Source organism: Ursus americanus, chromosome X, assembly GCF_024610735.1.
Source record: "Ursus americanus isolate L20-20 chromosome X, mUrsAme1.1.p, whole genome shotgun sequence".
NCBI classification, from domain to species: Eukaryota; Metazoa; Chordata; class Mammalia; order Carnivora; family Ursidae; genus Ursus; species Ursus americanus.
The window spans coordinates 64,403,591-64,547,769 of record NC_142164.1 but is presented as its reverse complement, the minus strand read 5'-3'; the positions used below and the strand labels follow the sequence as shown (position 1 = coordinate 64,547,769).

The 144,179-nt window shown below is 37.9% G+C and overlaps 1 protein-coding gene and 2 pseudogenes across 1 annotated transcript; all 3 read right to left on the bottom strand.

The window, feature by feature from the left end:
* Positions 1-42,585: 42,585 nt before the first annotated feature.
* LOC148106924 (nucleosome assembly protein 1-like 2) lies at positions 42,586-43,114 on the bottom strand (annotated as a pseudogene).
* On the bottom strand, positions 43,114-93,265 carry LOC148106923 (nucleosome assembly protein 1-like 2; annotated as a pseudogene).
* Positions 93,266-96,949: 3,684 nt separating this feature from the next.
* On the bottom strand, positions 96,950-99,509 carry NAP1L2 (nucleosome assembly protein 1 like 2). The gene has a single exon (XM_045788494.2). It carries the CDS (start codon positions 99,144-99,146, stop codon positions 97,758-97,760), a length of 1,389 nt encoding a protein of 462 aa, XP_045644450.1. The 5' UTR covers positions 99,147-99,509; the 3' UTR covers positions 96,950-97,757.
* Between the last annotated feature and the right edge of the window lie 44,670 nt (positions 99,510-144,179).

The following is a 144,179-nucleotide window of genomic DNA, read 5'->3' as shown; positions in this document are numbered from 1 at the left end:
TCCGCACCCCCCTGCCAATTCTTCCTTCCCGCCCACCCAGCCTCCAGACAAGCAGCCCGACAGAGGGGGGATCAAGAGCACCCTGTCCTTCGTGCTGTCTTCAATGATACCCTGAGAAAAGCCAAACCAAGGGCTGGGGACAGGGCCTGGTCCAGAGCCAAGCACTTGTTTGTTCTTGCAAAGTTTACCAACACGAACCAAGAAATACACATCCGTGTTCAAAACAGAAACAAACCCTGAAATCTCTAGAATGAGGTGCCTGGTCCCAGTTCATCAGCTAATATTTGTGACAGCCTTATCAAGTGCTTGGCACTGGGAGCTAAGGGACAGGCCACGTGATAAGTGAACGGTGAGTGTTGACGTGTTAGAGGTGTGGGGCCGGCTGGGAAAGGTGAGCAGTAGTATGTGCTGTGGAAGCAGAGAGGCCACACAGGGCCAGATGCTGAGGGGACAGACAAGTGAGCAACCACTAGAGCAGAGTGTAAGAGAAGCGAGGGTCCCACTTGCTCCAGAAAGGAGGGCGCAGCCACTAACCCTTCCTGGTAGGAGTCAAGTGGGGCTGCACAGAAGGTGAAAGCCCCCAGGTGAGCTCTGAAAGATGAGTCCACCCTGTGGAGGCAGGAAGGAAGGCATTCCAAACAGAGGGATCCAGTCTGTGCCCAAGGCCCTGTGGCATGCTAGCACACACAAAGCCACTTCTGGTCATGGCCAGTAATCTGGCGTGCACAGACATCATGGTCTCCAAGAGCACATGGCAGGAGATGGAGCTGGAAGCTGTGGGGCCCTGAAAAGCCAGCTAAGGTGCTTGGACTCTGTACCCAGGCTCACAGGCACCACTCAGCACGTTCAAGGAGGGAATCGCTGTCATCAGGTCCTTAGAAAGAGTACAAATTAAACATCAATACTGAAAGTAGAGAGTAGATCTTAAAAGTTCTCATCACAAGAAAATATGTGTAACTACGTGAGGTGATAGATGTTAACTAAACTTACTAGGGTAATCATATATATACATATATATATACACACATATATATATACATATATGTATATATATACACCTGTATCTATATCTATCTACTATCTATCTATCTATCTATCTACTATCTATCTATCTATCTATCATCTATCTATCATCTATCTAGCTATCTATAAAATCATTGTGTTGTACACCTTAACCTTATACAATGTTACATGTCAATTATATCTCAATAAAGAACTGGGCAAAAGAAAAAAAACAACCAACAATACATATATAAATGTGCATGTGCCCTCCCCTACACACAATGGAGACAGAGATGATAGAACAAAAAGACAGTCAGATGTGACCAGTTCCAAAAGAGTCAGATCAACCCTTCCCCCTGTTCTTCCTTTCCTCCCATAAATAGGCGTTTCTCACTTACTGTGAGCCAGGCATTGAACGGCGTGGGGTTTGGGCTCAGATACTAAAAAAAAAAAAAAAAAAAAAAAAAAAAAAAAAATCAAACCCTCAGGACATCTCACTCCGCTCAAGTTCAGGCTGTCCATAGACATAACAGAAATGCCAGCAGAAAGCAATTGGTGCTATCTCATTGGACTATGGTGGCCATGGAATTTCATCTGCCCAGCACATGTTCTCTCCTCCCCCTCCTTCCTGCCCATCCACCTTCTTTGGGTAAATAAAGCTGTTTTTTTGTGGTGGCAGTGTTGGCTGGACCTAGGCAGTTGCACATGACAGAACGACCCCCGAGCCTGCCGAACTGACCGAGTCACTGTGGGATGTGAGGCAGTGAGGACTTTCCCATCGCTGGCTGGAAAGCATCCCAAGGTGGCTGAGAAGCAGGCACACAGATATGTACCTCCCCAGCTTGCAAAATCCAGCCCACTGCCCCTAGACAGGGCTAGTGCCAACAAAGGAAAAGGACGGAGATGTAGGAAAAGCCCAGTGGATAGCCAGTGCTTGACCAAGGTGATCACTCTCACTGCTGTTAAGAGCCATCTCCTGGGGGGTCTAGGTTGCTTGTAGGCAGGAGGCAGATGAGCTGTGCCTCACCATTCCAGGTGGCCATCCAAGAGGGAGCCGAGGAGGAAGAGGCTGGGGGAAACCATGATTTCTGGGGGGTAGGGGATGTGCGGGTGATGAGAACTAGAACTTCTTGGCCCGTTGTTGGAGACGGAAATGCCAAGCAGGACCGATTCAAGGACCAGGGCTCAACAATATCTCTTTCACTGGCTTGGACTTCCAGCCCACAGAGCAAACAGAAATCAGTGAAACAGCAGGAGAAAGAGGGTCAAGGAAGGCATGCTGTGGCCAGCAAATTCCCAAACCTGTCAAACCTGAAGACAATCCCTAGGCCCCTGCACCTCCAGCAACAGGAACAGGGCTACTAAGTGACTTGTCACTAAGTGGCAAGGAGAGCAGCTGGGGAATGCTCTCCAAGTCCTTTCTCACAGAGACCTCCATGGGGTGCCCCCTTGGTCTAGTCCATTCCTGGCCAGTCCCTGCCATCTACAATCAAAAATGTTCTGACTACCAGGCCCTGTGACAGAGGCAAAAATGATAAGCCCTATGGAGCATCAGTGGAGGGAGGGAGAGGTCTCTTTCTTGTGGGAGGAAGTGTGACTCATTTCACTCATCTGATGATTTGACAAGTATTTAGGGAGGGCTTATGCTGTACCTGGGATTCTTCTCCGCAGAAGGTCCCTGTACTCAGGGAGCTTATTTTCTAGTAGGGAAGACAGACAGTAAACACATCACAAAATATCAAAGCATTTAAGGTTGCTACAAATGCCCGCATGGAAATACACAAGATGGTTTGGTACCCATTACCTAGAAACCCCCCCCCCAAAAGTGGCAAAGGTCAGGAATGGCCTTCCTGAGGACAATGGTAAGTGGTCAGTCCTGCCAGGAACCCGGGGAAGAACCTGCCCAGCGGGGAGAACTACGGTTCCCCGTGGCCTGTGGCGGAAAACTGGGGTGCCGAAGGGGCAGAAAGGATGCCAGTGTGGCTGAAGCCCAGTGAGAGGCAGGGTGGAGCGACAAGAAGAAGGTGTAGTGGTGGGAAGGAGCCATGATGAAGAGTTTTGTTTTTACTGAAAAGTGCTCTGAGGAACCAAAGAGAGGATTGAATCAAGGGCGTGCCATGACCTAATTATATTCAATAATTTCTTGCTGGCTGCTCTCTGTGGAAAATATTGCAAGGGGGCAGAGGACAAAGGAAAATGAGGAGACCAATTCGGACCCTCTTGCAGTAGTCCAGTGGAAAGATGGCAGTGACTTGGCCAAGACTGGCAGCATGAATTTGGAGACTAGTGCATGGGTTCACATGACATTCTGGAAAGAGAAGAGACATCACTTGCTGATGCATTGAAGGCAGTTGGTAAACAAACTTAAGAAATGAATGATTACGATAAGAATATTTTCTTTTGAGTCTTGATCATGGAGGTGCTGTGTATGGTTATAGGCAACCTGGGGAGTGAATGTGGTAGGTTTGGAGGAGGGAGAAAAACAGTTGGGGGGGTGTCAAGGGTTCTTACATGCACATGTTCAGTGTCTGAAGTCTGTCATCTGTATTGGCTGGAGAGACAGAATATTGAGACAACAGAGCACAGATATGGTATTTAAAGCCAGGAGACTGGGCAGGACCACCCAGAGAGGGTATAGTCAGGGGAAGAAGGGGCAGGGCTATTCCCTGAGGCACGCCCACATTTAAAAGTTAAGTTGAGGATGAGAAGCCAGCAGAAGAGATTGAGAGGGACTGTGTGTTAAGAAGGGCTGGCCCCAAACCTGACTTGCATGGTCCAACCTCAGTGTCCTCACTCAGGTCCTGCTTTCAGTGCTCCTGGCTGCACGTGCATAGGAGCTGGTTTAAATCGGGACAGCAATGGGGCGCCTGGGTGGCGCAGTCCTTAAGCGTCTGCCTTTGGCTCAGGGCGTGATCCCGGTGTTCCTGGATCGAGCCCCACATCAGGCTCCCCCACTGGGAGCCTGCTTCTTCCTCTCCCACTCCCCCTGCTTGTGTTCCCTCTCTCGCTGGCTGCCTCTCTCTAATAAATAAATAAATCTTTAAAAAAATTAAAAAATAAAAAATAATAATAATAAAACGGGACAGCAAGAGACTTTGTGTGCTAGAGTTCAGCTTCTCTTTCTGTTCGTTTCTCAGTGGAGCTTTAAAGAGAGATAGGTTCATATCCAGAGACATTTCGAGAGTGTCTGGAGTCAGCACTGGCCTTCCATTTCATGTGGCCCACTTCCTTCTTCCTATGGGGAGGGAGAAATGGAAAGGAGTGGGAACGCAGTTCAGAGAGCAGGGGAAAGGAGTAGAAAAGAATGGAAGAAGGTAGGGGATGGGGGACACTAGTGGGGAGAGGGACAGATCAACTCCACATACAAAAATGAATCAAAACACCGAAAACCGTGATCTACAGAAAGAAGTCTCTTCCCACGAATTTCTCGTTGGCTGAGCTGTAGGAAGGATGCCCAGGGAAAAGAGGATGAAAGCATAACTGTATTTTGGAGTAGGGAAATCATTTCTGTCAATTCACTCTGTCCCCCCAATATCCCCCAAATGAAAATAATTATGAGATACAAGCCAAGAAAAAAGCAGCCTTAGGCTTTAATTTAGGAAGAATTGGCAAGTGTTTGGATGCGCCCCTGTTACGCAACAAATAATAACAATGATTATTATATTGTCTTGAGTAAATACAACACGTTGAGCAAACGGTCCTTTGGATCCTCATAACGTTAAGGAAGACAGATATGTGGGGCAGGGAAGGAGTGGGGATCGGACCTATAGAAATAAGAGCCCCAGGACATCAGGACATACGCAGGAGCATGTTTACCACGGAAGGGTTCATATTGGGCAAACTAGGACACAAAGTAAACACTCATCATTTGGGGAATGACTGAAGACATTGCAGTGCAGCCAGTCCATGGATTATTAGGCAACCACTAGCAAGTATGAATTATGCCCATATGGCCTGATTTAGGGGGACCTCCAAAATAGGCTATTATTAAGTGAGAAAAGATTGCAGAGAAGGGAACATTACATGGTCCCATTTGTATGTGTGGGGGGGGGGAGACAGGAGGTTGTGATCTCATACTTATTTGTCTGCCTATTTGACATCTCCACCTGGATGTCTCACGGGCATTTCATCCTTAAATGGCAAAAAATGGAATTCCTGAGCTTCTTTCGCCTCCGGATTCCTACACTCCCTCACTTTGCTCCTTCCACAGAAGTCTTCCCCTTCTTGACGAATAGCCCCACCACCCATCTGGGTATTAAAATGAAATAAAAATGAAGAGGCACCCCTATTTCCTTCCTCTCCCACTCCCACATCTTCCTCTGGCCACTCTCTCATCTCTCAGCAATTCCTATCCCCTCTGCTTCCAAACACCACTTGAACCTCTCCGACTCCACTGGAGTCCACCATTATGTCTCCCACGGGTTCTCCCATAGCCTCCTAACTGGTCGCCTGCTTCCACCAAACTGCCTTCTCCGTTCCGTAGCCAGACTGATCTTCCTGAAAAATGAATGGCTCTTCTTGCCTCCCCTACTCAAAGCCCCAGAAGGTCTCCCCATTTCACGTTGACTAAAGTACAAACTCCTCGATGTGGCTTAAATATAATGAGCTGCATGACCTGGCCCTTGCCAACCTCCCCATTCTCACCTTTCTATATCCTGGTCATTGTGGGCCTTCTTAGAATACTCTTGACCACTCCAGGATCCAAGTTTGATTCTTCCTGAGGGCTTCTGCCTACCTACCTGAATCTGTCTTTCTCGATCCTTTTGAAATCATAAACAGGTTTTTAAACACAGAGAAAATTACAGCGAGTCACAGAACACTCACCCAAGTACATGTCCCTTAGAACGAAAAAAACAAACAAAAACACCCAAAACACAGCATTTGTCCTATTTTTGTTTCAGACGTTTAATTTTAGGACAATAAAACCATACAAAATAGAGCTACCATCCCTTTTGAAACTGTCCCCAATCCCATTCCCCTCTGTTCCTCCCCACCTCAATAGGGCACATACCTCGGTCTCCTTGGGGTGTGATTAAAGGCAAGAGACAACCAAGTCCTCCGTTTCTCCCTCTAGTTTCCTTTTCTCTCTCTGTCTCTTTCCCCTCACTCTTTCCCTGAGGTTGAGCATTTCTTTGACCCTTTGCTTATTGTCCCTCAGAAGCAGACCGGGTCTGCAAAACGGAACATAATCGGTGATATTTGGCTCAGGATGGTCGTGAGAAAAGAAGAAGCCTACGCTCCTAGCAGTCATTGAACATTCCTAAATTCCTGAGCCAAAATTCCTCAAAGAAGATGGGCCTTGGAGTCAAATGGACTTGTCAGGCAGAATCCCAGAGCAAAACACGTTAACGGCTCTGAGCCCCAGTACATGCTCTGAGTTTGATTTTCAGAAACCCTAACTAAGGTTCTTAGGAATTTCCTTCATAACAAGTAGTTTTCGCCCCAACCCTGATTTAGGAACCAAGAGCAAAGGGCTATCTCGACTGATGATTTTTATATAGCGTTTCAGGTATGTTTGTCCCTGGGGACCAATTCTCCTTCCAATATATGCTTATAATTTTAACTAACGCCCTGCATTGTCATAATCTTAGGCAGTTTACAGACATGATCTTCTAAAAATATACCTGCAGATATGCTCCAGGCCATGACTTACTAGCTGTGCTTACCTTGTCCAAGTTGCTTTACCTTTTTTGTTTGTTTCTTTAGCTTTGGAGTCTTCATCTGTACAAGGGCATAGTTGTAAGGATGAAAAGTGATAATATACGGGAAGTGTTCTTCACAGTGCCTGGCATGCATTCAGTGCCCCCAACACGAGATACTCCTTATTAATGCCATTTCCCTCTATCTTGAGGATATCCTGGTTCAGCTGGTTTTTGAAGACCCAGTGTCTTTCCTTTCTGGTGCCCAAGGAAGCCTGACTTTTTCTCTCTAACCGGGAGCAAAGTGTCAGTTCAGAGGGAGTCTGATCCTCTGAGTCACATCCCAGGTTATGACTCGATTTTACTCCAGGTAACTGCCTGCTTCCCCAGCCTGAACTCACTTTTCTTTCTTTCTTTTTTTAAGATTTTATTTATTTATTTTGACAGAGAGAGAGAGACAGCCAGCGAGAGAGGGAACACAAGCAGGGGGAGTGGGAGAGGAAGAAGCAGGCTCACAGCGGAGGAGCCTGATGTGGGGCTCGATCCCAGAACGCTGGGATCACGCCCTGAGCTGAAGGCAGACGCTTAACCGCTGTGCCACCCAGGTGCCCCCTGAACTCACTTTTCTTACACCCCCATTCACTTCTTAGTTCTCCCAACCTTAGGACCTTTTTATAATCCATTTCTTTATTTCCCCTGAGGTCCGAGGACTTTACAAGTCAACACAGGAAAGCATGCCATTTTCTGTACTCAGGAAAGCCACCCAGAAGATTGGATAATACAATCTCAATGAAATGGGGGTACTGAGTCACGAGTGAATTTTCCCTCAACTGCTATTCATCCCTTCAGTCTCCCTTTTGGGGGACAATTTGGACATAAATTACTGTTAGGTAATACACTCCTTCAACTTCTTTGCTGTAGGATACTGAATGCATTTTGATGCCTCCCTGATATCTCTGGAACACTGCTATCAACACTCACAATGGTGCTGTGACACATTCATGGGTTATGGGTGTGTGAACGGCTGATTCTCAGTACTCTGAGTTGTTGAGCAATTTAAGTTCCCACTCTATATAATAAATGTGAAATGAAATCTCCTTCCATATGGTAAAGCCTTGCTAAAGTCATAGTGGTTAACCATAGGCCCTCCTCCCAAACATTTAAAAACCATTCTTTAAAAAAGAAAAAGACAGGGGCGCCTGGGTGGCTCAGTCATTAAGCATCTGCCTTCAGCTCAGGGCGTGATTCCAGGGTCCTGGGATCCAGCCCCACATCAGGCTCCTACGCTGGGAGCCTACTTCTTCCTCCCACTCCCCCTGCTTGTGTTCCCTCTCTTGCTGGCTGTCTCTCTCTCTGTCAAATAAATAAATAAAATCTTTAAAAAAAAAAAAAAGAAAAGACAAAGACAAAGGAAAGCATTGTTCTCACTGAAAGGAAGTCATGCGCATGGTAAGTAAAAGAGCGATGAGCAGGAAGTAGGAAGGACCTTATGATAAAAGGCAGAGGTTCAAGACCCCATCACTTCTCAACCCCTTATTGTACTTCCCAGGGTAGAGCATTTTAATAACTCCCGTTTGCACTGTTCCGGCAGTTACCCTCTTACATCTAGATAAAGTGCTTAATCTGCTATTTCAATAATTCATCAACTTCAGACATCATCAGTTGACCCCATTCTGCTTACAGGGGAGAATTTAACTCACTCATGTGTCTTCAAGCTGCCCTCTCTTTCTCTTGGCTTTTATACCTTCTTTTGATGTTTAGTTCCTCTATTGGTGACTATGGTGACTTTATTCTAGTTTTAAAAATGTTGTTAGTTACCATGGAGGGCAATATTGGTTTCTGGAGCACATAATTCAGTGATTCATCACTTACATACGACACCGAGTACTCATCACAACAATTGCCCTCTTTAATACCCATCACCTGTCTAGCCCATCCCCCACCCACCTCCCTCCATCAACAGTTTGTTTTCCAACATTAAGAGTCACTTATGGCTTGTTTCCTTCTCTCCATTTTTTTCTTTTCCCCCTTCCCATATGTTCATCTGTTTTCTTTCTTAAATTCCACATATGAGTGAGATCATATGCTATTTGTCTCTCTCTGACAGACTTATTTCACTTAGCATAATACACTCTAGCTCCATCCACATCATTGCAAATGGCAAAATTTCATTCTTTTTGATGGCTGAGTAATATTCCATTATATATATGTATATATATGTGTATATATATGTATGTATATATGTGTGTGTATATATATATGTGTATATATATATATATATTATCCCACTTTTTTCTTTATTCATATTCTTTATTCATTCATCAGTCAGTAGATACTTGGGCTCTCTCCACAGTTTGGCTACTGTTGATAATGCTCCTATTAACATTGGGGTGCATGTACCCTTTTGAGTGTGTATTTTTGTATCCTTTGTGTACATTCCTAATAGTGGACTTGCTGGACCATAGGGTAGTTCAATTGTTAACTTTCTGAGGAACCTCCAAACTGTTCACCAGAGTGGCTGCCCCAGTTTGCGTTCCCACCCACAGTGGAAGAGGGTTCCCCTTTCTCCGCATCTTTGCCAGTACCCGTTGTTTCTTGTGGTGTTGATGTTAGCCATTCTGACAGGTATGAGGTGAGATCTCATTGTAGTTTTGACTTGCATTTTCCTGATGATGAGCATCTTTTCATGTGTCTGTTAACCATCTGGATGTCTTCTTTGGAAAATTGTTTATTCCTGTCTCCTGTCCACTTCTTACCTGGATTATTTGGTTTCTGGGTGTTGAGTTTGGTAAGCTCTTTATAGATTTGGGATACTAATCCTTTATCAGATATGTTGTTTGCAAATACCTTCTCCCATTCCGTGGGCTGCCTTTTAGTTTTGTTGATTGTTTCCCTCGCTGTGCAGAAGCTTTTTATCTTGATGAAGTTCATTTTTGCTTTTGTTTCCCTTGCCTCTGGCAATGTGTCTAATAAGAAGTTGCTACGGCCAAGGTCAAAGAGGTTTCTGCCTGTGTTCTCTAGGATTTTGATGGTTTCCAGTCTCATATTTAGGTCTTTCATCCATTTTGAATTTATTTTTCTGTGTGATGTAACCCTGGGTTGTTGTTTTGTTTTGTTTTTCTTTTGCATATGCCTTAGTCAGTTTACTTTGGTTTTCTATAAAATGAGTATATTGCCATGCCTATCCTTCCCTTCCCTCAACTTCTTTACCTCCTTTCTACCTCCTCTTCCAATCGGACTCATAATTATTTACATCCACTTCTGGAAATCGAATCCAGTCTCTTCAGCTTTGAAAATCAGTACAGCCTTTTCCCTTTCAATGAATCTCTAATAATGTTGAGCCACGTTTCTTCACCGAATGCAGGCTGGGTCACCAGAAGGAGATTAATCCTAGTATCAAGTTCAAATCCTCCCTTTTACCTTATTCCATTAACTTCTAAAAGGTCTGCTGCATTTGAGTTTCATTGATATATGACTTAGGCATCAAACTCCCTCCCTCCCTCCCTATCCCACTTTCTCCTTCTCTCTCCCTCTGTCTCTGTCTCTCTCTCACACACACATGCACACACATGCATATTAAATGGCTGCCAGGCAATTGATCATTAAACAATTTAATCTTATAACAACTTATAACATGGGTGTTATTATAATCTTCATTTTATACCCGGGAAAACTTCGGTAGCAAGTATTTAAATTACCTGCCTGCTGAGGTCTCACAAAGTGTAAGAGGCAGAGCCTGGAATCTGATTCAAAGAAAGGCAGTCTCATTCCAGAGCTGGTCCTGGTGACCACTATGTTATGGAGTCTCTCAGGTTTTCTATATATAGTACCATGTCATTTGCAAAGAGTGGAAGTTTTACTACTTCCTTACCAATCTGGGTGTCTTTTGTTTCTTTTCATTTTCTGATTGCTATGGCTAGCATTTCTAGTACTATGTTGAATCAAAGTGATGAGAGTGGATTTCCTTGTCTTGTCCCTGGGCTTCGGGGAAAAGCTCTCAGTTTTTCCCCATTAACGATGATGTTAGCTGTGGGTTTTTCACAGATGACCTTTATTGTGGCTGAGGTATGTTCCCTCTAAACCTATTTCGTGGCGGGGTTTTATCATGAATGGATGTTGAACGTTGTCAGTTGCTTTTTCTGTGTCTTTTGGGAGGATCATATGGTTGTTATCCTTTCTCTGATTGATGTGATGCATCACATTGGTTGATTTGTGAATGTTGAACCACCCTTGCAATCCAGAAAAAAATCCCGCTTGATCGTGGTGAATGATTTTCTTAAAATGTATTGTTGAATTTGGTTTCCTAGCATTTCATTGAGAATTTTTATATCTATGTTCATCAGGAATATCGGCCTGTAGTTCGGCTTTTTTGTTGTGTCTTTATCTGGTTTTGGAATCAGGGTGGCCTCATAGCACGAATTTGGAAGTTTTCCTTCCACTTCCGTTTTTAGGAATAATTTAGGAAGGATAGGCATTAGCTTTTCTTTAAATGTTTGATAGAATTTGCCTGTGAAGCTACCTGGTCCTGGACTTTTGTTCGTTCGGAGTGTTTTGATTACAGATTCAATTTCTTTGATGGTTACAGGTCTGTTCCAATTTTCTGTTTCCGCCTGTCTGCTTTGGTAGTTTAATTGTTTCTAGGAATTTATCCATTTCTTCTAGGGTGTCCAATTTGTTGGCAGATAGTTTTCCATAATATTCTCTTATGATTGTATTTCTGTGGTGTGGGTTGTTGTTTCTCTTCTCTTGTGATTTTATTTGTTTGAGTCCTTTTTTGTTCTCAATAAGTCTGGCTAGAGGTTGATCAATTTTAATGTGTGTATTTTTTTTTTCAATGAACCAGCTCCTGGTTTCACAGATCTGTTCTCAGTTTTGCTTTTGTTTTTAGTTTCTATTTGTTTCTGCTCTAATCTTTATTATTTCCTTTCTTCTGCAGGTTTTGGGTTTTGTTTGTTCTTCATTTTCTAGCTCCTTTAGGTGTAAGGTTAGGTTATTTATTTGAGATTTTTCTTGCTTCTTGAGGTAGGTCTGTATTGCTAGAAATTTCACACTTTGAACCTCTTTTGCTGCATCCCAAAGGTTTTAGACCATTGCGTTTTCAGTTTCATTTGTTTTCATGTGTGTGTGTTTTTTTTTTTAATTTCTTCTTTGGTTTCCTGGTTCACCCATTCGTTGTTGAGTAGTATGTTATTTAACCTCCATGTATTTGTGGTCTGTTCAGATTTTTTTCTTGTGGTTGACTTCAAGTTTCAAAGTTTGTGGTCAGAAAAGATAGATGTTATGACTTTGACCATCTTGAATTTGTTGAGGCTTGTTTTGTGGCTTAACATGTGATCTATTCTGGAGAATGTTCCATGTGCACTCGAAAAGAATGTGTGTTCTGCTGTTTTAGGATACAATGTTCTGAATATATCGGTTAAATCTGTCTGGTCCGGTGTGTCATTCAAAGCCATTGTTTCCCCATTAATCTTCTGCTTAGATGATGTGTCCATTGATGTCAGTGGGGTGGTAAATTCCCCTACTATGATTGTATTATTATCAACGAGTTCCTTTATGCTTATTATTAACAGTTTTATGTATTTGGGTGCTCCCGTGTTAGGTGCATAAATATTTACAACTGGTATGTCTTCTTGTTGGATTGTGCCCTTTATTATTATATAGCATCTTTCTTTGTCTCTTGCTACAGTCTTTGTTTTAAAGTCTATTTTGTCTGATATAAGTATTGCTACTTATGGAGAGTCTTTTTTTAATGTGGTATCAAATCGTGGTTTTTAGTTGTGTTTTCTTAATGGCCTGAGGTGTTGAGCATGGATTCATGTGCATATTTCCCATCCATGTATCTTCTTTGGTGAACCATCTCTTCTAATCTTTTGTCCATCTCTTACTTGGTTGTTTGTATTCTTAATATTGAGTTTTGAAAGTTCTCTCTGTATATTCTGGATAACAGCCCTTGATCAGATTCATGTTGTATCTAAGGAAACTTGGCCTAACACAAGGTCAGAAGAGGTTTCTGTATGTTTTCCTCTAGAATTTTCTTAAGCTTACACTTAGGTCTATGATCCATTTGGAGTCAGTTTTTGCCTGTATATAGTAAGAGGTATTGATCAATGCCCATGTTTGGGGAATAGGAATATCTGATTGTGCTACCACCACTTCTTGAAAGACTCTCCTTTCTACACTGAATTGCCTTTGTATCTGTGTCAAAAATTCATTGTCCTTACATGGGTGGGTTTTTTCTGCATCATCTCTTCTGTTCTAATGGCCCATTTGTCTCTCTTTATGCCAATACCACAGTGTTTTGATAACTGTTGCTTGATAGTAAGTCTTGAAATAAGGTATTGTTAACTCTCCACCTTTGTTCCTCATTTCTTAAGGTTATATTGGCTGTTGTACATCCTTTGTAATCCCACATGAAACTTAGAATATTCTTGTCAATTTCTACAAAAAATTCCTTGTGGGATTTTGAATGAGATTGCATTGATTCAGTAGGTCAATCTGGGGAGAACGGGCATGTTAACTATATTGCATCTCCTGACACAATGAGCATGAAATATCTTTCCATTTGCTTATGCTTCCTCTAACGTCTCCCAACAGTAGTGTCAGGGTATATACCTTGAAAGTATCATCCCTAAGTATTCCATACTTTAATATTTTCTGATGCAGTTGTACATTTATTTCGATTTCTCGCCGCTTGTTACAGTATATCCAAATACACCAATTATATATTGATATTGTATTGTATCCTGCAACCTGACTAAACTGACTTAGTCTAATTGCTTGTGTGTACGTGTGTGTGTGTGTATGTGTGTGTGTTCCGTCAGATTTTATGTGTATCAGACCACAACATCTTCAAAGAGAGATCACTTTACTTCTTTTTTTCCAACTTGGGAGCCTTTTCTTTTATGCCTTTTTGCCCTGGCTAGAACCTCCATAGAAGTGGTGAGTGTGGACATCAGGTGAGCGTGCCTGATCTCAGGGGGGAAGAATTCAGTCTTTTACCGTTAAGTACAATGTTAGCTGTTGTCTATTCATAAGTGTCCAGTATCTGGTTGAGTAAGCTCCCTTCCCTTCCCAGGTTGGTGAGAGTTTTTATTATGAAATGGTGTTGGATTTTGTACATGCTCTGTTGAGATGATCATATGGTTTTTCTGATTTTAGTTTGTTAACATGGAGAATTGCATTATCTGGTTTCTAAAAGTCAGGCGACCATCATATTCCTAGGTTAAACCTCATCTGGTGATGATGGATCATTTTTTAAAATGTATTGTTTAGATTTGATTTGTTAATATATTCTTCAGTCATTTTCCATCTTGTACATAAGTGATGTTGGTCTATACTTTTCCTTTCTTGTCATGTCTTTTTCTGGTTTTTGGTGTCAGAGCAGTGCTGGCATGATAGAATGAGCATGAACATTCAAATGAAGTTATCTGAAAGAGCTTATGTTGATTTGGTATTATTTGTTCCTTGAGGGTTTGGCGCATTTCTCCAGTGGAGCTATCTGCTATTTTCTTTGTGGAAATATGTGTAATTATAAATTCAGTTTCCTTAGTAGATACAAACTCTTCAGGTTATCTGTTTCTTATTGAATGGACTTTGGTAGTTTGTATAATTCAAGAAATCTGTCCATTTTAACCAAGAGGTCACATTTACTGGCGTAGAGTTCTTCACAATATTTCCATATTATCATTTTAATGTCTGCAGGTTCTGTCTTGATGTCATCTGCCTTCCTGTGATATTGGTAATTTGTATTTTCTCTCTCTTTTGCCTGAACAGTTAACCTAAAGGCTTATTAGTTTTATTGATTTTCTCTAAGGAAATAGCTTTTGTTTTGTTGATTTTCTCTATCGTTTTCCTGTTTTCTGTTTTACTGATTTCTGCTCTGAAATTTACTATTCCTTTTCTTCTTTACTTTGCCTTGGATTTGGGTCCACTTTGGTTTGAATTTTCCCTCGTTTCCTGAAATGGAATCTGACATCATTGATTTGGGGCTTTTCTTCTTTCCTTTATAAATAAATTGTGTTTCTTGTAGACAACATGTAGTTGGGTCTTGTATTTTTCTACACTGTGAAAATATGCCTTTGAATTGGTGTATTTAGACCATTCACATTTAACGTGCCTGTTGACATAGAGTAATATCTACTATGTTTGTAACTGTTCTCTATTCATTATACTTGTTCTTTGTTTTTTTCTCCCACTCTTTCACTGGCTTCTCTGGGATCAAGAGAGCACTTTATATGATTCCATTTTATCTCCTCCTTTAGCATATCAATTATGCTTTAAATCTTTTTAAAATGATACCCTAGAATTTGTAATACCTGATCAACAAATATAATTTGTTGTCGTGCTAAGCCACCAAGTTTGTGGTAATTTGTTACAGCAGCCTCATGAAACTAATATAAGAGCTTACTAACATGAACCGAGTAGAGAAAATCCCCCTAGAAGCCTATGTTATAACCACCCGAACATAAAAAATTTAAGGAAGAGGGAACTGAAAGAGAGGTCTGGGCTCGATGTAAATGGAAATTCAAAAAAAATTAAAGATTTAAGCAATTAGCAGGTGAAGAGGGCGCTGATTGGCTCCTGCCCCTATATAATGCTGGCTTTAAATTAACTTCACCTTCTGCCAAGGTGAGCCAATTGGCTGATGTGTCTTCTGTTCTTCAACTTAAGAATTTATTATGGGATCTGCGAGACTTATGGAAATAAGTGTACACAGAGGTGCACTATGTTGTGCACCCAGCTTAACATTCACAGGCACAGCTTGTGGTCTTTTCCTTGCTCCTCTGGGTGTTCATAGCATATACTATTGAAGTAAAACATGAGCATCCCTTTGTGAATTGGAGTACTTGCTGGGGGGGGGCAATTATTAAAGAAAATTGGTACAGTCCAATCGGTATATCACTATTCCGAGCACTCCAATGGGTAGGAGACTAGAGCCAGTCCCAGGTAGGTTCCATTTGGAACTGACACCAGGCAGTTATTTCTCATGGGAGCATCCCCAAATTACAGGGCTTCACCACTACCTTTAATTATCCCCGTGGCTGTTAAAGTGGCCCTAGAATCGACTTACTGCTCATGAAGAGGACCCTGAGACCTAGGTCTTCACTTCCCAAGGTAACACTATTGCTAAGGTAAGGCCCCATTTCAGAGTTTCCAGGGCCACCTCCCACCACTGCAGACTCTGTGATCACACCTGAGCTTCCCCACCTCTCTGATTTGGGGTGATATCCCTGAGGAGCTGCAGCTCTTCTATGACAAGCTATACAAAACATCCCATCCCCTTCTCCCTGGAGCTCACCCCCAAGTCATTAGGGCCAAATGCTCCACCCCCTGACATGAGGTATGTTTCCAGGTCCCCAGTGCCTTCTTGAGGAAAATCTCCCATGTCAGTCCACTGGTGGTCACACAATACCTTTTTGGCCTTAACGGATACTGGTTCCCAAGTTACAGTGATCCCCAGAAACCCCATTAAATTTAAAGGAAGGACTCTCTCTGGTTTTCAGGACATTACCAGACCTAACATGGAAAGCAAGCAAGTCTGCCATACATCAGCCATTTGACAGCAATTTGCCTAATTTTTCTGTGGTCACAGCTCCCACACACACCACCGCCCTGCCTTGGATTTCCCCTTAATGGGATGTAACTTCTAACTAGCTCAGCAGCCTAGCAGAATGACATAGCTGAGGCCCGTACTATCAGCCTCACCGAACGGGACCTTGTACAGCTGCCCCAAGTCCTTACAATTGTTAATATGCCCCAGTATGAATTGAAATGGAGCTTTCAAGTACTGGGACCCGTTATAAAAGATCTCTGAAGCAAACGGGTAATTATCCCCACTGTTTCTGTTTCACAGCCCAATTTTGTCAGTTCATAAACCTGAAAAGAATGAATGGTACCCCACAGTGGATTACCACAACCCTAATGCCACCATCTCACCCATTAAAGTCCCTACACCTAGTACAATTGATATGAACAAAGCCATTCAATCTTCCACCTGAGATATTTGCTGCTATAGATTTGGCTAATACATTTTATTTTCAATGCCTGCTTTAACAGTTTCTAGGCCTCAGTTCACACCCTTGAAATGACAAAATACACCTTTATGCAGTTGTCCATGGGGTGCCTCAATAGCCCAGCCATCACATCCGATCTCTGTTGGCAATACCTTAACCTGATCGAGTTGTCCTCAGATACCCAGGTTTGGAACTACAACGATGTTGTAGGCATACTCCTGCGAGGAGAATCATTAAGTCTCTCATAGAGGACACAGAAGCACTCACCACTACATTTACTGAGAGGAGATGAGCTAATGCCTGGCCATACATCTCAGTCATAAATTCTTAGGCATCACCTAGACTGCTGACGGCTGCTCCATTTCCTGATGTAGTTAAAAAGAAACTCCTAAATTTGTCATCCTTACCCACTCTCAGGAAGGCCCCACATCTTTTAAGTTTCTTTGGCTCCTGAAGGCAACATATTCCCCATCTGCATAGCTATTACAGCCCATTTATGCAATCTCCCACATATTGGCCCACTTTGAACTGGGCCCTTGAAAGCAGAATGCTCTATCTAGCATCAGTCCAAAGGACCATGTAACAGTCACTTTATTTACTGCTTTCTGGAGATTCCTTTATGGTGAAATCTCTGGCAATGACCTCTTGTGCTTTTTGGAGTCTATGGACTACACGTGATTGCCACCATGGGCTTCTGGTGCAATAGACTGCCCATTTTAGCTCTGCATTACACGTCATTAGAGCAACTTCTGCTTGCATACCAAGCCCTCCTGGAAATGGAGGCTCTCACAGAACCTGAACTTGTGACCCTCTGTGCCCAGCTGCCCATTCATTATACCCTGTCTCATGGAAGAAGCACCCCACAAGCTTTGCATTGCAACCAAGGCCTCCTTGCTGAAATGAAAACAGTGCATACAGGATAGGGCCAAACGTGGCCCTCTAGCCTCTCCCACCCACAGGGGGAGTTGGTCTCCCCTGTCCTGAGTCCCTTGCCAGATGCCACAGTGCTGGAGGACATCACCTCTCTTTGAGACCCCTTGACTACTTGGAATCCTCTTGCGATCAACCAAGTGGACAACAAAGGAGGTTCATTTACTCTAGGATGTCAGCACCATTGTCAGATGTGATGGAGCTTGTTGGAGGTATGGTGCTCTTTCCCTCTTAACACGGACACCCCAGACAAAGGATGGCACCCACAGTTAACACGACTGACCAAACTCCAGGAAGTTATATTGGCTTTGGATGATACCTTGACCAATAACAGGTCCAAGTACACATCTTTACAGACTCTCTTGGGTCATTGCCGATGGTCTAGCCATTTGGTCTGGCCACTGGCAACAACAATTTCTCATTCAAGGCTACGCACTTTACGGTAAAGAATATTGGAAAATTCTTTGCCTTTCAGAGATAAAAAGCTACATATTAAGGTGGTGGATATCTCTGCCCACTCAAGGTTTATTCCACTGATGCCCAATTTAATGCCCAAGGTGATAGATTAGCACAAATTTTAGAGACTAGGACCAAACATCCTCAGATCCCATTCTCTTAATTTTGACCCAAAGGGCCCATAAAATAGAGGATCATCTGCTTTCGAGGCTTGGGTTGAATGTACAGAGTATCCCTCTCCTCTGCTCTTGCCCACATGGTGACAAGCTAATTCACTCTTTACAGGAATACCTGGTATTACCAATATAACCACTGGGTTCCACTTCATGGAGATCCTTCCATTATAGCTGTTGACAAATTCATTTTATTGGACCACCATCCCCCTTCACTGTTGCCACTCATTATGCCTTGATCATGGTGAACCCATATACTGATATCTTACTCACCCACCTCACTAGACATGCTACTGTTGAAGCTAATAAGGTTCAACTAAAGCATTCCTCATTTCCTTGGGGTTCCAGACATTATTGACAGTGTACAATGCACTGACTTTACTTTCCAAAATACACAACTTCAGGCCCTTGAACATGGCATTCAATAGAACTGTCACCTTCTCTGTTGATTCAAGGCTGCCAGTCTTAGAATATCACAATGACTTGTTTCAAAAAATTTCACTGAAATTAGAAGGAAAAACCATATGGTATTCTAGATGGATTTTTCTTCTTTCCTCCACTGGCCCTCATTATACTAAATTCCCATCTTTGCGGCCCCCTACGCTATGTCAAAATGCTATGAAAACACCTCAGTTGTCTTTCCTTGTCCTCTGTGCTGTCACTTGGCATATCAGGATTTATGAAGGTCACACTAGTCATTCTTCCCTGACTCTCTTCCTCTCTCATCTACCCCTTTTTTTTCTTTCCCCCATTGAAATTGAGATGGAAAATAGCATAGGGATGAACTGTTAGTTGTGTTCTTTTTTTTTATAAGATTTTTTACTTATTTATTTATTTGACAGAGAGAGACAGTTAGAGAGGGAACACAAGCAAGGGGAGTGTGAGAGGTAGAAGCAGGTTTCCCGTCGAGCAGGGAGCCCGATGCAGGGCTCGATCCCAGGACCCTGGGATCATGACCTGAGCCGAAGGCAGACGCTTAACGGCTCAGCCACCCAGGCGGCCCTGTTAGTTGTGTTCTATTCATTATTAAATAAATTCCCCTCTTGCTGTATTTTAGAGCTATTCTGGCATGAAGGAGAAGAAGGAGGAGAAGAAGAAATAATGATGGTGATGATGATATGCCTAAATCACAAGCTTTGTCAAAATTTTCTGGCTACTAAGGATGTTTAATAATCTCAATAATGAGGTCACTCACAAAGTAGAGATCATCGCTCCAAGACCCACACCTAGAGCTGTGTGGATAGTAGAAAGAGGCAATAATGATTAAAATTGCTGTTGTCCAGAAGCTTCCTTAACTAAGGCATGCATGCTCTGCCTATCCACATAGATAGGATAGATTCTGAAATGAAAACAACAATCAGTCCCCACTATGCCCATCAGGTCAGTTGCTCCGCAGTTCATCAGGTCCTATCACCCAGACAGCATGCATATTTTTGCTTGACCTTCTGTCTTATCGTAGAATGACTATGCCTACTTTGAAAAATAACCTGGGCCTGGGAAACTGCAGGTTATTGGGAGGGCCGCACCTGGAAATAGAAAAGGTACTGGACTGTATTTTGACCATGCTGCAACCGAGACTTACTTGGTCCTTACAACAACACTGCTATAACTAACCACTAACTGGTAATTTCATTCCCACTCCACTGGCAACATTTTCTAGTGTTTAAAGCAGTCCCTACTGGCTACCTGAAATTCACAAAGGAGTCACACCCCAAAGGAGTCCACACATACACTTGTGGAATGTCACACTGTTAAACCTCTTGAATTAATGTCCTAATGCCCAGATATTGCCTCTTAAAGTACATGTCAGACCATTAAAGAAAGGGCAAGGGAAATCTTCATGTGGGGATTATTATATCCCCAATGTGATGATAAAACTGTAGCCTGATTTTTTTAGCTCATTTATCCAACTACATTTATCCTCTTTTTCCAACTACATTTATACATTTCTGTGACTTTGTGATCAACACAGCATTATGACTTAAGGTCCTAAATTCAGCCCCAAATTCTTACAAAAACATTGAGGTCCGTGATCCCACTGTCAACCAAATCTGTTAAGGCCTGATGGTCCAACCCAACAGATGGACTCATTCCTGATAATGACATCAGAATTGCAGCTGGACCTATTCCCTATGATGATCTCAGCCTCACAAACGGAAATGGACTCATTCATCATGTTGACCCCTGTCAACTGCTGGGCTCATCCCAGGTGACATCTTCCATGACCCCAAGTCCTCATAGCCACATATCAAATGTCTCCTCCAATGTTTTATACTTTTGCTAGTTGTTTTAGAGTTTCTAGTATACATTTTTATCTTATTACTGTCTACTTTCATATGACATAAACATCACATATGTAATAACAACATTACACTGGTATACTTTATTTCTCCTCTACTGGCCTTTCTGTTATTGTTGTCATACATATGTTATAAACAGCACATGCATTATTTTTAAAATGGGCAACAGTATTTGAAAGATATTTAAGTAATTAGAAAAATCTTATGTTTTACCCATGCGTGTTCTTTAGTCCCTTGAATAGATCCATTTTTCCATCTGGTAACATTTTGCTCTGCCTGAGGACTTTCTTTAATGTTGTTGTTGTTGTTGTTGTTGTTGTTTTGGTAGTCTTCTGCTAATAAATTCTTGGAGAATTTGAATGGTAAAAAAGACATTATTCTGCCTTCCTTTTTGAAAGCAGTTATTGCCCAGTGTAGATTTTGTGTATGAACATTTTCTTTCATTGCTCTAAGATGTTTCTCTCTCTTTCCATGTCCATTATTTTGACAGGTAATTTGCTGTCATCCTTATATGTGCTTCTCTTAATGTACTATGGCTTTTTTTCTCACTGTTTAAGATTTCTCTACAAATGCTCTTGAGAAATTTGATTTTGATGAGCATTGATAGTTTTCTTCATGTTTCTTGTAAGTGGACTTTGTCAAGTCTCCTATGTCTGTAAGTATATAATTTTCAGCAAGTTTGGGATTATTTTTATGCCCCCTCCTTTAGGGATCCAAATTACACACACATTAGGAAATGTGAAGTTGTTCAGCAGCTTCCATCTACTCTGTTCATTGCTTTTTTACTTCTTATTTATTTCTGTGTTTTATAGTTATGGTTTATTGCTGTGTTTTTGAGCTTACTATTCTTCTGTAAGCTCTAATCTGCTCATTCTATCCATTTATTTTCCATTTTATTTTTCATCTCACACATTGTAGTTTTCATTTCTTGAAGCCCAATTTTGGTCTTTTTCTATATCTTCTATGATTCAATTAAAATTTTTGAAATATATGGAATATTGTTATACTACTTTAAATGTCCTAACCTACTAATTTTAATATCTATGTCAGTTTGAGTTCACTTCTAATTGACTGATTATAGGGGAGTATTATACGGGAGTATTTTCCTGTATGTTTGCATGCCTGGTTTGATTGGATGCCATACATTGTGAATTTTACCTTGTTGGGTGCTAGATGTTTTTTTTTTTTAAAGATTTTTTTTGTTTATTTATTTGACAGAGATAGAGACAGCCAGCGAGATAGGGAACACAAGCAGGGGGAGCGGGAGAGGAAGAAGCAGGCTCATAGCGGAAGAGCCTGATATGGGGCTCGATCCCATAACGCCGAGATCACGTCCTGAGCCGAAGGCAGGCGCTTAACCGCTGTGCCACCCAGGCGCCCCTGGGTGCTAGATGTTTTTTATTCCTACAAATATCCTGGAATTTGAGGGAGGGGCAAAGTAAGGTTATTGTACTTTGGATTTTTCTATTTCTATGTCTTCAAATTCACCATTTGTTTTTTTCTGCAGTGTCTAATATGCACTTGAGCCCATGCAGTTAAATTTGTAGCTTATATATAATTATTCTATAATTGGCACAGAGGAGTCATCCAGTAAACATTTGTTGAAAGAAAGTATAAATGAATAATTTTGCCACTTAACTTTTCAGATTTGGTTAATCTTAGTAGAATTGTTTTTTCATCACCACTTCATCCCTATTGTTTAAGACATTTTTATGTTTACAGAAATGTTTTATGTCTTTCTTTTTCTATCTTCCCTTAGCACATTTATTGGTTTTGCTTTTTTGCACTCTGGTGGTCGGGTGTCAGAATGATCACCGGGACAATCTTGCCAATCTCTGTTGTGAGCTTCACTATCATCATAGTTTTTTGGAACACTTCCATCATTCTTCATAATCTCATAGAAGGACTCTACTAAGCTTTTAAAAAACAGATCATGATGTCAGATAAAAATAAAACATATTCAACTACCTCTCCTGTACTGTTGTTTTCCAACATTTTGTTTTCTATTTATTCATTAGGAGTGGGAGAGTAGAGTTAGTTGCACATAATCCAGAAGATCATCTAATACTTACATGATCAACAACACAGTACCTACATGTGCATTCCACAACAATTGGTTAAACACCAAACATATACCAAAATTATATACTGTGTAAGATGCCATGAGACAAAGACACATGAGACAAGAGACCCTGCTTTCAAGAACCTTCCTGAGACATATATAGAACCAGATAAGTAAATGCAATGTAGGAAGAGTAATGCAACAGATGCATACAAGGCATATGTCTGGCATAAGAATATGCCAGTGAGAGTCTCCAGATCATTTGGATGTGGAAATGAATGGTAGGTGTCTCCATGCGGTGAGACTTGTGGCTTCTCTTCATTTTTACTAATTATGCTAATGTGAAATTAGAGATCTAATACAATATCAAAAATAAGTATTTTCTGGAAGAAATTGTATAGTATTAATGATATTTGATCCTTTTTTCTTAAAGATTTTATTTATTTGTGAGAGAGAGGAGAGCACAAGCAGGGGGAGGGACAGACAGAGGGAGAAGCAGGTTCCCCGCTGAACAAGGAGCCTGATGCGGGACTTGATCCCAGGACCCTGGGATCGTGACCTGAGCTGAAGGCAGATGCTTAACCGACTGAGCCACCCAGGCATCCCGTGATATTTGATCCTTAAATATTTGTTAGAATTCCCCAGTAAAACCATCTAGGCCAGATATTTTCATACTTTAAAAAAACAACTTCTTAATTACTTATTCAATGTATTTCATAGATACAAGACTAATCAGGTGATCTACATATCCTTGAGTGAATTTTCATAATAGTGTCTTCCAAGGAATTGGTCTATTTTATTGAACATATTGAATTTTGAACACATCAAATTTGTGGACATAGAGTAGCTCATAGCATCCTTGTTATAATTTTAATGTCTGTAGAATCAGTAGTGATAATGCCTCTTTTACTTCTAACATAGGTATTTTTTTTTACTTTTAAAGGCTACTTTATGTAGAATATCAACAAACTGAGCCAAGAGATCTCACTGCCAATATTGAGAAATGTGCAACAGAGGCACTTTATTTATTTATTTATTTTTACCATACAGTGGTTTATTAGTTTCAGGTGTACAATATAGTGATTCAAGAATTCCATACATAATCTGGAGCTCATCATGACAAGTGCACTCCTTAACCCCTTCACCTATTTAACCCAACCTCTCACATTCATCTCCTCTCTGGTACACATCAGTTTGTTCTCTATAATTAAGAGTCTGTTTCTTGATTTATCTCTCTCTCTTTTTCCCCTTTGCTCATTTGTTTTTTCTTAAATTCCACAAGTAAGTGAAATCATATGGTATTTGTCTTTCTCTGACTGACTTACTTTGCTTAGCATTATAATTTTAGCTCTCTCCATGTCATTACAAATGGCAAAATTTCATTCCTTTTCATGACTCAATAATATTCCATTGTATATGTATACCAGCTCTTTTTATAAAAAGATTTATTTATTTATTCTAGAGAAAGAGAGATCATGAGCATGGGGAGGGGAAGAAAGAGAGAGAAAGAGAATCCTCAGGCAGACTCCCACTGACCATGGAGCCTGAGGCAGGGCTCGATCCCAGGACCCTGAGATCATGATTTGAGCAAAACCAAGAGTTGGCCACTTAATTGACTGAGCCACCCAGACGCCCGTGTATACAACACCTTTATCCATTCATCAGTTGATGGACACAGGCTGTTTCCATTGGCTATTGTAAACAATTCTGCTATGAACATATGGGAGCATATATCCCTTTGAATTTGCATTTTTGTATTCTTTGGGTAAATACTCAGCAGTGGGATTGCTAGATCATAGGGTAGCTCTATTTCTAACTTTCAAAGAACCTCCATACTGTTTTCCATGGTGGCTGCACCAGTTTGCATTCCTACCAACAGTGCAAGAAGGTTCCTCTTTCTCCACATCCTCACCAACACCTTTTATTTCTTGTGTTGTTGATTTTAGCCGTTCTGACAGATGTGAGGCGATATCACATCATGGTTTTGATTTGCATTTCCCTGATGGCAAGTGATGATGAACATCTTTTCATGTGTCTGTTGGCCATCTGGATGTCTCTTTGGAGAAATGTCCGTTCATGTCTTCTGCCCATATTTTAATTGGATTATTTGTTTTTTGGGTGTTGAGTTATATAAATTGTATATATTTTGGATACTAACCCTTTATCAGATAAGTCATTGCCTTTTAGTTTTGTTGATTGTGTTCTTTGCTGTGCAGAAGCTTTTTATTTTGAATGTAGTCCCAATAGTTTATTTTTGCTTTTATTTCCCTTGCCTCAGGAAACATATCTAGAAAAATGTTGCTGCAGCCAATGTCAAAGAAGTTACTGCCTGTGTTCCCTTCTAGGATTTTATGGTTTCAAGTCTCATATTTATGTCTTTAATCCACTTTGAATTTATTTTTGTGTATGTTGTAAGAAAGTGTTCCGGTTTCATTCTTTTGCATGTTACTGTCCAGTTACCCCAACACCATTTGTTGAAGATACTGTCTTTTTCCCACTGGATATTCTTTCCTGCTTTGTTGAAGATTAATTGACCATATAGTTATGGGTTCATTTCTGGGTTTTCTGTTCTGTTCCATTGATCTGTGTGTCTATTTTTGCGCCAGTACCATACTTTCATTATTACAGCTTTGTAATATAGCTTGAAGTCTGGAATTATGATGCCTCCAGCTTTGCTTCCCTTTTTCAAAATTGCTTTCTCTATTCTGGATCTTTTGTGGTTCTATACAAATTTTAGGATTGTTTGTTCTAGTTCTGTGAAACATGCTGCAGGTATTTTGATAGAGATTGCATTGAATGTGTAGATTGCTTTGGGTAGTATAGACATTTTAACAATATTTTCTCTTTCAGATTGTCCCCTTTATTATTGTATAGTGCCCTTCTTTGTCTCTTGTTAGAGTCTTTGTTTTAAAGTCTATTTTGTCCAATACAAGTATTGCTACTCAGTTTTCTTTTGACATCTATTTGCATAATAAATGTTTCTCCATCCCCTCACTTTCAATCTACAGGTGTCTTTAGGTCTAAAATGAGTCTCTTGTAGGCAGTGTATAGATAGTCCTGTTTTTTTAACCCATTCTGTCACCTCCATGTCTTTTGATTGGAGTGTTTAGTCTATTTACATTCAAAATAATTATTGATAGATACGTATTTATTGTCATTTATTATTTGATTGGTGGTTATTTCTGAATATTTTCTCTGATCCTTTCTTATCTTTTCTCTTTCATGGTTTGCTGATTTTCTTTAGTGATATATTTGTATATCTTTCTATTTATTCTTTGCATAGCTATTTGTGGTTTGTGCTATATGGTTACCATTAGGTTTGTATATAACATCTTCTGCATATAGCCATCTATATTAAGTTGATGGTCATTTAAGTTTGAACCCATTCTTTTTTCCTCTCCTCCCCACGTTTTAGGTATATGTTGTCATATTTTACACCCTTTTATTTTGTGAGTTCCTTGCTTGATTTTTTACAGAAATATTCATTTTTACTGTTTTTGTGTTTCCTATCTTCATACTGTCACTTTTGGTCTCTCTTTTCCACTTAAATTGTCCCCTTTAATATTTCTTGCATGGCTGGTTTAGTGGTCATAAGTTTAGTTTTTGTTTGTCTGGGAAACTTTATCTCTCCTTCTATTCTGAATGACAGCCTTGATAGATAGCATATTCTTGGCTGCAGACTTTCTCATACAGCACTTTGAATATATCATGCCACTCTCTTCTGGCTTGAAATGTTTCTGCTGCAAAATCTCTTGGTAGCCTTACAGGGTTTTCCTTGTATTTTACTGTCTTCTTCTGTCTTGCTGCTTTAAAATTTTTTATCACTATATTTTCCAATTTAATTCCAGTATGTTTTGGTGTGGATCTGCTTTTATTGATTTTGTTGGGGGTTCTCTGTGCCTCCTGGATCTAGGTATCTGTTTCCTTCCCCAGATAGGGAAGTTTTTAGCTATTATTTCTTCAAATAAATTCTCTGCCTCCTTTTCTCTCTTCTTCTTGGGGACTCCTATAACATGAATGTTACTACATTTGATGGAGTCATTGAGTTCCCTAAATCTATTCCTGTTCTGCATAATTATTTTTTCTCTTTTGTTCAGCTTGATTACTTTCTATTACTCTGTCTTCTAGGTCATTAATTCATTCCTCTGCTTCTTCTGGCTTTCAGTTCATTCCATCAAGCATGTTTCTCATTTTATTTATTGACTCTTTCTCTCTGCTATGTTATTCCTTTTCTCTGTGTTTAGGGTTTCACTCATGTCTTCCACACTTTTCTCAAGTCCAGTGAGTATCTTTACAATCATTACTTTACTCTGTGAGGTATGTTATATATGTTTCACTTAGATCTCTGGCCAAGGCCTTGTCCTGTTCTTTCATTTGGGATAAATTCCTTTGTCTTATTTTGTCTAAGTCTCTGTGCCTGTTTCTCTGTGTTAGGAAAATCGGCTAAGTCTCCTGTTTTTGAGGTTACTGACCTGATGAAGAAGAGGTCCTGGAATGCCCTGCCACGTAGTGTCCTCTGTTCCTCAGGGCCTGGCCCTTCTAGGAGTGTCCCCAGTATGTGCTGCGTGTGCTCTGCTTTTTTGTCCTGGCCACTTTATCCTTCATGCTAGTTGTCTGCAGAGTCTTTCTTTGCCTGTTGTGGGCAGTGTTTAGAACCTGGCCTGAATGTGGTGCATTTTAAATAGGTGTGCTCTGGTCTCCTCGTGAAATGAGACCTGTCGCCACCACCACTAGAACTGTGGCTCTGCAAAACTCCCACATTGGGAGATGCACTGTGAGCAGGGATTTGGGCCAATCTTCTGATGGATTCCCCCCCCCCATCCTGGGACTAAGGCAAGCCAGACTGGGAAGGGCAGTTCCACCAGTGTGTGGGGATGGGGTGCTGACTTGGTGTAAACAAGTTAGGTAGGTAGTGTCAGTGTTGTGCTGGCACCCACAGGTGGCCCTGTGCTGATGGTCAGGGGAGGGAAATGATGCTGGCCAGTTCCTTTGTCCCTGGAGAGGGTCTCTCCGTGAAAGCTGCCTCTCTGGGACATGCTCCAAAATGGGCAAATAACCTACCCACCGTGTGCTTCAGATGCTCTTCAGATGGCTGTTCCCATACTGTATGTTCCTGGGTCTTTTGCCTGCCTTCTCTCCAAGGGCAGTGCAATACCCTCTAGGCTCTATCCCAGCCATGCTCACTGACATTTAAAACTCCAGGATTTAAGCCCCACTGGTTGCCAGAAGTCATGAAACTTGGTCCTTCTTCCTTTCCTAGCCAGTTGCCATGGGGATTCTTTTCTCCCCACGTGCTCCTCTCTGTGCCAGTCTGTCTCTCACCCTTCTCTGTGACCACATCTTCCTCCCCACCACAGCAGCAACAATCCATTTCCCTCCCAAACCTCTCCACACTTCTTACCTTCTTGGATGTAGTGTCTTCTCTGCCTTTAGTTGTGGAGTGAGGTCTGCCAATCTTAAGGTTAATTTCTGGAGTATTTAGGATTTGATAGTTATCTAGTTGTATACATGGGGTAAGGTGAGCTTAGAGCCCTCCCACTTTGCTGCCATCTTCCAACTCCCTAGGAGGTATTTTGTGTTCTCTCTGTCCCCTCTTATTTTTCTCATGGTTAGCTTGGATAGAAGTTTGTCAATTTTGTTAATTGTTTCAAAGAACCAGCTTTTGGTTTTGTTGATTTTTTGGTATCATTTCCTGTATTCAATTTCATTGATTTTTGTGCCATTTTTAAATTATTTATTTTCTTCTGTTTTAGGTTTAATTATTAGTTCTTATTTCTCTAGTTTATTAAGAGGGAAGCTTAAATTATTCATTTTAGGTCTTTCTTCTTTTCTAACGTATTTAATGCTATACATTGCCCTCTAGCCACTGTTTGGTTTTTTTTTTTAAGATTTTATTTATTTTGAGAGAGAGAGAGAGTGAGAGAGGGAGCAAGCATGAGTGGAAGGCAGAGGGAAAGGGAGAAGCAGACTACCTGAGGAGCAGGGAGCCCAACGCAGGGCTCGATCCTAGGACCCTGAGACTATGACCTGAGCTGAAGGCAGATGCTTAGCCAACTGAGCCACCGAGGTGCCCCCTAGCCACTGTTTATACGCAATGCACATATTTTGATCAAATGCATTTTCATTTTCATTTAGATTAAAATATTTCTCTTGAGATTCTTCTTTGACCTATGGGTCATTTAGAAGTCTCTAATTTCTGATTTTGGGGTATTTTTCGGCTTTCTTTCTGTTATTGGTTTATAGTTTAATTCTGTTGCTGCCCAAGAATATACATTATATGATTTCTATCCTTTAAAATTTCTCAAAGTGTGTTTGGTGGCCCAAAATATCATCTATCTTGGTGAACGTTCCATGTGCACAGAAGAGGAATGTGTATTATGCTGTTGCTGGATGGAGTATTCTGTAAGTGTGAAATACTTCAAGTTGATTGATAGTGCTCTTCAGATCACAAATATTCTTGATTTTCTGCTTCCTTGATTTATCAACCACTAACAGAGAGATGCTGATGTCTCTGGCTGTAATAGTAGATTCATCTGGGTTTTTTTTCAGCCCTGAGTTTTTGCCTCGTGCTTTTTGATGCTCTGTTGTTAGATGAATACATATTTAGAATTTACATGTCTTCTTGGAGAATGACCCCTTTATCATTATGCAATGTCCCTCTTTCTTCCTGGTAACATTCCTTGTTCTGAACTTTGCTATGGCTGAAATTAATATAGCTATTACAGCTTCCTTTGGAGTAGTGAAAGCATGGAGTATCTTTTGCCATCCCTTTATTTTTTCCTAATTCTCAAAATTGTGGGAAAATACACATAACATATAATTTACCATCTTAACCATTTTTAAGTGTACAGATCAGTGATGCTACATTCATAATGTGCAATCATCATCACTATCCATCTCCACAACTCTTTTCATCTTATAAAACTGAAATTCTATACCCATTAAATAATAACTCTCCATTCTCCCCTCTCCCCAGCCCCTGACAACCACCATTCTACTTTTATCTCTATAATTCTGACTACTCTAATTACCTCATGTAAGTGGAATCATACAGAATTTGTCTTTTTGTGACAGGCTTATTGCACTTAGCATAATGTTGCCAAGGTTCCCCCATGTTGTAGCATACGTCAGAATCTCCTCCTTTTTAAGAGTACTAAACAGTATTCCATCATATGTATGTATATACGTATACCATATTTTGCTTATCCATCCATTGATGGACACTTAGGTTATTTCCACACTTCAGCTATGAATAATGCTGCTACAAGCAGGGATGTACACATATCTCTTTGAGAGCCTGCTTTGAATCCTTTGGGAGTATATACCTAGAAGTTGAACTCCTGGATCCTATAATAATTCTATTTTTAATTTTTTGAGGAACCAACATATTTTTCGTAGTAGCAACACCATTTTACATTCCCACCAACAGTGTACAAGTATCCCAATTTCTCTATATTTCACCAATACTTGTTTTCTACTTTCTTTATAGTAAGCCATCCTAATGGGTGTGTGGTGGCATCTCATTGTAGTTTTGATTTGCGTTTTCCTTATGATTAGTGACTTCTGAGTATCTTTTATGTACTTATTGGTCACTTATAAATCTTCTTTGGAAAAATGTCTATTCACGTACTCTGCCCATTTTTGAATTGGGTAGTTTGGGTTTTTTTGCTGTTAAGTTTTAGGAGTTCTCTATGTATTCTGGATATTAATCTGTTATAAGATGTATGACTTGCAAATATATTCGCTCATTCTGTGGGTTGTCTTTTTACTCTGTTAATATTGTCTTTTGATGCACAGTTTTTCCAAAAAAAACATGAAGTCCACTTTGTCTATTTTTTTTTTTTTGCTTGAGCCTTTGGTGTTATATCCAAGAAATCGTTGCCAAATCCAATGTTGTAAAGCTTTTGTCACGTTTTCTTCTAAGTTTTATAGTTTTAGGTCTTACATTTAGGTCTTTGATCCATTTTGAGTTAATTTTTGCATATGGTATTAGGTAAAAGTCCAATCAATTTTATTTTGTACGTGGATATACAGTTTTTCCAGCACCATTGGTTGAAGACTGTCCTTTTTGCCCACTGAACAGTCTTGACGCCTTGTCAAAAATCTGGGTCTTTAATCTATTCCACTGATCTATATATCTGAGTTTATACCAGTACCACAGTGTCTTGATTACTGTAGCTTTGCAGTAAGTTTTGAAATCAAGAAGCATGACTCCTAACTTTGTTCTTCAAGATTTTTTTTTCTTGGCTATTCAGGGTTCCTGAAGATTCCATATAAATTTTAGGATGGGTTTTTTATTTATGCAAAGAACATTACTGAGATTTTAAGAATTGCATTTAATCTGTAGATTAGGGTAGTGTTGACATCTTAATAATATTAAGACTTCCAAATGGAATTGTTTTCATAATTTCCTTTTTCAGATTGTTCATTATTAGAGTATAGAAAATGCAACTGATTTTGTTGCATGTTAACTTTGTATCCTACTACTTTTGTTGATTTATTAGTTCTAACAGGTGTGTGTGTGTGTGTGTGTGTAAACTTCAAGGGTTTCCACATATAAGACCATAGCATCTGTGGACAAAGTTAATTTTCTTCTTCCTTGCCAGTGTGGATGCCTTTCATTCCATTCATTTACTTCTAACCTACCTGAGTCCTATTTAAAATGGATTTCTTTGATTATCCATCATGACCAAGTGGGATTCATCCATGGGATGCAAGGGTAGTTCAACATTCACAAATCAATCAGTGTGATAGATCATATCAACATGAAAAGAGTCAAGAGCCATATGATCCTCTCAATAGATGCAGAAAAAGCATTTGACAAAATACAGCATCCTTTCCTGATTAAAACCCTTCAGAGTGTAGGGATAGAGGGTACATTCCTCAATCTCATAAAAACCATCTATGAAAAGCCTACAGCAAATATCATTCTCAATGGGGAAAAGCTGGAAGCCTTTCCCTTAAGATCAGGAACACAACAAGGATGCCCACTCTCGCCACTATTATTCAACATAGTACTATAAGTCCTTGCAACAGCAATCAGACAACAAAAAGGGATAAAAGGTATCCATAACGGCAAAGAAGAAGTCAAACTGTCTCTCTTCACAGATGACATGATACTCTATATGGAAAACCCAAAAGAATCCACCCCCAAACTACTAGAACTTATAGAGCAATTCAGTAATGTGGCAGGATACAAAATCAATGCTCAGAAATCACTTGCATTCCTATACACGAGCAATGAGACTGAAGAAAGAGAGATTAGGGAATCCATTCCATTTACAACAGCACCAAAATCATACATTATCTCAGAAATAACCAGAGACATAAAGGATGTATATTCTAGAAACTACAAACCACTCTTGAAAGACATTGAAGAAGACACAAAAAGATGGAAAAATATTCCATGCTCATGGATTGGAAGATTAACATAGTTAAAATGTCCTTGCTACCCAGAACAATCTACACTTTCAATGCTATCCCGATCAAAATAACAATGACATTTTTCAAAGAACTGGAATAAACAGCCCTTAAATTTGTGTGGAACCAGAAAAGGCCCCGAATTGCCAAGGAATTGTTGAAAAGGAAAAAACAAAGCTGGGGGCATCACAATGCCGGATTTCGAGCTGTACTACAAAGCTGTGATCACAAAGACAGCACGGTACTGGCACAAAAACAGACACACAGACCAATGGAACAGAATAGAGAACCCAGAAATGGATCCTTGGCTCTTTGGGCAACTAATCTTTGACAAAGCAGGAAAAAACATCCAGTGGAAAAAAGACAGTCTCTTCAATAAATGGTGCTGGGAAAATTGGACAGCTACATGCAAAACAATGAAACTTGACCATTCTCTCACACCATACACAAAGATAAACTTCAAATGGATGAAAGATCTCGATGTGAGACAGGAATCCATCAAAATCCTAGAGGAGAACATAGCAACCGCTATGTCGGCCAAAGCAACCTTTTTCATGACACATCTCCAAAGGCAAGAGAAACAAAAGCAAAAATGAACTTGTGGGACTTCATCAAGATAAAAAGCTTCTGCACAGCAAAGGAAACAGTCAAAAAAACTAAGAGGCAGCACACAGAATGGGAGAAGATATTTGCAAATGATGCTACAGATAAAGACTGGTATCCAAGATCTACAAAGAACTTCTCAAACTCAATACACAAGAAACAAATAAACAAATCATAAAATGGGCAGAAGATATGAACAGACACTTTTCCAATGAAGACATACAGATGGCTAACAGACACATGAAAAAATGTTCAAAATCATTAGCCATCAGGGAAATTCAAATCAAAATCACATTGAGATACCACCTTATACCAGTTAGAATGGCAAAAATTAACAAGGCAGGAAACAACACATGTTGGAGAGGATGTGGAGAAAGGGGATCCCTCCTACATTGTTGGTGGGAATGCAAGTTGGTACAGCCAATTTGGAAAACAGTGTGGAGGTCCCTTCAAAAGTTAAAAATTGAGCTACCCTATGATCCAGCCATTGCACTACTGGGTATTTAGCCCAAAGATACAGACGTAGTGAAGAGAAGGGCCATATGCACCCCAATGTTCATAGCAGCATTGTCCACAATAGCTAAATCGTGGAAGGAGCCAAGATGCCCTTCAACAGATGACTGGATTAAGAAGTTGTGGTCCATATATACAATGGAGTATTACTCAGCCATTAGAAAGAATGATTTCTCAACATTTGCTGCAACATGGACAGGACTGGAGGAGATAATGCTAAGCGAAATAAGTCAAGCAGAGAAGGGCAATTATATTGTTTCACTCATTTATGGAACATAAGAAGTAGGAAGATTGGCATGAGAAGGGGAAGAAGAAAGGTGGGGTAAACAGAAGGGGGAATGAACCATGACAGACTATGGACTCTGGGAAACAAACTGAGGGCTTCAGAGGGGAGGTTTTGGGGGAATGGGATAGGCTGGTCATGGGTAGTAAGGAGGGCACGTATTGCATGGTGCACTGGGTGTTATACACAAGTAATGAATCATGGAACTTTACATCGAAAACTGGGATGTACTGTATGATGACTAACATAATATAAAAAAATGGCAGAAGAAAAAAATAAAATGGATTTCTTTGAAACAGCATATAGTTGAGGCTTATTCTTTTGTGTTGAAGTTGACAATATCTTTTAAGTAGTTTGTTTAGACCATTCAAGCTTAAAGTGATTATTGACATTGTTGGGATAAAATCAATCATGCCAGTATATAGTACATCGTAAGTTTTTGTTGTAGTGTTCCACAATTCATTAATTGCATATAACACCCAGTGCTCATCCCAACATGTGCCCTCCTTAATACCCATCACCCAGTTACTCTACCCCCTCCCTTGTGTAACCCTCAGTTTGTTTCCTGGAGTCCAGAGTCTCTCATGGTTTGTGCTATATCTGGTTTTTTTTTTTTTGCATTGCATTTGTTCTCTATTTTTATTGTCTTATCTGCTTTTAATTGAACATTTTATATGATTCCATTTTATCTTCTCTTGGTGTGTCATTTATACTTCTTTAAAAACATTTTTAGTGGTTTGCATTAGGGCTCACAATAAGTATTTTGAATAAGTCCTCCTTTGAATAACACTGTATACACCTCTTCACATGTAATGCAGTACTCCTATCACAGGGTATTCCTAATTCTAATTGTCCCTTGTGATATTGTTGTCATTTTTATTTATCCACATGCTATAATCAGGTTCTACTTATTACTATTTTTTAAAAGTTTTTAAATTAGAAATAAGAAAAATAAAAGGTTTTTATTTTTCCTTCATTTATTCCTTCACTGATGTTCATTTCTCATTTATGTAATCCAAGTTACTGAGCGTTTTGTAGTTACCCCTAGAGAACAGGATGACCATCCAGCCACCTAATCCACTGGTTTGGATGTCAACACTGATGACACAATGAACACGCCAAGCAGGTATAAATAGGTTTTTTATTCATATAATGGGCCTTTCTGAGGACAGAAGGTCAGGCATCTAATCTGGTTCAGAATGACTTTAGTAAAGGGACTTTACTTTAGTAAAAGGAAATTATTGTTTTTATTGTGTTTAGAGGGTGGGGCCAAATGAGAATTTCCATACATGGGACAGGAGTTTGCATGGTTTGAGCTTACCCATAGGCACCAAGGCACAGAACAATCAGGCTGTCTCATCTGCTTCTGCAGATGTGAGGCAAGAGGTGAGTGGTGAGGTATGAAGCCTGTAAGCTCTGAGCTATCAAACAACAAAAATGTACTCATGCTCCTTACTACAATTTACTTTTGATATTTTACTGCTGACTGAAATGTGTTGTGTTCTATATAATTACATTTTAATTTGTTTATGGCACTCTACGGGGCATGTGGCCTGAAGCTGATAAAGAAGATGGAAGTTCAAATGGATGCCTATTCAAAAACCCGATGTTGTGTATTTTAAGTGAAATGAGTGTCTTGGTCTTGTCTGGAATGCCAAAAGGAATAAGATTTTTGGTGTAAATTTGTACAGTAGCTTTTCTTTATTGCTAGGGACTGAGTTATGTCTCCCCAAAATTTATACGTTGAAGGCTAATCAGCAATGTGACCATATTTGGAAATAGGGCCTTTAAGGATATGATATTCAAAGTTAAAAGAGGTTATACTGCTAGAGCCCTAATTTCATAGGTCTGGTGTTCTTATAAGAGGAAAACACACCGCAAGTGCATATGTACAGAGGAAAGGCCATGTAATTTCCTTCTATTTTTAAGTTTGAATAATATTCAATTGTGTGTGCATGTCTCACATTTTCTTTATCCATTCATCTGTCAACAGACACTTGGGTTGTTTGCATATCTTGGCTACCATTCTCACCACACACACACACACACACACACACACACTATAACTATATGTAACTATGTAACTATATGAAGTGATAGACAGGTTTTAAAAAATGGCTATGTGATAACACAGTGAGGGGGGTAGCCATTTGCAAACCAAGGAGAGAATCTTCCTCAAAAACCAACCTTGATGGCACCCGGATCTTAGACTTCAAGCCTCCAGAACTGTAAAATATAAATTTCTGTTTTTTAAACCACCCAGTCTGTGGTATTCTGTTATGAAAGCCCAGGCAGACTAATACATACATACATACATACATACATACAAAGGAATATGTGACACTGAATTGCATTTTTGGATATCTGTGAGGTAAGAAATTTGCAGAATACTTTATCCCAAAATAGGAAACCTTGGACAAGAAATTTTTGTTATTGTCATTGCTCAAACCCGATTGCTTGAAAACTGGCAGTGGCTAAGTGTCCTAATAATGAGCATGTAGGGCTAACCGTTGGCCATGGCATCCTCTACTGCAAAAACGGTCGTCTGAAGTTCAGCCAATTGTGCTGACGTTTGGTTCCTGTCCTTGATCAGTGATGTCCCACTTACGAGATACAAAGCAGTAGCTCTCAAGCAGGCACCATCACATGTGATGATAGTAGTGTCATCCAGACTCCTGTTGCTAATCAGCAATTTTTTCCCAAGGGGCTCCCAGACTATCCAGGATCTGAGAGAGGACTGATCTCCCCTGACACCATTGCATTTGGTGAAGGACTGAGGCTAGGGGAAACTACTTCCTCCTGTAGATGTGATATGCTAGAGGGTTCAGGTTTGGCTCTCTAAGTATCACTTTATTTCATTAAGAGGGCCTCTGTGGCTGTGCCAAGCCACAAGTCTTGTCTCTATGATTCAAGGCATAATGGGTAGCTAAGTACAATGGAGTTACAGGTTCAGACCTATGAGAGCCACATTTTCCAGAAGGCTCAGTATGAGGCCCGCAGTTCTCATGATAATGGTGTGTAGTACAGGGAAAAGTCAGGGGTTTTTTGTACCAGATGCCCATGGGCAACTTTTGGCTATCATAGTGTCCAGAGACTCCAAGAAGCATGACAGGAGATTGCTAAAGCCTCTACAGTGAAAATGGCTTGGTGGGAACTAATGGAAGTTCCTATGGTATTATAGTTTGGACAGTCTAGAACCTTTTATTACAGGGGACCCCATTCATCAAAGTCAGCTGATTTGTGAGTAACAACATAAACAAGCTTAAGTAAAATCTGTACATAAGGAATATGTTACCTCCAGAAACCAAAATGCCCTAAAAGCTTTTGAACTTGTGTTAACACTTGGTTTCAATAGTTGTTGTTTTACAGTTTCAGGGTTGGAGCAGCCCTCAACTATCCGAATATTACCCAGAAATTTTACTGAGTTTGTGGGGCCTTTTATTTTATGTGAGGCAGTGGCTTGTGGGCTCCTTTATGAATGCTGTTATGTTATGAATAAACGTGTCAACTGAATTTGCTTAGAGGATGTCTCAAAAAACAATCTTGTCTGTGCTTTTGGGGAAATTTGGACAAGGTTAATATCTCGCCTGAAAACACTTGTGTGGCATGGGAGAACTATTGGGATTCCTCATGGATACCTGAGTAAATGTGTGTTGTGTTTCTTTAAAGGTGAAGGCAAACTGTGACAGGCTACTGAAATAGGCACTAAATAGAACATATTCATCAAACCTACAAAAGTAAGATGTTTTCCAGCTTTTTATTTGAGAAAGTCAATAATTTTAATAATATTGGACATGGGCAGCTTTAATCAGGAGTGCCATAGCATTAAGGTTGTAATAATCTACTGTTTAGTGATATTTTTCTTTTTCTTTTTTTCCTGTTTTGGGCATTGGCCAAATTAAGATATTAAACTGGAAGACAGTAGAAATAATGGCCTCATAGACAAGTCATATAATGGGTCTTAATTCTTTTTTTTATAAAGATTTTATTTATTTATTTGACAGAGATAGAGACAGCCAGCGAGAGAGGGAACACAAGCAGGGGGAGTGGGAGAGGAAGAAGCAGGCTCCCAGCAGAGGAGCCTGATGTGGGGCTCGATCCCATAACGCCGGGATCACGCCCTGAGCCGAAGGCAGGCGCTTAACCGCTGTGCCACCCAGGCGCCCCAATGGGTCTTAATTCTTATATACCTTGTCTTAACCTGGGGAAAGGTTCATAGGGTCCCATTTGCTCAAGCTTATGCTAAATGGCAAAGACTTAAATTTTAATTTATTGTTCTTTGAGTCAGAGCATCAGTGCCTACTGTGGGATGTCTTAAGTCATTGAGTGCTATGACTATAGGGAATTTAGACAAGGCAATTGTTTCAGTTGTTAAGATGAGGCATACCTATTTGGAATCTCCTCCAAGAGTATAGGAGGTACTTTGTTTAAATTTAGTGGGATCCCCATGTATGACTATAATTTAAATCATAGCACCTATTAAGGCCATGAAAATTTGACAATCTGTCCATATTATATGTTAAAGTTAATTTAAAACCTATGTTCCAGAGGCACAAAAGGTGATCACAACCTTTTTTTATTCTTTCTATTGAATATTCTTTTAGTAAATGATGGCTCTTCATTGGTATAAACATAGAGCTGTCTCATAGTGTTTAAAAAAATCTATTGTATAGATGGGCCATAATTTATATAAACAATCTCTTACCAAGGGACTTGAGATTTTCCCCATTGTTTTGGTATAACAATGCTATAATAAGTATTCTTGAGCATGCAATTTTGCAAAAGTATATTTGTAGGATAAATTCCTAGATGAGTTGTACCATTCACATTCACTAAGATAGATATTGATTAATATACTTATTGAGCATCTACCCTGTACCAGGCACCTTACCTTGCCTGATTTTTTTGATCCCCAGTTATAAAAGAAGAAATCCCCCTTTTATTTTATTTATTTTTTTGTTTTATTTTATTTTTGTTTTAAAGTTCCATGATTCATTACTTGCGTATAACACCCAGTGCACCATGCAATACGTGCCCTCCTTACTACCCATCACTGGCCTATCCCAATCCCCCACCCCCCTCCCCTATGAAGCCCTCAGTTTGTTTCCCAGAGTCCGTAGTCTCTCATGGTTCATTCCCCCTTCTGTTTATGGAACAAAGAAGTAGGAAGATCGGTAGAAGAAAGGGATAAAGAAAGGAGGGGGTAAACAGAAATCCCCCTTTTAGTCTCAAATTTTGCTAGTTGTATTACATCCACATTGACCACGCTCTTAACACTTAAATTGTTCACTGTTTAACCATAATACATATGTTTGTTTTGGTCTTACTCCTATAGTTAAGTTTATTTAATGCTTACCATTGGTATATTCAAGCTAGACCTTTCATACATTTTTTTTTGGCCTGAAATTTATCATCCTCCTGAAAAGGCTCAAGAGAGCTCTATTTCTCAAGTTCTTGCATGTTCAGACAATGTGTAAAAACTACAATATTTTTGATGCAGGGAGAAGGTAAAAGTTTCATAATACATTTTCAGTAGAAAAATACCATCTACAAGGTTTATGAGTACATTTGGTAATGATCAAGTTACATTCTGGTGACTATATTTCTCATTGAAACCCTGGTTAATCACTGATATGACTCCTTCTAACTGTCCATTTAGCTCTTCATAGAGTTTGCCTAAATCTTGCAGGTAAAAGTTAAAAAAAAAAAGGAAACTTGAACAAAAAGTCTTAATATTAAAAGGCAGAACATTTGCCTACTTAAATATGTAAATTAGAAACTAATAACAAATATTGAAATAATAAATTGTGTTCCCATACATTGGAATACTACATGATTATTAATAATTATACCCTTTTAGAAATCACAAGTGTTGGCAAGGATGTGGAGAAAAAGGAAGCCTGGTGTACCACTGGTGGGAATGCAAATTGGTGCAGCCACTGCATAGAACAGTATGGAGGTTCCTCAAAAAAATAAACATAGAATCACCATATGATCCAGTAATTCTACTACTGGGTACTGACCCAAAGAAAATGAAAACACTCATTCAAAAAGATATGTGCATGCCTATGTTTATTGTGGTGTTATTTACAATAGACAAGATATGGAAGCAACCCAAGTGTCCATTGATAGATGAATGCAAAAAGATGTGGTATATATATAATGGAATATTCCTCAGCCTTAGAAAAGAATAAAATCTTGCCATTTGCAATGATATGGATGGACCTAGAGGGTATAATGCTACATGAAATAAGTCAGACAAGTAAGACAAATACCATATGATGTCATTCATTTGTGGAATTTAAGAAATAAAACAAACAAAGAAAAACAGAAACAAAAAAAGACTCAAATACAGAGAACTGGTGGTTGCCAGAGTGGAGGTGGATGGGGGTATGGGTGAAATAGATAAAAGGATTAAAAGTACACTTGTGATGAACACTGAGTAATGTATAGAATTGTTGAATCATTATATTGTATGCCTAATACTAATATAACATTGTATGTTAATTATACTTCCATAAAATTGTTTTTAAATATACTTTCAAATATAAATTAAAATACAGGAAAGCACTAATGCTATAATGGTAAGTTTCTTTTTATAAAAGCAGGATACAAAAATATATGCTTACTAGCAGTTAAAGTGGGGTTTGGAGGGAAGTATTAGTTGATATTATAATTAATTATGCCTTGTTGGAGCCTCCTGTCCTGCATTTACTACTTTTATGCAAACTGGTGCAGCCACTCTGGAAAACAGTACGGAGGTTCCTAAAAAAGTTAAAAATAGAACTACCCTATGATCCAGCAATTGCACGATTAGGTACAAAAAATACAAGAATACTAATTCAAAGGGATACATGCACCCCGATATTTACAGCAGCATTATCAACAATAGCCCCTTTATGGAAAGAGCCCAAATGTCCATCAACTGATGAATGTATAAAGATGTGGTATATTTATACAATGGAATACTACTCAGCCATGAAAGAGAATGAAATCTTGCCATTTGCAACACGTGGATGGAGCTAGAGAGTATTATGCTACGTGAAGTAAGTCAGTCAGAGAAAGACAAATACCATATAATTTCACTCATATGTGGAATAAGACACAAAACAAGTGAGCACGGGGAAAAAAGGAGAGAGGCAAACTAAGAGACTCTTAACTATAGAAAACAAATTGATGGTTACCAGAGGGGAGGTGGGCAGGGGATGGTTTAAATAGGTGATGGGAATTAAGGCGTACACTTATTATGATGAGCACTGGGTATTGTATGTAAGTGTTGAATCACTAAATTCTACACCTGAAACTAATATCACACTGTATGTTGACTAACTGGAATTTAAATAAAAACTTCAAAAAACAAGAAAATGACTATTTTTTCAATTATAAAATTAATATTAATCAATATTAATAAACTATAAATAGTATGGATACATAAAGTACTTAGAACAGTGTCTGGCACATAGAAATAATACAATATAAGGTGTCTGTTGTATAAAAAATGAATTAATTCATATATATATATATATGTATATATATATAGCAATGAAAGAACATGATTAAAGGTTACTTACAAAAGACCAATGCTTCTCTAGTTCCTCTTCGGATTCCTCTTCCTGGACAGGGTACTGCTTTTGCAAAATGTATCAAAATTATAAAATCTGAAATTCAGTAATCCCTAAGCAAAGAATGCTTTTCCCTCTCATCCTCTGGTTCTCTGCTCCCCAGACCTCTCACCCACCTTCTTAACTCTCCTTCTCCCTCCTCTATCCTCTCTCCTCCTTTTTTCTCCCTAGCAAAGCTCCAACTTCTCCCAGACCAGGCCCCAACTGGGCTTTGGCCCTATGCCTCCCTCTCCAGCATTCTATTAACCCTCTCTCCTCTTGCCAGTCCAGCCATTCACCGTCTCCTACAGCCTAGAGGCCATCCATTACCCTTTCCCTGATAAACCCATCTCTACTTGTCCCTCTTTCCTTCCTCCCCTCCCTCTTATTTTTCTTCTTTGTCACATCAACATCCCCTTCAGCCACTCTATGTCCTCCCTCTTTCACTCCCTTCTCATGAGTTTCATGGAATCTAAGCAGCTTTACCTTACCTGGCCCTTTCCTCTATAACATTCTTATATACATAAATAAATACTATTTTACATCTCTTTTGGTATAAGACAAATATAATCCAGGTTGGATTAATTATGTACACATTATTATCATTATATTCATTTTCCTTCTGATTTTAAGATAAATCAAAACATCTTTGTGGACTCTTAAAATGTAGTGGGCATACTGTGCCCAAAGGATAAGTCTGACCTGCTAATACCTTCCAACGAAATCTTCCACCTGGCACTTGAAGGGGCAAGGCCATATCCTTTACTCCAATACCCTCAGAAGAAACAGTGTTTAACATTCATATTAATTTTATTTTGGAAAAAGCATGAGGAAAAAAGCTTAACTAATTATGTAACTAATTTCCATGGAAGACAGAAACATTACAGAAAAGAAAATGCACACTTTAACCCTATTTTGCAGAAGTACATGGTACAATTTATGGCAGGCTTTAAGAAAAATGGTTTTAACTATACCTCACTGATAAGCAATAATGCAACTGGTTTCTGAGTCAATCACCATATTGTAAAATATAAGAACCTATAAACAAGCTAACAGTTAATTACAATAAATGTGGATTTGCTACTAATGTTTATTCTTATGCTAGTGGTTTCTCAAATTATAAATCAAATGTATTTTAGTTAGTATAACTTGCTGCATTTGTACAACGATGAGAGGAAGGCATAGCTAGTGCAAGCAGAATAAATCCCATTTATCGACAGGGGTGGAAGCAGGATAATCTTGCTTTGCTCTTTCCAAGAAAAAAAATCTCTAAACAGATATGTCTCAGTTACCAGTTCTGGTAATTTTCCATGGCTAGAAACTAATAACAACATGACGAAAGCCATGGATTCACAGTAGCGAGGTATTCATATGCTTAGAGAATTCACCACCTTCTACATTTCTTGAAAAAGTTTACACCACCAGAGTGGTAGGTGAAATGCACTGTTAAATATATTTGAACATAGTTTTGTTCTGAGACTACCAGGAAGAGACACACACATTAAGGCCGGAAATAACTTAAGGTTAAGTTCTGGTTATTGTAAATGTAGTCTGTTAATGTGAAGAACCACATATACCAACCACCCTGCTTCAGAGGTCACTGTCTTCTGCTTAGGAGTTCAGGCCTTGGCCTTTAGCACCCTCAACAACAGCCACCCTGTTCTCATAAGGAACTCTGCCAGAAACCAAGTTTGTTTTATTCCCTGATCAATCCCTCTTATTTGACCTCAAATGCTTCTCCCGTGAAGTATAACAGAGCTCTTGGGGTAACAAAGGTGCTATAAGGTATGAGCTATGAAAACATCTTCCTTATCTTCACTGGCATCCAGGCCCCACTGGAGAGTACTGAAGAAGTTGGAAAAGGACTCTCGGGGAAATTCCTGGGCTGCTGTGTGCATCCATCCCCCAAATCTGTGCTTTTTCAGAACTTTTTGCACAGTGACATTCTTTCCTTCCTTCTGGTCTGTCATAACCAATGAAATGCTCCACCACAGATCCCTTAAAGGAATGGGAGTCAAGAGTAAAGGAGCTTAGACTTGAGTGTGTAAGTTTTGGTCAACACCTCATTTGTGAAGTCGTTGTTGGGTTCAAGGAGAAATTTCAGGGGCACCTGGGTGGCTCAGTCATTAAGCGTCTGCCTTTGGCTCAGGGCGTGATCCCAGAGTCCTGGGATCGAGCCCCGCATCAGGCTCCTCTGCTGCGAGCCTGCTTCTTCCTCTCCGATTCCCCCTGCTTGTGTTCCTTCTCTCGCTGGCTGTCTCTCTCTGTCAAATAAGTAAATAAAATCTTAAAAAAAAAAAAAAACAAAGAGAAATTTCAGAGTGAAGGTGAAGGGCTCGTCAGGTTTTAAACACCTGATTTGCAAAACTCTCAAGTGCTTCAGGATGGGCTTGTCATATTTTTGAATCAAGGGAGTGAACTCCTCAATGTTCTTTAGAACCATGAGCCAGACATTGGGGGTCCCTGTAGGATCCTGTGTCTCCTCATCCATATTCTGTCCCTCTATTACTCCATACTCCCCAAACACTTTCTCCACATTTTCGAAAGCTAACAATACTCGTCCAAGTCCTCATACTCTGTATTCTCCTCCAGACCCTGCATCTGAGCATCAGAATCATCTTCCACCCTAATACAACCATAGTCCTCGGCCTTGGACTTTACCCCACACTCCTCTTTTGTGGGTTAGTACAGTGTATTGATGATCTGGTATCTCTTTTCCAAAAAGGGCCTATAGATGTCAGGATATTTCCTCTCAATGGAATGAAAATCCTTCTGGTTCTTGGCCTCTGGGCCTGCAGATTTGGCCTGAAGCTTTTTGAGAGCATACACTTGGTACTCTACTGCCAGAGGCTCTCAGTAAAGTCCTCATCTAAGGAGTAACCCATCAAAGCCTATCGAGAGGCTGTGGCTGCCACAGGGCCAATTGGTGGGCTCACTTCACTGGCTGTCCCATGTTCCCCAAGACCTTCCATTGTTACCTTTCTAATAGGAAAAGATTCACAGAAGTGGAAGAGATGGCTGTAGCCCAGACAGTGGGCACTGGCAAGGTCTAAGAGGGAGGCAGAAGTTGAAGCAGAAATGGCTTCAGCTGTGGTTGCTGTGGAAACTGGCCTAAGGTGGATGAAGAGATGGAGGGGCAGGTGGGCACAATACCAGAGCAGGCCTAAAGCTGCAGCAGGAGCAACAGATTAAACGGTCTTCCCTTCTAGCTACCTTGGCAAAAGGAGGGGGTGCCACAAGCCCCTCGTGCAGATGACATAATCACCTTATTTGTTGAGTAGCTATCATTGGCAAATCTTTGTTCAATGAATGATTAGACCTAACAAACCTCCAGTGCCACCCATCTGCCCTGTGGTAGCAAAATTTCTAGACCAGAGGAGTTTACTGATCTAGAGGAGAGATCTTAAGTAAGCCTGAGAAAATTTGAGCCTGTAAGAGCAAAGAATGCAGGCAAGGGGACTTTTTAGAGGCTAGAAATGTGACTTCCAAGGCTCTCTTATATGGACAATTAATAGATCTAATACGAATGACCAGTAGTAGAGTGTTGTTCAAGAATCTTTTCAATAACATCAATGCTTTTTTAATCTATGTCTAACAAATATTACATTAAAAAATTCAAAAACAGGGGCACCTGGGTGGCTTGGTTGATTGAGCGTCTGCCTTTGGCTCAGGTCATGCTACCAGGGTCCTGGGATCGAGCCCCACATAGAGCTCTCTTCTCAGCTGGGAGTCTGCTTCTCCCTCTCCCTCTCCCTCTGTGCTCTTTCTCTCTCAAATAAAAAATAAAATCTTTTTAAAAAGTCAAAAAGAGCTTAAGTTTGTAGCTATAATGTCAGCTGTAATTACAAAAAAAAATTCACACACAAAAAAAACACAAAAAAAGAATGTCCTTGGCCCATTCACTTCGTTATTTTTGCTTCCATAGTAAGGACATGTGCAAAAACAAAACACAAATATACAAACAAAAGAGAAGGGGGTAAAACATTAAAATATCTTTCTCTGCTTTACTTATTTCACTTAGCATAATACCTCATATGTGGAATATAGGGAATAGTGCAGAGGACCATAGGGGAAGGGAGGGAAATCTGAACGGGGAGAATTCAGAGAGGGAGACAAACCATGAGAGACTCTGGACTCCAGGAAACAAACTGAGGGTTACAGAAGGGAGGGGGTGAGGGGATGAGGTAACTGGGTGATGGGTATCAAGGAGGGCATGTGATGTGATGAGCACAGAGTGTTACGCACAACTAATGAATCGATGAACACTACATCAAAAACTAATGATGTACTATATGTTGGCTAATTGAACATAATAAAAAAAAAACACTAAAATATCAGCAATGAAGATCCGATGATGTGACTCCTTACAGATTTTTTATTTTCTAGTTCTGGATTTTCAAAATCTCTATGAAGAATGTGCATTGTTTTAAAATTGGATCAATTCTGACATTTCCTGGGGAAGAATGAGATGAAATGGAATGGGGTGGAAGTGAAGAAGGGCCTATTGTGATCAGTGTACAATTAGATGTATGACTAGTTAATACTATACACCTGGATTAACAATATACCAGAGTACTGCTGATGAATTGAAAATTACCCTTTCTCCATGCAGGCTCTTTTGGAGGATACTCAAACTTGAAGTAATATTACTGAAAGCAAAACATTTGCATTGATATTCTGAATAAACTGGAAATACTCAGTGACTCAGCACTAGGGAAAAGGTTAAAGATGTGATAATGCAGTAACAAGATGGAATGCCACATGGCGTTAAAAAATCGCTTAGGGTGGGGAAAACAGCTAGGTTTTTTCTTGTCCACATTTCAATACAGATCACATATAACTCAAAGGCTTTTATTTTTAAAGAGGGTTTGTTATATTCCAGACCTAACAGTTTATGTTTAGTGTCATGATCACATAAATAATCAGACTGTCAGGGTATGTCTTTTCAGGTTTTTAGGTGTATGTGTGTATTTTAGTTTTAGAAAACCACAAACACAGTATGATTTCAATGGTTCTTCTTGCCTAATTTTATTAATTTTTTTAAAATTTTTTATTATGTTAGTCACCATACAGTACATCATTAGTTTTTGATGTAGTGTTCCATGATTCGTTGTTTGCATATAACACCCAGTGCTCCATGCAATACATGCCCTCCTTTATACCCATCACAGGCCTATCCCAATCCCCCACCCCCCTCCCTTCTGAAACCCTCAGTTTGTTTCCCAGAGTCCGTAGTCTCTCGTGGTTCATTCCCCCTTCACTTTACCCCCCTTCATTCTTCCCTTCCTTCTCCTACCAATCTCCCTGCTATTTTTTATGTTCCATAAATGAGTGAAACCATATGATAATTGTCTTTCTCTGCTTGACTTATTTCACTTAGCACGATCCCCTCCAGTCCCTTCCATGTTGCTGCAAAGGTTGGGTAATCGTTCTTTCTGATGGCTGAGTAATGTTCCATTGTATATATGGACCACATCTTCTTTATCCGTTTGTCCATTGAAGGGCATCTTGGCTCCTTCCACAATTTAGCTATTGTGGACAATGCTGCTGTGAACATTGGGGTGCATATGGCCCTTCCCTTCACTATGTCTGTATCTTTGGGGTAAATATCCAGTAGTGCAATGGCTGGGTCATAGGGTAGCTCTATCTTTAACTTTTTGAGGGACCTCCACACTGTTTTCCAAAGTGGCTGTACCAGCTTGCATTCCCACCAATAGTGTAAGAGGGTTCCCTTTTTTCCACATCCTCTCCAACATTTGTTGTTTCTTGCCTTGTCAATTTTTGCCATTCTAACTGGCATAAGGTGGCATCTCAATGTGGTTTTTATTTGAATTTCCCTGATGGCTAATGATTTTGAACATTTTTTTCATGTATCTGTTAGCCATTTGTATGTCTTCATTAGAAAATGTCTGTTCATATCTTCTGCCCATTTTTTTATTTGTTTATTTGTTTCTTGTGTATTGAGTTTGAGAAGTTCTTTGTAGATCTTGGATACCAGTCTTTATCTGTAGCATCATTTGCAAATATCTTCTCCCATTCTGTGTGCTGCCTCTTAGTTTTTTGGACTGTTTCCTTGGCTGTGCAGAAGCTTTTGATCTTGATGAAGTCCCACAAGTTCATTTTTGCTTTTGTTTCTCTTGCCTTTGGAGCCTAATTTTAGATGATAGATGTCTAGGGATATTTGATTAGTTGTTTTATATTTGATGTGGTGGCTATGCTACTTTCCACACCTCCAAATTTCTACATAATAAATCCTCTTGAAGAAAATGAGTAAAAGGAAGAGGAAGAGGAGAGAAGAAATGGTAGTAGAAAAAGGAAGAGAAAGAGAACAGGGATGAAATTCTTTTCACTAGGCTAAAAGACACCTGTTAGGGAATCAGAAAAATGGAAGTTTCCAGAGGCAGTCTTATGTGGAGGATGGAGCAAGGAGCTTAATTAGCATATAAAGAAAAGATGTTTTTCCCTCTGTGAATATCAGGTAACTATTTAACCACTCCAGTTATGTCTGTGTATGTGCATGTGCGCACTGTGTTTGATTAAAACCTATCTCATTTAAAACAGACTGAAAAAAGAAAGCTCAATGATATATGTAGTCTCAGGCTTACATGTCAGTCCCATAGCTCCATAGTTGAATATACGGCTTAAGTATCCTACATACTCTAAGAATTTCTAAACACTCACTGCCATCATCTAACTTCTAGAGGACAAGAAGAAAAATTTTTGGATGTCAGCTTTGAGAAACAAAACTGGTTTTTGTAGGGTTAAGAAGGCTAAGACTGACACAAATTCTTTTTTTTTTAATAGGCTCCACACCCAGCACGGAGCCTGACATGGGGCTTGAACTCACAACCCTGAGATAAAGACCTGTGCTGAGATCAAGAATTGGATGCTCAACTGACCAAGCCACCCAGGTGCCCCAAGACTAACACAAATTTTGAGATCCAAATACAATGACAGAAACACAAATAACACGTGAACTACTTCTGTTTAAACTTACAATTCCAGTTGCAATTACTATAGGGCCCTTAAAATGTGATTTATGCACATTCCAAATATATTAAATGGTAGAAAGTTTTTTATTTTGCATGTACTAACAATTCAGTAACTATTACTAACTCTTTCTTCCAAAAGTTTTCCCCTAAATCTCCATAAGCAGAAATATAAATTACCAACTTCCAAACAGTGCAGTCTGCTTTAGTGTGTCTTTCATTTAACTATGGAAATTGTTGCCTCTATTATAAATATCACAAAACTTTAATTGGCTAATAATAAAAATCCTACATAGCCCAATGACAATTCTAATTTTAAAACAAGGGAATAAAATCAAAAAAGCAGATTGTCCCTCTAACTTAAATTAGAACAATGAAAAAAGTATTAGATGTACACTTTCTGGCAGGTTATTTTTATCCGTCTATGTATCCAGACATACCAATCAGCTGTGTAGTACATGAAAGTACTCCTTCCAAACACAGGGTGACTTAAATCACATGGGTTTATTTCAAAATATGAAGTTTAGAGAAATTAATCCATGGGTTCCCAAAAAACCCAAAAATTTCCAATGAATTTTTTTAATTTTTAATTTTTAATTTATTTTTCTTGATGTAAAGTTCGATGATTCATTAGTTGCGTATAACACCCAGTGCATCATGCAATACGTGCCCTCCTTACTACCCATCACCGGTCTATCCCATTCCCCCACCCCCCTCCCCTCTGAGGCCCTCAGTTTGTTTCTCATAGTCCATAGTCTCTCATGTTTCATTCCCCTTCTGATTACCCCCCCTTTCTTTATCCCTTTCTTCCCCTACCGATCATCCTAGTTCTTATGTTCCATAGATGAGAGAAATCATATGGTAGTTGTCTTTCTCTACTTGACTTATTTCGACTAGCATTATCTCCTCCAGTGCCATCCATGTTGCGGCAAATGTTGAGAAATCGTTCTTTTTGATAGCTGAGTAATATTCCATTGTATATATGGACCACAACTTCTTAATCCAGTCATCTGTTGAAGGGTATCTTGGCTCCTTCCACAATTTAGGTATTGTGAACAATGCTGCTATGAACATTGGGGTGCATATGGCCCTTCTCTTCACTACGTCTGTATCTTCGGGCTAAATACCCAGTAGTGCAATGGCTGGATCATAGGGTAGCTCAATTTTTAACTTTTGAAGGGACTTCCACAGTTTCCAGAGTGGCTGTACCAACTTGCATTCCCACCAACAATGTAGGAGGGATCCCCTTTCTCCACATCCTCTCCAACAATTGTTGTTTCTTGCCTTGTCAATTTTTGCCATTCTAACTGGTGTAAGGTGGTATCTTAGTGTGGTTTTGATTTGAATTTCCCTGATGGCTAATGATTTTGAACATTTTTTCATGTGTCTGTTAGCCATCTGTATGTCTTCATTGGAAAAGTGTCTGTTCATATCTTCTGCCCATTTTATGATTTGTTTATTTGTTTCTTGTGTATTGAGTTTGAGAAGTTCTTTGTAGATCTTGGATACCAGTCTTTATCTGTAGCATCATTTGCAAATATCTTCTCCCATTCTGTGTGCTGCCTCTTAGTTTTTTGGACTGTTTCCTTGGCTGTGCAGAAGCTTTTTATCTTGATGAAGTCCCACAAGTTCATTTTTGCTTTTGTTTCTCTTGCCTTTGGAGATGTGTCATGAAAAAGGTTGCTTTGGCCGACATAGCGGTTGCTATGTTCTCCTCTAGGATTTTGATGGATTCCTGTCTCACATCGAGGTCTTTCATCCATTTGAAGTTTATCTTTGTGTATGGTGTGAGAGAATGGTCAAGTTTCATTGTTTTGCATGTAGCTGTCCAATTTTCCCAGCACCATTTATTGAAGAGACTGTCTTTTTTCCACTGGATGTTTTTTCCTGCTTTGTCAAAGATTAGTTGCCCAAAGAGCCAAGGATCCATTTCTGGGTTCTCTATTCTGTTCCATTGGTCTATGTGTCTGTCTTTGTGCCAGTACCCTGCTGTCTTTGTGATCACAGCTTTGTAGTACAACTTGAAATCCGGCATTGTGATGCCCCCAGCTTTGTTTTTCCTTTTCAGCAGTTCCTTGGCGATTTGTAGCCTTTTCTGGTTCCACACAAATTTAAGGGCTGTTTGTTCCAGTTCTTTGAAAAATGTCATTGGTATTTTGATCGGGATAGCATTGAAAGTGTAGATTGCTCTGGGTAGCAAGGACATTTTAACTATGTTAATCTTCCAATCCATGAGCATGGAATATTTTTCCATCTTTTTGTGTCTTCTTCAATGTCTTTCAAGAATGATTTGTAGTTTCTAGAATATAGATCCTTTACACCTCTGGTTAAGTTAATTCCAAGATAACGTATGATTTTTGATGCTATTGTAAATGGGATGGATTCCCTAATTTCTCTTTCTTCAGTCTTATTGTTTGTGTATAGAAATGCAACTGATTTCTGAGCACTGATTTTGTTTCCCGCCACATTACTGAATTGCTCTATAAGTTCTAGGAGTTTGGGAGTGGATTCTTTTGGGTTTTCCATATAGAGTATCATGTCATCTGTGACGATAGACAGTTTGACTTCTTCTTTGCCGTTATGGATGCCTTTTATCCCTTTTTGTTGTCTGATTGCTGTTGCAAGGACTTCTAGTACTATGTTGAATAATAATGGCGAGAGTGGGCATCCTTGTTGTGTTCCTGATCTTAAGGGAAAGGCTTCCAGCTTTTCCCCATTGAGAATGATATTTGCTGTAGGCTTTTCACAGATGGTTTTTATGAGATTGAGGAATGTACCCTCTATCCCTACACTCTGAAGGGTTATAATCAGGAAAGGATGCTGTATTTTGTCAAATGCTTTTTCTGCATCTATTGAGAGAATCATATGATTTTTGGCTTTTTTCTTGTTGATTTAATCTATCACACTGATAGATTTGCGAATGTTGAACCACCCTTGCATCCCAGGGATGAATCCCACTTGGTCATGATGGATAATCCTTTTAATGTACTGTTGGATCCTATTAGCAAGGATCTTGTTGAGAATTTTGGCATCCATATTCATCGGGGAAATCGGTCTGTAATTCTCCTTTTTGATGGGGTCTTTGCCTGGTTTGGCGATCAAGGTAATATTGGCCTCATAGAATGAGTTTGGTAGCTTTCCTTCTGTTTCTATTTTTTGAAATAGCTTTAGGAGAATAGGTATTATTTCTTCTTTGAATGTTTGGTAGAATTCCCCAGGGAATCCATCAGGCCCTGGAGTTTTGTTTTTTGGAAGGTTTTTAATCACCGTTTCAATCTCTTCATAATTAATGGCCTGTTTAAAAAACCAATTTCTTCCTGTTTCAGTCTTGGTAGTTTATAGGTTTCCAGGAAGGCCTCCATCTCTTCCAGATTGCTTAATTTATTGGCATAAAGCTGTTGATAAAAGTTTCTAATAATCTTTCCTATTTCATTGGTGTTGGCTGTGACCTCTCCCTTTTCATTCATAATTTTATTAATTTGGGTCCTTTCTCTATTCTTTTGTTTAAGTCTTGCCAGTGGCTTGTTAATTTTATTTACTTTTTCAGAGAACCAGCTTCTAGTTCTGTTGATCTGCTCTACTGTGCTCGTGGTTTCTAATTCATTGATCTCTGCTCTAATCTTGATCAACTGCTTTTTCGTGCATGGATTAGGCCTGTTCTTCTGTTGATGTTCCAGCTTCTTGAGGTGAGAATATAAAAACTGCATTTTAGATTTTTCTATTCTTTTGAGTGAGGCTTGGATGGCTATGTATTTTCCCCTTAGGACTGCCTTTGCAGTGTCCCATAGGTTTGGACCGTTGTGTTTTCATTCTCGTTGGTCTCCATAAATTGTTTGAATTGATTTTTGATTTCCTGGTTTATTGATTCATTCTTGAGCAGGATGGTTCTTAGTCTCCAAGTGTTTGAGTTTCTTCCAAATTTTTCCTTGTGGTTGAGTTCCAATTTCAAAGCATTGTGGTCTGAGAATATGCAGGGAATAATTTCAGTCTTTTGGTATTGGTTGAGACTTGCTTTGTGACCCAGAGCATGGTCTATTATTGAGAATGTTCCATGGGCATGAGAATAGAATGAGTATTCTTTTGTTCTGGGGTGTAGTGTTCTATATATATCTATGAGGTCCAACTTGTCGAGTGTGGCATTCAAAGCCCTTGTTTCTTTGTTGATTTTCTGCTTAGGTGATCTATTGCTGATAGTGGAGTGTTGAGGTCCCCTACTATTAACGTATTTTTATCTATATGTCTCTTTATTCTGGCTAAGAGTTGGCTTGTGTATCTTGCTGCTCCCCTGTTGGGGGCATAGATATTTATAATTGTCATATCCACTTGTTGGATACATCCTTTAAGAATAATACAGTGCCCTTCTGTATCTCTAACTATAGTCTTTAGTTTAAAATCCAACATTTCTGATATGAGAATTGCTACCCCAGCTTTCTTTTGAGGTCCATTGGCGTGAAAGATGGTATTCCATCCCTTTCCTTTCAGTCTGGATGTATCTTTAGGTTCAAAATGAGTCTCTTGTAGACAGCAAATGATGGGTCATGTCTTTTTATCCAATCTAAAACCCTCTGGTGTTTTATAGGAGCATTTAGGCCATTTACATTTAGAGTGATTATTGAGAGATATAATTTTAATGATGCCATGTTGCCTGCAAAGTCTTTGTTTCTATAGATTGTGACTTTCTGTTCTGTATCACTCTTGGGGCCTTTTTACTTTTATAGAACCCCCCTTAATATTTCCTGTAGGGTTGGTTTCGTGGTTATGAAATTGGTCAGTGACTGGCGATTCTGGAAGGTCTTTATCTCTCCATCAGTTCTGAATGGCAGCCTTGCTGGATAAAGGATCCCTGGCTGTATATTTTTCTCTGAAAGAGCTTTACAAATGCCCCCCCCCAACCCTTTCTCTCATTCCAGGTCTGTGTAGACAGGTCTGACATAATTCTGATACCTTTGCCTTGGTACGTGAGAAATTTCTTTGCCCTGGCCGCTTTCAATACTGTATCCTTGGATCTCATATTTGCGTATTGCACTAAGACGTGACGTGGTGTAGGTTTGTCATGGTTGAGCTTGGGAGGGGTCCTTTCTGCCTCTTGGACATGAATGCTGTTTCCTTTGCTAGATTGGGGAAGTTTTCAGCTACAATTTGTTCAAATATCTCTTCTAGACCTCTGTTTTTCTCCACCCCCTCGGGGATGCCGATGATTCTGACATTGGAACATTTCATTGAGTCAGTAATCTCCCGTAACCTACATTCTTGAGTTTGGATTTTTTTGAGCCACGTTTCTGTCTTAGCTTTCTCTTCTAAAAACGCATCCTCCAATTCGCTGATACGTTCTTCTGCCTCATTCACCCTGGCCGTCAGAGCATCTACTTTTGACTGCATTTGATTCATAGTATTTTTAATTTCTGCCAGATTTGCTCTCATTTCCGCCCTTAGAGATTCTAATTCTCCTTAATATTTTCGTTAATATTTTTTTCAAGTCTACACATCATCTTGACCATTGTTACTCTGAACTCCATTTCTGTAATTTGGTTATATCCATATCCATGAGTTCTGTGGCAGAGGCCACAGACTCATTGTCTTGTCTTTGCTTAGGGGGATTTCTCCTTCTCATCATTCTGATGAGGAGAGGTTGCAGGTTTGCCCAGAGCCCAAATTATTGACCAGGACCCAGGCAGTGTGCACTTGTTATATAGGGACCTTAGGGATGTGGGCTTCTTGATTTTTCAGCTTGCCTTCTGGGGGAGGGGCCTGCCGCGCTGATACTCAGGCAACCCTGTTTGGGTAGAGTCTCCCTGTCCCCTGCAAGGGGGAATGGGGATGGGCACACTGTGAGCTGGTATTTCCAGGCTTTTGTATTCTGGTGGCTTTCCCTGGCAGTTTGCTGTGTCTCTTCTGAGAGTCAGAGCAGCAGTAGCCAAATCCCAGCCTCTGTCTCAGAACAGAGGGACCACAGACTGTTCTCCACTGGGGTCTTCTGGCCACTTTAACTCTGTTTCTGTTGGTGCTGTTAAACCCTGCAGCGTCCCGGGATATGCGGGATATGCACCCCACAGCTGGTGTCCCAGCCCTCACTTCCAGGGCCCGCACGTCTCTGTCCTTTGTGTTTCTAACACCGCCAGCCACCCCTGTGCACTCCAGAGCTCCGTTTCAGTCTGGTTCATGCACTCTGGAGCTCTGGTTTTCAGACTGGTGGCATGCGTTCCCCAGTTCCCCAGTCTGCTCTCTTGCGGGTACCGGTCCCCGAGTCAGCCCGCTCCCCAGTGCAGGTGGCTACTGCTTCCCGGTGCCCGAACACCGTGACTCCCTCCCCCTTCCATTTATCTTCCGATATCTGTGTGCGGATTCAGGGATCCCCACTTCGTACCTCAATACTCAGCACTGGAGATGTTCATTTGTAGAGATCCAGATGTATCTTCCTGTGTCACAGGCTGATTCCGTGGGTCTTCAGGATGGTCTGGTACCTATCCAACTCGACTCAGGGGACCGGCTGAAAAAGGGGACCCCTACTCTTCTGCCATCTTAACTCCTCCCCTGAAATTGGTGTTTTCTTAATTTCTCTTTCTGATATTTAGTTATTAGTGTTCATTGAAAGAAGAATGGATAAGGAAGATGTCGTGTGTTATGTGTGTGTGTGTGTGTGTATACACATATATATATGTATATATGTATATTTACATTTACACTATATATGTGTGTGTATATATACATGTACACACACATTTATACAATAGAACATTATGCAGCCATAAAAAAGGATGAGATTCTGTCATCTGAGACAACATGGATGGACCTAGAAGGTATTATGCTAAGTGAAATAAGTCAAACTGAGAAAGAGAAATACCATATGATTTCACTCATATGTGGAATCTTAAAAATGAATAAACAAACAAAAACAGAATCAGAACTATAAATACAGAGAACAAACTGATGGTTGCTGGAGGGGATAGGGTGGGTGGATGGGCAAAATGGGTGAAGGGGAGTGGGAAATACAGGCTTCTAGTTATGGAATGAATAAGTCATGGGAATAAAAGGCACCATATAAGGAATATAGTTAATGATACCAAAGTATGGTGACAGGTGAACATTACATAATGTATAAGTTTGTCAAATCACTGTTGTACACCTGAAACTAATGTAATATTGTGTGTTACATATACTTAAATTTAAAAACAAATCTTTTCAAAAATACAAAGTCAGATTGCCCCCACCTTCTGACATCGCCCAATCCAGAATAAAGCCTTGTTTGCCTAAATTCTTTACCCTAATCACCTAATACAAATAATATAATAATAATATAATGTAACAATATAATAATTCCTTTTGAACATACACTGTATGGGGGTGCCCAAGACCACCCCTAAATCCAGAGATACACCACTGATCATAGGACTCAGCATTCAGTCATACTGATAGCCATGGTTTATTATGGGAAAAGGATAAAAAGAAAAATAAGCAAAGTGAAAAGGCCCATGGGTCAAGGCCACAGGCAACCGGGTGCAAGCTTCCAAGAATCTTCTCTAAGAGATATCACACAGCACACACTTCCTACAGCACTGGGTTGTGACAACACCTTTCAAGTGCTGTCTACCAGGAATTTCATTAGAGACTGGGTGCCCAAGGTTCTTACTGGGGCTAGTTACAGAGGCCTCAATGTGGCTTCCTACCAGGGGAACTTCTACCCCAGGGTTTCCAGTCTGGTTCAATTAATTCAGTTTAGCCCTTGTTTTTTAGAGAGACTGTTGGAAGGTAATAATTTCCAAACAGTTTTGCTTGTCCATGTCACCACATCATCTGCTTCGTGAGTGCAGATGACATCTGGAGGTTCTCTGCATGAAAAGTGCAACAGAACAACCCCTGCTATCTGTTAGTCAGCATGGTCTGGTGTGATATTAGGGCCAGGAGTCAGTTTGAATTCAAAGCACTCTCAGAAGCTTGAAAGATAACACTGGTACTTTTATTGGGGAGAAGGGGAAAGCTTCCAGGAGTTGTTCTGAAAAATGAAGGTCTCTAATGCCTTACCACCCCTCTCCATGCCTCCCCTGGTGCCTGTTGTTTTTTTCTCAGTTGTTACAAAATCAGTGTGTCTTATTCCGGTAATCATAATTCATGTTTTTCTGGGATTTTTTTGGTCTCATTCAGACCATTCATTTGAATGAGTTTTATGAAAGAGGGACCAAAGCATTTTCACAGAAAAACAATTTTACATGACTTAACAAAAATCATGTTCTACCCAAATCCTCCATTTTCAAAAAAATTCAAAATTTGTTTATATAACCCTTATTCATTTTGCTCTAACCACTTATCCAGTGAAAACTCACCAAAAAAAAAATGTCATTCTGAAGATATCTGTATTTATTAAACAAAGTATCTTACTAAGGTGTGGGTACCAGGAGAAAGGTGAGGGAAGTAGTCAGGCTATCAGTCTATTCTTGCATAGTGCAACTAATCCAGAGAGCCAAACACAGCAAGTCAACAGCATCCAGCCATCTCCAAAAATGGGTCAAGTGTCCAATTTGTCATGACTAGGTACAGGAGTCCTAGTCCTATGCCGTGCCCTCCTCCAACTGCAGCTTTCAGCTAGAATCACAAATTAAGAATGCAATTATTGTGTGTGTGTGTGTGTGTGTGTGTGTGTGTGTGACAAGAACATATGCCAATAAAGTGGTTTCTTTTTTTAAAAAAATACAATTAGTCTCTGTGTGAGAAATAAAGAACCATTCAACAGCTCAATTTTAGAAGGTCCCATTATAGAATAAGCCCTTTTCCACAGGCATCTGTATGTGACCCAGATGGTTCAGACACTATCCAGAATATGTTCATAGTTTATGATCCCACAGAGGGGTGTCCTAAATCTGCAACCCTCTCAGAGTCTGTGTTCTGCTTACTGAGTGAAGCAATTTCGTTAGTTTCATTACAGCATAGTTAATGCTGGGGCTAAAACAGTTCACAACAAACAATATTAAGGTTTCAGATTAGAGTCAGGTACAGGCAATCACCACCTGTGAATTCAGAATTTGAACCAAGTGAGCAGCATTTCTTAGGCATTAGAAAAGATGATATATTATAAAGCCACAGGATTGTGTTCCAAGTTCAAGGGACAAGCAAGGCTTTCCTAAGCCCTTTTTATCTTGTCAGTTTTAGAGTCCAACTTCACCTCCACAAAAATATGCACATCAAGACAAAAATGCAATACTTCTAATGGTTAGACATTTGGTTTCAACAAGGGCTCATTAGCAGATTAAGAACATATATATATTTATTTATGTTATGTTAGTCACTATGCAGTATATCATTAGTTTTTGATGTAGTGTTCGTGATTCATTGTTTGCGAATAACACCCAGTGCTCCGTGAAATACGTGCCTCCTTAATAGAGTAGTATAGACATTTTAACAATATTTGTTCTTCCAATCCATAAACATGGAATGCTGTTCCATTTCGTTGTGTCCTCTTCAATTTCTTTCATCACTGTTTGATAGTTTTCAGAGTAAGGTCTTTCACTTCTTTGGTTAGGTTTATTGCTAGGTATCTTATTGCTTTTGGTGCAATTGTAAATTGGATTGATTCCATTATTTCTATTTCTGCTGTGTTATTATTGATGTATAGAAATGCAACAGACTTCTGTACAGTGATTTTGTATACCGCCACTTTACTGAATTTGTGTATCAGTTCTAGCAATTTTTGGTGGACTTTTTGGGTTTTGTATATAGAATATTATGTCATCTGCAAATAGTGAAAGTTTGACTTCTTCCTTGATGATTTGGATGACTTTCATTTCTTTCTGTTGTTTGATTGCTGTGAGAGTACTTCCAGTACTATGTTAAATAACAGCAGTGAGAGTGGACATCCCCGTCTTGTTCCTGACCGTAGAGGAAAAGCTCTCAGTTTTTACCTATTAAGGATGATTTTAACTGTGGGGGTTTTGTATATGGCCCTTATTATGTTGGGGTATGTTCCTTCTAATCCTACTTTGTTGAGGGTTTTTATCATGAATGGATGTCGTACTTTGTCAAATGCTTTTTTTGCATCTATTAAAAGGATCATATGGTTCTTATCCCTTTATTACTGTAATGTATCACACTGATTAACCTGTGAACAGTGAACAACCCTTGCAACCCAGGAATAAATCCCACCTGATCATGGTAAATGATTCTAGCAATGTACTGTTGGATTTGGTTTGCTGGTATTTTGTTGAGAATTTTTGCATCCATGTTCATCAGGGATATTGGACTGTAATATTCTTTTTTAGTGGAGTCTGTCTGGTTTTGGTATCAAGGTAATGCTGACCTCACAGAACGATTTTGGAAGTTTTCCTTCCACTTCTATTTTTTGGAATAGCTTGAAAAGAATAGGTATTAACTCTTCTTTAAATGTTTGGCTGTGAAGCCATGTGGCCCTGGACTTTTGTTGATGGGAGATTTTTGATTACTGATTCAATTTCTTTGCTGGTTATTGATCTGCTCAAGTTTTCTATTTGTTCCTGTTTCGGTTTTGGTAGTTTATATGTTTCCAGGAATTTATCCATTTCTTCAGGTTCTCCAATTTTTGGCATATACTTTTTCATAATATTTTTGTAATTGTTTGTATTTCTGTGGTGTTGGTTGTTATTTCTCCTCTCTCATTTGTGATTTTATTTATTTGGGTCCTTTCTCTTTTCTTTTTGATAATTCTGGCCACAGCTTTATCAATTTTTTTTAATTTTTTGACAGAACCCGCTTCTGGTTTCATTGATTTGTTCTACTGGTTTTTTTTTAGTTTCTATCATTTATTTTTACTCTAACCATTACTATTTCCCTCCTTTGGCTGACTTTAGGCTTTGTTTATTTTTGTTTCCTAGCTCCTGTAGGTGTAAGTTTAGGTTGTTTATTTGAGACTTTTCTTGCTTCTTAAGGTAGGCCTGTATTGCTATATACTTTCCTCTTAGCACTGCTTTTACTGCATCCCAAAGGTTTGAGACTGTTGTGTTTTCATTTTCATTTGTTTCTATGTATTTTTTCAAAATTTCTTCTTTGATTTCCTGGTTAACCCATTCATTGTTTAGTAGCATGTTGTTTAACCTCCATATTATTTGTAGTCTTTCCAAGTTTTTTCTTGTGGTTGACTTCAAGTTTCAGAGCATTGTGGTCAGAAAATATACATGGTATGGTCTCAATCCTTTTGTACTTGTTGAGAGCTGATCTGTGACCTAGTATGTGATCCGTTCTGGAGAATGTCCCATGTGCACTTGAAAAGAATGTGTATTCTGCTGCTTTAGGATGAAATGTTTGGAATATATCTGTTAAGTCCATCTGTTCAAGTGTATCATTCAAAGCCATTGTTTCCATGTTGACTTTAGATAATCTGTCTATTGATATAAGTGGGGTGTTAAAGTTCCCTACTGTTATTGTATTATTATGAATGAGTTTGTAATATTTGTTATTGTTTTATATATTTGGGTGCTCCCCTGTTAAGTATTTACCATTGTTAGATCTTCCTGTTTGATTGTCCTCTTTATTATGTTATGGTGTCCTTCTTCATTTCTTGTTACAGTCTTTGTTTTAAAGTCTGGTTTCTCTGATGTAAGTATTGATACTTTGGCTTTCTTTTGATGTCCATTTGAATAATAAATATTTCCTCATCCACTCACTTTCAGTTTGCAGGTGTCTTTAGTTCTAAACTGAGTCTCTTTTAGGCAGCGTATAGATGGGTCTTGTTTTCTATCCATTCTGACACCCTATGTCTTTTGATTGGCACATTTAGTCCAATCACATTCAGAGTAATTATTGATAGGTATGTATTTAGTGCCATTTTATTACTTGTTTTGTCACTGTGTCCAGAGATTTTCTCTGTCCCTTTCTTGCCTTTGTCACTTTTGGTCTTTCCACTAAAAGAATCCTCCTTAATGTTTATTGTAGGGCTGCTTTAGGGATCATGAACTCCTTTAGTTTTTGTTTGTCTGGAAACTCTTTCTCTCTCCTTCTATTCTGAATGATAGCCTTGCTGGATAGAGGATTCTTAGCTACAGATTTTTCCCATTTAGCACATTGAATATATCATCCCCCTCCCTTCTGGCTTGCCAAGTCTATGTTGAGGTATCTGCAGCTAGCCTTATGGGAAGTTAGGGATTTCTTCCCTTGTAAATTAGGGATTTCTTTTGTCTTGCTGTTTTTAGGATTTTTTTATCACTATATTTTGCCAACTTAATTACAATATGTCTTGGTGTTGGCCTGCTTTTTGATGGGAGTTCTTTGTATCTCCAGGATCTCTTTGTCTGTTTCCTTCCCCAGATTAGGGAAGTTTTCAGTTATTATTTCCTCAAATAGATTTTCTGCCCCCCCTTTTCTCTCTTCTTCTTCTTTTGGGACACCTATAATACAAATGTTATTACATTTGATGGAGTGACTGAGTTCCCTAAGTCTATTCTTGTCTTCCATAATTCTTATTTCTCTCTTTTGTTCAGCATCATTATTTTCCATTACTTTATCTTCTATGTCACTTATTCACTCCCCCACTTCTTCCATCCTTGTTTTCATTGCATCCAGCCTGTTTCGAATATCAGTTACTGCATTTTTCATTTCTGACTCATTGTTTTTTTAACTCTTTTATCTCTGTGGTAAGGGCCGCCCTGAAGTCTTCCATTCTTTTCTCAAGCTCAGTGAGTATCCTTATGATACTTCGTTGCCTAAATTCTCCATCAAGCATATCACTTATATCTGTTTTGCTTAGATCTCTGGCCATGACCTTGTTCTTTCATTTGGAATGAATTTCTCCATCTTGACATTTTGTCTAAGTCTCTGCCTTATTCTCTTTTTTCAGAAAAGCCCATTATGTTTCCTGGTCTTGCAAGTAATGGCTTTATGAAGAAAATGTCATATAGTGTCCAGGGTCTGGTGCTTCAGGGAGTGTCCCTGATGTGTGCTGTGTGCACTCTGCTGTTGTGTTTTAGGTGTTCTATCCCTTAGGCCAGTTGTCTGCAGAGGCTCTCCTTGCCTGCACTGAACAATGTTTGGTCCTTGGTCAGAATGTGGCATGTTTTAACTAGGTGTGCTCTGGTCTGCTTATTTAATGAGACCTGATACTACTTCCACTAGAACTGAAGGTCTGCAGAATTCTCTGGCCAGGACACATGGTATGGGCACAGGTTTCTTCTGGTCTTCTGGGGAAGGGGCCCACTGCACTGGGACTGGTGCAAGCTTGTCCAAGAAAGGCAGTATTGCCAGGGCACAGGGGTGTGGTTCTTGGTGTAAGCAGGTTAGGCAGCCAGTGTCAGTGCTGTGCTGCTTACCACAGGTGGCTCTGTGCTTATGCTGAGGGATGGGGAGGGAAATGGTACCAGCCAGCTCCTTTGTCCCTGGATGGGAGTCTGTGCATGTTGCCTCTTAGGCATGCACTCTGAGAGGAGCAAATAATAACCCTGCGTGCCCCAGCTTTTCTTCAGATCACTGTTTCTAAGCGATCTGTCTCTGGATTGTTGCCTGCCTTCTCTCCAGGAGTAGGGCAGTGCCCTCAGGGCTCTATCCAAGCCAAGACCCCTGACCCTTAAAACTCCAGTCTTTATGCCCTGCTGGTTGCAAGAACTCATAGAATTCAGCCCCTCTTGTTTTCCCAGCCAATGGCTTTGGGGAAGTGTTCTCCTTGTGTGTTCCCCTGTGTGCTCCTCTCTCTCTCACCTTCCTCTGTGATCAAATCTCCTTCCCCTTGGTAGCACCTGTGACCTGCTTCTCCCTGAAACTACATTTTCCACAAGTCCTACTTTCTTCTAAATGACTTCTTCTCTTCTTTTAGTTATGGAGTTTGTTCTGTCAGTCTTCAGGTTGATTTCTGGGATATGCAGTATGATTTGATAGCTATCTAGTTGTGTCTGAGGGATGAGACAAGCCTAGGGTCCTCCTACTATGCCACCATCTTAGTTCTCTCTCTAGATATTTTCTTTTGGTATAGAATACTAGATTGACATATTGATTTTCTTTTTCATCACTTTAAAGATACTGTTCCACTGTGTTCTTAATTGTTTCATGAGAAGTCAGTGATAATCCATCATTGTTCCCCTATACGTAACACAACTTTCCCTCTCTACTTGTTTTTAAGACACTCTGTTTTTCACTGGTTTTCTATAATTTAATTATGTTATGCTTTGGTGCTGTTTTATTTGTTTTGTTTTACCCTGTTTGGGGTACAATGTAGCCTCAGGTAGTTGAGATTGTAAACAATAGCTGCTGAATGTTTTTGACAATCTCATTTTGGCAATACTAAAGATTTCCTTGTGAGGGTAGTGTTGGTAGAGAGGCAAGAGGGGATCTTCCATTTTCCCTCCTCCTGATTCCCTTACCAGGATGATATTGGCAGGACCAAAGGAGGAGCTGATCTTCTGACCCAGCCTAGCAGAAGCAAGTAATACACTGATTCCCCTGCTGGGACGGTGACAATAGGGCCCTGGAAGGAGCCTATCCTCCTCTCCAAACAGGTATCAATAAAGCAGTATAAGTCAGGGCCACTTGGCATTCCACTCTTTTCTGTCTGAAGTCAGGGGGGCTGAGTGAACAACTGAACTTCCCCCCAAATTTGGCAGTGATGTGGGAGTACAGGTCAGCTCTGCACTTACCAACACCCCAGTATTAGTGAGGCCCATTGGGTCACTGAGATTACAGCCCCTTTGGCAGCAATAAGTTGGTGCTCCACTTTTACCAAGAAGGTCTCAGTAGGGAACTTGAACTTCTACCTAAGTCATCTGCAATGAGGCATCGAGTCAGCTCTTCATTTTTGTTAGGTTGATGTCAATGGACTCGTCAAGGAGCTGAACATCCATCACCACATAAAAATGCATGCTACTCATGGAACATTGCATCAAGAACTGTATGGTGACTAATATAACAAAATAAATATTATTTAAAAAATTAAAAAAATTAAAGCAAAAAAAATTTTTTAAATGCATGCTACACCTAAATACAGTGGCTTCTTGATAAAAAATAAAAAGAATCTAGAGTGTAACACCCAATACCCAGAATATCCAGGATACATCTGAAAATAACTCATCTCATAAAAACAACTAGCACAATCAAAACTTCAATGAGAAAGGAAAATCACCACACATCAACTCTGAGACAATCCAAATGCTGAAATTATCTAACTAGTATTTTAAAGCAGCAATAATAAAAATGCTTCAACAAGCATTTACAAACCCTCTTAAAACAAATGACAAAAAAGAAATCTCACTTAAACAATACAAGATATAAAAAAGAATCAACTGGAAATTATAGAGAAAAACAAACAAACCTAAACAAACAAAAACAAACAAATAACCCACAAAATACCCAAATAACTCACCTGACTAGCTCAAGAGTAGGTTGAAGACTGCAGAGGAATGAATCAGTAAACTAGAAGAAAAATCAATAAAAATTACCCCATCTGAACAGAGTCCTAGAGACATGTTAGACAATTATGAAAGAAGTAATATTCATTTTATCAGAGTCCCCTGAGAGAAGATAGTGTGAGACTGAAAAAATATTCTAGGAAATAATGACTGTAATTTTACCATATTTGGTAAAACACAAACCTAGAGATTGAAGCTCAGTGAACCCCAAACAGGATAATCCCATAAAAATCCACAGGAAGACACTCTATAAACTTTTGGAAACAAAAGATAAAGAAAAAAATTTTGAAAAAGACTGGAGAAAAACTGCACTTAACCTACAGGAGTACAATGGTGTAACTGACAGTGGATTTCTCATGTAAAACCAGAATCCAGAAGGAAACATCACAACATTTTTCAAGGGTTGAAAGAAAAGAACTGTCAACCTTGAATTCTATAACCACCAAAAACATCTTTCAGGGATGAAGCAGATAAAGACATTATCAGAAGAAAGAAAATAGAGAATCTGTTAACACCACCTCTATAATTAAATAATGGCTACACAAAGTTCCTAAACAGAAAGGGAAGAATAACTAAACAGATCTGAGAATTTATGAAGAAAAAAAAAAGAAAAATGAATTAGGTAAATATAGGGGTAAATGTAATAGACCATCTTTCTCCTCATGAGTTTTAAAAATCATTTTAGATAGTTGAGGGAAAAAATATGACACCATCTAAAGTGATGCTGAATGAATGTAAAGGAAGTGGCAGAAATCAATACCAGCAGACTAATATGCTATGTATGCATACTTTATCTATAGCAATCACAAAATAACCTATGTAAAGAAATACATTTAAAACCTAAAGATAAATCAGTAAAAATGAAATTATAAAAATGCTGAATGTCATATGTAAGATAGGAAAGGGAAAAGAGAAGAATGAAAAAACAGAATGAAAAGACAGAAAATAAATAATAACTTGGCAGACTAAAGCCCTGTTGAGGAGGTGTCCAAGCCCACCTACACATTCAGAAACTTGATAAAAGGATTCATGAGACTTAGCATACACTCATGCTCAATGGCTCATACTATGGTGACACAGTATGGAGGGATACACAATTAGATTAGTAATGAAAAAAGACACAGACGGTTTCCGAGGAATCCCTGTGCAGACTTCCTATGCTCTTTACTTCTCTTGAGAGGTAAGAGAAAGTACATTCTCCTTCTAGAATAGAAAATGCAGCATCATACGTGTAATGTTTATGTCCAGGGTAATCAGTTTGAGACTCAAAGATTAGAGCTTTTATCAGGGGCAGTCACTTAGTATTCTCTACCTAGCAATTCCCCAAATTATAGTTTGGCAGAAGGAAGCATGTGTTAATAATAAATCACATTGTTTGAGCAACTAGGTACAGCAAAACAATCTTATCTGTTAGAGGATGTTTTAGGGACACCTGGGTGGCTCAGTCAGTTAAGCATCTGCCTTTAGCTCAGGTCATGATCTCGGGGTCCTGGGATCGAGCCCTGTGTTGGGTTCCCTGCTCAGCAGGGAGTCTCCTTCTCCCCCTTTCGCTGCCTCTCCCCTTCCACTTGCACTCATGCTCTCTCTCTCTCTCAAATAAACAAAATATTTAAAAATATGTTTTAAAAGTTTCCAGATGCCAGCTAAGGACCAACCTTACAAGCAAGCCCTTCTAAAGGAAGTAGCCTCAGACCTGCTATGTTGACTCTAACCTGTACTGTTCAGCCCATTGGCCCTTGGCCAAGGTGGCTTTACAACAAATTTGTTTTCAGTAGCAGCCCATGTGGCAAAGTGAGACCAACCTGTAGTATTACTTTTAGGCATGCCCTTTAGGGGTCCTGGATATAGCCAGTTAAAACAAATCTCATTAATCTGAAAGGTCTATCTTTGAAACCCGGTTGGTTTTCTCCTTCTGTTTTCCTATTAATATATTTTTTTAACTTGGCAACAAAGCACAACAAAACTCTGACCTGAATGTCTTCCAGGGATAATGCAGTGTCATGATAGTCAAGGCACACATACAAGAAGTACAATGCCAAATGGCAAACATGATATCTCTGAAAAAAACAGTATACAATTCCTATGGCCCCCAATGATACATGTATTATTTAGGTAGTAAAGGTTAAAAAGGCCTCCCTCTTTAATCTAAATAATTTCATTCAATCCTTGGTTTTAGAAGGACTACATGAGGCAGTTGCTTTCAAATAATCCTGTTTTGTCCATGGCATGAGCTTATTTGTCCCATGAGTGTGAACACCACTTATAGGCTTTCTGCCTGGAAAATGCAAGAGTTGTGGCCACCCTCTGCTTGTTTTGTTGGTCGGATCTATCAGGAGAGAGAAGCTCAGCTGTCAGTTTGCATTCAAAGGGTCCATAGCAGGTTGGTAAAGCAATAAGGGACACTTTTATTTGAGAGGAAGGCAAGGCCTCCGGTAGCAGTTGTAAAAACAAAGATCATAAATATTCCTCCATCTTGGAGTCTAAAGGGTTTTTCTTCTTGTTGTTTGTTTTGTTATGTGTCTGGTGTATTAACCATGTTTCTAGCTTTCGGAAACTTGATGGTTTAACATCTACCCTACATGCATATGGCAGACACATCGTGTTCCGAACAACCTGATAATATGCCTAAATCACTTTGCCTTGCTTCTCGCCTCCCTCATTGCCTCGCTTCTCCCCTCTTCTGGAGGAGATCTCCTTCCAGAGGCATGCTTTTCAGATACAAACTAACTAGTCCATTTACTCAACTATCTCCTTTATCAGTCTCACACATTGCAGGACACTATGTATCTTCCCTAATCACTCCAAGGCCAGATACCAGACAACTAGGGACAGCTCCTGTGCCCCATAATCTGCTAATATTATTCAAACTAGCCAATCCTAAGCATGCTTAGCTCTGACTCGCCCCTTTCTTCCCACAGAAACCACAATAAAGGCTCTTGTCTACAGTTCCTCCCTCTCCCTCTGCCTTATCACCTACCCCTGTGCTTCCCAGTATGGCCTGTGGCATGCCCCTTGTCTTGGGAACTGTAAATAATACTCTTACCCATGACAATTATCTCCTGGTCCATTGGTCTTACTATACCTCAAATTTTCTTTTAGTATACTCTATTTTAAAACAATGGTGCAACAAGCAATGCAGTTTGGCCTCAGACTGGAATGACATACTCTTAGACTCCTCTTGGCTTATTAATTGATTTTACCAGATGGGCAGCAATAGCAAGGTACCACTTGCTACAGAGCTTTTGCTCTGGCCACTACTGTTTGTTGCATTTGCCAGGTGTTTCTACAGATTATCACCCTGAATTGTGGAACTCAAAAGCTTCGTCTTCTCCAAGTTCTAGTCTGAGTTAGTTGCCTAGATTCTGGGACGAGTCTCCTGGGGTCACTCCTTGATACTGACTAGCCAAGTTTACAAAAATTCCTCTTAAGGGAGCATGGTGCAACTTCCCTCCAAATGCAGTGGGACAGGCCTGATAGCCAACTGGTCAACATTAACAAGAGGTGGGGCAACCTGAGTTGCTATTTCATTCTGACCTGTTGAGTAGAGGGAGATTGCTCTTGAAGGTGCTCCTCTGTTGTGAGCCAGTCACACAGAGTCAGTGTAAGGACATTCACCTATCTTCCCAGGCTGTTGCTGCCATCTGGTGAAACCAATTAATAAAGCAAAAGCAATCTAGTGGCATACCATTCCAGTCTGAGGCCAAACTACCCTGCCATGGCATCCCACAGAAGGTGTTGTTCTGGATATAAACTCTTGTGTTGTTGCTTGCCCTGCTGCTGTTAAAATTTGTCTTCTGTCCCAGTGGGGTATAAAGGATCCTATCCTTAGGGATCTCTGATGCAACATCTAACAAAAAAGGAAGAAGGCAAAGAACATTGCATTCCAGCTCATCCTAGAACATAGGATGGAGTCACAAAATTAATTTAGGAGTGCAAAACACTTGCACAGTGCAAATGAGCCCTACCAAGTACTGTTACATATTAACATGTCAAGGGCCTTACACTCAAGACATGAAGCCCAAAACACTCTGACAAGGCCTCAATAGCTCTCCTAGATGCTGGACCTGATCCCAGTGAGGTTAATTGGGACATCCTAGGGAGGGAGACCACTGCATATGGATAGAGCCACTTGGGGTCACCAGGAGTTTATTTTGTAAACACCCAAATGGTAAAAACAGTTGGGGATAGACAGGAAACTAAAAATAAATTTACCTGCCTAGAGACAAATGCCATTCTAAAGGATGAGACTGATACTTCCAACAAGGGAGCTAACTTCACTGTCCCAAAGACAGGCTGCTATAGCTCTCTAAGTACAAACCCCGGTGTCTGGGAGGTAGATTAGGAAGCCTTGGAAAAAGAAACACTGCCTATGAGGCAGGCCATGAAGCCCCTTCCTATAAACTCTCAGAAGGTCCACAATGTTATCAAACAGAAGGTTTTCAACCGGAAACAGGAATTAAAAACTATAGCTTTAGGAGGCTAGAAACCCAAATGGAAAAAATTGGGGGGAAAAAAACTCTTAGATACAGGACAGAAAAGGTAAATAAATAAATACATACACACACACACACATATATACTTAGTTTATATATTTAAATAGCTTAATAATATAAATGTTATAGTATAAATATGATATATAAGTAATAAACATATATTATAAAATGTATATATAAATATGTAAATATTTACATATATATTTACATATAAGCAAAGGTCTATTATTTGACTCAACTGGAAATCCAAAATTTACTAAAAGGATTTATATAACAAAAATATAAAAGTTAAAAAGGCACTGATTGGTTTTTGTGCCTCTACAACATAGGTTCTACATTAATTTAAGCATTTGCTACAATGCAACAATTGACAAAACTTCATGGACTTAATATTAAGGTTCAAATTACAGTTACAGCTTGGGATCTCAATAAATTTAAATACTGTACCTTTTATGTTAGGAAAACAACTAAATTCAAAATAGAAAGGAAATAGGTATACCTCACTTTAACGGGAGACTTGCCAACATTTCCCGTAGTTTTAGTACCCATTTCCCTAAAATATTCCAGAGTAGGCACAGAAGCTTTAACACAATATATTAAATATATTATTAAATAGTAATAGATTATAATTAAATTAAATCTTTGGCAGTTACAAATTGGCTTGCTAAGACACAGATTCCTGGTTAAAATAGTTAATATGGCCTAATGTAAGTTAAAACAAGGCCTTCAGGGAATAAAATTAGTATGCAAAACCTAGAGGGATAATTATTCCCATTCCTCTATTTAACAGTCCAGTTTTGCCTGTTTTTACATGTGGAAAAAATAAATGGTCCATGGTAGATTACTACAATCCATGGTCATTGCTGTAGTCTTCCCCATTAAGTCTGCTACACCCAAATATTAAAATTAGCTAACTCTACCAAAGCAACAACTGGTAAATATTTTGCTGTTATATATTTGACTAATACATTCTATTCAGGGCCTCTCAGCTTCAGTTTGACTCTATCTCCAATGAGACACAATATACCTTTCCTGGGCTACCCATTGGGTACCCCAACAGATTTGCTATAACCCAAAATATTTTTGGACAAGATCTTAACTGCATCCACCTTTCTCCAGGAGTACAGGTATGAATGACATTACATTGATGACATCCTTCTCCAAGGAGATTCATTTGGTACACTCATTAATGACATACAAGTTCAACATCTTTTACTTTTGGATTCTGGTGGTAACATATTCTTCATTTACAAATTTTACTTAATCTCACTTATGCTGTTGCTTTCAGATTAGTTCACCTTAAATGGAGCCCCCTCCAACAAAAGTCTCTAAGATCTGTCCAAATTAAAACTAACATTTATTGCCCTTGGAGATTCCTTCAATGTAAAGGTTCTGGCAACCTCTCCTCATGCCTCCTGTTGTCTCTGGACCACTTATGATGGCTATAAATTGTCCATGGAGATTTATTGCCCTTGGAGATTCCTTCAATGTAAAGGTTCTGGCAACCTCTCCTCATGCCTCCTGTTGTCTCTGGACCACTTATGATGGCTATAAATTGTCCAAGGGCTTTTGATGTAAAACCTACCCCTTTCTGCCCCATACCATTAAAACAAAAATTTCCAACTACATGGTGGGATATTCTGGAAATAGAGGCTTTCACATATCCTGAGCCTGTGACTCTCCATACTCAGCTGTTTATTGCGCTTTGGGTCATGGAAACAACACCCACAAACTCAGCACAGCTACTGAGATCTCCTTAATACATGACGAGGACAAACCTGGGCCCTCTGCAATATTCCACACTGTAGGAGAGGGTGACCCCTCCTGTCCTCAGTTCCTTGCCAGATGCCATGGTGTTGGAGGAGGTCACCCTTCCCCCAGTCGCTCAGCTACCTGAAAAGTCTCTTAGGATAAACTGAGTGAATAGCAATGGGAGTTTGTAGACTGTATGAATGGCATTGCCACCATCATAAATAATGAAGCTCAGTGGAATGTTTCTGCTTTCCTTCCCTTAGTCAGGATGTCTCTGATAAAAGACACACAAATGCCCATACTTCAGGTAGTCATCTTAGCAACGTATGCCCTGGTCAACAAATGGCCCCATTTCACATTTATTACAAATGACTGGCCCACTGCCTAGGAGTTGCCCCCTTCAGGATAAGTAACTCTGGAAATCTCTTGCCTCAGAGATACCCAAAATATAAATAAAAATTACACATCTCTACTTATACTAAGTCTTCCAAAACAAGGCCTTGCCAGGACTCCTTATCACCTTTGTAATCACAAACATTACTGACAGTAACCAAGCACACATCACAAAATACACAGTACTGGCCTCTCAAAAAAGGCATTCAATAAAACTTTCATGTCACTGAGGTCCCAGACAGTGGTTTAATTGAGAGATATAATGGGCTTCTAAAACAGCTCCTTTTCAAGTTTGAGTCCAATACATGGACCCTAAATGAGATTCTATCTTACTCTAGGCCTTAATTTCTCTTAATTCAAGGCCTCTTGGCTGATTCATATCTCACATCAACTTTTTAAAAAAAGGGTGTTCCATCACCCTTTCCTATATTTTTAAAGGGTAAATGTCTCACTTACATGTATATAAAGACTCATTATATATGAGGCCCTTTAATAACATCTATCTTTATAAGTGTTTGATTTTGCCTCCATCCCATAAAGTCTGGAGGTCACATCCAGGGCACATAACTCACCTGGAACCCATTAACCATAGGCCCAGCAGCTGTCCTTCTGATATGAAACTCATTTGAACCTAAACTTCAACCACTTAAAATGCCTTCCTGAATATTTGGATATATATATATACACACTATATATATATATATATATATATATATATATATATATATATATATATATAGTGTGTATATATATATATATAGTGTATATATATATACATATAACATAAAATACTATATATATACATATATACACTATATATATAGTATTTTATGTTATATATATATAGTATTTTTATATTATATATACAGTATTTTTATATAGTGGATAATTAATATGGGCTCTCCCTCTGATCATCTCCAGGAAGTTAAAGTTAGTACTCCACAGCCATTTCCACGGACAGTGTAGACCACCAAAAGACAATGAGAAAACTCTGCTTAGTAATAAAAATCACATTCAGAAATAATAAAATCAATACCATATGTCATAATGATAAAACCAGATAACCCCTCCCTGGTAGTAATACATGTCAGAGAAGAATCAACATCAGACAACAAAAGCCTGTGAGGTGCAACTATGCATCATTCTGTTCACTGTTGGCCTCATTACTATTGGTCTGGGTACTTTCACTGGTCTGCAATTCAGACACCCAAATACCCTGAGTAAGCCACTGTTTTAACCAAACATGGCAAAATCTGAGGCCCACATGCCACTGAATTTTGCTAATAGAAACTACAACCCAAAAACCTCACTGGCTTGCTTGTCATCAACCAAACCAAGAAGTGAGGCAAAGGGCCCAAAATAATTGGACAAATTAGAGGGCCTACCTACAGGTTAATGCTGGAGTTCCAACCGCAGCCATAGGTATTTTAAACGGCAATCATCCTGACACACTATTAACTACAAACACACAAAACAGGCCACAAAATTTAAAACATATTTGTAAAAGAACCCCTCTCATCACCTTTCTGGACAAAACCTTGGACTGTTGAAAACTTTTAGATTTGGCTACCCTTAATGGAAACTTTAATTGTGCGGGTCAGGTCCTGGTTTGTTGGTCTGTTACAATAGCATTGCAGAATGCCAACATTACCATTGCTAGCTGTGTACACACATGGTACTGTACACACTGGTACAGTGTGCCAACATTACCATTGCTAGCTGTGTACACACATGACTTAAGAGATATTTACAGGTCAAGCTTCCAAGCCCAACACTGCCTTCAATTTACACAAGTGGCTCAGCCTTGTTATAATACCATAGAGCCACAAAAAGAAGATTGACATTAACCTGAATGGATATCCACTTGGAAAAGATACCTCAGCCCGACATCTAGGCAACATCTCTCAGGCCCGGGAGCTCACCTCCAGAGATGATATCACCTCAGACAACATCTTCCAGTCCACAATCTCACTGTTGGAGATAAATTTGCCTCTTGTGATGGAGACGAATGCATTCCAGACGCTAAATAGTCAGTAGTGTTCACAGACTCTCATTCCTAAAGCATTGACGAAACTGGATATAGGACATATACTGCCTTTTTTCTTTGATATTAGGGATTTTATTACGTTTCCTGAGCTCACTGTCTGCTTAGCCCGTATCCTGGCATATTCCCTACTCTCTGCCAAAATGTATACCCCTATACTCCCATACCTAAAGGAAAATCTGATAGGAGTTACTACTATCTGTGCCATTGTAAAAATTAATGGGGATTACTGCTTTCCCCAGGAAGCAATTGTTTCATATTAGTCAACCCTCAACCTGCTGGTGAGAGATTCAACATTCCATAGTGCCTTCTCCTACTTTCTCCTTCCAACTTTCTGCTATGACCACCACAACCACGCCTCCTCCTTAATTACAAACAAATATCACCAATCTTTACATAACTTTACTTAAAGTATCAGTTCATATCCTTCAACAACACAGCTGCCAGACCTGCCACCTTTACCCAAAAAATACATCAAAATGTTACGTCAAATACATACATATCTATATCTATATCTATATCTATATCTATATCTATATCTATATCTATCTATATCTGTATCTAGACTCATACTTTTTAACACACTTTATAACTCCACAAAGATATTTTGGAGACTCCAGCAATGTCAGATTTCAGACTTATTTTCTTTACTAACACCATATAAACGAGTAACTCAGGTATGGGCTAGCCTAGAAAGACTCCTTATACTAGTTGTGTTCCTCCGTTTTATTGTTATAAAATGTTTTCTGTGATGTTTGGTAAAACATACCATGCTCTCTAAAAGGCTGCTCTCTCTTCAACCCAAAGACTCCTTAATTTGATGTTAAGTCATCACTGGGTCAATTGCATTAACCATATTTCTAGCTTTTTTTTAAATACGATGCTTTGACATCTACCCTACATATATATGCTGAACACACCTTGTTCTGGATAACTGATAATATGCTTAAGTTACCTTCCACCTCCTTCACCACCCCTCTCCCCAACCCTCAGAATCTTTCTCCTGGGGCACATTTTTCAAATACAAAACCAACCAATCCAGAGTTCACATCCCCAAACATCTCCTTTATTAAGCTCTCACACTCTGGATCACTATACACCTGCCCTAATTATTCCAGAGGCAGGTACCAAATAACAAGGGACAACCTCTATGCCTCAAAGCTTGTTGAAATTTTCAAACTAGCCAATCCTAAGCATGTTTACCCTGCATTGTTTGTTCCTTGGCCCCCCATGGCACAGCATGACCCTTTCTCTCGGGATCTGTGAATAATAAACCATCTTTTCAATGACAATTATCTGCTAATCTGTTGGCCTTACTATACCTCAAATTTTCTCTTAAGGCATTATATTTTAAAACACCTGGGTTTTGCTTTTATTCCCATTGTTACAAAATCAGTGCTCCCCATTAGGTAATCATAACTTGGCATTTTTCCAATCATCACTTACTCTCATCCAGACCTTTTATCTGAAGGGCTGTGTCTTCACAGGACAAAAACATTCTTACAGGAAAATATTTTAATAAAACGATAAAAAATTAAGGATCTCTTAGGCACTCTTTTGGATATGTATGTCAGCCTAGGGTTTCTGCTGGAAGAAGTAAAGACACATAATGTCCAGAGAAATGGTCAGGATAAAATAATGAATTTTCAAAATTGAAAAAAAAAACAGATTTACATTACTGTGCAACCCTTTAGTCCTGATTATTTACCTAGTAAGCTGTCTTAAATTACATACTATCCCTTGTGACAACAGCTGCATTTAATAATTAAACTATCTTATTAAATGTGTATCATCAGGAGAATGGTAAGGAAAGTAGTCAGTTATCAGCTCATTGTTGTAAACAGCAAACCATCCAAGAAGCCAAACACAGGTCAACAGAAGTGAAACATTTCCAAGATGAGTTCTAGAGTCCAATCTGTCAGGAGTAGGTACAAAGGCCAAACTACATTTCATGTGCCCTTCTACATCTTGCAGCAATTCATAGAAAGTTGGGAATTTTATCTCTGTGTCAGAAATAAACAGCTCATTATCAGCTTGACTTCAGATAGCCCCATCAGATAGCAAGCCCTATACATGGGCATTTGCATGTGAAGCAGATAGTTCAGTCACTATCCAGGATGTTTTTGTAGTTTACAGTCTCACAGAGAGTTGTCCTGATGCTAGAGTCTGAGTTAGGTTCACTGAGTCTGTACCTGATTTCAGTTTGGCAGAGCTCATGTTGAGGTTGAAACAGTCTATAGCAGACAATATCATGTTTAAACTTAGCATCATATTCAGACAATTGGGATCTGTAATTCGGGATTCAGAAAAAAAGCCAGTGTTATAGGCAATAGGAAAGACAAGATGCTGCAAGACCAGACAGTTGTGTGTACCAGCCCAACTGATAAGAAAGGGCTTTTTAAGCCCTTTCTTCTACTCAGTCTTAGAGTCCAAATCGAACCAATCAAAAACTTGCCCATATTAAGATGAAAAATCATTAGCCTCTAAAGGCTAGATATCTGATTTTTACAAGAATTCAACAGGGAGCTAGAAACTGCTTTTTATTTATTTTTTTAATAATTTTTATTTTGTTATATTAGTCACCATTAGAAACTGCTTTTTAAATAAAGTATTATATTATTAACTTTGTCAAAATTCCAAAAGTTTGTCTCCAACTGGAGATTGTTTCCTTTTTTTTTCCCCAGAGGCTTCCGTTCACAGAAGTCATTAGTCATGAAAACTTGTTTTGTTTCTAATATTTGAAGTGTTTAAATTTCAGCCCGTCCACCAGCAGCAAAAAAGGAATAGAATCATATCCCACTTATACTTTTATTTTGGCAACTTTCTCTGATCTAGGTGATTCCTCTAGCTTCTATGAAATGAAAAGCATATTAACATTTTACATTTTTTCATACATCCAGATACAGTACCCACAAAACAACACAAAGGAGATTCTTATATCCCTTTATTTCTAATTTGAAATTTACCTTAACCTCTAGCAGTTAAATTCAGCATTATAACATTAATAGCACAATGGCTGCATACCTGCTGAGGGGAGCTGAGGGGACTGCAGATGGACTACAGAAATGGCCGGAGAGGAATTGTTCTAGCCCTGGAAAGAGATTTAAATCTTTCAAATGGAGAAGAGAGCAACTAACAAAATAATTTTTACTATCTTTAGCTCACCCAAAGCTCAAATTCTTGGGCCCTTTTCCCTCCAACCTAAAGGACACAACCAAAACCAGAGGCACAACCAGGGCTACATTTTCTTCCACTTAAGCAAGCACAGTCTATAGCCCCCGGAGAATCCAATGTGCCAACTTTCCTGAAGTTGACATATCACTTTAAAATCCCATTGATAATTTTTACCTCTAATAATACACTGTGGGTCAGCTACTATTTCATAACACAGATAGTAACTCCATAAACACCCAGGCATCAGATTTTGTCATCCTTGACCCATTCCTCCTTTTTGTCAATTAACAACATGGCCATATTTTATTGCTGAGATTAGAATACCAACACGGTTGGGTGAAGGCCCTCCTTCAGCTTGCAAAATTTTCATTGTATCCTTACATAGTGGAAGGAACTAGGGAACTCTGTGGGATCTCTTTCATAAAAGCACTATTCCCATTCATTAGTTCTCTACCCTCATGACCTGCTCACCTTGCAAAGGCCCCACCTCCTAACACCATCATATTGCGTATTAGGATTCCAAATTTAAAATTTGAAGGGATATAAACATTCAGACCATAACAAGGGTGGGCACATAGGCATTCTCTGTGTTACTAATAAAATTCTAGACTTCCAGAGGAAGATGCTTACCATAAATCATATTATTTGTGTAATCAGCCTAGGAACAACAATGAGACAACATTTTCAGTTTGAGAACATATTAGAGGTCAAGATCCTAGACATCAGGCAAGGGTCAAAACTGAAAGCTCTGGAGCATTTTCACTTGCCTTTGTTTTACACTTTTCCCATTGCAGTGGTAGTCTTAAAGGTATGGCATCCCAAATTTCCATAATGGAACCATGGGCCCTGGCTCCAGAGAGAGTAGAGAAAACCTTATTAACAAATTATTGTTTGTGTCTGTTTTAAACCATCTTAGGGCTACCTGAAGGACTAACATGAGATGCTCATCTCTGTTTTGCATAGCTGGAAACTCAAGTCAGAAAACATCAGGCACTGCTCAAAAACACTGCAGGCTAAACTAACTACCTGCAGATGTCTGCGATAAAAGATTATACTTGAAACATAATTGACCAGCTAAGGCCCAGGAACAAAAGCTGGGAATAGTTCTTTGGGAAAAGGGAATATTCAAAAACACCTATCTATACAGGGGGATTTAAAAGGCTACACAGATGTCCAAGGGAAGGAAGATTCATGGCCAGGGCAAGACACATGCTCAGAAAAGACCTGAGAAGACCCTAAGCTTCCACTGTAGGCTGATTCCTAGGGTCCCTGCAAACCTAGCTAAGTGTTGAAGGAGTGCCTCACAAAAATGCAATCTGTAAAGGCATGGGAAGGTTTTGTTTACATATATATATTTTTTTCCTTTCCAGCTTCTGGCATTCAAGAAATTCTCTGTCAAAACATAAGCTGAACACAATCTAGGGACCAGAGAGTTCAGTGACCACAAATAACAATGAGTAGAGTCCTCAAAACTAGGGAAAGTTATGAAATAAATGGACAGCCTTTGAGAATCTAAAATAAAGCAAACTCTTGGGAAGGGGGAGAACCTGATTTCAGAGTTACCACTTCATAATATTCAAATGTCCCCTTTATGAACAAAAGATCACAAGGCATATAAAGATACAGAAGAGTACGGCCTATTCACAACAACAAAAAAGATAGAAACTTTCCCTAAAGAAATCCAGACATTGGATTCACTATATGAAGGTTTTTAAAAAACTCCCTTTACTATGTTCAAAGAAACAGAAACATGGATGAAGAACTACAGAAAATCAGGGAAATTATGTATGAACAAAATGAGATTATTTATTAAAAGATACATATTAGAAAAAGTGACCAGACACAAATTTTGGAGCTAAAAAGTAAAATAACTGAAAAGAGAAGTTCACTAGAGGAGTTCAACAAAAAATTTGAGTGAGCAGAAGAAAGGCTCAGTGAATATGAAGGTAGAACCACTGAAATTATCAAGTCTAAAATCAGAAAGGAAAAAGAAGAAAAGTGACCACAGCCTAACGTATGTATGGGAGAGCATAAAAGCAGGCCAGTAGTATGCATTATGGGAGTCTCAGAAGGGGAAGACAGTGAAAGGAACAGAAAGAATATTTGAGGAAATAATGGCAGAAACTTTCCAAATATGATGAAAGGTATTAATCCACAAGTCTAAGAAGTTCAATGAACTTCAAATATACAAAAATTTAAATAGATCCCCAATAAGACATATTATAATCAAACTATCCAAAGCCAAAGCCAAACAGAGAAACTTGAAAGCATCAGCAGAGAAACAACTTATGCACAAGAGATCCTCAGTGCAGTTAATGCCAATTTCCCATCAGGAACGATGGAGGCTAGAAAACAGTGGGATGGAATATTCAAAGTGTTGAAAGAAAAAAATGTCAACCAAGAATTCTATATATACCAAAACTACCTTTCAAAATTAGGGTGATATTAAGACATCATCAGAAAAACAAAAGCTAAAGGAGTTTGATACCACTAGAACTTCCCTACAAAAAAAATCCTGAAGAGACCTTCAAATTGAAATGAAAAGGCATTAGATAGTACCTCAATTCCATGGGAAGAAATGAAGATCTTGGTTAAAGGTAAATACACTGGCATAAATAAAAGCCAGTATTATTGTGTTTTGGGTTTGGAATACCACCTTTTATTTCCTACAGGATTTAAAAGAAAAATGAATAAAAAGTAATACATTTATGTTATTGGACACAAATCTTTAAATATATAATTGTGATGAGAACAAAATAAAGGGAATGGAGGCAGAGCTATATAGGAACAAAGTTTGTGTATGCTATTGAACTTAAGAATCTATCAATTTGAATTAGATTGTTATAAATTTAGTATATTAAATTAATCACAATGGAAACCACAGATAAAATATATAACATACCTGTAAATGAAAAGATAATTAAAATGCTTTACTACAAGAAATTAAACACAAGAGAAGGCAGAAATGAAGAAAATGAGAGAGAAAAAGCTGTAAGTTAAGATAGAAAACAAAAAGAAAATGGCAGAAGTCCATCATTGTCTGTAATTACTGGAAATGTAAATGGATTTTACTGTCCAATCAAAAACAGAGAACTGCCAAATGGATATGATCTTACTATATGGTGTAAAGACATAAATAGGTTGAAAGTGAATTGATGGAAAAAGACATTCCATTTAAGTGGTAACAAGAAAAAACTGAGATGGTTATATGAATATCAGACAAAATAAACTTGAAGGGCACCTGGGTGGCTCAGCTGTTAAGCATCTGCCTTCAGCTCAGGTCATGATCCCATGGTCCAGAGATCAAGCCCCACATCGGGCTCCCTGCTTGGCAGGAAGCCTGCTTCTCCCTGTCACACTCCCTTTGCTTGTGTTCCCTCTCTCGCTGTCTCTCTCTGTCAAATTAATTAATTAATTAATTAAATTTAAAAAAAAATAAACTTTAAGTCAAAAACTATTATGAGAGACATAGAAGGACATTATATATTGATAAGAAGTCAATATATAGAGAAGATAAAACAATTACAAATATATGAGAACCAAACATTAGAATTACAAAATATATAAAGAAAATATTGACAGAATTGAAAAGGGAAATAATTCTATAGCAATAATTGTAGAGTTCAATACTCAACTGTCAATTATGACTAGAACAACCAAAGAGAAGAGCAATATGGAAATAGAAACCTTAAACAACTCTACAAAACAATGAGTTCTAAAAGACATATAAAGAACACTATACTCAACAACAGTAGAAAACACATATTTCTCAAGTGCAGATAGAACATTCTCCAGGAAAAACCATATGTTAAACCACAAAACAAATCTTAATAAATTGATAAAGACTGAAACCATACAGACTATCATTTCCAATCACAATGGAATGAAACTAGAAATCAATGAAAAAAGAAAAACTGGAAAATTTATGTAAATGTGAAAATTAAATAACACACTTTAAAAATCAATTAGTCAAAGAAGAAATCACAAGAAAATTAGAAAATACTTAAATAGAAAAATGAAAATTAAACCTCAAAATACAAACTTATGGGATGCAACAAAAGCAGTACTCTGTAGTAAATTTAGAGCTGTAAAGGTCTACGTTAAAAAAGAAGAAAGTGGGGTGCTTGGGTGGCTAGGTCAGTTAAGCATCTGCCTTCAGCTCAGGTCATGATCCCAGGGTTCTGGGATCGAACCCCACATCAGGTTCTCTGCTCAGTGGGGAGCCTGCTTCTTCCTCTCCCTCTATCCTTCCCCTCTGTCCGTGCTCTCTCGCTCTCTCTCATGCTCTAATAAATAACTAAAATCTTTTAAAAAAAGAAAGATCTCAAATCATTAACTTAATTTTACAGCTTAAGGAACTATCAAAAGAAGAGTAAGTAAACCCAAAACTAGCAGAAGCAAGGAAATAATAAAGATTAGAGATAAAGTAGAGAACAGAAAAGCAATAGAATCAACAAAACCAAAAGTTTTGGAGGAGAAAGATCCAGATCACAGCATGAGAAAATACTAAGCTCACCTCCTCCCACAAACACAACAAATCTACAACTACATATGGAATAATTCCTTCTGAAGGGGACCTAGAAACTGGACAAAGCCTCCACAACAAGGGACAGCACCAAGATGGGTAGAAGAGGCAAAGATATGGTCTTAAAAAAGTCACACACTTTAGGCACAGCATTCCATGGTCAGGAAGTATCTCAAAGGTATGAACATTTTTTCTGAGAAGTGAGAGATTCGAGTTTTACATCAGGCAAACCCATAAATCTTGGACAGGAGAGACAAGCCCCCCCAAACATCTGGCTTTGAAAACCAACAGGAGCTACATCCAAGAAGACTATACAACTATGGGGAAAGGAAAATCTGCTCTTAAAAGATTGTGTGCAGACTCACTCGACCCAGAAACCAGTGCTAAAATACCACATGGAAAAAGATATAGAAAATAGCTGAAGGAGGCAAACTAACTAATCTGGGAGTGCCTGCTGGAGAGGCAGGAGACAGCAGGGCCCCTCCCCAGGGACTTGAGACAACACTGGCAGCCACTTTTGCAATCTCATTCTGTTCTGTTGATCTCAGCACTGGTGGACACCATTTTGGAATCATTCCTCCAGACTGTTAATGCCAGGGGTCATGCTCCAATTGGAGCTCTGCATAACACTGCACCTCAGCTGGACCTCAAAACCAACAGGAAAATGAATCCATTCACCAGCATGCCCACAGTAGTGGTCGGGCCTCATGGACAGCTGGATGGGGTCATACCCACCCAACAGCACAGCAGCAGAAATCATGATCAGGCCTTGAAGCCAGCCAGGCTGGAGGTGCTGAGCCTGCCTACCGGAGTGCCAACAGCAGTCATGACCCCACTACAACAGAAGGGTGCATACAGCCCCCTTAGGAGACACCTCTAGAGCACCTGGATCAGATGGTCAGGGGGGCTTGCACTCCTGGGCTCCAAAGACTATCTCATACATAAGGCAACTTCTTTGAGACTGGGACATGTAGTAGAACAACCTAATACATAGAAACAAACACAGAGAGTTAGCAAAATAAGGAGACAGAAAAATATGTTCCAAATAAAAGAACGAGAAAAAAAACTCAGAAAAAAAAACGAGTAAAATAAAGATAAGCAATCTATGCAATGGTCAAAAGATGCTTACCAAACTTGGGAGAAAAAAATGATTAAGCACAGTAAGAACTTCAACAAGAGAAAATATAAGAAAGTTCCCATAAGAGCTGAAAAATACAATAATAACAGAAATGAAAAATACACTAGGGGAAGTGAACAGCAGATTAGATGATACAGAAGAATGGATCAATAATCTGAAAGACACCATAGTGGAAACCGACCAAACTGAACATCGAAAAGAAAAAAAAAAGAATTTTTAAAAATCAGGATAGTTTAAGGGACACGTGCAACAAAACAAGCCTACCAACATTCACATTACACGGTCCCAAAAAAAAGAAGAAAGAGAAAGGGGCAGATAACTCACTTGAAAAAAAAATAGCTTAAAAAATTCATAATCTGGTAAATAAAGCAGACAGAAACCAGAGTTCCAAACAAGATGAACCCAAAGAAATCCACACCAAGACACATTATAATTAGAATGTCAAATAGTAAAAATAAAGAGAATATTAAAAGCAGGAAGATAAAAGCAATTAGCTATATATAAACGTATCTCCATAAGACTCTCAGCTGTTTTTTTCAGCAGAAACTTTGCAAGCCAGAAAAGAGGGGCATGAGATATTCAAAGTGCTGAAACACAAAAACTTATACAATCAAGAATATTCTATCCTGTAATCTTATTATTCAGAATTGAAGAGAAAATAGAGTTTTCTGGACAAGCAAAAGCTAAAGGAGTTGATCACCACTAAACTGGCTTTACAAGAAGTATTAAGGAAACTTACTTAAGTGGAAAAGAATAGGCTATAAGTAGACATAATAAAATATATGAAAGAAAAAATATCTCTGGTAAAGGCAAACATAGTAAAGATAGTGATCAACCACTTACAAAACTAGTATGAAGATTAAAATACAAGATTAGTAAAATTAAGTATATCTACAATAGTTAAGGGATATACAAAAAGGTACAAAATATGACATAAAAATACAAAGCATGGTGAGAAGGAGTAAAGATATAGTGCTTTTAGAATGCATTCAAACGCAAGTAACTGCCAACTTAAAATAGACTGCTATATACATAGTTTGTTGCATATGACCCTCATGGTAAACACAAACCAAAAATATATAATAGATACACAAACACAAAGAGAAAGGAATCCAAACATAACAATAAAGAAAGTTATCATTAACAAGGGAAATGAGAAAGAGAGGAAGAAAGGAATGGAGAACTATAAAAATAGCAGAAAACAATTAACAAAATAAATATATGCCTAACAATAATTACTTTAAATGTAAATGGACTAAATGTTCCAATCAAATGACAAAAGGTGGTTAAATGGATAAAAAAAATAAAACCTAAGTTCTGCCTACAAGAGACTCCCTTCCAATCTAAAGACACACAACAACTGAGAATGAAGGAATGGAAAAAGATATTTCATGCAAATGGAAACAAAAATAAAGCTGGAGGAGCAATACTCATATCAGACAAAATATATTGAAAACTAAGGCTGCAATAAGAGGCAGACAGGGGCATTACATAATGATAAAGGGATTAATCCAACAAGAATATTGCAGAAGTACAATAATAATAGGGGACTTTACCACCCCACTTACATCAATGGATAGACCATCAATACAGATAATTAATAAGGAAATACTGGCCTTAAATGACACATAAAACCAGATGGACTTAATATATACAGAACAATCTGTCCAAAACAGCAGAATACACATTCTTCTCAAGTGCACATAGAAAATTCTCCAAGATAGATCATATGCCAGGCCATAAAACAAGACTCAATAAATTTAAGAAGATTGAAATCCTATCAAGCATCTTTTCTCACCACAGCAGTATGAAACTTGAATTCAATTACAAGAAGAAAATTGGAAAAAAAAAAACCTGAAACAGGAGAAAATGAAAACACAACATTCCAAAATCTATGGGACACAGCAAAAGTGGTCTTAAGAGGAAAGTTTATACCAATTTAGGCCTACCTCAAGAAATAAGAAAAGTCCCAAATAAACAATCTAACCTTACCCTAAAGGAACTAGAAAAAGAAGAACAAAAGCCTAAGTTTAGTAGAAGGAAGGAAATAATGAAGATCAGAACAGGAATTAATAAAATAGAGTCAAGGGGCGCCTGGGTGTCTCAGTCAGTCAAGTGTCTGCCTTCAGCTCAGGTCATGATCGCAGGGTCCTGGGATCAAGCCCCACGTCAAGCTTGCTGCTCAGCGGGAGCCTGCTTCTCCTTCTCCCTACTGCTCCCCCTGCTTGTACTCTCTGTCAAATAATTAAATAAAATCTTTTTTTTTACTCTTTTATTTATTTTTTTATTTTTTAAGATTTTATTTATTTATTTGACAGAGAGAGAGACAGCCAGTGAGAGAGGGAACACAAACAGGGGGAGTGGGAGAGGAAGAAGCAGGCTCCCAGTGGAGGAGCCTGATGTGGGGCTTGATCCCAGAACGCCAGGATCATGCCCTGCGCTGAAGGCAGACGCTTAACGACTGAGCCACCCAGGTGCCCCTTAAATAAAATCTTTAAAAAATAATAAAATAAAATAAAATAAAGGCAAAAAATAAAAAAGTTCAAAGAAACTAAAACCTGGTTCTTTGAAAAAAATTGATAAAATTTTAGCCAGACTAATCAAGGAAAAATAAATAGCCTAAATAAATAAAATTATAAATGAAAGAGAAGTTACAACTGATACCACGGAAATACAAAAAATTACAAGACAATAATACAAATGATTATATGCCAACTAACTGGACAACCTAAAAGAAACAGGTAATTGCATAGAAACATACAATCTTCTAAGACAAAATCATGAAGAAATAGAATATCTGAACAGACTAATCAATAGTAATGAAATTGAACCAGTAATCAAAAAACCTCCCAACAAACCAAAGTCCAGGACCAGATGGCATCACAGGCAAATTCTACCAAACATTTAAAGAAAACTAAATACCTATCATTCTCAAACTATTCCAAAAAAATTGGACAGAAAGGGATATTTCCAAACTTATTCTTCAAGGCTGGCAATACCCTGTCTAAATCCAGAGAAAGACACTACAAAAAAAGATAATTACAGACCAACATCCCTGTTGAACATAAATGTGAAAATCCTCAACAAAATATTAGCAAACCAAATTCAATAATACATTAAAAAGATCACATAATACGATCAAGTGCGATTTATTCCAGGGACACAAGGACGGTTTGATATCCACAAATCAATTGATGTGATATACCACCGTAACAAAACAAAGGATAAAAATCATATGACCATCTCAGCAGATGCATAAAAAGTATTTGACAAAATTCAACATCCACTTATGATAAAAACTCCCAACAAAGTGGATATAGAGCGAATGATATAGAGGGAATGTACCTCAATATAATAAAGGTCATATATGATAAAACCATAGCTAATGTATAAGCTAAAGGTTTTCCTCTAAGATCAGGAATAAGACAAGTATGCCCACTCTTGCCACTTTTTTAAACATAGTATTGGGAGTCCTGGCAATAACAATTAGGGCAGAAAGAGAAATAAAAGTCATTCATATTGGAAAGGAAGAAGTAAAACTGCAAAAAAAAAAAAAAAGGAAGTAAAACTGGCCCTATTTCCAGATGATGTGATACTATATGTAAAAAACCCTAAAGCATCTACAGAATAAGTGAATTCTGTAAAGTTGCAAAATACAAATTAAATATGCAAAAATCTGTTGCTTTTCTATACAATAATAATGATCTATCAAAAACAGAAATTAAGAAAACAATCCAATTTATAATTGCATCACAAATAAAATACCTAAGAATAAATTTAACCAAGGAGGTAGAAGACTTGGCTCCGGAAACTAAGACACTGATGAAAGAAATCAAGGATGACACAAATAAATGAAAAGATATACCATGCTCATAGATTGGAAAAATTATTATTATTAAAATGTCCATACTACCCAAAGCAATCTACAGATTCAACGCAAGACCTATGAAAATACCAATGGCAGCTTTCACAGAACTAGAACAAGTAATCCTAAAATTTGTATGCAACCATGAAAGACCCAAAGAGACAAAGGAACCTTCCGACAAATGCTGTAATATATTCCCAGACTACTTTCTTACATCATATACTAAAATAAACATAATTTTAATGACTTAAATGTCAGACCTGAAACCATAAAAGTCATAGAAGAAAACACAGAAAATAACCCCTTTGACGTCTGTCTTAGTGATGTTTTTTAATATGTCTCCTCAGTAAAGTACAACAAAAGCAACAATAAACAAATGGGACTACATCACACTAAAAAGCTTTTGAAGAGAAAATAAATAAATAAAAAATAAAAAGGCAACCTAATGAATGAGAGAAGATATTCATAGATGATATATCTGGTAAGGGGTTAATATCTAAAATATATGAAGAATTCATATAACTCAGTATCAAAAAATCATCCAATCCAATTTTTTTAAATGGGCACTGGATCTGAAGAGACATTTTCCCAAATCATCATAGATATGGCCAACAGGCACATGTAAAAATGCTAAACATCACTAATCATCAGGGAAATGCAAATCAAAACTACAATGAGAAATCACCTCATACCTGCCAGATTGGCTATTAAGAAAAAGATAAGTACTTGTAGCACAATCCAGAAGGTCATAGTCTAACTGGAGCTAAAAGCCCAGAGGTGAACCAAACCTGAACTGAGAATCACTAGGGAGCCTTGTTAAAAATACAGATTCGTGGGGGCGCCTGGGTGGCACAGCGGTTAAGCATCTGCCTTTGGCTCAGGGCGTGATCCCGGCGTTATGGGATCGAGCCCCACATCAGGCTCCTCCGCTATGAGCCTGCTTCTTCCTCTCCCACTCCCCCTGCTTGTGTTCCCTCTCTCGCTGGCTGTCTCTATCTCTGTCGAATAAATAAATAAAATCTTAAAAAAAAGAAAGAAAAGAAAAAGATAAGTAATAACAAGTATTGGTGAGGATACAGACAAAAGGGAAACTGTGCACTGTTGGTGGGAATGCAAATTGGTGCAGCCACTATGGAAAATAGAATGAAAGTTCCTCAAAAAATTAAAAATTAAACTACCATACAATCCAGCAAGTCCACTTCTAGGTATTGTAGAAAACAAAAACACATATGCACCTCTATGTTCATCACAGCATTATTTATAATAATTATGATATGGAGGCAACCTAAATGTCCACTGAAAGTGGATAAAGAAGATGCAGCATAGATAGGTGAGCAGATAAAGAGGATGTGGTATAGATATATGATGGAATATTACCATAGCCATAAGATGGAATGAAACCTTTCTGTTTGTGACAACATGGATGAATCTAGAGGGTATTATGTTAAGTGAAATAAGTCAGAGAAAGACAAATACCACATGATTTCACTTATACATGGAATCTAAAAGACAAAACAAAACAAAAAAACTAAACAGAAACAGACTCATAGATATAGAGAAAAAACTAACATTTGCCAGAGGAGGAGAGAGAGGAGATGGGTGATACAGTTGAAGGGAGTAAAAGGTACAAAATTCCAGTTAGAAAGTAAATTTGACATGGGATATGATACATAGCAAAGAAAATACAGTCAATAATATTGCAACAATTTTGTATTTTGATGGATGATAACTAGACTTATCATGGTGACCATCTCATAATGTATATAAATACTGAATCACTATGTTGGACACCTGAAAATAATATAATATTGTATGTCAATTATTCTTTAATGAGAGCCAACTTGGTTCTTGGAAAAGATAAACAAAATTGACAAACTTTTAGGTAGACTGACCACATACAAAAAAAGAGAAATAATTAAATGAGAAATGAAATGGGGACTTTACTACTAATTATACAGAAATATACAAATTATAAGAAAGTATCATTAGCAATTATACAGCAACAAATTAAATGAACTAGATGAAATGAACAAATTCCTAGGAACAAACAAATTATCTAACCTGACTCAAAAAGAAATACAAAACTCAACAGATCTCTAACAAAGAGACTGAATCAGTAATTACACCTCACCAAACAAAGAAAACTCCATGACCAGAGGGCTTCACTGGTGATTTCTACCAAATATTTTAAGAAAAACTCAAACTAACTCTCAAACAACTCTTAGGGGGGAGAAAAGTAGAAAGAGGAAAGACCACTTGCTAATTCCATGATGTCAGCATTACATGTTAACAAAGTCAAATACAGACATGAAAAGATACTATAGACAAATATCCTTGAACAAAATACTAACAAACAAATTAAACAAGATATGGAAAGTTTATATACCATGACCAAGTAGGATTTAACTGATGAATGCCACGGTGGTTCACCATCAGAAAATCAATCAAAGCACTGTGGTCTGAAAACATATATGGAATAATCTCAATCTTTTTATACCAGTTGAGACCTGATTTGTGACCCCATATGTGATCAATTCTGCAGTATGTTCCATGTGCATTTGAGAATAATGTGTATTCTGCTGCTTTAGGATGAAATGCTCTGAATATATCTGTTAAATCCATCTGGCCCAGTGTGTCATTCAAAGCCTTTGTTTCCTTGTTGCTCTCCTGCTTACATGATCTGTTCATTCCTAAAATTTGTATGGAACCAGAAAAGACCCAAATAGCCAAAGGAATGTTGAAAAAGGAAACCAAAGCTGGAGGCATCGCAGTGCCTGACTTCAAGCTGTATTACAAATCTGTAATTATCAAGACAGTATGGTACTGGCACAAAAACAGACACATAGATCAATGGAACAGAATAGAGAACCCACAAATGGACCTTCATCTCTATGGTCAACTAATCTTTGAGAAAGCAGGAAAGAACATCCAATGGAAAAAAGACTGTCTCTTCAACAAGTGGTTTTGGGAAAATTGGACAGCCACATACAGAAGAATGAAATTGGACCACTTTCTTACACCCATACACAAAAATAAACTCAAAATGGATGAGAGACCTAAATATGAGACAGGAATCCATCAAAATCCTAGAGAAGAACACAGGCTGAAACCTCTTTGACCTCAGCTACAGCAATTTCTCGCTAGACATATCCCCAAAGGCAAGAGAAACAAAAGCAAAAATAAACTACTGGGACTTCATCAACATAAAAAGCTTTTGCACAGGTAAGGGAACAGTCAAGAAAACTAAAAGGCAACCTACAGAACGGGAGAAGATATTTGCAAATATCTTATCATATAAAGGGCTAGTACCCAAAATCTATAAAGAACTTATCAAACTCAACCACCAAAAAACAAATAATCCAGTCAAGAAATGGGCAGAAGACATGAGCAGACATTTCTCCAAAGAAGGCATACAAATGGCCAAAAGACACATGAAAAAATGCTCAACACCATTCAGCATCAGGGAAATACAAATCAAAACCACAATGAGATACTGCCTCACACCAGTCAAAATGGCTAAAATTAACAAGTCAGGAAATGACAGACGTTGGCAAGGATGCGGAGAAAGGGGAACCCTCTTACACTGTTGGTGGGAATACAGACTGGTGCAGCCACTCTGAAAAACAGTATGGAGGTTCCCCAAAAAAGTTAAAAATAGAGCTACCCTACAACCCAGCAATTGCACTACTAGATATTTATCCAAAGGGTACAAACATAGTGATTTAAAGGGGCATATGTACTCCAATGTTTATAGCAGCAAAGTTCACGATAGCCAAACTACGAAAAGAGCCCAGATATCCATCTGAATGGATTCACCCAGATGAATGGATGAAGATGTGGTGTATGTATGTATACACACACACACACACACACACACACACACACACACACACACACAATGGAATATTACTCAGCCATGAAAAAGAATGAAATCTTGTCATTTGCAATGATATGGATGGAACTAGAGGGTATTATGCTAAGCGAAATCAGTCTGAGAAAGACAAATACCGTATGATTTCACTCATGTGGAAATTAAGAAATAAAACAGATGAACATAGGGGAAGGGAAGGAAAAATAAAATAAGATGAAAATTGAGAGGGAGGCAAACCATGAGAGATGCTGAACTCTAGGGTTGCTGGAGGGGATGTCAGTGGGGGGAAGAGATAATTGGGTGATGGGCATTAAGGAGGGCACTTGATGCAATGAGCACTGGGTGTTATATGCAACTGATGAATCACTAAAATCTACCTTTGAAAATAATAAATAAAATAAACTTAACCAAGGAGGTGAGAGATTTGTACACTGTAAACTACAAAACATTGCTAAAAGAATTAAAGACAGAAATAAATGGAAGGACATTCCATGCTCACAGATTGGAAGAATCAATATTGTTAAGATGTCAATAGTACCCAAAGCAATCTACAGATTTAATGTAATCCCTGTCAAAATCCCAACTACAATTTTGTAGAAATAGAAAAACTCATCCTAAAATTCATATGTAATCTCAAGGGATCTTGAATAGGCCAAAAATCTTGAAAAGGAAGAACATTTTTAGAGGACTCACGCTTGCTGATATCAAAATTTATTATGAAGCTAGAGTAATCAAAACAGTGTGAAAATGGCATAAAGACAGACATATAGACCAATAAAATAAAATTAAGAGCTCTAAAATACACCTTGGCAAAAATGGTCAAATTTTTCAAATGCTGAAATCGTTCAATTGAGAAAGGACAGTCTTCAACAAATGGTGTTGGAAAAATTGGATATCCACATGCAAAAGAATAAAGTTGGACCCACATCTTCTATCATATACAAAAATTAACACAAAATGGATGCAAGACCGAAGTGTAAAAGCTAAAATCATAAAACTTGTAGAAGAAAACATAAGGGAAAAGCTCTATGACATTGACTTGGGCAATGATTTCTTGGATATGACACCAAATGCAAAAGCAACAAAAGAATATGTAAATAAATTGGATTTCATAAAAATTTTAAACTTTTGTGCATTAAGGATGCGATCAATAGAGTTAAAAGACAATCCATGGAATGGGGGGAAATATTTGCAAATCATAGATCTGTGATAAGGGATTAATATACAGAATATACAAAAAACTTCTACAACAACAACACAATGCAAAAATGGGCAAAAGATTTAAATAAACATTTCTCAAAAGAAGATATACAAATGGCAATGAAGTATATGAAAAGGTTCTCAACATCACTAATCATTAGGGAAATTCATATCAAAACCACAGTGAAATACCACTTCACACATTATAATTGCTATTATTTTTTAAAATCACAGAAAATAATAAGTATTGGTGAGGATGTAGAGAAACTAAAACCCTCATTAAATGGTACAGCCACAGTGGAATTGAGGGGTATTCTATAAATTTCCTGACTGATTCTCCTCCTCAAAACTGTCAAGGTCATAAAAAAACTAAAACGCCTGCATGTTAAATCTAACCAGGTTGACTGTCTGCTAAAATACAAGATTTAAATAGGGACCAGTGTCTCACAACATGATACTAGAAGTGTCCAGGATACAATAAAAAACCATTCATCAGATCAAGAACCAGAAAATCACAACTTGAATGAGTAAAAACAATCAACAGATGCCAACAACAACATGACTCAGATACTGTAATTATCTGATAGGCATTTGAAAGCAATTATGATTAAATGCTTAAAAAGCAATTATGAAGACTCTTGAAACAAATAAGTAAGAGACAATCTCAGCAAAGATAGAAGTTATAAAAGTGAACCAAATAGAAATTAAGTTGAAAAAATAAAATAATAAATAAAACAAATACACCGGATGGGTTCAATAGAAAAATGCAGGTGGCAGGAAAGAATCAGTGAACTTGAACACAAAAAAACACAACTGACCCTATTTGAACAACAAAGAGAAAATAGACTAAAAAAAATGAAGAGAACCATGACAACTATAACAACAATAAAAGATCTAACATTTATGTCACCCAGGTCCCAGAAAAAGAGGAGAAAGGGTGTGGAATTGAAAAAATATTCAAGGAAATAAAAGCTGAAAATTTCCAAAATCTGGCAAAAAGCATAAACCTATAGGGCTCATGTAATTCTATGTTCTGTTTTTGTACCTGCCTGTGAGTCTCCATTATTTCAAATAAAAAAATTTTAAAAAGAGAAAATGACAAAAAAAAGACTTCAAATCCTTTTGTTTGTGATCACCTCAGGTATATAAGGCTATAAAAGAGTAGCTATAATTTATCAAACCCCTACTATGTGCCAAACCAATCATGTTTTTTTTCCTCCATGACAATCCTAAGAAATGAAAATGATTATTATAATAATAACCAGCTAATATTTTAGGACTTGCTATGTGCCAGGCATTGTGCTAAGTGCTGGATAGTCATTATCATAATGAATCATCAAAAGAATTTTATGACCTAGGCACTACTAATTATCTCCATCGTATAGATATGGAAACTGGTGACCCAGATCACAAGTTCCACAATGGGAACAAGAACTGAGATTTAAAATTTGAGGTTTAAAACAGCAATAAATTTCCAAAGCATCTATGGACTCTGAGAAACAAACTGAGGGCTTCGGAGGGGAGGGGAGTGGGGGAATGGGATAGGCTAGTGATGGGTAGTAAGGAGGGCACGTATTGGATGGTGCACTGGGTGTTATACGCAACTAATGAATCATCGAACCTTATATCAAAAAATAAATAAATAAAAATAAAAAATTAAAAAAATAAAAAATAAAACAGCAATAAATTTAAATTAAACCCATGCAAGAATAGGTCAGATTAGCAAAGTCTAAAGTATAGAATATTTCAAGGAAAATGAGATTTAATTCCTGTAATACTCTTACGTTGTTAAACTACATTAGGGAGTTTTCTAAAAAAGCTTCAGCCTAGCCGTTACCATATATTCTAAATCAATGAGGTAACATACCTGATGAAGGAATATGTTAATATCTATTCCTATGCAAATACCAAACACCTTTAATATGGGTAGAGGCATTTTGATATTAAGGAAACTAGCAAAATCATTCATCATCAGTTTCACTGAAAGCAGCATAGTGTGATGACAAGCATGAGCAACGAGATCAGATACGAACTCTTGCACCACTAATTGAATGGTACTGGCAAATTACAATGTCTATATCTCAGATTTCTCATCTGAAAAATGGAGATAACCACCCTGATCCAAACTCTAGTGAGAACGTAATTCTGAAATACCACATTAACATACAGAAAGAGTATGCAAGTTTAATACTTGACCATGAAATGCAAATATCTTAAATTGGCTAATATGGATCTTAGTAAGTATAAGCACCTTTTCGATTCCTCTAAGCTGTAAAATAAAAAGTACCTCGTCACAGTGCGAAAGGGAACTCATCACAAACCACTCACTCTTCCCTTATCCATAGGACTCCTGGCAAACTCTAGGTGATATTTTGGACAACAAAGATTATGGTGTAAATATCGTTTCTACTTGTTACTGAAATATTCTGCATTAAAACATGCACATACATGCACAGATGCAAGCATGCACATACATAGACACAATGTCAATATTTATTACCTCCTTTCACCTTGATAGCTGATGTAGAAATATCAAATGATAAAACACTCCACACTGGTTCCACCTGTTGTGAATCCTTCTGACCATGAGCTTCCTCTCACTCTGGATCATCCAGCTGTGTGTGTGTGTGTGTGTGTGTCTGTGTGTGTGTATGAAAGAGTCTGAGAGCATGTTAATGTGAAATAGAAAAATGTAAAAATACAGCCATCTTTCACCATTTTCATGAAATTGCCTTGTGAAATTTTTATTTCAACACCAATCTTACCAAATAAGACTGGTTGGAAACCTTTTTTCTCACCTCAAGTGATACAGTCAACTGGAATGCTGAACCTTTTGTATGAAGTTTAAATTAATACACAGATTCTGCTCTTTACAGAAGCAGTGAATCGCAAATAGATGATTAACATATTACAGACTGATTTCTTCTACCAAACACACCTCCACTAGTATTGACATTGAAGTACTCAGTAGGTGTCAGAACCAGTAATACTCCTTTTATACACACTACGTCTTGTATAAATGTACATACCTGTATTTATATATGCTTGACCCAAATCTGTCCTGGGCCCAAGGTGCCATTGTACTTCATCAACCAAAAGGATATCTATTCTGCAGGTATTTGAAATCAAAACCTCCCACACTGTCCAATTCTGGGACTCTCCTCTTGCCATCCACTTAAGTTTCTCTTTCCCCCAGGTGTGGGTCAGACCAAATGTTAACCACGCCAGGACCCTCCTTCCACGCTGCCACCTATCTTTGCCTTCCCTCTGGGTACCTTCGCTTTAGCAGACAGACAAGTCGACCTTGACTTCAACGTGGACGAACGCGCCTCCATTCCCGACCTCCTTCAAAGCCACAGACAGCACCCCGACGCGGGTATGCCTCGGCCAGAACTGCCTTTCTTCTTACCGGCACAGGCACTATTACACACACAATATGGTTTCATAAACCACCGGAGCTGGGAAGACGACTCACCCATTCCGTTTGACCAGCATGCGCGCACACGCGCGCGCGCGCGCACACACACGCACGCACGCACGACCGCGCGCACAAAGGCCCAAGAGGAGACTTACAGTAGCGGCCTCCATGATGATTAAGCCGTCTCCCCCGCCCCCGCGCGCTGTCGCACACGCCCTGATAGAGAATTGTCACCGGGGCTAGGGTCCTTTATGACAAATGACCATCCCTCCCCCCAACTTCCTTCCCACTTTACCCCATCCCACGCGGGACCGCACGTGAACACACACATGCGCGCGCACACACAAACCTCCCCAGAGCCAGGAGAAGTGGAGAGATGTGTGCACACGCAGAATGGAGGGTAGTGATTGCCCGTTGGCTGCATGACCTGGATGGAGAGTTTTTGTCTTACAACACCCTGGGAACAGGTCAACAAATGGATCATTAGAGTAGTTTTTAAAAAACAGGCTGAGATTGTTTACTTTTGGACATTCTTTTCTCTTTTACTTTAAAACCTGTATAATTTGGCAAAAACAATTCAGAGAAAATATATTTCAGAAATGTGTTCCATGTGAACTTATTCTTTATTTTTATTTTTTAAAGATATATGCTTTAAAATAATCAGCTACATGTTGCACATATCTGTGTAACTAAAAAATAAAATCTGTTATGTATCTATGGATGATATATGATTTTGTGATCCTTATTTTCTGTATTCTGTTTTTCTCTGGTTTCCAAATATTTTAATTTAATAATGCACCATTGGCCAGTGAACAAATGGGCTGTGGTAAGTGTCGAGTTTGGTGTACACAACTGCAAAGATAATGAATGCATTCAGTGGTGAGGAAGTAACACCAGTCACTATATTTTCCTCATCATTAACCAGGCTTGTCAGTATATTAAGTACTGCTGCTAAATTTGCCTTTTAGCTTCCTTAATACTTGCAGAAATCCTGGAGACTTTGTTATTAAAATGCAAAGTATATTCTTTCACTTTTTGTAAAGTAGAAAACAAATTACAGGGACAATTATTAATAATTTAATAAAAATTTACTGCACTTTTATTGTATACCAGTTTTGAATATTTTACAGATATAAACTCAGTAATAAAATAATATAGATACACCTATACAGCACTTCCTATGTGCCATGCATATTTCAAGCACTTCATATAAACCAGTTAAATCTTCATAATAATCTATGAGGTAGATGTGCAATTATTATATTTTTACAGATATGAAAACTAAGACACATAAAGTAACTTGCACAAGGTCACCTGACTAATAAGTTAAAAAATTGGGATTTGAACTTCAGCAGCCTGGCTTTAAAGACTAACCACTCTACCATATGATATGTAATACTAAATACTATAATTTACACTATAAATTATTATGTACCAAAAAATGGAATTTTGTTGTATTTAGGTATTTCAGTATATTCCCTGGGAATACCAAACTTCTAACAAGACCCAATAGCCACCTCAACAACCCTTTCAGGACTGTATAAATGATACATTTTTTAAAGAACAATTATTAAAAGAATAAAGGTAAAAATCCTATTCTTAGTCACACTTGGGCACTAAATCCTAGTATAGACTTCTTTGGTATGTGGGCTGAAACTTATGGCCTATCCTCAAAAGTCTAAAGTTCCTTTACACTAGTCTAAACCCAAATCAAATGAACATCCACCCCAACACAAGCTAAGGGAGTGATGACAGCCTCAAATTTCATCCCTGAGAAGGGGTGAAAGAGAAGGAAGTATAAAAAGCAGTCCCTGACATCAGGAAGCTGGCCTGATACTCAGAGCTAGGCCATGCTATTCTTCTATTGGATATAAACCATCTCAGAGAATACCAACCTCGAACAAGGTTATTCTGGGACTGTAATAAAATGAGATAAAGTAAGGCCACCTAATTTTGTCTAAGCACAAACAAAAACAAGGTCACTGTGTCACTCACAAAATACCAAACACCACTGGTGTTCTAGCCAAAATGAATGGCTACAACCTCTTTACCAATTACAGCTGTATCCTTGTTCTAGTCTCTCCTCCCTGTGGATGAGATTTATTGAACTACCAAACATTAAATTATCCCACATTATAGAGTAAACCCCCACTTCCACAGAACCTCCACCAAATCACACAACTAAAACCCAAATTCTGCAATGTTTTCTAACACTTACTGATAACACACAATGTCTCCCCAGGATGTGTGTTCTCTCTCATGGCAATGATGGAGACTATGGGTATGTTCAACTTACTCGACTATGTTCAACTTGGGTATGTCCTTGTTCAACTACGTGTACATCCTTGATGGTCTTTGGCTGGACACCACTGACATGAGCAATAAAGCAAAGGGGCTAGCCTGCCCTTACAGAAAGGTCAGAAGCAGTTTTACTGCTCTATCTCATGGAGGCTAGAGAAAGGGACAGGAGGGACTTCAAGATGCCTAGCACCCTCTATAAAATAGAAGGAGAGATACACCCATGTTTCTGACTTTTTAATGCATAGTAACAGTAACTACAATTAAGAGCCCAATCTTTGTTTTGCGAGGCAGGCGGTGTTGGAGGGGAGTCAGGAATTTAACAGAGGTCAAGATTGACAGCGGTGAAGAGTATGAAAATGTTTATATTTATCAAGCATACATTGGAAGTATTTCCCAATTTAGGCTCCCCTATAATACTAAGTTGTTTCTATCTCCTCACACTGTCAACTATTGCAATCCCAGAGAAAAACAAGTGAGCATTTACCATTTTCCCTGGGAGAATGATATATTAGAAGAGGGTCCTATCCAGACAGGAAAAGGAAAGAAAAAGCCCCTATCTTCCTCCTCTGTTGATTGTAAAGATGAGGCAGAGGTAAGAAAATCAGGCAGTGTTAAAAACTTACCTCTCTGAGCCAAAATCCGAAGGAGGCATGTTCAATAATGGAGGAATAAGTCACAAGCAGAAGAGCTTTTGTTCCACTTTCATCTTATAATTCTGTGGGATCACATCACAATCACCTGGGATGGAAGAGTGGATAGGCAGCAATAACGAGACACAGTTAGCACTTCCTAGCCGCTCTCAGATCTCACATGGCTTGGAAGGGATTTAAAAGTTCCCTGTTTTTCCCAGAGGGATAGATGTGACCTTCACAGAGTCTGCCAAAATGGGAAGCCAAACCTCTGGGTTTCCACATGAAAAGAAGGCAATGTCAGCTCTGAGACAAGTCAGCTCTCTAACCAACCACGTTCTATTTCCCCAGTCAGTGCACCCTCCCAACCAATGTCATAAACCAATATAAGCCCCTGTACATCTAGATGACATTGTGGAAGGGTAGGTAAATCTGAAATATAGACTAACATACTGTTATTTATAACAGTGTCTAAATTATGAAATAGCAGCAAATTTACTAGATTAAAACTGAGATTTTTGTTTCCCTGCAAACTTGGGGTGTGGAGGTGGACTCAGGATTAAAATTAGATTAGTTACAAAATCTAATAGTTTCTTTGCACATCTAAGTATAGTGTTAGTAAATCTGCATGCATATTTAAACACATAGAAAAATAATAGAAAATAAATCAAGACATTAACAGTGCTTATCTTTGGGAAGTGGGTATATGGATCTTGGTTTAATTAATGTATTTTTTAGTATTTTCCAGATGTTTTCCAATGAACATAATACTTTTATGAGAAAAAAAAAGATCAGTTTTAAAACAGGAAACACTCTGAAATTTTTTATTTATTTTATTTCGCAGTGAAAGAACATGAAAAAAACTTCAAAATATTACATGATTGCTTCCAGTGAATGATTAAATGTACTATAGGAAGAGAAATTACTGTGATTACAGTTTACATAATTACACAGAACAATATGTGGCCATCTCTTGAGAGGACTGTGATTAACATTTCACTGATAAACACCAACCTCAATATAACTAAGTTTTATTATTTATCATGGTCACATAAAATACAAGAGCCTATGGACAAGCTGTTATTAACAATAAATGTGATTTTGCCTGAAATTCTTAACCATATGCAGGCTTCTTAAGCATTCAAGTTTTAAAGTCTACTGTATTTTTATTGCAAAATGAAGCAGGTATAACAGAATTAAACCCACTAGATAAAGGACTAAGAAAACACAAATATAAAAAACAAACAACAACAATAGCAGAAAACCTTGGGTTTGTTCTCCAAGATTTTCTTTCCAAATAAATGTTGATCTCATTTAGCAGTTCCGATAATATTCACAGCCACAGATTAATAGCTACATGATAAAAGGACTTTAGAAGGATTAAACTATGCAACACTATATTAATATTTTAAATCATCTACCACAGTTTACATTTCTTGAAAGCATTCTACTACTAAGATGCAAGATCAAATGAATTAGTATTTACATTTCTCTTATACTTCTGAGCCCTATGTTTTAACTGACACTGCAAGGAAAATTTCAAAATACAAGACCGTAATTAACTTCTTACATTTTGAGTAACAATCTAGGGCAGTTAATGTCAAGGCCAAGTACACTTTGCTTTTAGCGATCAATGTCTTCTACTATTGCCTCGAGATTTTTGCAACAGGCTTTAACCTCCTCAATTGCAGCCATCCAATTATCATAAATAATTTTGTCATAAATTGCATCATTGACTTCCCTAACTACCCCCTCCTGCTGAGACTCAAGTGCATCACCTGAGAAAAACAACACTGATCTTGGGATTATGTAAGTACGTAAATTGTGACCAAGTAAAAAATCATCATTTCCATCTTTTCCATTTGAGCTGATTCCATGAGGAGTAAAGAAATTGAAGAATGAATCCTTGGGAAAATTTTCAGTTACAGTTCGGAATGTTCCCCAGATCCGGTGTTTCTGCTTCTTCCTGATGGTTTTCAAAGTGACATTCTTTCCTTCATTCCAATCTATCTCACAGCCTGTGCAATACTCAATCGCAGTCCCCCTATAGGGATGGGGATCATAATACGCCAGCCTTGACTTCAGCACATAAGTCTTTGTTAACAGCTCATTTTTGAAATATTCATTGGGCTTGAAGTGAAATTCTAGTGTGAAACTGAGAGGCTCACCAGGATCTGAAAGCTTCACTTTAATATCTGTCAGGAGCTTCAGAATAGGCTCATCATATTTCTTAATCAAAGGAGTAAGTGTGTCAACGTTTTTTAACACAGTCAGCCAAAAATCAGGAATTCCTTTAGGATCCTGTTCTTCTTTATTCTCTTCTCCAGTAGCCTCAATGTCATCATCATTATCATCGTCATCGTCATCGTCATCATCCTCCTCAACAGCATAATCATAATAATCTCCCTCATAACCATCATCCTCATCCATATACTCATGCATCCGACCCTCCTCATTACCATACATCTCTTCCTCATCATACATCTCATCATCATAGTCCTCAGAGTCTGATTTATATTCACATTCCTCTTTTGTAGGTTCATAGATTGCATTTATGATCTGACGTCTTTTTTCCAGTAAGGGTTGATACATTTCAGCAAACTTTCTTTCAATGCCATGAAATTCCCTTAGAAATTTGGATTCTAGATTGGCCACTCTAGTTTGAAGCTTTTTGAGGGCTAACACACGGTACTTAACTTTCAAAGGTAGACTTTCAACGAAGTCTGTATCTAAAAGATAACCAATAAGTCCTTTTGGACGGTCTGAATCCTCATCAGTATCTTCATCTTTTACCCCGCCTTCCCCGGACCCAGCAGCAGCATCTTCACCTTTTCCCCCTTCTTCCCCAGGCCCAGCGGCGGCTTCTTCACCGCGCTCCTTATCATCTCCAGGCCCAGCTTCGACATCTTCACTGCGCTCCGGCTGTTCCCCAGGTCCCTCCATCATTACCTTATTACCAGCCTCTTCTTGACTAGATTCTAACAGTTCCTTGTGGTCGGCTGACTCGGCCATTTTTCAAAGGACCGTAACGCGTAAGGTGGCTACCGCCAAGATAAGGAGACCTGACCTCCGCAGGGAAAGACTCACCGGAATAGCAGAAGCGGCGGGGGTTGGGGCAGAAGTGGAACAAGCAGGAGTGGCTGGGCTGCGGGAGTGACGATGGAGGCTGCTGCCGGGATGAAGGCGGTGCTGATGCTGTGAGAAGCGGACAGAGGCAACCGTAGCCAGGGCTTGAGTGCAGAGAGTGGCGATGGTCAGTCTTGCAGAAGCTAGCCAGAGACTGCAGAGAGCTGCAGTGGGCGGAACCTTCGCAAGCAGCAGCTGCTGCAAGAAAAAAAAAAAAAACGGTGCCGCAATATGATTATGCAGCTGTCCCTTGACTAGATTTTCTCGGTGCAAATAGTTTGCTGCATCACTCCCTCCCTCCCCTACGACTCTGCTCTAATCTCATTTGCTGGGCTGGGTGATTGACAAGTCCTGAACCAATAAATTATTAGATCTATCAAGTTTCCGAACTCTGCTCACCTTCCCAGGTTCTCTAATATGGCTGATTCATCCACCTCTCACTTATCCTCGACCCCTTCCCGAGTTTTCAGAAACCTAGATTTTATCTGTTTATTCTCTCAATTTGTAACTGGTATTATAATTTCAAAAAAAAAAAGCTGAAAAAGTACTAACCAAGATGTCAGACAAAGCTAGAGGACAAGGCATCCACCCGTTCTAAATCTGTCCCTTTGATTTTAGCCCCAGGCTCTGGTAAGGGGACGGGGAGGGGGGATGGGGGAGGAGTTTATAAAGATAGGCTAGAAGGGAAAACACTTCAAAAAATTAGCCATCTTGGTCTTAGGATGGTGTAATTCCCAGGGATTTAAATAATCTATATTTTGTTTTTTCTGTATTTTCCACAAGCTGTATGGTAGGTGAGCAGTAATTTTAAATTGGAAATGCCTCCTAACATTTCATGGGGTGGGAAGGGAGACAAAAGAGGTGGTTAGATGAGGGTTAGGGTGAAATAGGGCCTGTGATGAAGATCCAAAGTGCTGTATCCAACTGACAAGTGAACACACAAGACAATAAACCAGTCTTATCAGTAACTCACTCCTAATACTGACTTGTCTCTTCCTCTTTTTGGATGCTGGCTCTCAAGCCATTGGGAATCTTAAAAAGAAATGTTCAAATGTAAAGTAATTTTTATTTAAAAATCATAGCATTTGCTCGACACTTTTGTTATTGAAAATAATCTAAATCTCAGTATTAAAGACATGGTCAAATATATGATAGGCTATTCACAGGATAGAACACTATGCAGTCATTTGAATATTTCCTCTGGATAGGAATCATTGGTGATATTTATTGTCCGTATTTCCAACGCTGATAGTTTATTAATTTAACAATTTTTAAAATATTAACTATTTCCAAGATTTAAACAATTTGCATTGTGTTATTATCACAGAGATAAACACTGTTTACATATTGTATTTCTTTACAGACTCTTTCAGTATACAGGTAAAGTTTTTTTTACTTATTTTGTCTCTGTACTGTATACCATCACAGTATTTACAAAACTCAATTTTCAAGTTTATGTATCGATCTGGTAGTTCCCTTGTTAGGAGTCCATAGCATTCCAAGTTTTCTTTTTTCTGGTTCTGAAGTTGCAACATTCCTCGTAGTTTTCTGGTAACAAATTAAACACATGCTCATTTTTTAAAATTTGGAAAATGAAGAAAATTTTAGAGTAAAGCAGAAATCACTAATAATCTCACAACCCTGACAGAACCAGTGAGAACATTTTGGTCCTTTTCTTTCTAACATGTCTGTATATGTGTTGCATTTAAGCTAGCGTTTTCTAAAAATAAACTGAGATAAACTCTTTTATAAACTTCTCCCTCTCACTACCATATTCCAATGTTCTTAAATAGTTTCCAAAAATGTAATTTTAAAAGAAAATCCATTGTTATTTAAATATATTGTGTAGTTAAACCAAACTATTAAGACAAAGTATGTCATCTAATTTTAAGATTGAAGAGTACTTCATAGTCATACATTCAGTCACAGAAACCATAAAGGGAATGATGCGTTTCATTGCATAAAACAGAAGTATATGACACCAAAAGTATAGGCAACAAAAGAAAAAATAGATAAATTGGACTTCTTTAAATTAGAAACTTTTGTTCGTCAAAAAATACTATCAACAGAGTTAAAAGGCGGCTCATGAAATGGGAGAAATTATATATGAATCATATATCTATCTGATAGAGGATTAATACCCAGAATACGTAAGGACTCCTACAACTCAAGAACAACAAAAACAAGCAAATCAATTAAAAAATGAGCAAAGGACTTGAAAAGCTCTTTCTACCGAAAGATACAAATGGCACCTGAAAAGGTGTTCATCACTAATTAGGGAAACGCAAATCAAAACCACTGAGATACCACATCACACCCATTAAAATAACCATTTCAGAAGAATAAAAACAGAAAATAACAAGTGTAGACAAGGATATGGAGTAATTGGAAACTTTGTGCATTGCTGAGGAATGTGAAATGGTGCAACTGCTGTAAAAAGCAGTATGATGGAGCCTCCGAAAAATAAACATAGAATTACCACACGATCCAGCAATTCTACTTCTGGATATATACCCAAAAGAAATGAAAGCAGTGTCTCAGATTTTTTTACACCCATACGTTCATAGCAGCATTTTCACAATAGTCATAAGGTGGAAACAATCCAAATGTTCATTGATGGAAGAATGGATAAGCAAAACATAGTATGTATATACAAGGGAAATATTATTCATCCATAGAAAGGAATGAAATTCTGACACATGATACAACATGGATTAACTTTGAAGACATTATGCTAAGTGAAATTATTCAGGCACAAAAAGACAAATATTTTATGGTTCCACTTACGTGAGGTACCTAGAGTAGTCAAATTCATAGGGTAGAATGGTGGTTGCCAGAGTCTGGGGGCAAGTGGGAATGGGAGTTTTTGTTGAACGCATATAGAGTTTCAGTTCACAAAAATGAAGATATTCTGGATGTTGATGATAGTTGGACAATAATGTGGATGTTCTTTATGCCACTGCACTGTACACCTAAAAATAGTTAAAATGATAAATTTTATGTTATATATATTTAACCACAATTTTTAAAATGTTGAAACAAACAACAAACAAAAACATAAACAATATTGTCAGTAAAACGAGCACTAAGCAAAAATAGGTGAAACATGTATAACATATACATATATATGCAACACAAATAAGTGATCACTATATAAGGAGAACTGACAATGGCTAAAATTAAAAAGACTGAGAATTCCAAACTTTGGCAAGGGTGTAAAGAAACTGGAACTCTTAGATATTACTACTAGGAGTGTAAATTGGTATAACGACTTAGGAAAACTATTTGGCATGATCTGCTAAGTTTAAACACATGCCTCTCCTAGGACCCAACAATTCCACATTTAGGTATATAGACAAAAAGCCATGTATAATAATATTTATGTCAACATTGTTATTTTTAAAATAACTCCATGGAACCATATTTTGCATATCACATAACTCACTCTTTTCAAGCACGCAATTCAATGATTTCTTAAATTTACGAAATTGTACAGCTTCTGCCATGGATCAGTTTTAGAACATATTCATCATCCCAATATGCTATTTCATAAACGCTTACTATTAATCCCCACTGTACTTCCTAACGTCCCACTCCCATCATAGGCAACTGTTAATTTATGTTCTATCTTTATACCTTTACCTTTTCTAAATGTTTCATAAAATTTGAATCATATAATATGTAGTCTTATGTGTCTCGCTTATTTCACTGAGAATAAAGATTTTGAGATTCATCTATGCCATAGCATGTATCCATAGTTGGTTCCCTTTTGTTGCTGAATATTCACTAGCCTATAGACATATAGACTGTTTTCAACTTTGGCTACTATGAATTATGCTACCATGAACATTTGTGTGCAAGTCTTTTTTTATTTTGGCTGTTTTGGTGGGTATGGAATGGTATCCTGTTGTGGTTTAATTCACATTTCTCTACTGACCTTTTATTGCTTATTGGCTATTTCTATATGTATTTTTTGGCATAATGTCTTCAAATATTTTGCCCATATTTTATTGGTTTGACTATCTTTTTATTATTGAGGTATAAGACTTCTATGCATATTCTGGATGCAAGTCATTTATCAGATATGTGTTTTGCAGTATTTTCCACCAGTATGTTGCATGTCTTTTTATGCTAACTAAAACTGAGTTTTTGAAGTACAAATGTTTTGAATTTTGATGAGATCAAATTTATCACTTTTTAATGGACTGTGTTTTGGTGTCATAACTAAAAAATCCCTGCCTAACCCAAGGTCTTAAAGACTTTCTCCTGTACTTTTTTCCAAAGGTTTTATAATTTTAGCTCTTATATTTAGGCCTGTGACCCATTTTTAGTTAGTTTTTGCATATAGTGTAAGTTAAAAGCCTGCGTATAGCTTCCTATGTATGGATATCTATTTGTCTCAGCACCATTTGTTTAAAAGACTGTCCTTTCCTTATTTAATTGGTACTTTTATCACAAACCTGTTGACCTTTGTTATATAAATGAGCCAAAGATGGCCCCTGTATATCAGTCCCTATGTTGCTTACTCTTCATAACAAGGCTAGGGCCCTTAACTTAGGACCAAACTCAAATTCTTACACATCTGTTTTAAATATAGCCCAAATAAACATAATTTTGACCATTTAGAGCTTGCCTGTTACCCTACAAAACTGCTTCCAACATCTGCTAGCCATAGATGAGACAAACTCTGTAACTATAAAAGATCCCAAAATGCTGCTTCTCTTTGGAGCTCTCTGACCTAAGGAATGCCCACCTTGCTAGTGGAGGACATCACCTAGACACTTAAGCCCCCTCTCTGATTTACCTTTCCTAAAAATTCCCTTGCCCACTTCACCTTCTGCATTATGGCCCCATGACAAGTTTGTGTAAGGTCTCCTGCTGTGAGGAATTTACCCTCTCATATAACCCTGCTCCAAGCACTGCCCAATAAAGCTTGTTGTGCAATACTGCCATCTTGTTTCCTTGTCTTTTCTTTGATCAGCCCCCAAATCCTTAAACTTGCCACAACCATAAATATAAGGATTTATTTCTAGATTTTCAATTCAATTTCATTAATCTATATGTCTAGCTTTATGACCATACCACACTGTCTTGATTACTGCAGCATTATAGTAAGTTTTTTTTAATTGGGAAGTGAAAGTCCTCCATAATTTTCCCTTTTTTCCTAAAAAGTTTTGACTATTCTGAGTCTTTTGAATTTCTGTCTATATTTTAGTATCAGCTTGTCAGTTTCTGCAAAAAAAAAAAAAAGGAAAAACTAAAGCAAAACACCTGGAATTCTGATAGGAATTGCCTTGAATTGAATCTCTAGATTGATTTGAAAATGAATTGGTATTTTAACAATATTGAATCTTTCAATCCATACACAAGGAAATTCTCTTCATTTATTTATGTTTTCTCTAATTTCTCAGCAATGTATTGTTATTTTCAGTGAACAAATCTTGTACTTCTTTTATTAAATTTATTCCTATATATTTTATTATATTTGATGTTATTATAAAATGTACCATCATTGTAGTTTTATTGTAAAAAAAGGTTTATAACATAAATTTTACCATTTTAACTATTTATAGGTATACAATTTTGGTTGCATTAAGCATATTCACAGTGTTGTGCAACCACCCCCAATGTTCATTTCCAAAACTTCATCATCCCAAACTCAAACTCTGTACCCATTAAACAATAGCTCTCCATTCCTCACTCTCTCCTACCAAAGCTCTGGTAGCCTTTATTATACTTTGTGTCTCCATGAATTTGTCTAATTTAAGTATCTCATGTAAGTGGAATTATACAATATTTGTCTTTTTGTATGTGGCTTATTTCACTCAGCATAATGTTTTCAAGGTTCATCCATGTTCTGGCATGTATCAAAACTTCATTCCTTTTTAATGGCTAAATTCTATTGATTGATTGATAGATAAGATAAGATAATAATAAGATTATTTTAGCTATCTATTTGATATATACTTGAATTGTTTCCAACTTTGACTATTGTGAATAAAGCTAAGAAGTCTGGTGTGCAAGTATTTTTTTAACTCTCTGCTTTCAATTCTTTGGATGTATACCTAATAGTGGAATTACTAGATCACATGGCAATTATAGGTGTAGCTTTTTGAGGAAAGTCTAAACTCTTTTCTATGGTGGCTACACAGTTTTAAACTCCCAACAGCAGTGCACAAAAGTTGTGATTTCTCCAAATTCTCACTAAAATTTTGTATACATGTGTGTTTTAATAGACATCCTAATGAGTATGAAGTCATATTTCATTCTAATTTTAATTTTTTTAAAAAAAATTTTAAAAAGATTTTATTTATTTATTTGAGAGCGCAAGAGTGATAGAGAGAGCACAAGTGGGGAGGGGGTCAGAGGGAGAGGGAGAAGCAAGCTCCCTGCTAAGCAAGAAGCCCAACACAGGGCTTGATCCCAGGATCCTGGAATCATGACCTGAGCTGAAGGCAGATGCTTAACCAACTGAGACTTCCAGGTGCCCCTGGTTTTAATTTTCATTTCCCTCAACAAATATTTATGTTGAGCATTTTTTCAAGTGTTTATTGCCCATTTGTTTATCTTATTCAGATAAATTCCTATTTAAGCCCTTTGCCCACTTTTCAATTGGATTGTTTGATTTTTTGGTATTGAGGTGAAGGAGTTCTTTATGTATTCTGGATAATAATTCTTTATCAGATATATGATTTTCAAATTATTTTCTTCCATTATGCAGGTTATCTTTTCACTGTCTTGATAGTGGTGGTTTTTTTTTTACATACAAGTGTTATTAATTTTGATGAAGTCAACATTATTTACATTTCTACTGTTGCCTATATTTTTGGCATCATATCCGAGAAATCATTGCCAAACCAATGTCATGAATTTTTCCCCCTAAGTTTTTTAGTGTAGTTCTTTGATCCATTTTGAGTTAATATTTGTATATGATGTAAATTAAGGTCCAACTTTATTCTTTTGCATGTGACTATCTAGTTTTCCCAGCAATATTTGTTGAAAAGACAATTTCCCCCCATTTAATAGTCTTATCCTTGTTGAAAATTAATTGACAATATATGTGAAGGTATATTTCTGGGCTATTCTATTATATTGGTCTGTATGTCTGTTTTTATGCCAGTTTTGATTACGTAGCTTTGTAGTAAGTTTTGAAATCAGAAAATGTGAGTCTCCCAACATTATTCTTCACTTTTCAACATTGTTTTTTGTATTCAGAATAACTTAAGTTTCCATAAGAAATTCAGGATGGGTTTTTCTGTTTCTCAAAAAAATACCTTTGAGATTTTGGTAGCAATTGCATTAAGTCCATAGGTCTCTTTCAGTAGTTTGGTCATTTAAAAAAATGTTAATTCTTCAGTTGAGAAGTTAAGATGGTGGAATAGTAGGGGGATCCTATGCTTGCCTTGTCCCTTGAGCACAGCTAGACAAATATCAAGTCATTCTGAACACCTAAGAAATCTATCTGAGGACTAAAAGAACAAACTGCACATCTAGAGGTGACATCATGGAAGGTAGGAGCTGCAGAGAATTGCTTTGGGGGAGGAAAGAATTGCAGGTGCTGTGGAGGGGAGGGAGCCTTGATCACAGGGAGAGGAGCGAGAGAGAAAAAGAAAGAGGGGGGGAGAGAAAGCAGCATGCAGGGAATTTCACAAGAAAAACTCTTCCCCCAAAACTATTGAGTAGGAAAAGGAGGAGAGGGGCCAACTATTGCAAGTTTTTACAAGCACCAGAGGTCAAAGTCTGAAGTTTTAGAAGTCCAGGCCATCACCAAGGTTGTGCCTGGGAAGCTTAGTGGTTCTCCTGTGGGGAAGAAGGGCAGGGACCAGGGTGAGCCAGCATGCCTGGATTTTTGGATCCAGGATCTCCTGGATCACACCGGGAGAAAGAGTTCCTCTTCTTCGAGTGCATTTGGGAGAGGTGGCACTACCTCTCAGGGGAAGAAGAGATGGTGGGTGCCATTGAGTGACCCCATTAATTACATAGCAGCAGAGGCCCCTCCTTTAGCCAGCTAACCTGGAAGCCAGCTTTTGCTGTGCTTTACCATAAACTCTGAGCCCCTGCATGGTCATGTGACTGCTTTTCTGGGACAAACCAGCACCAGCCACAGCACAGCAAGACCCTCCCCAGAGAAACAGTGTGGGTCCACACCACTCAGGGTCCCTAAAATTTGAAGTTTTTGAAACCCAACTACGTGCGATAAAAACAGGAGTACTGCACTGCCAGGCAGGCTGACAGCTCGGACACAGACAGGATGAAAGCAGGGTTCTGATGGAAGCCTGGGACACATGAAGGGAGATTGATCACTCTTCTGTGAGGGTTTTCTGAACAGTGGTAGGCACAAACTCCCCTCTCAAGGGATGAGAGAGAGAGGTAATGCCATTCCCCCTCCACCACCTATCAATAGGGACAGACTTCAGTTAGCAACACAGCACCCCTACTGGAGGCTGGAGCCACTTACACCAAGCCCCACTCCACTACACCTTGCAGGTGCATCTTTACTAGGGCAAGTTGGCCCACAAACCAGTGCAGGAGGCCCCTCCCCCAAAGACCAGCACAAACCCCACACACATGAAAAGTCTACTGATCATAGAGTGCTACAAAGCTTCAGCTCTAGTGGAAATAGCATTAGGCTCATTTTAACAAGCAGACCAAAGCATACCTAGTTAAAATACCAAACACTGGACAATGTCCAAACACTCCCACTGCAGGCAAAGAGAAACTGACCTGAGGGAAAGAATAGCTAAGACACAACAGAAAGGTGTGCACTCTGAAACATTTCCTGAAGCGCCAGGCCCTGGACAGTATAGGACCTCTACTTAATATAGTCATAACTCTCGGGAATAGGCTTTCATAACACACACAGAAAAACAAGGACCTAGACAAAATGCCGAAGCAGAGGAATTCACCCCAAAAGAAAGAACATGAGGACACCTGGGTGGCTCAGTTGGTTAAGCATCAGATTCTTGGTTTTGGCTCAGGTCATGATCTCAGGGTCATGAGATCAAGCCCTGCATCAGGCTCCACACTCGGTGGGGAGTCTGCTTCTTCCCCTCTCTCTCTCCCTCTCCCTCTGCCCCTCCACTCACTCACACTCTCTCTCTGAAATAAATAAGTCTTTAAAAAAAAAAGAACATGAAGAGGTCATGAATAGAGATCTAATCAAAACAGGTATAAGCAATATGTCTGAACCAGAATTTAAAACAACAATCATAAAGGTACTACCTGGGCTTGAGAAAAGCATAGAAGACACAAGAGAATCCTTTCCTACAGAGATAAAAGAACTAAAAACTAGTCAGGCTGAAATGAAAAATGCTATAACCGAGATGTAAAACCAACTGGTGGTAATAACGACTAGGATGGAAGCAGCAGAATAACAAATCAGTGATATAGAAGATAAAATGGAAGGTAATGAAGCTGAAAAGGAGAGGGGGAAAAAAAAGTATTGGACCACAAATGAAGACTTAGGGAACCCAGTGACTCCAGAAAGCATAATAACATTCGTATCAGAGGAGTATCAGAAGAAGAGAGGGAAAAGGGGGTAGAAGGTTTATTTGAGCAAATTATAGCTGAAAACTTCCCTAATCTGTGGAAGGACACAGACATCAAAATCCAAGAAACACAGAGAACACCTAACAAATTCAACAAAAGCTGGCCAACACCAGGACATATCATACTACGTTTGTTTGCTTTTTAATATAGAGATAAGGAAAGAATCCCAAAACCAGCAAGAGAAAAGACATCTTTAACCTACAAGGGAAGACAAATCAGGTCTGCAACAGATCTCTCCACAGGAACGTGGCAGGCCATGTCGATATATTTGATGTATGGAAAGGGAAAAATATGCAGCCAGGAATCCTTTATCCATCAAGGTTGTAATTCAGAATACAGATAGGACAGATAGAGTTTTCTAGACAAACAAAACTAAAGGAGTTCATAACCACTAACCAGTCCTGCAAGAAATATTAAAGGGGACCCTTTGAGTGGGAAAGAAAGACCAAAAACAACAAAGACTAGAAAGGAACAGAGAAAATCTCCAGAATTAGTGACTTTACAAGTTATACAATGGCACTAAATTTTTATCTATCAATAATTATTCCAAATGCAAATGGACTAAATGCTCCAATAAAAAGACATAAGGTATCAAAAAAGATTTTTAAAAAAGACCCATCATTTTGCAGCTTACAAGAAAATCATTTTAGATTTAAAGTCACCTGCAGATTGAAAGTGAGGGCATAGAGAACAATCATGCTAATGGACATCAAATTTAAAAAAAAAAAAAAGCTAAAGTAGCCATACTTATATCAGACAAACTAGATTTTAAACCACAAAGTGTAACAAGAGATGAAGAAGGGCATTATATCATAATTAAGGGGTCTATCCATCAAGAAGATCTAACAATTGTGAATGTATATGGCCCCAAATTAGGAGCCAAATATATAAAACAATTAATAATAAACATAAGAAAACTCATTGATAATAATACAATAATAGTAGGGGACTTTAACACCCCATCTACAACAATGGACAGATAATCTCAGCAGAAAATCAACATGGAAACAATGACTTTGAATGACACACTGGACCAGATGGACTTAACAGATATATTCAGAAAATTCCAAACCATTCTAAAGCAGCAGGACACACATTCTTTTTGAGTGCACACAGAATGCTCTCTAGAATAAATCACATACTGGGTCACAAATCAGCCCTCAACAAGTACAAAAAGACTGAGATCATATCATGCATATTTTCATACAACAATGCTATGAAACTTGAAGTCAACCACAAGAAAAAACTTTGGAAAGACTACAGACACATGGAAGGTAAAGAACATCCTACTAAGGAATGAATGGGTCAACCAGGAAATTAAAGAAGAAATTTTAAAAGTACATGGAAGCAAATGAAAGTGAAAACACAACAGTCTGAAATCTTTGGGATGCAGCAAAGGCAGTCATAAGAGGGAAATATATAGCAATACAGGCTTACCTCAAGAAGCAGGAAAAGTCTCAAATACACAAGCTAACCTTACACCTTAAGGAGCTGAAAAAGAACAGCAAATAAAGCCTAAAACCAGCAGAAGAGGGAAATAATTAAGATTAGAGCAGCAATAAGTGATATAGAAATCAAAAACACAGTATAACAGATCAACAAAACTAGGTTGGTTCTTTCAAAGAATAAACAAAATTGATAAACCCCTAGCCAGACTTACCAAAAAGAAAAGAGAAAGGACCCAAATAAATAAAATCATGAATGAAAGAGGAGAGATCACAACCAACACTACAGAAATACAATTATAGGAGATTACTGTGGAAAATTACAGGCCAAAATTGGTCAATCTGGAAGAAATGGATAAATTCCCAGAAACATACAAACTACAAAAACAGAATCAGGAAGAAATAGAAAATTTGAACAGACGCATAACCAGCAAAGAAATTGAATTGGTAATAAAAAAAAATCTCCCAACAAACAAAACGCCAGGGCCAGATGGTTTCCTAGGGGAATTCTCCCAGACATTTAAAGAATCAATACCTATTCTCAAACTGCTTCAAAAAATAGAAATGGAAGGAAAACTTCCAAACTCCTTCTACAAGAATAGCATTACCTCAATTCCAAAACCAGACAAAGACCCCACTAAAAAGGAGAATTACAGGCCAATATCCCAGTTGAAAAGGATGTAAAAATTCTCAACAAAATACTAGCAAACTGAATCCAACAGTACACCACGGTCAAGTGGAATTTATTCCTGGGCTGCAGAGGTGGTTCAATGTCCACAAATCAATCAGTGTGGTACACCACATTAATAAAAGAAAGGATAAGAATGATATGATCCTCTCAGTAAGTGCAGAAAAAGCACTTGACAAAATACAGCATCGTTTCTTGATAAAAACTCTCAACAAAGTAGGGATAGATAGAACATACCTCAACATCGTAAAGACCATATACAAAGACCCACAGCTAATATCATTCTGAAAAAAAAAAAGCTGAAGCTTTTCCTCTATGGTCAGGAACAAGACAGGGATGTCCACTCTCACCATTGTTACTTAATATCGTACCAGAAGTCCTAGCTTCAGCAATCACACAACAAAAAGAAATAAAAGGCATCCAAATCAGCAAGGAGAAAATCAAACTTTCACTATTCGCAGACATGATACTCTATGTAGAAAACCCAAAAAACTCCACTAAAATAATTGCTCCACTAAAATCAATATACAGAAGTCTGTTGCATTTCTATACACCAATAATGAAGCAGCAGAAAGAGAAATCAAGGAATCAATCCCATTTATGATTGCACCAAAACCATAAGATACCTAGGAATAAACCTAACCAACGAGGTAAAAGATATGTACTCTGAAAACCATAGAGCACTTATGAAAGAAATTGAAGAGGACGCAAAGAAACGGAAAAACATTCCATCATCATGGACTGGAAGAATAAACCTTGTTAAAATGTCCATACCACCCAAAACAGTCTACGCATTTAATGCAATCCCTAACAAAATACCATCAACTTTTTCACAGAGCTAGAAAAAACAATCCTAAAATTTGTGTGGAATCAGAAAGGACCCCAATTAGCCAAAGCAATCTTGAAAGAGAAAAACAAAGCTGGAGGCATCACAATTCCGGACTTCAAGCTATATATTACAGAGCTGTAATCATCAAGACAGTATGGTACTGGCAAAAAACAAAACAAAAGAAAAACAAAAATAGACACATAAAACTATGGAACACAACAGGTGACCCAGAAATGGACCCACAACTGTGTGGTCAACTAATCTTTGACAAAGCAGGAAAAAATATCCTTCAACAAATGGTGTTGGGAAAACTGGACAGCAATATGCAGAAGAATGAAACTAGACCACTTTCTTAACACCATACACAAAAATAAATTCAAAATGAATGAAAGACCTACATGTGAGACAGGAAACAATCAAAATTCTAGAGGAGAACGCAGGCAGCAACCTCTTTGACATGTGCTGTAGCAACTTCTTACTATACACGTCTCCCGAGAGAAGGAAAACAAAAGCAAAAATCAACTATTGGGACTTCATCAAGATAAAACTTGCACAGCGAAGGAAACAGTCAGTAAAACTAAAAGGCAGCCTACAGAATGGGAGAAGATATTTGAAAATGACATATCTGATAAAGTGTTAGTATCCAAAATCTATAAAGAACTTCTTAAACTCAACACCCAAAACATAAATAATCCAGTTAAAAAAGGGAAAGAAGACATGAATAGACATTTCTCCAAAGAAGATATCCAGGTGTCCAAAAGACACATGAAAAGATGCTCAACATCACTCAGCATCAGGGAAATACAAATTAAAACCATGATGAGATACCACCTCACACCTATCAGAATGGCTAAAATTCACAACTCAGGAAACAATAGATATTGGCCAGGATGCAGAGAAAGGGGATCCCTCTTACACTGCTAGTGGGAATGCAAGCTGGTATAGCCACCCTGGAAAACTTGATGGAGGTTCCTCAAGAAGTTAAAAATAGAGCTACCCTATGACCCAGCAATTGCACTACTAGATATTTACCCAAAGGATACAAAAATACTGGTTTGAAGAGGCACATGCACCCTGATGTTTATAGAAGCATTATGAACAATAGCCAAATTATGGAAATATCCCAAATGTCCATAGACTGATGAGTGGATAAATATGTGGTATATATCTGTACAATGGAATATTACTCAGCTATCAAAAAGAATGAAATATGGCCCTTTGCAATGATGTGGATGAAACTAGAGAGTGTTATGCTAAGTGAAGTAAGTCAGTAGGAGAAAGACAAATGCCATATGATTTAGTGGAATTTAAGAATGATTTAGTGGAATTTATGAATTTTTAAGATTTTTAAGAATGATTTAGTGGAATTTATGAATTAGTGGAATTTAAGAAACGAAACAGATGAACATAGGGGAAGGGGGAGAAAAAAGAGGGGGAAGCAAATCGTAAGAGACTCTTAAGTAGAGTGAACAAACAGGGTTGATGGAGGAAGGTAGGTGGGGGGTGGGCTAAATGGGTGATGGGTATTATTAAGGAGGGCACTTGTGTTGAGCACTGGATATTATATGTAATTGATGAATCACTAAATTCTACTACTGAAACCAATATTACACTATATGTTAACTAGATTTTAAATAAAAACTTGAAATGAAAAAAGAAAAAGAAAAAGAAATTAGAAGATAAAAAAACTGGGAGTGGGGAGAAGAGAATAGATTAAAAGCAGGAATAGTATGGTGTTTTCTCAAATCCTAACATTATCAGTCAGGTAGAATATTCAGTCATTAACTGTGATGATAGCTGCAGGGGTTTTTTACATATTGTTTTACATGGAAATCATATTCACTTCTATTCTTCATTTGGTGATATTTTTATCATAAACTGGTTTAATTTGCTCAACCACTTTTCTGCATCTTCTAAGAGAAGTATATAATCTTTCTCTTTCACAACATAAATGTGGTAAATTGTATTCATTGATTCTCAAATGTTAAATCATATTTACATTTCTGGGGAAATAAAACCTTATACCTGATATATATTCTGTAATATGTATCATACACTCCATTAACAAATCTTTGGATTATGTTGATTATTGATGATCCGGAGAGACCTTGGTCAGATATGTTCTTTTACATACTTTCCTAGTTTTGGTATTTGTGTTATGCTTGCCTAATAAAAGGAAAGGACATTTTCTTTTTCTGAAAATATTGTATAACCTAGGTGGCTTTATTTTGGCAAATGTTTAGAATAAACAATTTTATTTAGATGCATGTACTTAATTTAAAAGACTATATATATATATAACACATCTATTGATTTTATGATTTCTATTTATTTTAAATTTAAAAGTTGTATATTTCAATACCTTTCACCATTTTGAAAGAGGATAAAATCAAGGGTCATAATAGTATTCACAGTAAGTTTTAATGATTTTTATTGTGTGTGGGAAAGGTGTCTAGTAATGTCTTCTTTTACATACCTGACATGAGGTTTTTTTTTCTCATTTAACTTTTGTTTAATCTTGATATGTGTTAATAAGTCATATTAATCTCTTAATAAAAACCAGTGAAAGTAATATTGTAGATTGTTTCAATTATAAATACACTTTCTAGTTTATTGATTTGGGTTTTATCTCCTTTATTTGCTTCCTTTTATTGCCTTGCCCTTTGACTGTGGCTTGGTCTTTTACACTAGTTTCTTAGAAGTTTCACCATGGGGCACCTGGGTGGCTCAGTTGATTAAGTGTCTGCCTTCGGCTCAGGTCATGATCCCAAGGTCCTGGGATTGAGTCCTGCTTTAGGGTCTCCTCTCAGCAGGGAGTCCGCTCTTCTTTCTCCCTCTGCTCCTCCCCTCTGCTTGTGATCTCTTTATCTCTCAAATAAATTAGATCTTTTTTAAAAAAAAATTTCACCATGGGTTTTAAACTCTACACGTTCTAAGATATGTGAATGTAAAGATAAAATTACACTAGGAGCACTACTTAAGCTGCATCACAACTTTTTGAACAATTTTATTATAGTTTACATCAAGAAAACAAATTCAAGTGTAGAGTCCATAAATTATTGTATAAATATATAATCATGTAATCACCAACCTGATCTAGATATCAAATAATCCAGAACCCAAATAAGGTTTGCTCACTCAATCAATGTCTTCCAATCATTCTTCTGTCTTCTATCTCCATAGTTTAATTTTTCCTCACCTAAAATAACCAGATAATTGGTGCCAAGATTTGCCTGGGTCTATTCTTTCAATGTTTCATCTGATATTTACACAGATTGTTGAGAGTAAACATGGTTGGTTATTTTTAATGTAGTGTAGTCTTTCCCAGGACTACACCACAATTTAGTTTTCCATATTCCTACCAAGGGACATTTGAACAATTTCCAGTTTTCATTTACTAACAAAGTTTCCTATGAACATACTTACTTTTGTGTTTCTTTAGAAATGTTTACTTATATTTTTAGGATATATATCTTATATTTGAATATTTGGGATACCTTGAGACTATGCAAAAACCCCATTTCTTCTCAAACTGATTCCCATTGCTTTTTAGCATTTAGTGGTGAATGTTGCCTCTAACAATTATTAATACAGTATTCTAATGGTTGGAAATATTTTGTTGTCTCTTCAAATCCCCATGTATTTATTTATATCACTGTGGACTCATGGTACTTCATTTCATTTCTATTGTTGCTCGTATTTTCCAGGTTTGACCATTAGGAGCTCTATCAGATTGGCTTTTTGAAATACTACTATTGATTTTAACACTTTCTTACTTTATAATACCACAGAATGCTTCAAGATCCTCTTGCATTTCCCCGTCCTAGTCGAGGAATCAACCATTTCTCAAAGGATTCATGATTTCATATTTAGATAATGGTATTTGGAAAACACAAACGGCACTAGGTGTGCACATTGCTGCATACATGTAGTTAATTTTAGAATCTTTCAGTGGACAGAGATTGAAAATGTATTAATGTATCTGAATGGATAAAACACATGTATCTATGTTTCTTCATCTATTTTAAGAAATTCTGAGAAAGAAGAACAAAGTTGTAAGAATATTAATAGTTTATTAATTTTTTAATCAAAATAAAAACAAAAATATCCAAGTAAATTATTTCCCTTATTTTTGTAATAATTGTGCACTTTCAAATTTCTGAGTTAACTAAAATACAAAATTTACACAATCAACAACTGTATAATATGTGGATATTTGATAAATGAGCATGGCATATAGAAATAGAACTTAATATTCAAAATGGTTCTTTTGTACCACTTGATATGTCAAATACATTGAAATATAATTGGTTTTTATTCTAAGATATTGTATGTTTCGTGTAGAGTTTTAAAGGGGGAAAACCTCTATTTTTATATTTAAAGTATTAATATACAAACATTTAATTTCAATAACAGAAGACATAGTGAATAATTTAGAAAACAGCATTCAAGTTTTCTAACTAGGTTTTTCAGTTTAGTCATATCTTAACAACTTAGTTGTTTTAGTGAATGCATTTTATTTCTAAAGCCCTGTCCTGGGGCGTCTGGGTGGTGCAGTAGTTAAGCGTCTGCCTTCGGCTCAAGGCGTGATCCCAGCGTTCTGGGATAGAGCCCCACATCAGGCTCCTCTGCTGGGAGCCTGCTTCTTCCTCTCCCACTCCCCCTGCTTGTGCTCCCTCTCTCGCTGGCTGTCTCTGTCAAATAAATAAATAAAATCTTTAAGAAAAAAAATTAAAAAAATAAAAATTAAAAAAATAAAGCCCTGTCCTGTGTATCTAGATACATATACCAAATCTTGCCTTCAAGAAATTCATAGATTAAAAGGCAATGAATAAATAACTACAATCATGAAATAAAATTGACAAAGTAAAATAAAAGTGCAGGAAAGTATTATGAAGTATAGGGGGTTTTTTTGGTTTTTTTTTTTTTTTTAGTTTTTTTAAGTTGTTCTTTAAATTCCAGTTAGTTGGGCTCCTGGGTAGCTCAGTTGGTTGAAATTCTGCCTTCAGCTGGGGTAATGATCCTGGGATCCTGGAACCAAGTCCTATGGCCGGCTCTCTGCTCAGCGGGGAGTCTGTTCCTTCCTCTCCCTCTGCTCCTCCCCCAGCTTGTGCTCTCTCGCTCACACACCCTCTCTCTCTCAGGTAAATAAATAAAATTTTTAAATAAGCAAATAAATAAATAAATAAATCCAGTTAGTTAACATACAGTGTAATATTAGCTTCAGGTGTACAATTTAGTGATTGAAAAATTCTATACATCACCCAGTGCTCATCACAAATGCAGTCCTTAATCCCCACCACCTATTTAACCCATCCCCCCGCCCACGTAACTATCAGTTTGTTCTCTATAATTACAACTCTGTTTCTTGGTTTACCTCTCTCTTTTTCTCTTTGTTCATTTTTGTTTCTTAAATTCCACATATCAGTGAAATCATATGGTATTTTTCTTTTTCTGACTGACTTATTTCACTTACCTTTCTACCCTCTGGATACATTCACATTATTGCAAATTGAATGATCTCATTCTTTTCTATGGATGAGTAATGTTCCATTGTACACATAAATATATATATTTATAAATATATGAATATATATTATATGTATTATAAATATATGTATATTTATACATCTTCTTTATCCATTCATCTCTTGATGGACACTTGGGTTGTGTTCATGTATTGGCTGCTGTGAATAATGTTACAATAAATATAGGGGTCCGTTTCTTTTCAAATTAGTGTTTTTGCTTTCTTTGGATAATATCCAGTAGTGGAATTACTGAATCATAATGACATATCTATTTTTAATTTTTTGAGGAAACTCTAATCTGTTTTCCACAGTGGCTACACCAATTTTCATGCCCACCAAGAGGGCACAAGGGTGAGACCTGTTTTGTGACCCAGTATATGGTTTATTCTGGAGAAAGTTCCATGTGCATTTGAAAAGAATGAGTATTCTGTTGTTCTGAGGTGTAGTGTTCTGTATATATCTATGAGGTCCCTCTGGTCCAGTATGTCATTCAAAGCTCTTGTTTCTTTGTTGATTTTTGGCTTAGGTGATCTGTCTATTGCTGATAGTGGAGTGTTGAGGTCCCCTACTATTAATGTATTATTATCTATATGTCTCTTTATTCTGGTTAAGAGTTGGCTTGTGTATCTAGCTGCTCCCCTGTTGGGGGCATAGATATTTATAATTGTCATATCCACTTGTTGGATACATCTGTTAAGAATAATGTAGTGTCCTTCTGTATCTCTAACTATAGTCTTTCGCTTAAAATCTAATCTGTCTGATATGAGAATTGCTACCCCAGCTTTCTTTTGAGGTCCATTGGCATGAAAAATGGTTCTCCATCCCTTTGCTTTCAGTCTGGATGTATCCTTAGGTTCAAAATGAGTCTCTTGTAGACAGCATATGGATGGGTCATGTCTTTTTATCCAATCTGCAACCCTGTGATGTTTTATGGGAGCATTTAGGCCATTCAAATTGAGAGTGATTATTGAGAGATATGATTTTAATGCTGTCTTGTTGCCTGTGAAGTCTTTGTTTCTATAGATTGTGACTTTCTGTTCTGTATCACTCTTGGGGCCTTTTTACTTTTATAGAACCCCCCTTAATATGTCTTGTAGGGCTGGCCTGGTGGTTACAAATTCCTTCAGTTTCTGCTGGTCTTGGAAGGTCCTTATCTCTCCATCAATTCTGAATGACAGCCTTGCTGGATAAGGGATCCTTGGCTGCATGTTCTTCTCAGTTAGAGCTTTGAAAATACCTTGCCAAACATTCCTGGCCTGCCAGGTTTCTGTAGACAGGCCTGGAATTATTCTGATATTCTTCCCTCTGTACATAAGGATTTTCTTCCCCTTGGCCGCTTTCAATACTGTATCCTTGGATCTAATATTTGCAAAATGCACTATGATGTGACGTGGTGTAGGTCTGTTCTCATTGATCTTGGGAGGGGTCCTCTCTGCCTCTTCGGCACGAATACTTGTTTCCTTTGCCAGATTAGGGAAGTTCGCAGCTACAATTTGTTCAAATATCTCTTCTAGACCTCTCTCGTTCTCCACCCCTTCAGGGATGCCGATGATTCTGACATTGGAACGTTTCACTAAGTCAGTAATCTCCCGTAATCTACATTCTTTTATTTTTTAAGATTTTATTTATTTATTTGACAGAGAGAGAGACAGCCAGCAAGAGAGGGAACACAAGCAGGGGGAGTGGGAGAGGAAGAAGCAGGCTCCCAGCAGAGGAACCTGATGTGGGGCTCGATCCCAGAATGCCGGGATCATGCCCTGAGCAGAAGGCAGACGCTTAACGAGCCACCCAGCTGGCCCTCCCATAATCTACATTCTTGAGATTGGATTTTTTTGAGCCAAGTTTCCGATTTTACTTTCCCCTCTACCATCCCATCTTCCAATTCACTAATTCGTTCTTCTGCCTCATTTACCCTGGCTGTCAGAGCGTCTAGTTTAGACTGCATTTGATTCATAGCATTTTTAATTTCTGCCAGATTCACTCTCATTTCTGCCCTTAGAGATTCTATATTCTCGTTAATATTTTCATTAATATTTCTTTCAAGCCTACACATCATCTTGACCATTGTTACTCTGAACTCCATTTCTGACCATTTGATTATATCCATATCCATCAGTTCTGTGGCAGAGGCCACAGTCTGTCTCCTTTCTTTGCTAAGGGTTTCTCCTCCTCGTCATTCTGATGAGGAGAGGTTGTGGGGATGCACAGAGCCCAAATTATTGACCAGGACCCAGGCAGTGTGCACTTGTTTTATAGGGACCTTAGGGATGTGGGCTTCTTGATTTTTCAGCCTGCCTTCTGGGGGAGGGGCCTGCCGCGCTGATACTCAGGCAACCCTGTTTGGGTAGCGTTGCCCTCTTCCCTGCGAGGGGAGATGGGGATGGGCACAATGTGAACCGTATTTCCAGGCTTTTGTTGTCTGGCAGCTTTCCCTGGTGGTTTTTTTGTGACTCCTCTGAGAATCAGAGCAGCAGTGGCCGTATCCTAGCCTCTGTCTCAGAACAGAGAGATCTCAGTCTGCTCTCCACTGAGCTCTCCTGGCCACTTTAACTCTGTTTCTGTCCGTGCTGCTAAAAACCCCACAGTGTCCCTGGATGTGCACCCCACAGTCACTCTCCCAGTCCTCGCTCCCAGTGCAGGCACGTCTCTGTCCTTTGTGCTTCTAAGACCGCCAGCCGACCCAGTTCCCGCACATGCTCCCAAGCTCCCTGTTTCAGTGTAGTTTGGGCACGCTCTGGAGCTCCAGTCATCAGTCTGGTCACGCACACGCTCCCGAGCACCCCGTTTCAGTCTAGTTCGAGTGCGTGTGCGGAGCTCTGGTTTTCAGTCTGGTTGTGCATGTGCTCTCCTGAGCTCCTGGTTTCAGTCTAGTTTGAGTGTGTGCTCTGGAGCTCTAGTTTTCAGTCTGGTCTTGCGCGCGTTCTCGGGCTCCCAGTCTCAGTCTGCTTTCTCGCAGGTTCCGGTCTTTGAGTCTGGCCCGCTCCCCAGTGCAGGTGGCTACTGCTTCCCAGTGCCTGAGTGCAGTGGCTCCCTCCCCCTTCCATTTATCTTCTGATATTTGTGTGTGTATTCATGGCTCCCCTCTTCGAACCTCAATACTTAGCACCAGAGATGTTCGTTTGTAGAGATCCAGATGTATCTTCCTAGTCTCAGGCTGATTTCGTGGGTGTTCGGGATGGTCTGGTAGATATCCAGCTTGATTCAGGGCACCAGCTGAAAAAAGGGTCCCCTACTCCTCTGCCATCATTTCCCCCTCCTACCTGGTATCTCCAGCACTTCAAAAGTGACAAAGCTGATCATGGCAAATCCATCAATGATGTCCTCTTCAGCCAAGGTGGACTCTCTCTGCTTCCTCCGCAGGGGTTGGGCCGGGACCCCATAAGTTGCTTTTTAGTTTTATCGATTATTTCCTTTGCTGCACAGATTTTTATTTTGATGTAGTCCCAATAGTTTATTTTTGCTTTTATTTCTCTTGCCTCCAAAGACATATCTAGAAAAATGATGCTAGTTCACTGTTGGAGAAATTACTGCCTATGTACACACTTAGGATTCTTATAGTTTCAGGTCTCACATTTAGGTCCTTAATTCATTTTGAATTTGTCTTTGTTTATGGTGTTAACCAGTGGTCTAGTTTCATTGTTTTTGCATGCAGCCATCCAATTCTGTCAACAGCATTTGTTGAAGAAGCTCTCTTTTTCCCATTGCATACACTTTCCCCTTTTGTCAAAGATTAATTGACCATATAATTGTGGACTTATTTCTGGGTTTTCTATACTGTTCCATTGATCTATGTGTCCATTTTTGTGTCAGTACCATATTGTATTGATTACTACAACTTTGTAGGATAACTTGAAATCTGAAATATGACACATCCAGCTTTGCTTTTCTTTTTCAAAATTGTTTGGCTATTTGGGACCTTCTTTGGTTCCATATAAATTTAGGATTGTTTGTTCTAGTGTAAAATGTTGGTGCTTTGATAGGAACTGCCTTAAATGTGTAGATAGATTATTTTGGGTAGTATGGACATTTTAACAACATTTCTTCTTCCAATCCATGAGCATGGAATATCTTTACACTTGTTTGTGTATCTTCAATATCTTTCATCAATGTTTAATTGTTTGCAGAATACAGGTTTTTCACCTCTGTAAGTTTATTCGTAAGTATCTTACCGGTTTTGGTGCAATTATAAATGGGATTGCTTTATTAATTTCTCTTTCTGTTGCTTCATGAATGAAGGGATTTCTGTCCATCGATTTTGTATCCTGCAAACTTATGAATTAATTTATCAGTTTTAGTAGTTTTTTGGTGGAGTCTTTAGGGTTTTCTGTATATAGTACCATGTCAACTGCAAATAGTGAAAATTTTACTTCTTACTTATGAATTTGTATGCCTTTTATTCCTTCCTCTTGTCTAATCACTGTGGCTAAATCTTCCAGTACCATGTTAAATAATAGTGGTAAGAGTGGACAACCCTGTCTTGTTCCTGACCTTAGGGGAAACTCTCACAGTTTTTCACCATTAAGTATGATATTAGCTGTGGGTTTTTCATATATGGCCTTCATTATATTGAGATATGTTCCCTTTATTCCTATTTTGTTGAGGACTTTTCTCATGAATGGATGTTGTACTTTGTCAAAAGCTTTTTATGTACCAATTGTAATGATCATATGTTTTTTAACCTTGCTTTATTGATGTGATGTATCATGTTGATTTATTAGTGAATATTGAACCACCCTGGCATCCTGAGAATACATCCCACTTGATCATGGTGAATGATTTGTTTAATGTTTTGTTCAATTTAGTTTGCTAGTATTTTGTTGAAGATTTTTGCATCTATGTTCTCACAGATATTTGTCTGTAGTTCTCTCTCTCTCTCTCTCTCTCTCTCTCTCTCTCTCTCTCTCTTTGTAGTGTCTTCATCTGGTTTTGGCATCTGGGTAATGCTGGCTTCATAGCATGAATTAGGAAATTTTTTCTATTTTGGAATAGTTTGAGAAGACTAGGTAGTAACTCATCTTTAAGTATTTGGTAGACTTCACCTGTGAAATCATCTGGCCCTGGACTTTTGTTTGCTAGGAGGTTTTTGATTACCAATTCAATTTCATTGCTGCAAATTTGTCTGTTCAAACTCTATTTCTTCCTGATTCAATTTGGGTAGGTTATATGTTTTCAGGAATGTATCCATTTGTTCTACGTTTTCCAATTTATTGGCATATAGTTTTTTCATAATATTCTTTTACAATCGTTTGTATATCTGTAGTGTTGGTTGTTTTTTCTCTCCTTTCATGTCTGATTTTATTTAGTTGAGTTTTCTCTCTCTCTCTCTCCCTTCCTTTCTTTCTCTCTCTGTTGATGAGTCTGTCTAAAGTTTTATCAATTTTGTTGATCTTTTCAAAGAATCAGACCCTACTTTCATTGATCTGTTCTATGGGTTTTTTTTTTTTTTTTACTATTTTGGTTATTTCTCCTCTAATTTTTATTATTTCCATTCTTCTACTTGTTTTCAGTTTTGTTTTTTCTTCTTTTACTAGTTCCTTCAGATGTAATGTTATGTTGTTTAAGATTTTTTCTTGCTTCTTGAGCTATGTTTGCATTTCTATAAAATTCCCTCTTAGAATAGCTTTTGCTATATACCAAAGATGTTAGACAATTGTGTTTTCATTTTCATTTCTCTCCATGCATTTTTTCTTTCATTTCTTGGATGACTCCTTCATTGCTTAGTAGCATGTTATTTAACTTCCATGTATTTGTGTGTTTTGCAGGTTTTTCTCTTGTTGACTTCCAGTTTCATAGTGTTGTGGTCAGAAAAGTTGCATAGTATGATTTCAGTCTTTTTTAATTTGTTGAGACTTGTTTTGTGGCCCAATATGTGATCTATTCTGGAGAATGTTCCATGTGCACTTGAAAAGAATGTGTCTTCTGCTGTTTTAGGATGGATATTTATGGATATATTTGTTAGGTCCATCCTGTCCAATGTGTCCTTCAAAGCCACTGTTTCCTTATTGATTTTTCTGTTTGGATGATCTGTCCATTGATGTGAGTGTGGTGTTAAAGTCCCCTACTATTACTGTATCACTATCAATTATTATCATTTATTTCCTTTATGTTTGTTATTAACTGCTTTGTGTATTTGGGTGCTCCCATGTTGGGTCCATAAAGATTTACAGTTATTATAACTTCTTGTTGGATTGTACCATTTATGATTATATAGTGTCCTTTGTCCCTTGATACCTTTGTTTTAAAGTCTCTTAAGTTTAAGTATTAATACCCCAGCTTTCTTTTCACTACCATTTGAATGATATATGTTTCTCCATCCCTTTATTTTCAGTCTAGCATGTGTCTGTAAGTCTGAAGTGAGTCTCTTATAGGGAGCATATAGATCTGCCTTCTTTTTTTTACCCATTCTGTCACCCTGCATCTTTTGATTGGAGCATTTGGTCCATTTACATTGAAAAGAATTATGAGAGAGGTGTATTTGTTGCCATTTCTTTTACTTGTTTTATGGTTGTTTTTGTAGTTCCTCTCTGTTCTTTTCTTCTCTTGCTCCCCTCTCATGATTAGTTGGCTGTTCTTAACAAAATTCTTGGATTACTTACTCTTTATTTTTTGCTATCTATTTCTGTTTCTTTGATTTGTGGTTATCATTTGGTTTACATATAACATCCCTGCATGTAGCAGTCTATATTAAGCCGATAGTCACTTAATGTTGAACCAATTTCTGTACTCCATCTCCCTCCATGTTTTAGATGTTTGGTATCATAGTTTACATCCTTTTATTTTGTGTTTCTCTTGACCGATTTTTATAGATTTACTTATTTTCTTGCTCTAGTATTTTTTCTATTTTTCTTACTCCTATTTATGGTTTTTGTTTTCCACTCAGAGTCCCCCTTAATATTTCTTGTAGTGCTGATTTTGTGGTCATAAATTATCTAATTTTTGTTTCTCTGGGTAACTCTTTCATTCTATTCTAAATGATAGCTTTGCTGGACAGAGTACTCTTAACTGCAGATTTTTCCCTTTCAGCACTTAGAATATAGTATGCCCCCATCTCTGGCCTGCAGAGTTTCTGCTGAAAAATCTGTTGATAGTCTTATGGTTTTGTTTTTGTTTTTGTTTAAAACTGTATTCTTTTCTATTGCAACCTTTAAAATTCTTCCTTTATCATTATTTTTTTTGTCATTTTAATTGCTATTTGTCTTGGCGTTGGCCTCCTTGGGTTGAATTAGTCACTGTACCTCCTACATCTGGATCTCTGTTTCCCTCCCCAGACTCAGGAATTTTTCAAGTATTATTTCTTCAAATATGTTTTCTGTTCCCCCCTTTTCTCTTCTTCTTGGATCCCTAAAATGTGAATGTTATTACACTTGATGGTGTTGCTGAGTTCTCTATTCTCATTATGCAGCATTTGTCTCTCACCTGTTCATCTTGATTGCTTTCCATTACTCTATCATACAGGTTATTACATGTTCTTCTGCTTCCTGTAGCCTATTTATTCCATCTATTGTACTTTTAATTTCATTTATTGAGTTCCTCATCTCTGATCTGTTTTTTAAATCTCTTTGTCAAGGATCTCACTAGTGTCCTCCTCCCTTTTCTAAAGTCCAGTGAGTATCTTAATGACCACTACTTTAAATTCTCTGTCAGGCATATTACTTATTTTTGTTTCACTTTGATCTCCTGCTGTGATTTTGTCCTGTTCTTTCATATCTCTCTGTCTCATTTTGTCTACCTCTCTGTGTCTGTTTCTGTATGTTAGGAAAGTCAGCTACATCTTCTGCTCTTGAAAGTGGTGGCTTTCTGGAGAAGAGGTCCTATAGTGCCTTGCAGTGCAATGCCCCAGTTCACCAGAACCTGGCATTTCAGGGGAGACTCATATATGTGTTGCTTGCATCCTGCTGTTGTGTCTGAGTCACTTGTTTGCTGTTTTTTTTTTTCAGTCCAGATGTCTGCATTGACTCTCTTCCTGTTTTCAGTTGTGCTTGTTCTCTGGTGTTAGTGAGGTGCAAGATGGCTGGCTCTGAGGGGGCATAACTGCAGGAGGGCTTGGGAGTGGGGCAGCAGTGTTAGTAAAATTTGCACTGAGCTGGATCTCCCAAATCGTGGTGGCCTCAGTGGCCTGGTGCACAGTAAATGCAGAGGAGGCACTGATTGGCATCTGTGTACATGGAGGCTAGACAGGACATGTGCTTGCAGTGCTAGCAAAATTTGCACTGAGCCCAGGATGGAGGCCAGCAGGCTTGGAGTGGGCAAATTTTTGGGAGAATTGATGTGCAGGGCACACTGCTAGTAGGTTATGTAGCAAGTGTCTGTGCAGTACCATTTGCTGAGGGGTAGGAGAGGAAAATGGCACCTGCCAGCTTCTTCATTCCCAGAGAAGTCACGTAACATGTTCTGAGATCAGTATAAACAGATCTTCCTCCTGTTTGCCCCAGGAATTTTGAAAACTATTGCTTCTATGTTGCCTCCTTAAGGGCCTCTATGCTGCTGTTTCTTTAAGGGCAGGAACCCAGCTATCACTCACCCTCCCAGCTCTCCCAGTGCTGAGTCAGCTAACTTTTAAAATTCCAGTATCTAAACCCACTGGATATACAAATTCAGGGAATTCAGCCCCTACAGTTTTCAAAGCCAGGTGTTATAAGGGTTTGATTTCCCCATGTGGGCTCCCTGGTACAAGGGAAAATTTCTTTCACCTAACCATGCCCACAGCTACCACCCTCCTGTGGGTAGTTTCCAGCCACAGTTTCTGCCCTTACTAGCCTATTTGATGCAGCTTCTCTACATTTAGTTGTGGAGTTTGTTTTGCCTGTCTTCAGATCACTCCTCCCCTATAAGACTGACACAAACTCTGGCAACACTACATCTAACTTACCCATGCATTTTGTGGGACCTCAGTTCTGGCAGCACTGGAGGCAGTTCTCATTTCACAAGCAGAACACCACACATATTGTTAAAATGCACCCCATCCCTCCTGGGGAACAAATATTGCCCACAATAGGCAAAGAAAGTCTCTGCAGACAACTGGACTGAAAGAAAAAGAAGCCAAGACTCAACAGCAGACCACACACTATACATGTAGGGGACACTCCCTGAAGCACCAAGCCCTGGGGAATAGGGGACACTGCACTGCAGGGCACTACAGGAACTTTTCTTTATATGGTTATTATCAACAGCCAGAGAAGTAGCTGACTTTCTTAACAGAGAGACACAGAAAGTCAGACAAAATGAGAAGACAGAGAAATATGCCCTAAATGAAAGACCAGGACCAAACCACAGCAAGACACCAAAGCAAAATGTATATAAGTAATATGCCTGATAGAAAATTTAAACTTATGATCATAAAGATATTCACTGGACTTGAGAAGAGTGGAGGACATCAGTGAGACTCTTAACACAGAGAGAAAAAAAAACAGAGATCAAGAACACAATAAATAAAATTTAAAAATACACTTGATGGATTAAATGGCAGGCTAGATGAAGCAGAGGAATGAATTAACAACCTGGAAGACAGAGGAATGGAAAGTAACCAACCTGAGCAAAGGAGAGGAAAGAAATTTATGCAAATTCAGAATAGTCTTAGGAAACTCATTGACTCCATCAAGCATAATAATATTTGAATTATAGGGATCTCAAAAGAGGAAGAGATAGAAAAGGGAACACAAAATTATTTGAAGAAATAATTGCTGAACCCCACTAAACCTGGGGAAGGAAATAGATATCCAGTTCCGGAAGGCACAGAGATCTCCCCTCAAATTCAACCCAAGACAGTCCACATGAAGACACAGTAATTAAACTGGCAAAAGGTAAGAAAAAAGAAAAAATTTTAAAGCAGCAAGAGAAAAGAAGACAGTTACATACAAGGAAAACCACACAAGGCAATAAGCAGATTTTTAAGCCGAAACTTTGCAGGCCAGAAGAAAGTGGTCTGATATATTCAAAATTCTTAAAGGGAAAAATCTGCAGGCAAGAATACTCTATCTAGCAAGGCTAAACTTCAGAATAGAAGGAGAGATAATTTCCCAAACAAACAAAAACTAAAATACTTCATGACCACTAAACCAGCGCTGGAAGAAATATTGAAGGAGACTCTTTGGAAAGGAAAGACCATAAGCGAGAGTATGAAAAGTGAAAAGCACAAGAGCAATAAAAATAAATATTTCAGTACTATACTGTTTTGATTACTACAGCTCTGTAGTATATCTTGAAATTTAGGGTTGTGATAGCTCTAACTTTGTTCTTCTCTCTCAAGATTTCATTCACTACTCAGGGACTTCTGTGATTCCATACAAATCTTAGGATGATGTGTTCTAGTTCTGTGAGAGGTGTTGGTATTTTGACAGGGATTGCAGTAAATCTGCAGAAGGTTTTGGATCGTATGGAGGTCTTAATAATATTGGCTTTTCCAATTGATGAGCATGGAATATCTTTCAATTTGTGTCATCTTCAGCTTCTTTTATCAATATTTGTATCTTTTGGAGTATTGATCTCGCACCTATTTGATTAAGTTTAATCCTAGATTGTTTTTCTTCTTGGTGCAATTGTAAATGGGATTGTTTTTAACTTCTATTTCTGCCACATCATTATTATCATACAGAAATGCAACAAGCTTCTGTATATTAATTTTGTATCCCACAACTTTACTGAATTCATTTGTCAGTTCTGGTAGTTTTTTGCTAGAGTTGTTAGGGTTTTTTACATATTGGATCATGTCATCTGCAAATAGAGAAAGTTTTGTGTTTTTTTACCAATTTGGATGCCTTTTATTTATTTTTTGCTCTCTGATTGCTGTGGCTAGAACTTCCAGTAGTATGTTGAATAAAAGCAATGAGAGCAGGCATTATTATCTTGTTCTTCATCTAGGAGGAAAAGCTCTCAGTTTTTGACCATTGAGTATAATGCTAGCTGTGGGATTTCATATATTGCCTTTATTGTGAGGTGTGTTTCCTCTAAACCTATTTTGTGGAGATATTTTATCATGAATAGATTTTGTTCTTTCTCAAATGCTTTTTTCCGCATCTTTTGAAGTGATCATATTTTTTAATCCTTTCCCTTGTGAATGTGATATATCACATCAATTGATTTGTGAATACTAAACTACCCTTGCATCCCTGGAGTAAATCCCACTTGATGGTTGCGAATAATTTTTCTAATGTATTGTTGGATTTGGTTTGCTAATATTTTGGATTTTTATACCTATATTCATCAGAGATATTGTCTTTTTTTTGTAGTGTCATCATTTGATTCTCATATCAAGGTACTGCTGGCCTTGCAAAATGAATTTGGACACTTTCCTTCATCTTTTATTTGTTGGAATAGTTTGAGAACAAGTAATGTCTCTTCTTTAAATATCGGTAGAATTTACCTATGAAGTCATCTGGTCCTAGACTTTTATTTTTTGGTAATTTTTTTTATTACTGTTCCAAGTTTGTTACTAGTAATTGGTCTGTTCAGATTTTCTATTTTTTCCTCACTCATTTTTGGGAGATCATATGTTTGTATGAATTTAGACATTTCTTCTAGGTTGTCCAATTTGTTGGCATATTTCTCTAATATTCTCTTATAATTGTTTGTATTCCTGTGGTGTTGGTTTTTATTTCTCCTCCTTTGTTTCTGATTTTATATATTTGAGTCTCTCTCTCTCTTTAATGAGTCTGGCTAAAGGATTATCAGTTTTTATAATTTTGTCAAAGAACCAGCTACTGATTTCATTTATCGGTTTTATTTATTTACTTATTTATTTTTAGTATTCATTTCTGCTCTAATATTTATTATTTCCTTCATCCTACTGGCTTTTTTCCCCTTTCAAATTTGTATTTAAATTCTAGTTAGTTTAAAACGTAGTGTAATACTGGCTTCAGGAGTAGAATTTAGTGATTCATCACTTACATGTACACCCAGTGCTCATCATAGCAAGTGCCCTCCTTAATACCCATCATCCATTTAGCCCAACCCACACTCATACTAATAAGTCCCATGTTATTTTTATATTATTGTCAATGAGTTCTTTGTGTTTGTTATTAATTTTTTTAATATATTTGGGTGCTCCCAAGTTGTGGGTATAAATATTTACAATTGTTAGATCTTCTTGTTAGATAGACCGTTTCATTATGATATAGAGGCCCTCTTCATCTCTTATTACAGTCTTTGGTTTAAAATCTACTTTGCTCTACTCTAATTCATTGATTTTCAAAGAACTGGAACAAATAGTCCTTAAATTTGTATGGAACCAGAAAAGGCCCCAAATCGCCAAGGAACTCTTGAAAAGGAAAAACAAAGCTGGGAGCATCACAATGCCGGATTTCGAGCTGTACTACAAAGCTGTGATCACAAAGACAGCATGGTACTGGCACAAAACCAGACACATAGACCAATGGAACAGAATAGAGAACCCAGAAATGGACCCTTGGCTCTTTGGGCAACTAATATTTGATAAAGCAGGAAAAAACATCCGGTGGGAAAAAGACAGTCTCTTCAACAAATGGTGCTGGGAAAATTGGATGTACTGTATGGTGACTAACATAACATAATAAAAAATTTAAAAAATAAAAACAAAGAAAAAATGTAATTGTATTTAATATGTACAATGTGATGATATGATTTGACATGTATACATTTTGAAAGGATTCCATCAAACAAGTTTATGGACACATGCATCATGCAGTTTCTCTGGAAAATTCTGAAAGGTATCCCTTCCTCTTTTGTGTGCAAGTGGAGACATGACACCAGATGGCGCTGCCTCACCAAGAGCCAGAGTCTGGGAACCTTCTTTTGATTCCCTTACCAGAAACGCACCTAATCTCACTTCTTTTTCTTTAAAAAGATTTTATTTATTTATTCGATAGAGATAGAGACAGCCAGCGAGAGAGGGAACACAAGCAGGGGGAGTGGGAGAGGAAGAAGCAGGCTCATAGCAGAGGAGCCTGATGCGGGGCTCGATCCCATAATGCCAGGATCACGCCCTGAGCCGAAGGCAGACGCCCAACCGGTGTGCCACCCAGGCGCCCCCTAATCTCACTTCTGAGTATATATCCAAAGGAAATGAAATCACCATCTCAAAGAGATCTATGTATTCCATGTTCATTGCAGCACTGTTTATAATAGTCGAGATATGGAAATAAGCTGTCCATCTAGGAATGAATGGATAAAGATGTGGTGTCAAAGACACTTTGACACTAGTCAAAGACAAATCCTGAGTCATATCGTTTGTATGTGGAATTTTTTTTAAGTCAAACTATTCTAATCAGAAAGTAGAATGGGGTTGCCAGGGGCTGGGGGAAGGTTGGGAAATGGGGAGAGGTTTGGGAAAAGTTACAACCTTTTAGTTATAAAATAAATAAGTTCTGATGACTTAATGTATAGCATAGTGACTATAGTTAATAGCACTGTATTGTATAACTGAAATTTGTTGAGAGTAAAACTTAAGCATTGTCTGCAAAAGAAAGTAATTATGTAAGGTGCTGCATCTGTTAATAAAATTATTTTTGGCATCCTTTCACAGTGTACACATATATCAAATCATATTACATTGTACACTTTAAATACAATTACATTTTTTAAATTATATTTTAATAAAGTTGGGGGAAAATTTTAAAGACATAACAGTTATAAACATATACACACCCACCATTGGACCACCTAAGTATATTAAGCAAATATTAACAGATCTAAAGGGAGAAATAGCCAATATTTTGATAGCAGAGGACTTCAATGACCCACTTTCAGACATGGATAGATTATTCAAACAGAAAATCATAAGAAAACACTGGATGTTAACAATACTTTAAACCATTGGAGCTAACGGATATATATAGGTCATTCCATCTAACAGCAGCAGAACACACATTCTTCACAAATTTACATAGGACATTCTCCAGGACAGCTTATGTGCTAACTCACAAAACAAATCTAACCAAATTTAAGTTTAAAATAATACCAAGTATCTTGTCACACCTGGGTGGCTCAGTCATTAAGCATCTGCTTTTGGCTCAGGTCATGATCCCAGAGTTCTGGGATCAAGCCCCGCATCAGGGTCCCTGCTCAGTGGGAAGCCTGCTTCTCCCTCTCCCACTCCCCCTGCTTGTGTTCCCTCTCTCTCTGTCAAATAAATAAATAAAATCTTTTTAAAAAATACCAAGTATCTTTTCTGACAACAGTGGCAATAACAGAAGAAAAGTTTTTAAAAAATCACAACTATGTGCAAATTAAACAATACACTCCTGAACAACCAATATGTCAAAGAAAAAAAATCAAAAGAAAACTCAAAAACTATCTTCAAACACATGAAAATGGAATCAAAATATTAAAACCTGTGGCAGGTTGCAAAAGCAGTTTGAAGAGAGGAGTTTATGAAATAAAAGCTTACAATTAAGAAAAAGGAATAATATCAAGTACCTAATTTTACATTTCAAGAAACGAGAAAAAGAAGACCAAACTAAGCCCAAAGTTAGCAGGATAAAGTAAATAACAAAGATCAGAGCAGAAATAAAGGAGATAAGGACCAGAAAAAAAATAGAGAATGTCAGTGATACTGAGAAGCTTTTTAAAAGATAAACATAATTGAAAACCTATAGCTAGATTAAATAAAAAAGAGAAGACTCAGATAAAACAAGAAATGAAAGAAGAGACATTACAACTCATAGCCCAGAAGTATGAAAGATTATAACATACTACTATGAATAATTACATGCCAAAAAATTGAATAACCTAGAAGAACTCAATACATTCCTAGAAACATACAACTTACTAAAACTAAAGTATGAAGAAATAGAAAATCTGAACAGACCAATAGCAAGCAAGGAGATAGCATCAGTAATCAAAATATCCCAGCAAAAGGAAGCCCAGGAACAGATGGTTTACTGGTGAATTCTACTAAACATATAAATAAGAATGAATGTGAATGCTTCTCAAACCCTTCTAAAAATTGAAGCAGAGGTAGTACTCTCAAACTCATGTTACTGAGCTAGCATTACCTTCATACCAAAGCCAGATAAGGGCACCAAAAGAAAATGATGGAACAATATCCCTGATGAGTATGAATGTAAAAATTCTAAACAACTAGCAAATAGAATTCAATAGCACATTAAGAAGATCATACACCATGATCAAGCAGGATTTATTTCTGAGATGCAAGGGTATTACAACATAGGCAAGTCAATAAATGTGATGCATCACATTAATAGAATAAAAAATAAAAATCATATGATCACCTGAATAGATGTAAAAAATATTTGACAGAATATAACATATTTTTATAATAAAAGCACTCAACAAATTGGGTGCCGTGAAAACACAGCTCAACATAATAAAGAAGATATATAACAGGCTCATAACTAACATCATACTCAATAGTGAAAGGTTGAAAGCTTTCCCTCTAAGTTCAGGAAGAAGATATTTGTCTATTTTTGCAGTTTTAGCTAAAGATTTGAATGCCTCTCTCACAATGATGGATGGAAAATGTAGGCAGAAAATCAAAAAGGATATAGAATAATTGAATACTTCAACCACCAAACTGACAATTAAAGAACAATTGAAACGGCAAAAGAATACAAATTATTTTTACATATACATAAAATATTCACAAAGATAGACATTTTCTAGGGCATAAAACAAAGGACAAAAATTTAAAAGAATAAAATAATATAGTTTTTTGACTAACCAGAAAAAAAATTAAATTAGAATTCAATCATATAGGGGAGGAGTTAAGATGGCAGAGGAAGCAAGGACCCTGATTTTGTCTGTTCCCTGGAATTCAGCTAGATGGTTACCAAATCATTCTAAACACCTGTGAAATCAATCAGAGATCTGAGAAGAAAATTGCTGCAATTCTACAAATAGAAAAGTGACCATTTTTTGCAAGGTAGTAGGTGCAGAGATGTGAATCTGGGGCAATGTTTTGGAAGATAAACCACAGAGGGGAGGGAACTTGCTTAAGGAGTCTGCCAAAAAGTATTATAAGCAGCAGAGTTCAAAATCGGAACTTTTAGAAGTCTGCTACAGTGGGGGACATCCCTGGCTCAAAGGTACTCAGGTGGTGAACCAGGGCAGAATTCCAGGCAGGACAGCATGGTCTCGGGATCCCTAGGGTGACAAAAAGAGTGGGGGTACCTGATTGCAGTAGAGTTCCCCAGTATCAGAGCAGGGAAGCTGGGTGAAAACACCAAGTCTAGGTGCCAGCTTTCTGCTCAATGTTGCCATCAACTATGAACTGCTGCATGGTCATGTGACCACTCTCCAGGCAGGGGTCCAGCAAGAAACAGAAGCAGGACAAGACCCCCCTCCCATCCCCAGGAAGAATGGCACTGGCCCACACTGCAGGAGTCCATAAAGTTTGGAGACTTAAAACAGGGTCGTATGCTTGAGATAAAAACATTTGGTCAGAGGCTGGGTAAACACAGTTGGGACAGAAACCAGGGAAACAAGAGTGAGTGACTGCTTTTTTGTGAGGGCTCACTGAAGAGTGGGAGGCGTGAACATTCAGCTCTAGGGCTAGAGATCAGGGTGCCACCTTTTTCATCCCCACCCATCGGTGCTGGAAGACTTCGAGGAGCAAAACAGTACCACATAGTGCAATCTGGAGCCACTTACACTGAGTCTGGCCCCCTCGCAAGGGGGGCGAAATTCCACCCAGGCAAGAACACCTGAGAAACAGTGCAATGGGCCCTTCCCCCAGAAGACCAGCGGGAATAACCGGCTAACACCAAGTTTACTGATCACAGAGAACTGAAAAACTTCAGTGCACGGGGAAAACAGTATATAGCATTTGGGGGGGGGTAATTATTCTTTGGTCTTTCAGTTTTATTTTTTCAGTTATTTTATTATTTTATCAATCCTCTTTTTTAATTCTTTAATTTTTATTTTTATATATATGTGCAATATATATTTTTTGCTTTCCATTAATTTTTTTAAATTTTATTTTTGTATATATACAAGTTTTTCTTTTTTTCCTATTTTGGGATCTAGTTTCTTTAACAAACAGACCAAAAGACACCCAGGAACTAGTTTATTATTTTGTTCTGTTTTACTTCCTGTTTGATTTTTTGTAATTTTCTTTTGTTTCTGTTTTCTTATGGTTTGTTTATATTTTTCTGGATTTGCTGCTATTTTTGTCTTTTCTCTCTCTTTCATCTATTCTTTTCTGGACATAATGATGAGATGGAGAAACTCACCCCCCAAAAAAGAACAGGAGGCAGTACTCACTGCCATGGATTCAATCAATATAGATATAAGTAAGATGTCAGAATTAGAATTCAAAACGACAATTATAAAGATACTAGTTGGGTTTGAAAAAAGCATAAAAGACAATAGAGAATCCCTTACTGTAGAAATAAAAGAACTAACATCTAATCAGGCCAAAATTAAAAATGCTATTACTCAGATGTGGTCAAAAGTGGAGGCTCGAACTGCTAAGATAAGAAAGGCGGAAGAGAGTCAGTGATATAGAAGATAAAATGATGGAGAATAAGGGAGCTGAGAAAACTGGATCATGAAGGGAGAATTCGAGAAATCAGCAATACCATAAAGCAAAATAATATTCAAATAATAGGGGTTCCAGAAGAGGAGGAGAGAGAGGAGCAGAAGGTTTATCTGAACAAATTATAGCTGAGAACTTCCCTAATCTGGGGAAGGAAATAGGCATGTAAGTCCAGGAGGCACAGATAACACCCCTTCAAAGTCAATAAAAATGGGTCAACACCTTAACATATAATAGTGAAGCATACAAATTTCAGAGATAAAGAGAAAATCCTGAAAGCAGCTCAGGACAAGAGGTCCTTAACCTATAAGGGTAGTAACATAAGATTGGCAGAAGACCCATCCACAAAGACCTGGCAGGCCAAAAAGGAATAGCATGGCATATTCGAAATGCTAAAAGGGAAAGATATGCAGCCAGGAATACTTTATGCAGCATGGATGTCATACAGAATAGAAAGAGAGATAAAGAGTTTCCAGGACAAACAAAAATTAAAGGAATTAGTGAACACTAAACCAAACCTGCAAGAAAGATTAAAGGGGATCCTTTGAGCCAAGAGAGAGCCCAAAACTAACAAAGACCAGAAAGAAACAGAGACAATCCACAGAAACAATGACTTTACAGGCAATAAAATGACACTAAATTCATATCTTTTAATAATTACTCTGAATGTAAATGGACTAAATGCTCCAATCAAAAGACATGGGGGTATCAGATTGGATTTTTAAAAAAAAGACCCATCAATATGTTGATTACGAGAGACTCATTTTAGACCCAAAGACACATCCAAATTGAAAGTGAGGGGAAGGAGAACAATTTATCATGCTAATGGACATATAAGAAAGCTGGAGTAGCCATCCTTATATCAGACAAACTAGATTTTAAACTGAAGACAGTAATAAGAGATGAAGAAGGCCACTGTATCATAATAAAGGGGTTTATCCAACAAGATCTAACAATTGTAAATATTTATGAGCCTAACATGAGAACAGCCAATTATATAAAACAATTAATAAGAAAATTAGAGAAACACATTGATAATAATACAATAATAGTAGGGGACTTTAACAGCCTACTCACAGCAATGGGCAAATCAACTAAGAAGAGATCAACAAGGAAGCAGGGGCTTTGAATGACACACTGGACCAGATGGACTTCAAAGATATATTTGAGCATTTCATCCTAAAGTAACAGAATACACATTCTTCTCAAGTGCACATAGAACATTCTCCAGAAAATATCACATAATGAGTCAAAAAACAGGTTTCAACCAGTACAGAAAGATTGAGATTATGCCATGTATATTTTCAGATTTTAAAATCTGAACTCAATCACAAGAGAAAATTTGGAAGGAACACAAATACATGGAAGTTAAAGAACATCCTATTAAAGAATTAGGTCAACCAGGATTTTAGATAAGAATTTTAAAAATACGTGAAAACAAATGAAAATGAAACACTATAGTTCAGAACCCTTGGGATGCAGCAAAGGCAGTCCTAAACAGGAAGTATATAGCAATACAGGCTTTTCTCAAGAAACAAGAAAAGTCTCAAATAGACAACTTAGACTTACACCTAAAGGAGCTGGAAAAAGAACAACAAATAAAGCCTAAATCCAGCAGGAGAAGAGAAATAATAAAGATTAGAGCAGAAATCAATGAAATAGAAACCAAAAGAACAGTAGAACAGATCAATGAAACAAGAAGCTTGTTCTTTTAAAGAATTAATAAGATCAATAAACCCCTAGCTAGACTTATTAAAAAGAAAGGAGAAAGAACCCAAATAAATAAAAACATAAATGAAAGAGGAGAGATCATAACCAACATGAAAGATATACAATTATAAAAGAATTATAAAAAATTATATGCAAACAAATTAGGCAATCTGGAAGAAAACAATGCATTCCTAAAAACATCTAAACTACCAAAACTGAAATAGGAAAAAACAGAAAACCTGAACACACCCATAAGCAGAAAAAAAAATTGAAACAGTAATAAAAAATCACCCAACAAACAAGATCCCAGGGCCAGATGGCTTCCCAGGGGGAATTCTACCAAACATTTAATGAACAGGTAATACCTATTCTTCTGAAGCTGTTTCAAAAATAGAAATGAAAGGAAAACTTCCAAATTCATTCTATGAAACCAGCATTTTTACCTTGATCCCCAAACCAGACAAAGACCCCACCAAAAAGGATTACACACCAATATCCCTGATAAACATGGATGCGAAAAATCTCATCAAGATACTAGCCAGTAGAATCCAACAGTACATTAAAAGGATTTTGACCACAGCCAAGTGGGATTTATTCCTGGGCTGCTAAGGGTGGTTCACATCTGCAAATCAATGTGCTATACCACATTAATAAAAGAAAGGACAAGAACCATATAATCTTCTCAATAGATGCAGAAAAAGCATTTGAAAAAATACAGCATCCTTTCTTGATTAAAATTCTCTGTAGTGTAGGGATAGAGGGAACATACCTCAACATCATAAAAGCTGTATACAAAAAACCCACAGCAAATATCGTCCTCAATGGGGAAAAACTGAGAGCTTTTCCCCTAAGGTCAGGAACATGGTAGGGATGTCCACTATCACCACTGTTGTTCCACATAGCACTGGAAGTCCTAGCCTCAGCAATCACAAAACAAAAAGAAATAAAAGGCATCTGAATTGGCAAAGAAGAAGTCAAACTTTCACTCTTTGCAGATGACATAATACTCTATGTGGAAAACCCAAAAGACACCACCCAAAAATTGCTAGATGCATACAGGAATTCAGCAATGTGGCAAGATATAAAATCAATACAGAGAAGTCAGTTGCATTTCTATATACTAACAATGAGGCAGAAGAAAGAGAAATCAAGGAATCAATCGCACTTACAATTGCACAAAAACCCATAAGATACCTAGGAATGAACCTAATGAAAGAGTTAAAGGATCTGTACTCTGAAAACTATAGAACAGTTATGAAAGAAATTGGGATAGGCTGGTGATGGGTATTAAGGAGGGCACATATTGCATGGAGCACTGGGTGTTATACGCAAACAATGAATCATGGAACACTACACCAAAAACTAATGATGTACTGTATGGTGACTAACATAACATAATAAAAAATTCTTAAAAAAGAAATTGATGCAGAGGGGAGGGGGTGGGGAATGGGATAGGCTGGTGATGGGTAGTAAGGAGGGCACATATTGCATGGTGCACTGGGTGTTATACGCAACTAATGAATCATCGAACTTTACATCAAAAACCAGGGATGCACTGTATGGTGACTAACATAATATAATAAAAAATATGATTATAAAAAAAAGAAATTGATGAAGACACAAAGAATTGGAAAAACGTTCCATTCTCATGGATTGGAAGAACAAATATTGTTAAAACGTCTATGCTACACAGAGCAATCTACACATTCAATGCAATCCTGTTCAAAATACCATCAGCTTTTTTCAGACAGCTGGAACAAATAATCCTAAAATTTGTATGGAACCAGCAAAGGCCCTGAATAGCCAAAGGAATATTGAAAAAGACAACCAAACCTGGTGGCCTCACAATTCTGGACTTCAAGCTATATTACAAAGCTGTAATCATCAAGACAGTATGGTACTGGCACAAAAACAGACACATAGATCAATGGAACAGAATAGAGAACCCAAAAATGGACCCTCAACTCTATGGTCAACTAATCTTCGGCAAAGCAGGAAAGAATATTCAGTGTAGAAAAGGCAGTCTCTTCAACAATTGGTGTTGGGAAAACTGGACAGCCACATGTAGAAGAATGAAACTGGACCATTTTCTTACACCATACAAATAGACTTAAAATGGATGAAAGACCCAAAAGTGAGGCAGGAATCCATTAAAGTCCTAGAGGAGAACACAGGCAGCAACCTCTTTGACCTCAGCTTCACAAACTTCTTGCTAGACATGTCTACAAAGGCAAGGGAAACAAAAGGAAAATGATCTATTGGGACTTCATCAAAATAAAAAGCTTTTGCGCAGCAAAGAAAATAGTCAAAAAAAAAAAACCTAAAAGACAACCTAAAGAATGGGAGAAGATATTTGCAAATGTCTTATCAGATAAAGGGGTAGTATCCAAAATCTATAAGGAACTTATCCAACTCAACCACCAAAAAAACAAATAATCCAGTCAAGAAATGGGCAAAAGATATGAACAGACATTTCTCCAAATAAGACATAAAAATGGCCAACAGACACATGAAAAAATGCTCAACATCACTTAGCATCAGGAAAATACAAATCAAAACCACAATGAGATACCACCTCTCATCCATCATAATGGCTAAAATTAACAAGTCTGGAAACAACAGATGTTGGCAAGGATGCAGAGAAAGGGGAACCCTCTGTTGGTTGGGCTGCAGAAATCATATAAAGATTAGAAAATCCTTAAAATTTTAAAATAAATAACTTCTATATAACCCATGGATCAAAGAAGAAATCAAAATTGAAATTGTAAAATATATTGAACTCATTGAAAATGAGAATACATTTTTTAAGATTTATTAATTTGAGAGAGAGAGAGAGAATGCATGAGAGAGTGGGGGAAGAAGGGGCAGAGGGAGAGAATCCCCAAGCTGACTCCCCACTCTGCTCAGAGCTCAATGCAGGTCTCAACCCCATGACCCATGAGATAATGACCTGAGCTGAAAGCAAGAGTCAATACTGAACTGACTGAATCACCCAGGCACCCCAGAATGAAAATATAATATTTTTTTAAAAATTGACACACAGAAAAGAGGGAAATTCATACATATTTTTGGTTTTTACTTAAATTCCAGTCACTTAACAGACAGCGTAATGCTAGTTTCAAATTTACCATACAGTGATTCAACACTTCCATACAACACCCGGTGCTCATCACTAGTGCACTCCTTAATCACCATTACCTATTCAACTCAGCAACCCCACACACACACCTCCTCTCTGGAAACCATCAGTTTGTATGATATAGTTAAGAGTCTGTTTCCTGGTTTGCCTCTCTCTCTCTCTTTGTTCCCCATGCTCCTTTGTTCTGCTTCTTAAATTCCACGTATGAGTGAAATCATATAATGTTTATCTCATACTGAATTATTTCACTTACCATTATACTCACTAGCTCCATCCACATCATTGCAAAGGGCAAGATTCCATTTCTTTTAGCTGAGTAATATTCCAGTGTGTGTGTGTGTGTGTGTGTGTGTGTAAATATCACATCTTTATCCATTCATCAACTGATGGACACTTGAGCTGTTTCCACAATTTAGCTATTGTAGATATAATACCATGGTGCATGTATCCCTTTGAATTAGTATTTTTTTGTATGCTTTGGGCAAATATTTACAGTGCAATTGCTGGATCATAGGGTAGTTCTATTTTTAACTTTTTGAGGAACTTCCATATTATTTTACAGAGTGGCTGCACCAATTTGCGTTCCCACTAACAGAACAAGAGGGTTTCCCTTTCTCCACATCCTTGCAAAAACCTGTTGTGTCTTACGTAATTATTTTAAGCCATTCTGACAGCTGTGGAGTGATATCTCATTGCAGTTTTGGTTTTCTTTTTTTTTAAGATATTATTTTATTTATTTGACAGAGACAGCCAGCGAGAGAGGGAACACAAGCAGGGGGAGTGGGAGAGGAAGAAGCAGGCTCCTAGCGGAGGCCTGATGTGGGGCTCAATCCCAGAATGCTGGGATCACGTCCTGAGCCGAAGGAAAATGCTTAATGACTGTGCCACCCAGGCGCCCCATGGTTTTCATTTCCCTGATAATCAGTGACTTTGAGCATCAGTTCATGTATGTGAAGAAAATTTGGAAGGAACACAAATAAATATTAAATGCTATATTTTATATTTTCATCTGTGTGTCTTCTTTGGAATAATGTCTATTCATATCTTCTGCCCATTTTTAAGTGGATTATTCGTTTTTTGAGTGTTAAGTTTTGTAAGTACTTTATATATTTTTGATACTAATGCTTTATCAGAAGAGTCATTTGCAAATATCTTCTCCCATTCCATAGGTTGCCTTTCAGTTTTGTTGATTACTTTCTTCACAAACTTTCTGCAAAAGTTTTTATTTTGATGAAGTCCCAAAACTTCATTTTTGTTTTTGTTTCCCTTGCCTCAGGAGACATATCTAGAAAGAAGTTCCACTGCCCCTGTCAAAAAAGTTACTGCCCGTGTTCTCCTCTAGGATTTTTATATATTCAGGTCTCACACATAGTTCTTTAATCCATTTTTAATTTATTTATGTGTACAGTATAAGAAAGTGGCCCAGTTTCATTCATTTGCATGTTCCTGTCCAGTTTTCCCAACACGATTTGTTAAAAAGACTGTCTTCTTCTTGACCACATAATTGTGTGTTCATTTCTGGGTTTTCTATTCTATTGATCTGTGTGTCTACTTTTGCACCAGTACCATACTGGCTTGATCAATACAGCTTTGTAATAGAGCTTAAAGTCTGGAATTGTGAGGCCTCCAGCTTTGCTTTCTTTTCAAGGTTGCTTTGGCTATTCAGGGTCTTTTGTGGTTCCATACAAATTTTAGGATTGTTTATTCTAGTTCTGTAAAAAAAAAATGCTGTTATTTTGATAGGGATTGCATTAAATGTGTAGATCGCTTTGAGAAATGCAGACATTTTAACAATATTTGTTCTTCCAATCCATGAGTATGGAATGTCTTTCCATTTCTTTGTGTCATCTTCAATTTCTTTTATCAGTGTTTTATAGTTTTCAGAGTACAGATCCTAGGCATGCTATTTTTTGGTGCAATCATAAATGGAATTGATTCCTTAATTTCTTCTGCTGCTGCTTCATTATTGGTGAATAGAAATGAAACAGAATTTCTGTACATTGATTTTGTGTCCTGCAACTTTACTTAACTTTATCAACTCTAGCAGTTTTTTGGTGGTGTCCTTCTGGTTTTCTAGGTATAGTATCATGTCATCTTCAGATAGTGAGAGTTTGACTTTTTCCATACCAATTTGGATATCTTTTATTTCTTTCTGTTGTCTGATTGCTGTTGCTAGGACTTTCAGTACTATGTTAAATAACAGGGAGAGTGCACATCCCTGTCTTGTTCCTAACCTTAGAAGACAAGCTCTCAGTTTTTCCCCATTTAGGATATTAGCTGTGGGTTTTTCATAGATGGCTTTCATTACGTTGAGGTATGTTCCCTTTAAGTGTACTTTGTTGAGGAGTTGTATCATGAATGGATGTGACACTTTGTCAAATTTTTTTATTCACATATTGAAATGATCATATGGTTCTTATCCCCTCTTTTATTAATGTGATGTATCATATTGATTGATTCATGAATATTGGACCATTCTTGCAGCCCACGATTAAATCCCACTTAATCACTGTGAACAATTTTTTTCAAATATATTGTTGGATTCAGTTTGGTAGTATTTGTTTGAGAAATTTCACATCCATGTTCATCGGAGATATTGACCTCTACGTCTCTCTTTTAGTGAAGTCTTCATGTGTTTTTGTATCAGGATATTGCTGGACTCATAGAATGAGTTTGCAAGTTTTCCTTCCTTTTCTATTTTTTGGAACAGTTTGAGAATAGGAATTAACTCTTCATTAAGTGTTTGGTAGAATTCGCCTGTGATGCCATCTGGTCCTGGACTTTTTGTTTGTTGGGAGTTTCTTGATTGCTGATTAAATGTCTTTGCAGGTTACCAGTCTGTTCAACTTTCTTCTTTCTTCGTCTTTCAGTTTTGGTAGTTTATATGTTTCTAGGAATTTATCCATTTCTCCTGGTTGTCCAATTTGTTAGCATACAGTTTTTCATAATATTCTCTTATTTCTGTGATGTTGATTGTTATTTCTGCTTTCTCATTTGTAATCATAGTTACCTGGGTATTTTTCTTTCCGTTTTGATAAGTCTGGCTAGCAGTTTATTGATTTTATTAATTTCTTCAAAGAACCAGCTCCTGGTTTCAATCATCTGTTCTATTGTTTTCTCACTTTCTGTATCATTTATTTCTGCTCTAATTCTTGTTATTTCCTTCCTTCTGCTGACTTAGGCTTTACTTGTTTTGTTTTTTGTTTTTTGCTCCTTTTAGGTGTAAGGTTAAATTGTTTATTTGAGATTTTTCTTGGTTCTTGAGGTAGGCCTCTGTTGCTATATACTTCCCTCTTAGACCACTTTTGCCGCATCCCAAAGGTTTTGGACCATTGTGTTTTCATTTGCATTTGTTTCCATGCAATTTTTAATTTCCTCTTTAATTTCCTGGTTGACCCATTAATTCTTCAGTAGCATCTTGTTTAACCTCCATGTATTTATGGTCTTTCCAGATTTCTTCTTGTGGCTGAATTCTAGTTTCATAGCATTGTGGTCAGAAAAGATGCATGGTATGAATTCAATCTTTATGTGTTTGTTGAGGCCTGATTTATGATCTAATGTGTGATCTTTGCTGGAGGATGTCCCATGTGCACTTGAAAAGAATGTTTATTCTGCTGTTTTAGGATGAAATGTTCTGAATATATTTGTTAAATCCATCTGGTCCAGTGTGTCATTCAAAGCCATTGTTTCCTTGTTGATAGTCTTTAAATGATCTGTTCATTGATGTAAGTGGGGTGTTCAAGTCCCCCACTATTATTGTATTATTATTAATTAGTTCCTTTATATTTGCTTTATATACTTGGGTCCTCCCTTATTGGGTACCTAAATATTTACAATTGTTATATCTTCTTGAGGATTTTTCCCTTTATGATTACCTAGTGTCTTTCTTTGTCTCTTGTTACAGACCTTGTTTTAAAGTCTAGTTTGTATATTATAAGTATTGCTACTCTGGTTTTCTTTTGACATTCATTTCATGATCTATGTTTCCATATTCCCTCACTCTCAGTCTGCAGGTGTCTTTAGGTCTAAAATTTGTCTCTTCTGAAATCAAGGAATCAATCCCATTTACAACTGCACCATAAACCATGAGATATTTAGGAATAAACCTAAGCAAAGAGATAAAAGATCTGTACTCTGAAAACTATACAACACTGATGAAATAAATTGAAGATGACACAAAGAAATCAAAAGATATTCCATGCTCATGGATTGGAAGAACAAACATTGTTAAAATGTCTATACTACCCAAAGCAATCTACACATTTTTTGCAATCCCTACCAAAATACCACTAGCATTTTTCACACACCTAGAACAAACAATCCTAAAATTTGTATGGAAACACAAAAGACCCTGAAGAGCCAAAGCAATCTTGAAAAAGAAAAGCAAAGCTGGAGACATCACAATTCTGGACTTCAATTTATATTACAAAGCTGTAGTGTTCAAGACAGTACAGTATTGGCACAAAAACAGACACATAAATCAATAGAACAGAATAGAAAACTCAAAAACGAACCCACAACTATGTGGTCAATCAATCTTCGACAAAGCAGGAAAAAATATCCA

Bases quoted from the DNA above. Each gene is read 5' to 3' on its own strand.
- NAP1L2 (XM_045788494.2), bottom strand. From the start codon at position 99,146: ATGGCCGAGTCAGCCGACCACAAGGAACTGTTAGAATCTAGTCAAGAA.